The following is a 144,179-nucleotide window of genomic DNA, read 5'->3' as shown; positions in this document are numbered from 1 at the left end:
GGATAATAAAAAACACCAGTTTAAATAAATAAATTAAAACCAAAGAAATCTCACACCAGAAATAGAACTGTAATATTGCCAAATACAAAAAAGCTGTATTTCTTTCCAGATATATACAAAGTATAAGAAGTATTTTCTAAACTGTGCTTCAGGCAGCACTTGTGTATCTTCTTTGGCTACACCAGGTAGGTTTGTGCAAACCAATCTGTGTTTTTAACTTGTGAAAGCCTAGCTGATGCCAGGATATGGGAAGTATTAAAATATATCAGCTGCAGAGGAAAGTCATTGTGGTTCCATTTTCTATGAATGGTAAGAATTTGATCCTTCAAATCCTGCTGATTTAACACTTTCACTGTCTTCCATGGTAACAACATGAAAAACCCTGTAATCATTTCCAGAGGCCTGATGGGAACTCCACTGCTTGTCATCAAACACAGTTGCAGAGCTTTGAGCTGAGAAAGTTTTCACAGCTTTGCCTTTGTCTGAGCTTTGGGGACTGTAGCAAAACCAGGTTTGTCTGAATTTTTAAGTCATACAAAGAAGCATTTGAAGATATTACAAATTATCATGTCAGTATTCAAAGATAAGTGCTACATAGTTTTTGAGATGGAAGAATAGTTGTCAAAATATCTTGACTGCCCACCTGCTGTGTTAATTGAATTCAGCAGATGGAGAATATAGCAGCATTTCCAGAGCATCATTAAACTGCCCTTTAAAATAAGAGTCCATCAAGCAAACAGATATTGGAAGGCAGATTGTCAGCGGTGTCATATAGCTTGCTAGATAATATATATCTCTCTGCAATAGTCAGGACTATGCATCATTTCTATCCACAAAAAGGGGGGGCTTGCAACATGCTGGAACACGTGGAAGAATATGTAAACATGAGCCTGTAAATAAAAATATTTTTAAGGCTTCAAGGATTAAAAGACACCAAAATTATTTTCTAAATATAAAATAAATACACACTAAGCTTGTTTAAGCTTGCAAATATTATCAGGTCTCAAAAACTTTCCTTTAATTTAGAGTAGTTCAGTGGAACTCCAGCCTCCATGTGATAGCACAGGGTGACTTACAGAAGCAACTAGGGGAGTTTGGGACTGCAACAATCTTCTTGTGCTTCAGACTTGTAAATTTCAAATTCTGGACAGCATTTATTCCAGTATGTAAGCAATGAATTGCACATGTTTACTAGGTTGCAAAGAAGTCATGATGGGGGAATTCCTCAGCAGACCCTCTTTCCAAACTTCTTTTGTTCTCATTTCTCACAGTCAAGCCCGTCTGACAATTTTGTGGTACCCATAAAAAACTTCAGCTGTTTAATCTTCTTGAATAACTGAATTCTCAATCACTGTGATCAAAGTTAGCTGTTAATCATCTCAAGACTCATACCCTATGCCTGCAGCCTGGCCACCAGCCCAACCAGTGTGCTCCTTTTCTCATATAAAATCTGAAATCTTATGAAAATCGCACAATACTTCTACAGCAGGTGGTATCCATATCCAGTCCTCATGACTTCCCTGTGGTAAACTTTACTGTAAGTTTTATTGACTAATATTTTCTCTAGCCATACTTCTGTTATAATTCTTACAATCAAGAAAAAAAATAGAAGAAAATCTTGGCTTTGCTCAAAAATACTTGCCTTTTTCTTTTCTGCCTCTACTGGTAAAGTCTCTTCGCTGATATTTTTTGGTCCTGTTTCTTGTAAAACAGCCTGTGTGTATTTATTCTGCTTGTGAGGTAAAGTTCTAACATATATTCTCTTTAAAAATGCTGAAACAAAACACTGATTTCTCAAAACTTTTTTCCATAATAAAAGTTATGCATAAACTTTTTTTAAAAAAACCTATGAATGGGAATAGTGTCTATTTTCAATTTCTAAAAAACAACGTATTTTAGTAAACAAACTGGAGGGCACTCTAGTTTATAAATAATGCATTCTACCAAACTATGCAATTTTCGTTTTTAAAAAAAAATTAAAGTTCACTATTCCCCCTGGTGAAACCATGGAGAGGGAGAATGCTACTTGGGGCAGGGTCCTCCTCGGCACAGGGGAAGTTGGCCCACGGTTCTTCTTGGAGGAAATGCAGGACACCCAAGGCCATGCCACACTGGCATGTGTTCCCATATCTGGAGCTTGGGAAGACCCATCCTTGTGCAGGCGCCACAGGCTGCAGAGCTGATGGACAGATGGAGGATCAGAAGATGAAAACTGGTGTGTTTTACCTTCCATGGATCTTTAAGCTTCAGAGGAAATAAAAACTGGAAAGCAATTGCAAGCATCATTAACTCTGCTGGCATTGCAGTCACTGAAATGTGCTTTCCTCAGTGTTTTCTTTTTGTGGGATGCAAATTTTGCGTTGCAGAGGGGCTTATAAAGAGCAAATAAAAATCTCCTTTTTTTATATTCTGACATTTTTGCTATATGTGAATATTATGGGTTTTTAAAGAGATGTTATTATTGGTGTATGTCCACATAGGGATTGCAACAACTTCCTTCCTTCTCTCTCCTCCATGTATTCTGAAGTATTATTAAGCCAAAGAAGAGAGAGAAAGAGCATCTTTAAAATTCTTGTAATGTAAGTGCTGAGTTTCTGTGTGGTGGTATTAGTATGCTTGGTAGCTTGCACTGAGTAGAAAACCAATGTATTAATTATTAAAACATGCTGGAGAGAGGAAAAGTGTCTACAATTTTTCATCTACGTGAGCACTGTGTGTTTTGCCAGTGCTTGTTAAGGTGCATCTGGCCTTACTGGAGGAAGTTATATGATGAATATGGCTTCTTCAGACTGTTGTTTTTTTTAAAGAAAGAAAATCAGTACTTGCTTTTGCATATATAATTTCTTATTCTTTTCTAAAATCTTTCATTCTCTGAAAATAGCTTTTTGTTGTGCTTCTGTAAGATATGTCAAGAGTTTGTTTTTCTTCCCCACCATCCTCTGTCTTTTGTCTGCACCTTGGCATGTGCACAACCTGCAGAACCATCTCATCTCCCCATCTCTGCCTTTCCCAGGCTGGGATTTATGAGAGATCCAGTTGCAAATCATTTAGGGAAAACTGCATCAAGAGATACGAGGGCACAATACAGATTGCAAGCCTGACCCAAATTGGCAAGTCACACCTTGCCAGCAAACACTCATTGCTTCTCTGACCTTGCAAAGCCACAAGCACACCAAAGGTCTCGGGCTGTTGAGTCTGGTCTCTTGTGAAGGAGAAGCATTCATAGGAAGCAACCTGCATGATAGAGCATTATTTGAGAAAAACTGTATCCTTTACCTTCAGAATCAGAAAACATGAGTCCAACCTTCAGCAAGTTTATAAAATGCACACCTAAGATCTCAAGCACAGAGAAGCAGCCAAAAATTCTCACGTTGCATAAGCCTGTCAGTGCACACTGTGGATGCTGCCATGATCAAGGTAAATACAGGTGCTGGGGGCTGGTCATAAAAATATGAACTCGTTTCTGCTGCAAAATGCTGATGAGACCAAATAGAACCATCAGGTAGGAGCAAGGTAAGTTTAACCAAAAGTGAAATACCATTCCTTTCCTTCAGAAAGAAACTGTCGAAGTTTCAAGTGTACTACTTTGATATTCTCAAAGAGAAAGTCACCTGGTTGAAAATTACTTCAGTTGGAAACTTTATGTAATCCTTTACAGAAAGCACAATGGAGGAAATATATACAAAACCTTTAAAACTAATGTATTTCAATTCATGATGTTTTAAAATTCCTTCACCAATTCACTGGTTTTTGGATGGAGGGGAGCTTATCTTCAATAAAAAATACAATCTATATGAGGCAGGTGGGCCTGTGCTGCAGGATGTTCTTTGGGAACAGACCCAGGCAAGTTTAAAACTGAGAGACACTTAAAACAGAAACTGGGGCTTTGCAGCTTACACTCAAAGGCAGGACTGGCATTTTATGGGTCTGGCTGCTGGAGGTAGATGCTGACCTGAAAATCTCACAGCTCTAGGAGAGCTGGTGAGCAGCACTGTCAGGGACAGCTCATACACTGAGGCAGATGGAGCTGTGTGTCTGTCTGCTGTCTCTGTACCTGCCTGCCTGTCTGTCTGGCAGATTGGGGTGGTGCATCAATATCAAAACCATCAGCTGCATGATTGTCATTCACCATATTTTGGATGAAAGACCAGTAAGCTAACTCAAGGTTTTAGCAGTGGGCTGGGCAATCTTCTCTCTAACCTTATCACACTTGCAGAGCTGCCATGGGGAGAAGAAAATCCCCATTTTCAGAGCCTGCAGTGCAGACCCAGCCTGCTTGGATCAGATCACCCTGAGTGGATGACTTTGACCGATGCCCACAGCCACAGCAGCTTATACAGATCAAGGTATGTTTCTTTTTTATCCAACTGGATAAAGCCTACGTAACCTTGTGCATCAATGGTTCATCACAGGGCTTGGGTTGGCACTGCAAGCCAGCAAGTCAGGGCAATGCAAATGGTCTCCAGAAACAAAGGCACCACAGGGAAGGTTTTATTTATTTTTGTAAGAGGATCTGTTAAAATTTGAGAGTTTTAGAGAGAATAACAGGGGACTAAGCTTATCGAGAGCATTTTGTTTATCAGCTACATTGCTGCACTGGTAAACTGGGTAACCTGGGCACTGGGGAGAGCCTCCTCTCCCCTTTCTGCTCCATCAGGTTAGCTCTGTGCTAGCACTTGTTCATCTCTGCTGATGGTGTGCATGCTTCTGATGTAAGACACCCACAAGAAATAACAGGTCCTTATCCTGTCCAGGGTCACTGGAAATGCTCAGTTCAGACTCAGCCCCTAAGTACTCCTTGGTCTTCAGAGATACTGATCACACTTGGACTCATGGGTCTGGCTGGTTGTGCACAGAACACCCGTATTGAAAGCATTCTCAACCCTCTTCTGGGAGCAGTTCACCACAGACCCTGCCCATCAGCGCCTGCTGCGGCTGCTGATGGTGCCAAGTCACGTAGCAAACCCCAGCGAGGGTGGGAGCAGCTGACACTTCTCAGGAGTCCTCACCTCTGTTCAAGGAAAGTCTCAAAGAGGAATCACAGGCCTCTGCACTGGGGTGGGAAGGGACACTTGCCAGCAGCCCAGTGCTGCACTAGCAGTGTATGGACAGCAGCACCTGGCCCTTGCCCACCCCTTCAGAGGCTGCATTGGTTTTTGGGGCTGCTTGGGGCGCTTGGCACCAGTCCTGCACTCTGTGCCAGACATCCTCCCCATGCTCTGCTCCCCAGCCCCTCAGCATCACATATGGCTGTTCTGGGGCTGCTGTGGAGGTAGCAGCAAGTTTGCAAAGGCTTTTGGTGTGAGTGGGCACTGAGCCTCATATAGGCTGGTGCAGTCTAATTTTCATACATCCATGTGTCCTCCAGTTTGGCTGTATCTGTGGAGAAAGGTTTCTCTTTTGGTTGTAATTGGCTTCCTGCTGAGAATCTTCACAGAGCTGGTCTTGGGACTTGAACTCACCAGGGGAGTGAAGGGAGAGTGTTGGTTCTCTTCACTTTTTCAGAGTCAGGAAAGTGTTGGGGGTTATTTTCTTTTTTTAAATGTGCATAGGCCTTCCTCCCGGTGATGAGCCCACTGCCCCTCCAGTGCTGCTCTGTGCCACAGGTGACGATCACAGGGCTCCAACAGGCTGCTGAGCATGTTCCAGAGGGAGCAAGGGATACCACCAGTCTGCATCTGAGCAGGTCCAGCCATGGCCCTCACCCATCCCATGCACACCTGGAAACCCAAGCTGTGCCACAGCCTGTGTCAGCAGGGAGCTGCACAGCACAGCCTCCAGGTTTCCCTGTGAACCAGGCTCGTCAGTAAGCAGAGCGTGAAGAGCCCCATCACCAAAGGTCTCTGCCACACAGTGTGTGGGCCAGGCAGTGCCCTGTGGCCTGACAGTGCCCCACAGCACAATGAAATCTGCACTGACCTGAAACAGCATTAAAAATAGATCCCAAGATACAAGACTGGGGAGAGCAGAAAGGCAAAGCATGAGCTCATTGCTGCTGCTGACTTTTGCATTTGAATAGATTTTCTTAAACAGTAAAGAAGCAGCTAACATCTGGTTAGGCTTTTGTTACCGAGTCCATGTTTTAGCACCATAATTACTGTTGCATTCAGAGTTTTCCTGAATTCCATTATTTTACATCTCATGTAGCTTAATGGAAGTGGATAAGAGATTTAGCTGAAAATGCTTGTGCAGTATTGATTAGGAGGATAATTTTAGAATTTATGGTAACTAGAACATTTCATTAAAAGAACTTCTTTTTCTAAAAAGTGTTATACAGTGTCTTGTGATTTTGTGACCTACCTTCTCAGCTAAAGATTAAAGATTATTTTTTCAAAGTAAAGGTGTGGGAGGGTAAAAGAAACTAACTGTACCATGATAATAATAAGGAGAGGCTGTGAAAGCAGTGTGAAGGCTGTTGACTCTAGTTGCCTCGAAACAGATTTACAAACAGCTCAAAGAATAAATTTAAGTATGTATGAATAACAAATGTATTAGTCACATTAAGGCTTAATGAAGTGTTTATGAAAAGCAGCCTTATAGCACTGTCCTTCAGAAGTAATTCATTGAGATGGGTCTGATGACATATTCTGGATTTAATTTGTCCAGTGTTTAGGTCACTCAGGAAGGGAGACAAGGATAGGATACCCAACACAGTTTCAGGATTAACAATCAATTAGAGAAAGTTAGAAATTCTCCTGGAGCATCTGTGCTTTATCACATTCAACTTCATGTGTCAAAAATTCATAGACACTCTAGCCTCCACTCTATTCATGTAGAGTAGAGGCTAGAGTGAGCTCTGATTTTAACAGATCTCTTGGTAGGAACAGGGCAAGAAATAGGGACTTGAAGAGAGATTATATTCTGTCCATAACAAATGGAAGCTTCCAGTCACCATTTAATTGCCTCAGTGCGAGGCAAAGCACTGCCTTTTCTGCCCCACCTTGGACACTTGCCCATGCTGCTTTTCTTTTGTGATGACCTGTGTCTAGGGAGTCTGAGATGGTAATGCTGCCATCTCTGCTATCATCTCTGTGGTCATGGAAACAGGGAACTTGCTGTGCTCCCACCACAGCTGCATCAAGTTCCACCAGCTACCCAAGGGTCATACAGAGAACTGAGAAGTCAGATTCTTTTTCTTGGCTGTTGGAGAGGACCAATGTGACAACTCATCAGCAAACCAGATGTCTGAACTCACAGACAGCGGCAGAGCTGCACCAAGCAGGACCTGGTTTGTCTTTGGTTTTGGTTTCATTGTGACCCCATGTAATCTGAAAGGGTAGAGCAGGCTCTGCATAGGATGCTGAGTGGGACCAGAGTTAGCATTTGAATGAATTAGCTGCCTCACTACCACTGAACTGAATATTTGAATTTAATAGCTGAAGTGGCTTGCCACTTCTGAAAAGACTGCCAGCAGCTTTAATGTCTTGTCTGAGCTGTTCTGTATGCCCTTTTCCAAGCTCTGGAGAGTATAATTATAGCTCTTCCCTAATATTGCATAATGAATACATGAAAAATGGTGTCCTCTGCTGCTGAGGTAATGGGAAGACCCTGCTTTACTTCAGATTGATAATTGGAATGCATTTATTGATTACAGCATTTCTGAGAACTATAAACTCAGAAAAGAAAGAAAAGGAGCTGGCTGCAGAAGTTATGTCTAAAGGTAATATAGACACATCACTAGTGTCACATACTTGTTTGTATTAATTCTGCAAAGAAAAAGCTGCAATGGCCTGGATGCTGAGACCACAATGGCTCCGCTCTGGTTTGATTTTCTGCAGAATTCAAGGTTAAGGCCACATTTGAAGAATAGCTTGGATCAAATAGGTACATGCAACAGAATCAACAGAATCTCATCTCTCGGATGAGGCTGTGTTTGCTACACTGAAAGAAAGCTGCTACCTCAACAAATCATTTTGTGACTTCAATAACTCTCAGGGCATGGAAATATTGACTGATAGATGCATGACTTGTCCTGAATTATCACTTGCCTATGTGTACTAATGTAGAAAACACAGACAATGCCTATTCTTTGTCAATGACTGAAAAAATAATTCATGCTCTAGGTTACCTTTGTGGTTTTCAACAATAAAGGCTGGACAAGTTTATGCTTTCATTAAGGAATAAATCCAGCACAGACAAAACAGGGTGTTGGATACGTCAGCCTCTGCACTATTACGTGCCAATTTAGCCAATAACATGTAGTGCAATCTCTCTGCAGCATGAGAAAATAAAATAATTTAGAGCAGGTTCTTTTCCTTAGAGTCTTTCATGAAGTACATTTCCAGATCTTTGCTATTCAACCTATTCTGCAAAAAGGAAGAGGTAATTCTGTGTGTACATGTGGTTTATTATTGCAGGGTGTTTATTATTTTTACATAAAAGTGCTGAGCTTTATTTGAATTCACTAGTTCATTAAATTTGTGGGAGAGGAAGGTTCCTGGAAAAAAAAATTAGTTGTAGAAGTCTGTGCAGAGCAAATATGGTATACTTCATATTTGAATCTGGAAACCAAGACTTCTCCTTTTAGAAAGTGTGGGAAAGAATACCAATGAACTCTTACACATGGGATGACTTTAAATAATCTTTCTTCATCTGGGAAGTTCTAACATTAACAGAGGACCTAGTATCTTTGGGGAGCATAAGAAGGCCTTTATGGAAGGATGGAGGAGTTTTGGACAAGGATGACCTGTTTGAGATCAAAAACCAAACACTGATTTGAAATGTTTTGGCAGTTGCTGTATTTTAATTTGTTTTCTTTATATGTAATGAAAACCTTCATTAAAACAATAAATAAATAGCTTGCAATGTTTATCTGGCCTTAAATAAGATACTACTATCATGGTATTTGAAAGTCACCATAGTTATAGAGAGGACTGTTCCTCATGTTTTGCTTTAAAAAGCAAATCATTCAGTGTGCCTTTGATACAGTAAGTTTTAGAAACCAAAAATGTGAGATGCTGACATTTCCAAGCTGGTCTTTTACAATAATCTTCCTCCACATCTGAACATCTTAGGGAATGAGATCCCTAGTGGACATCCCAGTCTCCATCTTACCTGTCTTCTTACAAGACAGAACTCAGCACAGGGCACAAATGCTACTCTGTTGGGACTTACTTACACTTCTTTTGAGAAGTGGAAGGGATGGGAAGACATCTTTTATGATGAAGAGGAATCTTCCTGGAATTGCTATAGTTCTTAGAGAAGAGAGCTGTGTCAAGAGCATCACTGGAAAGCATTCCCTGAGGATCAGAGCTGGAGTTTACCTCACCCTTAGATATCTGTTTTGGAGCTACAAACTATAAAAATGGAATGACAATTAACATGCTGCTTGCCCCAATTCTTTATTGTTATTACCTTCTCTTACAAACTACTCAATGTGATTGCTAAGGGTATGAAGCTGTTGCCTTGCTGATCATATGATAAATAACATAGATCAGGGTATTTTTATTGGAGAAAAAAACACCTGCTCACAGTGTCCTTCAGGAAGTGGAGAGATGTCGTTCTTGCATGTTATCTTACTGTGTTTCCTGTGAGGCTCAGCATGTTGGTTGGAGTAAACAAGGGTGCAGCCAGATGAGTGCTGCAGGTTGTTATGAGTTGAAATAGCAGGTAGCTCACGTTATTTGTGTACAAAGCTTCAGTTCCTTAATTGCATAGCAAGTCTTGAAACAAGGCTTACACACTCCTGTGGTACGTGGGAAGAAACCATGCTTCTCTAGGAAGGATTTCTTAAGCAAATACAGATCTTCAAGCTTTGATTATAAATTCTGTACATTGAATAATTTATGTTAACCAGGATTCTCAAATAAAACCAGTGAAAATGCAAATAATGCTTCTTCCTTTTTATGAGAAAACTTCTAAGAGCATATAAATATTTTGTTAGAAGCTCCATTTCAGCTAGCAGACCTCCAGAAATTAGGGCACTGAGCTGTAAACTTCACATCCTGTTTTCTCCCTAATACCATCTGGGGAAAATAATGGAATCTAGGCTTTACTGTCTTTCCACAGATCATACACAAGGAAAAAGGCTATCGCTTGCTTTGTTATGTTGAGACTGTCACCATTCATGTGAAGCCTAAACCTCGGATTAGTCTCTGAACCATGATGGCTTTATTTTGAAAGCAGCAAGGTTAACTTAAAAGCTCTATGTGACTTGAGGTTCTGGCTGCCTGAGGCTGCTCTGGTCTCTAGGTCTCCTTACAGTGGTCATATCTCATCCAACTCATCACTAAAAGGTGTTACACTAACTCACTGCCCTGGCAAGAGAAACAGAGATGGGAAACTAACTCTAGATTTTCTTCTTCCCAAACTTTGCAGCAACATCCATAGCACTGATTTTTTTATTATTTTTTTTAAGATCTTTTGTAAATCTTGTGTGTTTTATTGACAAATAGGGATATTCCATCTAGTCTGTCCTCTAATTACTAACAGTAGGCTTCACAGCTTGGCTTCACAGCAGCCAAGGAGCTGCATTTCCCAGCCTTTTCGATGCAGTCATTCCAGCATTGCCACAGGAAGACCCATCAAGGCTCTTATTGCCACAAAGGACTTAGAGGCTATGCAGAGGAAGCAGCAGTCCTATCAGTTTTGTTACCTAATTCTCCACCCTTGGAAAAGAGAAAGAACTTCTGGTTCTTTCAAATATTTGGTAATGTTATAGTTCATTATCTCTATCTTGATCTGTGTTTTCAGAAGCCTCCCATTTGATTACTGTTGAGGACTTGAGTCTTCTTTCTTACATTTAATGTAACAGGAATAATATTACAAACCAAACAGGGGTTTGGGTGTTTGTTTGCTCATTAAGCAGTCAGCAGGAGCTCACTTAATGGAGCACAAACTCGCAGTTATTACATTATCACTTAATTATTCAGCATTGACATCACTGCATCTTCACAGCAGGCAGCTGCACAACTTGGGAAGGGGTGTACACTTCATCCTTGTACATCTTGATGAAAGTAGTGTAACAGGAGTGGCTGGAGGCAGCTCTGTGCCAGACTGACCCTGCCTCACTTCATATAGCCTTTCAAGCAAGCCAGGCCCTCATTGCAGAGCACAAGCCACGGGAAGTTATTCTGAAATAGGGCAGCTACAGGGAAGAGTAATCAGAGGAAAGGAGCTGCCAGTAAAAATGTCACATTGCTGTACAACTGTGCTTGCTGAGATATTTTTAGGTTGTTTAATAGAAAGGAAGGAGGGATGGATGCTTTTGCAGTGGTAAAAGGTGTTCACCTAAAATTTCCTGAAACCTCAATTCTTTCGTTAATCCACCAGTGAAACAAATTTAACACCATGAAGCTGCTGCTTCTCTGTGAGTTAATTTCTAGTGTAGACTTCCCTGTAGTCCTTGAGGAGTTAATTGTTTCTTGTGTCTTTCCCAAACAAAATCTTGTCAAATGGCCAGGCAATACAAGCCAGATTCCCCCACCACTCCACAAAGCTGTGTTACAGGGGGATGCTGCAGAGTTTTTGTTCTCATGGTGGAGTTTTAATCACTCTTCTTTCAAACATGCAGCACAGCAAAGGCCAGATGCCAGGCAGTGTAAGGTCTCAGCTCAGTCTCTTTGTACAACAGCTACATTGCCAAAGTCAGTCATTGTTCAGGTGGCAAAATTGGGGTGAGTCAATGGTGTTCAGCTTTGTGAGGCCACGCACCAGCTCACAACATAAAATGTGGAAAAGCAGCAAGGAAAAGAGGCAGGAATACTCTGCTCAAGGGCTTGTGGGGTTTTTTCATTGTTCTGTGCAGAAGAATATGTTCTCTTAGTGCTTTCTCAAGGGAAAAGAAAAATCTCTTTGGGCAGAATTGTCTCTAACAGAAATGATTGGCAGACTCACGCAGAAGCACATTCCTGCAGATAAGTGATTGCTTCTTATATAAGGGAACAGCTTTTGCAGGAAGTCCTTAATGCACAACTTTTGAACATCTTGTATTCAGTGTTGAGAACACGTGACACAGGAATTTGTATTCACCACAGTGAGAGACCTGTGAAGTTCCTGGCAATGACTTTATAGATTATGTTTGTTGCTGTGTCATTCTGAGATTTAGAGGTGATTTAAAGGGTGATGTGCAAAGGCAGAAATGGCGTTGTTCCACCAATGTATAAAGGTGCCTACCCTTGTGTTGAGTCTATGGATCAGGGTCTGGGAATTTGCAGCCACGGAGGGATCTGTTCAGTTCATTCCCTTCTTTATTTAACTTGGTGTTTAACTCTCATTTTCATTTTGTTGTTAGCAAGACAATACAAAGGTAAAATTCATAAAGCCTTGGTTTGTTTAGCATAAATTTCTCATTTTCTATTGCCAGAAAATTCCCTGAGGAGAGGAAGCCAAGAATGTTGGGGGAAATATAGACAAACTACAGGTAACACATGAGGCTTGAGGAAATGGCTCCAATGACTTGTGGAATATTGAATATTATGAAGAGTGATCCCGTATCTGTAGATATGGTTTGATATCTACCTGCTGAAGAGGTTACTACCTGGTGTGATTTCATTGAGTTTTTTTTTTGATCTTTGGGGTGTTTTGAGTAAATTTCAGAAAACTTTTGGGTGTCTTACTACTTGGAGGCATACATGGGAGGTACATCAGATCACTGATATATTATTGTATAGTGTGCATATTAACTGTATGGAAAGCTAATGGGATTTTCATGAGGAAAATGTCCTCTTTTTGCAACACAGGAAAAGCAGCAAGTCTGGCAGAAGCTGGGCAGCAGGAGCCCTGAAGTCTGGTGCATGCAGATTGTGAGGTTATGAACCCCACAGAAGTTTTCTTCAAAGAGATGTCTTCATTGTATATTTAACCTAGATAATGGCATTTGGGAGCAAGCATCCCCCAAATAGTTAAATATAAGTAAATTCCAGTGTTAGGAGCTGAACTGGCAAACTAGAATCCAGGCTGGCATCACATTCAGTCTTTTGGGGCTTATGGCATTCTGCAGCCACAGTACCTTCTTAACATTGAATAAATGACTCAAAGTCATCCTATGACTTCTTTTCCTGCCCCTACAATGTTGCAGGGAGAGTTGACAAAATTGTCCAGCCACATAGGAAAAGCATGATCCTAATTCAATAATTTATTCAATAAACAGTTTCTGACTTTCAGTCTATAGCTTTGTTCCAGTGGAAAATAGCTATAAACATCCAAGGATGGTGACAACTTGTATCTGGCATCAAGACAAATCTATTTTTGAGAGAAGGAGGAGGTGCCTAATAAACCCAGGACATACTTGGACAGTCCCTGTGGCCAAATGCCCATTACCTTCAGAAGTCTGAGAAGCTGTAGCCCTAGAAGGGCTTTGCCAGCTCTGCTGTGCTCCGAGGAGGCCAGATTTCTCAGACATCAGGTGCTAGCTGTGCCACAGCAGGATATACATACATACAAAAGGTTCTGCAACACCTCAGTGTTTCTGATTCTGGTGCTGTTCAGAAGTTTGTACATGTTACCAGTGTAAGGGAAACAGCTACAAGAACAGTGTTTTATAGTGAATGTGTAGAAGTGACACCAGGAGTGGTATTTTTCTGACTTTCCAGGCTCCCACAATGAGCAGAATACCTCTGTTTTATGTTTTATTTTTGTAACTTCACTCTGCCTTCCACCTAAAAAATGAACTTTTTATTCTCCCTTGGTTTGTTTTGCTTTGCTGTCAGTCAGAATAGGGACTTGTGACATTTTAGGGCTGTGACCAGTGTTTCCTGACGGTGCATTAGCCCCAGCTATTTCACACATTATTTGACAGCATAGAGACGAAACAACTAGCAGTAAGTTAATTGCAAACATGACTCTTGCAAGCTCTGCCTTGAAAGCACTCTACCTTGGGAATTCATCTGCTTCTTTAACTTGATACAGCAAAAGTCTTGTCTTCATTGCTTACAAGTGTGCAAAGAGATGGCTAATTGAGCTGTTGTCATCTTTGTTGCAAATGAGACCAGCATTCTGGAGCTGTAGTCTCAAGAGCGCTATTCATCATCCTTAAGTGTCCTTTTTACTGCAAGCCCAGAGTAATGTAGATTGATTAAGGAACTGGGGGAGAGATGTGTGAAAACAATGCATTTGACAGACATGCCTATGGCCACTGGATTAAAGAGGAAGGAAAACTTGCTTTCTCTGGATTTATATTTAAAGCTATTAAATATTTAAAGAAAATTAATTAAGCTACCTAAAAAGTTCAAATGCTAGTAATTCCCCTCAGATAGATGGAGCTGCCTCTAAAATACCCCTGTGAATTGGTACCACCTCCAGTATGGTGGCCCTCCCTCCTGTAGCATGAAGCAGTGCAGCCCACTCTGATGTCCTCACTGCTCCCCCTTGCTTTGTTCCCATAATTTATTCCTGAGAGGCTGAAGCTAACAGGGGAGTGATAATTATGTGCTGACTGCTCTTGTTAACCTTCAGTGACCTACTCCTGTTGCTTGGCTGGCAGGAGCCCCCCTCCCCACACTACAGGGAAGTGACAGAGGTGCTGCTGGTGCTTCAGGGGGTGGCTGCAGTCTCACACGTGAGTGCAGCCACCTGTGCTCCCTGTCGATCTAACACACATAAAATACAAAATTAACATGATGAAGGCAGTCGGGGGTAGGTTAATGTGAAGCTGTAGAGAGACATTTTCTTCCCCTGATCTTTTATTCTACGACGTTGTTTCACCATGATCCTTTAAAGGGTTTTTATCTGCTGTATATTGATGCTTCTGAATAGTGCTGCTTGCTGAGAAAGCTCTGCAAGATGTGCCTCTTCAGGGTATTTAATTTTGATCTCTTGTATGGCAATCTATAAAGGTATTACTAACAGGAGTTACTGTGTCGTGGTTCACATCATCTGCACTGCTAGAGAGTCTGGGATGGATCCCACAGAGAATTCAGGAGCTGCTTTCCAAATGGCTATGGCTAGAACAGAGAAGCGAGGAGCTTGGTTGGTACTTCCCATTTCAGCAGAGAGAGGACAAGAGACATCCCTTGTCTCTACCAAAGGATGCCCTTTGGAGTCCACTGGAAAAAGGCTGGTACAGATCTTTACCCTAAGAAGGAAAAGCACAGCTCAGATGCCCTGCCAGTCAGAAGAGGCAGAAGAGGGCTGTTCCCAGTCCTTTGTGGCATCTGTGGGGAAAGCAAGGACATTGTATCTTTCTCCTTCAATCATCTACAACAATTGTTGTCATGACCAGCTAAATCACGTTTTTATGCCTTTTCTGCACAGAAGCCTTTCCACATGAAACCAGGCAGGTTTACTCATGGCAAGCTCACGGTTGCTTTAGCTTTCATTTCCCTTTTGCCCTGCCTGAGTTGATTGTCCATAAGTGATCATTTTATTTCTTGAGCTTCCACTCAAGCCGTGAGGTGAGGGTGCATCTGGACAAGACAGCGCAGAGACCTTCCAGTCTTGCACCAAACAGATCGTGTCCATGGCTGGAAGCAGTGGGATAATGTTGACATGGTGTTTACCAAGGCTAGCTTCTCCTCTCTGCCAGGAATATCCCTGAGACTGCCAGCTGAGAGACAAGAAGCAGCACCCTCCTAGCAGATGTGCACTGACAAGGGGCAATTTAAACCATGTTCTTGGCTGTGCTGCTCAGGACCCTCAGTATATTGTGGGTCCTGCACCAGAATGCAGTAAGGTGGCAGCTTATCCTCGAGAGTGCCTCTGCTGAACATCTGCATTCTACTCAGGAATTATCTTTGGATACATATGATGGTTTATATTAAGTAATTTTCTTACATGGTTGGCTGCATTAACCCTTATTCAACAATCTTGTCTACACCAACACTGTTTGCTCCACTTGAATAGCTAACTTTGGGTGTGTCAGCAAAGGTTGCTGAGTTACATTTACATAGTGGCCCAGAAAGAGTAGTTTTATCTCCAAACAGGACTTTACTTCCAGGAGGATTAGTGAATGAGTGCATGGGAATTCATTTTGAGTCTTTGTTTCTTCCCTTTATTGTCATATGTTTTTTGAACGTTTTTATTTTCATCAGGGATGCTCCTAGTCAAACTGGCTGTCTCTTCATGGAATATGCTTCTTCTGAAAAGGAAAAAAAAAAGGGATCCATAGAAATGCAGTCTGAAGCCGCTTTCATAACATAGCTTCTCCCACCACATCCCCAAACCCCAAATTACTAATTTTTGCTCAGCCATGAGACACAGAGAAAAGAAGAAAGATCAAGGTATCTTTGACAGGGAACTTGAAGCAAATCGGGACTAAAAATTGAATGAATAACTGAGTTTACTCCTGTTTAAGCAACATTGGCAGAAGTCCTTTGAGTGACCTCCACAAAGCTTTGCTGAGGTATCCTTTTATACTCTTGAAGAAGATTAAAGCTAACTTTCATAGCTTTAAATCTCCTCTTTCATAGATGCCATATGTTGTCATTCTTGATATGCATAAAAGAGAGCTGATTAGAGAGCCACCTTGAAGACGTGACTTTACCGAGTCATCCAATTTTGGAGACACATAAAATTGTTTCTGGTTTTTGGGCATTTCTCCTGAAAGGGTGAATGAACTGATTAAGCTGGAACTGTCATTGGCTTTTTATTGCCCACAGAACCAGGCACTGCCTCTAGTGAGATGACGGAGAATAAATGCTGCGGGCAACTACTTCAACAGCTCTTTACCAAACAGATTATGCACGATTTGTCTGGCATTGAATCACTGGCTTGTGTAAACACCAGATGCAAGTGAAATGCAATGTCTTAACTAAAATGCTGTGTTTTAGCCCATGAAAGTAATAGATTATTGAAGTTAATGCTACTTTTACCTGTATTTATTATGCAATATGTTATGCAATTGTATTACCCTCCCTGTCTCCCTGGCTGTGCCCAGGGCTGCTCTCACACCCAGAAGCTGCAGGTCTAGAGCCAGGAAAGGGTGCTGCTGAGACCCCCATGTGTGCTTTGCTCTTGGGTTGGACTCAGAGGGAATGTTTCTTGATGTCTCCAGAAATCAGATCTTGCTGTTTGATGCCCTGAAGAAGGGACTGGGAACCGGCAACCTTCCTGTTCTCACTCCAGTGCCTGCACCTCTGTCCTTAGGGATGTAAATGTCTCACCTTAAGGGTGAGTCTAAGATAGCCAGGGAGAGGCAGGCACAGAGCCTTACTCTGGCCAGAGGGAAGATGTGACCATGGCCTGCTGGGGTGAGTGAGGAGGAAGAGAGACATCTGCTAACACTGAATGAAACTGCCGACACACAGCCCATGGGATGGGTGCCTGCCATTCTGTCCTCCAATGGCTGCCAAGAAAATCTGCAAAGAGATGCAGGGAAAGCACTGTTGTCACAGGGCCCTTGCCTTCCCAACCCAATCTCCTCTGCAGCAGTGCTGGCCACAGTTTCAGGGAGTATGTCCAGGTAAGTGCAGGGTCTGTGCAGGAGAGCTCTTGCTGGGTGGTTGAAGGAGCTGGAGGTAGGTGTCCCACCTGAAGGTGGCTCCTGGGACACCTCCCCACAGCCCTCCACAAACATGCATCTCATCAAGCAGCACGTGTGCAGATGTAGTGGTTCAAGGTGCTCAGCCCTGAAACAGCAAAGCATTCAGGTGCTGGGTGTAAAACATGGAGCCAACAGGGCTTTGTAGCTGTTTATAGTAAACCTAGCCCTGGGAATGAAGAGGATAGCCATGAAGATGATATATATTCATGTGTGTACATATATACACACAGTCTACACCCCACCAAACTTTTCACAGTCTCACAGCAAACACATGCCTGAACCTAGAACCACACCTGCTCTTGCAAGACCTTGCCTTGCATTTTTTTCTAGAAGGGCAACAAAACATTGGATTTCCTTCCTTTCAGTGCTTAGAAGAGCTGCATTATCAAAACACTGCCTACAGATCTGGAGAGGAAAATGGCAAAAGCTGTATGGTGATGGTAGCTCACTGCATATCTGCTGTGATGAGGGGATCCAAGATTCTCAAGAAGAGTTGCTGGTTTACCTGAATGATGTGGCCAATTGACCAATGGCAGAATTAATTATTACAGTTTGATTCACACAAAAACAATAGTATAAATTAATGACATATATTCAAGTATGAAGGCTGGTGTTACAAGCATTAGGTGGTGCAGAGAGTGAGCTGGCAGGGCATTAGTGATATATGACAGTCTGAGGAATTTAGTCACAGACACAAAGAGACTTCTGGAAACTGAGCTAGTTCTGCTTCTTACTCACTACCCAGCTAGGGTGGAGTATTTTGTCCTGTCCAGCTCTGCAGTTACCACAGCCAGCGATGCAGTGGGGGACTTCTTGGTGTCTCCTTCCAGTGGCCAGATGTGGCTCCTCAGCTGGCAGGGAAGGAGGAAGAGTAGCTCATGCTCAGCTTGATGCCTACTTCATGCACAAAGTAGCAGTTGAGGACAGGACCTGAGGTTTTCCAGTACTGTTCTGCCGTGAGAAAAAGTAATTCAATTATCTGACAAAAAATATGACTTGGAGCTGCTGAAATGTGTTCTTTCTTAGAGAAAACACATAATTATGGGAAGTCATTAACCTTGTTGCAGAAGAGCTGTATCTTGATGCTTTAGTATTCCAAAGACAAAATGTGAAATAGCCGTTTCAGGCTCTCAGCTTTACTTAAGCCATCTGGGATCTGCACAAGCCATCTGATAACAGGTTTGCACCACTGGTCTGTTAAATGAACTTCATTAACCTCTCACTCCAGAACAGGGCATAGCTTTGTGCAGCTTGCTTTTTCTATCATGCAATGCATTGAATTACCTAATATCCAAGAAATCCAGCATTCTCTGAGGCTGAGAATGGCCAGAAACTATAGGTTTGATCACAGTGATTTTGAGTCTGAACTTTTAAAATTAATTCCCTGCTCCTTCTGGTCTCTTTAAGAGCAAAAGGTTTGCCACCTTCTTTTTTATTGCAGTGGCACCACATAGTGAGGAGTGAGCTAGCTTTTCCATTACAAAGCACTTTTTCATTTCTCAGCATGCTGAAGCCTGGCACACAATGCTAACCCAAGATGCAGGAAGGTTTTTTAGCAGCTTAAAGCGAATTAAGCTTTCTCTGAGTTTTGGGAGCAAACAGGGTTGTTTGTTTCTGAGGGGAGAAACTGGGTGGTTTCAGCTGGAGCCTGGCAAAACTGTGCATATAGAGAGCCAGGAAAGCCAAGTTGTTTCTCAGGCTCTAAATATACTCTTTCCCCTTACTCTAACAGAGAATTTATTTTTAAATACAGACAAGATTCCAGCAATCTTAGTTCTTGCTTTGAATAAGTTCCCTCTTTCGTTCATGCAGTGCGTTTGCCTTTTTTTGTTTTTCTTATTTTGCCTTGCCAGTTCAACACTGAATAGAGCTATTCCCTGTCCTAGATTTATCTGCACAGGAAATCCATCCTGTTCCCACTGCAAGCAGCTTCTTCAGGTCACCCTTAGCACAACACTGTGGACAAGGTGATCACAAACAACATACACATCTAATCCCTGCACGGCTTCCAGGGAATGCAGAGAAGGCTCATGCTGGTCTTGCAGCAGCTTTACCAAATCACAGTCCTGGCTTGAGAAACAATGTCGATGTAATGAAGATGCAGGGCAATTATTTACAAGTCCAGTTTCCTTCTTAGATCCTCCCACCTTCAGATGTAGCTCTCACTCCCCAAAGAGGGAGTGGGCTTTTCTCTCCTCCATCACTTTTGCTGAAAAAATGTTAATAGCACTACTGGTAATATCATGTCATTTACGGTCAGTTGCCTCTGCTTTATTTATAAAGTATTCCGAGATGCTTGAATAAGTCCAAAATAACCTCCAGCCATAAGCCATGCTGGAGGAAAATTGATTGAGTAAACTGAAGTCATTAGAGGAAGTAAACAGTGTTAAGCAAGACATATGAAGGTATAAATCTACACTGCTGCTTTGTCCATTTGAAGATCACTATGTAATAGAGATCTATGATCTCTAGATTAATTTTGACTTGAATTGGTTTCTGGCTGTGTATCAGATGTTATTTTCTTACTCTTTATCCAACATAAAAATTATGTTTTACAAAGGGCTGGACTTAAAAAACTGATGTCCATCTAGTTCCCCTTAAATCCCCTTATGGGTTGTTTTCATTTTTGTAACACCAATACAACAGAAGAAATGTCCAGTGTATGCCACCATTTATGTGCTGCCTCCTCCTAAAGGCAAAATTGTCCGTGTGGCCACAAGCAGTGAGCATGATAAACATTCTATTAATGTAGATCCACCCTCAAAAACTAATCTAGGTCAATATCTAAATGGAAAATTATTAAAAATAAGCATCCCTTCTCCCTAAAACCAGAACATAGCAAAAAGTCACCCTTCTATAAGGTTAACCCTTTTGTGCTCCTTGGGTCCTGTAGCTCTCCAAGTTATCTGCCAGGGTGAGTTTTCATCAGATTGTGCTTAATCCTCATGTAACAGAGGGAGGAAGCTGATGCAGCCCATCTGTTTCACTTCTGAGGCAGAGAGCTAAGGAAGCTGATTTACCCGGCGTAATTTGATGCGCTGAATGACAACACCAGGAAGAGAGCTCAGGTCTCGTGTGTGCACCACTCTGCTCCCACTGCCTGAGATCAAAGCAGCCCCTTTCCTTTGGTGCAGCAGTCACAGACAAGGAGCTACATAAATAGCCTTGCAGAAGCACTTGTGCCCTAACAAGCACATGATTCAGTCCCTCAGAAGAAGGTAATGCTGAGCATAATTACAGTTGTAGTTATGGGGAATGTCCCATCTGAGAAATAGTGTCCAGTGTACAATTTGCAGTCCCATTTTCCAGTCCCAAAAACTTTAGGCTTCAGTATGAATCTTTTGGCAAATGGTTGTGGAATACCACATTTCCTACATGAAGAACCTCTTGTGACATCACTTCTGAGTCTTGTCAATAGTTCTTGTGTCACTAAAACCACACTAAACACACAACAGCAACAGAAAAGTAAATGGGTGGGGGGTTTTTCCCTCATTTTTGTGACCAGACTTTCTTTTTGATGCAAACAGAAAGCTTTCAGTTGGGGCCATAGAATAGAAGTCACATAAAAGTCACATTGTGCCATTGCCTCTCTTGGCAGTCAGCTCTGCTGGGACACCACCTCTATGAGATATCTGCTGTGTGCATCTGTAGGAGAAATTTAGCTGAATACTGCAAAGGTGATGAAAGTAAGGACTTGAATAAAACCATCAAAACCCCTATAAAGCTGGTTTCTCATTTCAATAAAACTGTAATTCTCTTTCCTTATTACATAAAGTAACTTTCTAGCTCTAACAGCCAAGGACAGAAACCAAATTAAATAAAAACCACTGTAATTATATGATACAGGGAATGGAATACTTCTCATGTCCTTAACAGTGTGAAATTCCCATTTAACAAGTGAACAAGAAACAATGGTATGCTTTGGTATATTACCTATTGTACTGTTCAGGGTTGCAGACATACCAAAAAATAAAAGCCCAATCTTTTGAGTCAAGGCACTCGCTAGAAATTAGTTCAATAGAGCCAGGTACAAGGATTAAAATGAAAACAGCCTCTGAATTTATAGTAAAAACTCTCCAAATTAATTTTGTACAAATGTTCCTTGCCCAATGGGATCCCTCACCTCACTGCTAAAATGGTGGTGAGAGTTTAGCAGTGACCTGGACTTTCATTTAACTTTCTGATTTCAGTATTGGCAGCCCATACTCAGAGACCTTTTATAGAGCATGGTGTACCCCATGTCATATTGATGAGTTTTTAATGAACCCAAAACCCAAAGCTCCTGTGATAATTCAGTCTTGCCTCTTGTTGTAGCCTAAGTTTTGTTGTTACGCATTACCTCACGTGAGTTTTGTTTCCCGTGTACTTCTCCAAACTGGTGAAATCCTTGTGCAACACAGCTGGCACCCATCCACCGAGGAGAACAGGCTCTGCAGCAGACACTGCTCCAGTGCCTGACAGCCCGAGAACTGCTGTGGTTAAAGGGTCAGGCTGGGAGGTAAAAGAGAGAAAATATCTATCTTTGCTACAAGCAAGGGGATATTTCACACAAAAGCAGGAGCTTACAAAGATGAGCTTTCTACCAGTGAGGGAGACAGAGGCATCTCTGTGGCCACATCCTCAGGACACCCTGAGCCAGCAGAGGAAAGGAGATGAGCAAGGAAAAGAGGTGAAACCCAGCCACAGCAAGTGGCTACACACCCTTTCCTCAGAGAAGATAACTGGGCATCTGAACTAGATTAAGTGTAGGAAAATCTCCCACTGGCTGCTGCAGAAACCTCCATTCACAGAGCCCCCCAGAGTCATGAGAAGGACACACATAGGTTTGGTCACTCCATGGACACAGCTCTGTCCTGGCTGCATGAAGTCACCAGTGAACTTGCCCAGAGCTTGCTTAGATCAGGGACATCAGCATTTGGTCACTACTGAGGACTGAGGGGCTCCTTCCTGTAGGGACATAGGAACACTCAGTCCTCCAGGACTTCTGAGTCCACTGAGTATTCTACAGGCAAAACAATGCCATTTGGGAATTGTGTTAAAAAAAACCAAAACCTCAACCACATCCTGCTTATTAAAGCCTTAAGGCTGGAAAAAGTCATCACAATGAGCTTTCCCCACATCTTCCTCCAGTTACATTTATCTTCTTGTCAGGCCTTCTTGTATCCAAACAATAACAAATATGCCAGCAGTTTAAAGCTCATTTCCCCAGCCTGCCTAGGAACCACTCCAAGTGCTGACATTTACCCAATCCAGAAACTGTTTTATTTTGCCAAGGTTTCTCCAGACCCCACACAGCACATTCAAAACCTTTACTTCTCAACTTGCACCATACCTAGACAGTAGCTGCTATTCTTAAAGGCAAACTTGTCAAAGCACAGCGGGTATTATTAAACAGCTGCTGCTTTTCTTCTTGAGCAAAGCAACATGAAGCTGCTGAAGATCTGTTTACATGATTTTTAAAAAGCAAAGTTCTTCTTTCTCCCCAGAAGCATTATTGATTTAATTGAAGAACTCCCCTGGGGTTGGGGGTTGCCTGCAGAAAGGTTACAGACTGTTAAGAAAAAATTATCTCCATCAATTGTTAGCTCTTTAACCTAATGATGACAATCTTGAATAGCTTGCTGTACTCTGCAAAATTACATACACCACTTAATTAGATTAATTAGCAAAATAGAGTTATCATAAAAAGTCTGGCTCTATATTTCAGTGCCAGAAAGTAAGGAGGAAAAAAAGGCAAAAAAAAAGTGTGTACATTTGTCTGAATGAAACCTATCACTCATTAAATACTAACTGGTAACTGCTGTAGTTTGATCGTTGAAAATCTGTTTTTATGTCTATTCTGAAATCTGAAAAAGAAGCTTGAAAAACATCTCCTTTTTTGATGGATACTTGCTAGGAATACAACTTACGATTGCTTGCTGCTGTCCTTCCAAAGGATAGTGTTTCAGAACAATGCCTCCATCCTTAAACACGCAGGGCAAAGAGGCGGCTCTGACAGGTTTCTCAGCATCATAGGCCTGTGCAAGCACAAGCTTTACCAATTCCTTCAGAAAAAAAAAACACTTCAAAAAAATGAAAGAAGTGCACATATTGGTGGTCTTTGCCAAGTCTGAGATGTGTAAGACTCAAAGAACAATGTTTTGTGGGTTTGCAGTACACACCGAAGTGAGTCAATGTTATGTTTCCTATTTCCTGCTGGGGAGCATCAACACTCACATGATGTTCAGCAGCAAAACCCAAGCCCTGGTCTGTGCTTTGTTTACTGAGCGTAAACTCCTGTCTCACACTGAAGATGCCATCTGCTCTTAATGTGCCAATCGATGTTTCAGAGTCGTACAACATTACTTTAACCAAGGGTTTATCACTAAAGGAGTAACCTTTAAGTAAGAAGGATGGATTTGGATCCCTTTTTTCATACAGAAAATATTAAAGGAACTGTTCAGAAACTTTCTGAACATTTGACTTTGCTTCTGACTAAGTGTGGTAAGATGAGAAAGTTTCCAGGACAGAAAAGCCAGGAGACCTGTAGTACTCCAAAGAAGTAAATATAGGGAAAAAAAAAAAAAAAGTAAATATAGAAATTTTTCATTATCATTATAAGCAACCATGGAAAAAAAAAATATGTGTTATTTATGTTTGGCAGCTAGGTAAGGGGAGAGAGGGGCAATCAAAGAGTGATTTAATAAATTTCAATTAACATTATTTTACCACGAAAAACTCAAGTAAGCTTACCTTCTTCTTTGATACGATTATAACTTGGTAATTTCGTACTATGCTCCATGCCATCCCTGATATCTTCAATTTTAAAATAATTCAAACTATCTGAAATTTGTTTAATGATACTAATACGTAATTAACTTCAAATAGGTAGACACCACCCAGGAGTGTTTCTGGATGAGTGCCATGTAGTGCCTGATGGTTGCTTTCAGTTTCTTTATACTGATCTGAAAAACAATACAATTAAATATCCAATTTACAGAGAACACATATAACTGTGTAAATAAGTGTAAGTGAAAGTGAGGTGCAATCATTTGTACAGGTGGATTTGCATCACTTGACTACATGACATCATTAAATACATTTAGGAAAGAAAAAATGTTATGACTATGGAAGCTTGTGTGATACATCACTAGCAGGGATCATGTCTCTGTCATTCCTGAAAACATTTTCATGGTGTCAACACCAAAATTTATGCTAAGAGATCAAAAAGGATTAATAATGAAAGCAAAAGAATGACTTGAGGCATTGACAATGCATTTCAGTGAGATACTTCAATCTGATACAAAATATATGTACAGGAAAGATTTTGGATTATAGAGGGAACTGTGATCTTGGTGGATGAGTGAAAGCTCAAGGCAGACAAACTCAGACTCAAAGTGCAAGTTTTACCATGAGAAAAACTAGCCTTTGAAATTACAAAAATTGTTTAGTTTTTAATTTTCATCATTTCTGATCTCTAAGGAAGGAAGGGATGTAGATTTTAAAAAACTGCTGCAGGTGAAGAATCCAGATAGGAGAACTAGGTGAAGTGTTTATATGGGGTGTTAGGCAGACTAATTACCAGAAGAGTTTCAACCTAAATTTCTGAATACCTCTTTTTGTCATGTATTGAAAGGATATTTGCCAGAAATTTTCAGTAAAGTGGGTCTGAGCCCAACTTAAGCCTGCACAGTGGCATCCCTCATGCTGAGGAGATGAAGTTGTGATGTTTTCTTTCTTTTTCTGTAGAGGTGCAGCATAAACAGTGTCTAGTCAGGTCATAAATTTAGCTGTGTGGCAACTTTCAGGAAAGGAGGCAGAAGTGTTATAAATAGGAGCAGGCAAACCAACTGAGATAAAGTTAGAAACAACCTCAGCCTGGACCACAGACTAATATTTACACAAAATGTGTGGTAAAATTGGAATATAGATAGCTGTCAGTGGCTAAAGTCAGGATGTTTTACATGAGTAAAGCACCCCAGGGAAGACATCTGATGGCTATTTGCATCACAACTCGACAATTTCAAAGATGGGGTCCCAGAAGTGTAGCTCCACAAACTCTGATTTTCCATTTTGAGAATTTTGGTCTATGTATAGTCATTGCCAGCAGCAGTGATGACATCCATCTGGCCCAGCTTTTGCTCACCTAGAGCTGAGTTCCTTCTAAATAGCACATGAGATCTCTCAGTGAGTGTGGAAGCCGTTTAGTTGTGTTAAATATTCTCAGGGAGAAAATCCACAGCTCTGCCACAGGGTAGCCATAAATAGATTGTGGTGTACCCCAAGTAACATGTTACACATAAACCATACAGAGCCTTCCTGCCACATCCCAGGATGCCAGCATGTCCCAGGACACCTATATTCAGTCCCACAGACACTCAGTCATGTGTTCAGCTGGGCTCAACAACACAGTATGGTTTGAGGTCTGCAAAAACACATTTATTTTTCAAAATACTCCAGTCCAGACCAGTCTCAGCTCAGTCTCCAATCACCCCTGAGATCTCATTTCTCCTCTCAATTACAGGCACTAAACAACTCTTTCTCTACGTGCAATTGGCTTCCTCAGGGAAGCAATTTGGAGGCTGAGTTCGGCAAGCACAAAATTTATGCTACTCGGAAAAAGATGAAATTCTGTTTCTTAGAAGGGTGTTGGCCACTCTTTGCGAGACAAAACCATTTGATTTCAGAGTTTTCCTGGCTCAGTAGCAGGACAAGCAGTAAACCAGTGCAAGCATTTGAAGGTCTCTGGAGACAGACAGCTTTGCAATGAGCTGACAGGCACAAAAACTGGGAAGAGTCGGTAGCGGATTTCATCTCAAAATATCTCTGATGCACATAATATGTGCAAGACCCATGCACAAGGTCTGCTAATACCCATCTCATGTTCTTATGTATTTGCACAGATTTATATATTAGAAGCTCCTTTAATTAGGGGCAGGCCTCTCTGATGCTCCAGCAAGTCTCAATATCCATCCTTCATCAGTGATGAAGTGCTGAGCGCCAGCATCCAGCTTGGCAAAGCAAACCCAAGGAAAGCACCCAAGAAACAAAGATAACCAATCCTGTGAATCTTTTGAATTCATTGCACCTTCTATTAACATCTCCTCCTTTACTGAGTCCTCTCTGTATGTCTGCAAGGTCGAGGTGCAGCACAGGATGGATGAGGTGGGCCCTCCTACCCAAGAGTGTAAGAGGCCTGGTGGAAGGCAGGCCACCCACCTGTGAGCTGCTGTCAACACTAAGCCAAAATCTGTGCTGTTGGTGGGGAGTGTGCTCACACCACATGTGTGGAGCCAGTGAGAGAACAGTGACTTGCAAAGTGCCCAATCCCATTCCCTGTGTTACCAAAGGGGGAAGACAAGACCACTCTGCTGCCTTGCTTGAGAGTCTTGCACTTGCTTTGTGAGTGTGCTGGATGCAGAGGCAGCTGCTGTGCTGGGGTTTGGACTCTTTGCTCACTTGCCCACTGCTGTGACATTAGAGATTGAAACGGTTCAGGGAAAACAGATAATAAAATAAATTCACTCCGTTTTTCAGTCATTTAAACTCTTTTCACATGCGGCAGGTTTCATTTCACAAACCATTCCTGTTGTGTCTGAAACCAGTTGGCAGTTTGAAGCTTTTGAGAACAGTTTCACAATGGATCATGCAGTATGTGGTAATATGGTTTTATGGTACCAAGTCTAGTGTTTTGTACGTCTGCTCTTTAGGCCTTCCAGCTGAATGTAAATTTAACTTTGTTTTCAGCATAAGCATCCTTCCAACTCCAGAACACCTCAGCATGCTTCAAACCCCTAGAGAAGCCTGAGCTTTCAGCTTATGTTTGCAGTTCAGCTGACTACAACAATTTACTTGAGAAACAGTTGGCAATCCATCCTATTTTGTCATCTTGCCTGCTTCGTCTGCAATGTTAGAGCTCTTTCAGTCCTAGAAGAGCTGTGTGCATGAGAAGAACAAAGTCCTACTGATGAGACATTTAAATGCCATAAAATGTCACTACATCAGATAAACTTCAAGATCTTAAAAAAGAATTAAAAGTGTAGAGAGTGTATTGGATGCTGACATGCAGTTAATAGTACTTTTGCATGAAATGACTTCACACGCTGTTTCTATGCAGTTTTAAATGTCATGTAAGTGTATAAATTCCATTCAAATATAACCTTTATTATGAGAGCATCAATAACAGAAAAATCTAATTAAAGAATAAAAGGCTTGCTGGAAACATAACCTTTTTCATATTGAATTGGCAGTAAATTCACAGAACCCTATGAAGGATATTATTTCAGAGGAGGACTGACAAGCACAGAGAAAACCCTGCCTCCCACCACATGGTTTAGTGGAAACTCCTCCTCTCTCTTCAGCAGCCCATTCTCTCCCTTTGTAATCCTGAGTGAATTATTATTCACAGTGGCTGCATCAAAATACTCAAGAACAGCAGCTGCACCTTTGAAATCCCACTGATTTTTCCAGCTGGAATCATCTGCACTGGGACACTTGTCACCTTGTCATAGTCTATTAGACCCAAGCCTGTGGCTGATGAATTACAGCTCTGTGAATCGTCCCGTCTAGCAAATTGCCAGCATATGAGAAGTAACCAAATATCACTACCAGCACTACAGAACACCATGGACAATGTAATGGCAGGCTACATTTCCCTCGGTCAGTGCTTATCCCAGAAAAGTAGGCCACGGTGTCCTTCAAACCATAATGAGAATTACTATGGAGAGGACTGTCAATCTACATAATAGAAGAAATGAGGCTTGACAGTTCAGAAAATTGGGGATAAGTACAGTAGCAGAACCAATTACTGCAAAAAGATTCGTTTTTTTTCTCCATGCTCAATCTAAAACAGCTAGAAATGACCCAGGCCAAAGTTGTTGCCTGATTTTAACAAAATACACTTATCTGTTTCTAGCTGCTGATTTTGCCTGGGAAGACAAAATGTGATAAAGTCCCATGTAGGGTCTGTCTCTCCCTAAACCATAGTTAAGGGCAAGCTATGAATGTGCCACATCGTACTGCAAATGTATGATCAGGATCGCTCTCATTCCTTTCTGTTTTTTAAATTATATCCTTATAGAAACATCATACATATAAATATGACTATATATAAAAGTATTTTTATCTTATTTTTTAATTACCAAACATCACTAGTTTTTCTTCTGGACTGATTAGTCATAAATTATTACTCTTCCCTCCAGATTAATCAAAGATATTACAAGATATTTGATACATACTGACTGACACCGAGAAGAAAGGTTCAGAAGAACGTCTGAAGAGCCCTAGATTTCACATGCCTCCCTCTGTGATCCTCTGCTCCCTAAAACTGAAGGGTTCCCTCACTCCTGTTTCAGAAGTGCATTCACTGTTAGACCCCAGCCCCTTTCTGTCTCAGGTCTTGTGGAACAGTTCATCCAGCAGCTGATCACAGAATCACAGAATGGTTGGGGCTGAATGGAACCTCTGGAAGTCATCTAGTCCAACACCCCTGCTTAAGCAGGTTCTCCTAGAGCACCTTGGACAGGATCATGTTGAGATGGCTTTTGAATATCTCCAGAGAAGGAGATTCCACAGCCTCCACAGGCAATCTGTCCCACAGCACTGTCACCTTCACAGGAAAGAAATTCTTCCTTATGTTCAAGTAGAGCTCCCTGTGCTGCTGTTTGTGTCCACCACCTTATCCTATCAGAGGAACCACTGAAAAGACATGACATTCAGGATGAGTGGTTCCATCACCTTTCCAGTGATTGAAGTGAGGCAGCTGGCCTGTAGTTTCCTGTAGTTTCTTCTTACCCTTCTTGAAGACTGGGCTGACACTGCTTTTCCTCCAGCCCTAGGCATTTCTCCAGTTCTCTATGACTCCTCAAAGGTGACAGGCAGTGGTTCAACAATAACATCTAGCTTCCTTAGCACTCATGTGTGCATCCCATCAGGGCCCCATGGATTTGTGGGATCAAGGTTGCCTAAATGATCTCTAACCCACTCCTCCTCAGCCAAGGAAAAGTCTCCCTTTCTCCAGACTCTCTCTTGCCTCCAGGACCTTGGGATAAAGCTGTAGTTGCTGGACCCTGCAGTTCAGCAGCAGCTCATGAAAACCGTAGTTCATCTCTTCAAGTCCAAAACTGCTCTACCCTGCCTCAGAACTGTTCTGCAGGGTGTTTTGAGCCCTGCTGCAGCCCAGGCCAGGTCAGTGGTAATTGTAGGAGAAAAGAATGGTAACCACAGTGGAAACAGCAGGTTTGGAAGCTGTTGGCATTGGGGAAAAAAAAGAATGTGACCAAATCGTGTTTCTGAGCCCCCTGAGAAGAGTCTGTAAAGCACACAGCAGCCATCAGCAGCCCTGCTAAAGACATGTCTTTATGTCATTTGTTTCATGAATACTTTGCTGCACCACTGGGAAACTCATTTAGATTCGCAACCTGGTCTCCAAATTCCAGTGTACAGGCAGGGCTCGTGGGACTATGTGTCATCATGTGCCTCTGAAAGACCTGAAATCTGTGGGAAGTCCCGCCTACTGTCACTAATGCTGGAGGAGGGAGGCTTGTTTTCAACATGTTTATGGTACAACAACACTAACTGCAAGTTATGTGCACTAAATGTAACACAGTAATATCTACAGAAAACAGATCTCTTGCAGCAGATCTGTCTGGCATTGGCCATTGACTTGTACCAGTTGTTCCAGTAGATAGCCTAAAGTTCTCTCAAATATGATGAAATAGAGATAATTTAAGGCCCTGGTGCATGACATCCAATCATTCTTTATTTAGTGCAACACACTCTAACTCTGTTATTCTGTATAAATTCCGTGGTATCCTTGTTGAGCTTGCTAAGATTCAATGAAATCCTGTGGCTTGTGACTACTAGCTACTACAGAGAAATCTTTTATGGATTTCAGTGTTTTGCAGCCTTTTATTTCATTAATATGTTTCACCATTTACTTACTTCATCTGTATTTGAAACAGCTCAGTAGAACCTATGAAGCAGCAATACTGAATATCAAATACAGCAATTCTTACAGCGTTATAGATACTATTACTTGCAGCACAGATCATAAGATAATTTTAATCTGGCTCCCCTAATGAATAGTCTGTGAATAGAATCTTAAATGCGAGGGTCCAATTTTCAGAGATTCAGCACTTGGGGGAATTGCATCAACGTCATTTGCATGTTTTACACTTAGGCAATTTACAAAAGCTGCAATTCCAGCTTTCTTATTACAGTGTTATTTATTAACTATTTTCTAGTTTGTGTCTGTACAAGGAAGTAAGTATATGGCAAATATAGCTGGAAACTGGGTTGAGGTTGGCTTTTTCTATGTGGATTTTGAAAACTGTGGAGGTGATTGATTTTAGAGCATATAGTGCTCCCACCTCTCATGTGCATCTCCACCATTATAGGTGTAAGTTGTCTTTTCAGGGTCCTACTCTTGGGTCATTCTACTTTTGGTAATGTAGCTATGGTAGGCAAAGTACATCACTGATTAGCTTGAAGCACTCTGTTCATATTTAATCATTGTCCTTGTAACTATCTCTGGGCTTTGAGCTATGGCAGATATTTTATGTAGGTAGAAATGCCATTTTTCTTTTGCTAGAATTCTTCTGGGGAAATGCTGTCAGAGTGCTCCATCACATGTGACAGATCATCACTTACAAAGAATTATCTCCAATACAAAATTGAGTTTTTATCTTGAACTGTCGTGTCTGAGAAGTCCTGGCTGTGACACGGGGTAGTGGAAGGAGCTGAATTTAGTAGCTGATTCCTCTTCCAGGACTGAACATATCCTATCTCTCATACCCAGTTCTGTCCTTAATCTCCCAACAGCTGCCACCTCCCCTTCATGGGCCAACAGGTCTCCTCAGTTAATACTATCTCCAGCACAGCCTCCCTGAGAATTAGGCTGTGATCACATTATAGTGACCAGATTTTCAGTCTAGAACTATGTGTTGTCACAGTGTTGACATCACCAGTGCTCTTCATGCACTCTGGCTCTTACTATTTGTCAGCTATTAGCTGTTATAAGCATCATGGAAATAGTGGTGTAAAAATACCCAGTTAGCAAATCAATCAAACATTCTCCAAGCAAATAAATTTTGACTACTGGTTACGAATCAAGGCCAAAAAGAATAAAAAAAAATTAAATTAAAAAAAAAAAGTGAAGTGTATGCTTCTGTACAACTGTGTGCCAATAAATGTAAGCACAAAATATTGTACTCTAGAGAATGATGTTCCTGAAATGCTGTTTCCAGTCCTGCTTGCTGACTGCTCCCTGACAGAGGCAAGGGGCTCTGAAATGCAGCAACGGTCATCACTCTCCTGGGAAATTCACTAGTCACCTCCACAATTACAGACTCCTGGTCTAAGATGAGATCTTTATTTCTCCATCCAACAAAACTGCTTTTTTTCAGTAATCCTGGCACAAATGGCAGCATCGGTACATTATATAAAGAGAAAATTTGAAGATTTTGTTTAATATTAATGGTTGAAAAATTTTATCATTATTTGGCTAAGGACATAACCAAATCACAGCAGTTATCATCAGTTCTGGAATTCAGAACAGAGACAGCTGAATCCTAAGGCTTTTTCTAAGATTTTTGTGAGGTTTTGGGTTTTTTATCCAGAGAACAACACATCTGAGAATAAAAGAAGTGCTCATGCCGTGAGCCACAGCAGAAAGTCTGTATTGTAAGAGTGTAACAAATTCTTCTTCACTCTCTTATTAGACAGGAAAAATATTGAAACTCTCCAGGACCTGGGACCCCACACAGACACACTTAGTTTGTAATCAACTGATGGGATTTGTATTTAAAAACCCTCTTCACCAATCAGTAGCACGTTTAAGAATGCCTGCTAAGTACCTGCCACGGAACAGCTATGTAGGCATTAGTGCACGCTGTAAACCAGTATCTAGTGAAACCTAATGTACACAGCATTCAAACACAGAGTGCTGCCTTCTCACAAAGCACCTATTTATATGTCAGTTCATTTCGCTCCTAGCCACCTTCTGAGGGCGTCATTTTTTTTTCTGCCATTACACAGTATGTTCCTCCTGCTACTTTAAAAAGTGGTAATGTCATTTCCTTCAATTTATTGATGGAGGAAGCAGAGGGCCAGAGAACAAAGTGCAGGTCTTTGAGTTCCTGCACTGTTTCCTGGCCGTGCTGCTTCCCTCTCCCACAGTCCCCAACGCTGCAGCCAGCCAAGAGGAGTCTCTGCTCCCCCACATTTATCTCCATGGAAAAGAGGTAACTAATTAAACACCCAAGCTTATTCAGAAAGCTCTTCTACAGACTGCAGATAGCTTAACGAGGCTGGATTGCTCTTGACAAACAGGAGAGGTTCATGTCAGCTGAATCACTATTTGGTTGTGCTACTCCCACTACAGCTCAAGCTGCCTCCTTTCATACCACCCTCCCACGCCACCTCTTGAACATTCTCCTGATCACAGACACACACACCTCCTCCTTCCTCTCAACTCTGCTGTGCCAAAGTGGCACTCAGTGGGAAGTCCTATGAGCTCAAGTGGAAAAAGTATGAACCTCAAAGCCCTGCATGTGTCTAGGCCAAAAAGAGAAATTAACAGTTTGGTGTTTGTACCTGACCACTGTCCCAGCATCACTGCTCTTCTTGCCACACCAGATTGTATTGCAAAGGGAAGAAACACTATCTTCTGTCTCAAAGTACCAGTAACCACTGGGAAGCATTAGGGATCCACCAGGATGGCACTGGGACCATGCCATCCTCTGGTTACCCACGCTTCTGAGCTAATATTTTTATTTTTTTTTTAACATCCAATTCTGCTTGTCTTTCTTTTCCTCCATGCTGCCTTTTAGTCCTTAAGTGCTTTTCAGCATGCTCCCCCAAGCCTGTGAGGACTTGTTGTGCTGTTGTATAAAAAGTCCTATTTCTAACCTTTCTGCTGTGCTCCTTTTTTCTACCCTGTGTTTCCAGAGCCACCCACAGAACAGAGGTGATGAGTCAGAAAGGGGAAGTTTAATAGGGTCCTAAAACAGAAGCAACTAGAAAACCTGTTTTACTGAGGAGTTTTACTTAGGCAGTTTACTGCCTTTTTCTTATTGAGAACAAACAAGTTGTAATGACTAAATGACATCACACAGGTTAGTTTTGAAAATTATCAGTCTGATCTGTCCCACTGCTGCTTTCATAATACTGGGAGCTACAGGAATCAGGGAGTGTTGAGAATGGTGGAGGATTTGATTGACGTGTTTACAGGAGATCAAAAGACTGAAGGTCCTTATAGAATACATGAAGATCTATTAATGTTTAAACCAAGTTGTTAAATACTCCATTTAGAAGGTCTAATTGGTCAGAATGAGTGGGTGTGAATAGAGAAAAAAAACCAAAAAAACGTGGTAAAGTCCTACACCCACTACAGTCAAAAGAAGCTAGCTGGGGACACCACCAGTTTCAGAATTCTGCTCATGGTATCAAAACCCCATGGGCTCATCATCCTTCAGCAGCAGCATTCCAGCTCTTAGCTATATGAGCATAAAATGATTTCACAGTGAAGAACATGCCTTTGCAAGGGCACACTGTGCCATGATTATGGCTGTATGATTATCCTTCTTGCAAGTATCGTATTAATTTTTAACCTTCAATTAACACAAATACAAACCTAGGTAGGCTAAAGCCTATTCAAAGATTATTACATCATGCACAGGACACTATATATATATATACTTACATTTATATATATATATACTTACATTTATATATATATAGTGTCTATATGGTTAATCTGTATGTGAACTTTTCCTTTCCCAATTACCCTTTAATTTTAAATTGAGCAATATATTGACATATACCTGTAGTCATTCAATGGTTATTGGAGCCAAAAAAAAGCTAAAAAGGCAGATAATCACTCATTTTTTGGGTCCATCTTCCACAGTTAAAAACTATGCAAACAGTTCAACTGCATTACAGCACATTTAAGAAAATAAAGGCCCCAGAAAAGTGCAAAGTCAACCTGTGGTTAATTTTATTTAGAATATTTCACTGGGTCTTGCTTGCATCATTCTATAGAATCTAAAATAAATAATGTAAAAAAAATGGGCTAATAATAAGGAAGCAAATAATGCCTTAAGAAAATACAACTAAAAAAATATACTAATACGTTTGGTGCTGAAGTCATCATCACTGGGCTAAAAATAGAGCCAGATACTTTGCTGCAAGTGTTTATCCTGAACTCTTTAAACATGCAACATGTAAATTCCCTGAAGCACTTTTAGCTACACATCATCTTTCAGAGTATCTACTTGACTCAGCTCATTTTAAGACTTTATGGTACATACAGATTTGGACCAAGCATGAATAATGCACCAAAGTGACCTCCATTTTAAGGAATCAGCACTAAAATAGGATCCTAATATATTCAAAGAGTCAGTTAGCTAAATGTATGTACTTTAATTTTTTTAAAAGATGTATTTGGTATCTATATTACCGAAAAAATATTATCTTCCTTTTTAACAAGCTAGAACAGGATCAGTTCTGTAATCACCAATTACAAATATTGTAAGAGTGAAACATGCAAAATCTCTCAGCCCTTGTCTATGTAATAATCATTTTTCACTTCCTATTTTTTGCCTTAAAACACAGGAAAAACCATCAAACTGTGTCGAACCCTTTCAGTGCTCCCTCACCTCTGTTCAGGTTGTAATGTACTCAACAGAAATACATAAATGCTAAGAATGCCAAAAACATCAGTTCTGATAACCTGGTTGGAAGAAGAGACTCTACAGAAACACTTCATTTGTGATATAAATTATGTGGTTCTGTAAATGCCATGAGAACAGTGCTGGGGCAGAACGGCAAAAGGAACCTTATTGGGTTTTAGGTCTCTCTGAGGCATAATGCAAACAGCAATGACATTTTCCCACAGCCTACATCTTTCAATTAGGACTAAAAGTCAGAAATAAATTTCCAACAGCCTAGGTTTTGGGATTTCTGATAAAGTGAAACTGACCCTGCATATATATGGTGCAGATGGATCTTGATCTAACACAGTTGTTTTGCTGTAGATAAATTTAAATCTAAATCAGATTTAGATGTGATAGATTTGGCCTTGGAAGACTAATTTCACAGTGGCTCAGAATACAGTTAACAACGTGAATTTCAAGTTGCTTCCCATCAACTTCAGGTTCCATCAGAAGACTTTCAGCTGCCAACACAGAAAAGGACTGCCTAAAAAGCAACACTTGCAGGTGTTTACCACAGGTTAAATGCTTCATTTTGTAGTACACAGAATAGAACTCACTCCTGGCCCGATCCTAACATTAAGGCACGCAGTCTGTAACTAGACACTGAAGGAGCTTAGCACCTTCTAAAAGTGCTCCTAACCCATATAGTTTGGCATTTAAAAGTGCAGCCTCAAGATGTGACATTTACTATGCAAACTGTTTTCATTCCCCCCTCCACCAGCACCACTTTAATTTTAGAATGACTAGAAAATAAATTAAGTCCCTAATAATCCAATGAAGAGCAAGTGTAACAATGTTCTTGTTCACAGCTCTGTTGACTTTTACTGGATGTTACACATACGTGGATTTCATTACACTCACAGTGCAGAAAGAGCATCTTGAACTGGTTTAAACAAAAATTCAGGCAGAATGCATGTCTTAAAGACTTAAAAAAATGTTTTTCAACAACCATCACCACCTTCCCTTTTCCCCCACAACTGAATAAAAAGTGCATTTTGATCTTTGTAGGATTTCACTTGTTTTTCTTCAAATTTATTAGCTTCTGTAATTATATAGTCCATTTTATTGTTAAATCAGAAACAGTAAGAGAACACTCTAGGTTGGTATAGTCATTTTACAATGAGCATATCAGCTACAATACCTTTACCTAATGTTGTCAGAAAACCAAAACAGAATCAGAACAGCAATTGATTTATTTTTTGACAAACCTGCTTATTGAGATATTACCTATTCAGTAAGGAAGAAAATACTCAAAAAATAAAAAAGTTAAAATTTAGTTAAAAGCTTTACTTGTTTGGGAGCAGTCTCATAAAACTCTTTTTAATATGAGCACTTCACTTCACAAAATGAAAAACTATTTACATCATTTTGCTTGCGGTTTGGTCACATTATCTACACACATTTGCAGAAGATCTTAGGCAAAATAGGTATGTATCTTCTTCTGACATAGGCTATCAGATTCATTGCACATTTTCCTTTTACATAATGGCTCTCCTATAGTGCACTGAAGTCAGTGATCACTGTCTAATTACATTCTCATTTTAATTTATGGCTCAACAATAAAATCAATACCACTTCAAACCCAAATATCCAAGCGGCTGAATTACATATAGTGTGAAACATGTGGATTCCACTTTTTTAGACCTGATTTTCAAAAGAATAATATATCTCACTAGCACAATTAACAAACTGTGCAAAGAAAGAAACAACCTTTGCATCAAATTGGTTTGAAAATCAAGGCATCTTGCCAAATTCTGTCAACTGATTTCCTGCTACTTACATCTCATTTAAAAAATATTCGTTTCCTCATGGCACTACAATGAACTTTTCAGCACGCGATTACTGAATTACAGTATCTTTTACATATATATGCTATATTTAGGCCAATAATGTAATTTCCATGTTACACAAAATCATTGCCTTCACAAGCAGAGTTGCTACATACATTCACAGTTTCAATAGATTGTAATTAGCTTCTCCAGTTGTGCTTTAAAAATTCCGAATATTTTCCAACAGTAAGTGCAAAGCAAATGTCCTATGCAGCTACAATTTGTCACAGAGTTATAAACTCCAAAATTACGAGGAGAGACTTCTCTCATTCTCCGTTTTCATCACCTGCTTTTTCAGGTATGACCTCCAGACTTCGACGAGGCTTTGAGATTTCTGCATTTTCAGTGCCTGGCTTATTAAGTCCACATGAAAGAGTGGCATAATGGATTTGCTTCAGATTCTCCAGTGCTTCATTTTTAGCATATTTGAGAAGATCAGCTTGTCCCTGTAAGGAAAAAAATGCAGTTAGAATATGCATCTGATAACAGCATTCTCTTTTACCCTTCTGCTTGTTTCGGATTAAAAGTACAGCTATCCTGCTACAAAAAAAAAAAAAAAAAATCTAAAAAAAAACAAAAGAAAGACCAAAACCCAGAACCCAAACCAATGAAACAAACAAAAAACTCCTCAAAAACCAAAACAAAACTCAAATATGGATTATTTGCTTTTAGAAAGAATCAAGCTCTGTGCCTTCTCTGAAGCTGATTGGTGGCATCAGCAATGGGGTATGAGTAATTTTTGCCTAAGAGTTTTCAAGAAAGTAATCTGTGCTGTATTTTTAATCCATGGGGACTATAAAAGTTTCTGCATAACAAAAATTGTGACGATTGATTTTAATACCTCAGGGAGCCATTTAAAGCTTTCCTGTTTTTTTTTGTTCCTAGGGATTTATTTTTTTTCCTTAGCAATGTGATTCACTCAGTAGTAAGATGGTAAAGGACCAATGCTTATCAATGCATGAAATATGAAAACACAGACTGACGAGCAGCACATAAAAAGGACAGTGATGACAAAGACTTCACAGGGCTGTCTGCAGTTCAGCACTGTCACTATCCCTCTTCAGAATTACAGAATCGTTTAAGTTGAAAAAGCCCTCTAAGACTACCAAGTCCAGCCATTAACCTAACACTGCCAAGCCCACCACTGAACCACGACTTTAAGAGCCAAATCACTCTTCCTCTTCATAGCAATTAAGTTTTAAGCAAAGCTGTAAGAAATTGTGCCAGGCTTAGGTGATTTGGCTCTTGTTCTACAGTCATCCATCTCTTCATACTGATTAAGGCCCTCTAACAGCAACAGCTCTCACTGGGAGACTGTGGACAGCCTTCCCTGCAGCTGGTACCTGCCTACCCTGCCCACTTGCAGCGAATGAGTGAGGCTGTGGCACAGGCTGAGCATGTCTGTCTTACTGACGGGCACAGAAAAGCTCAAAAACAAGAGCAGCAAGCCTGCAGCGGCCAAAGTGATTGTGCTGTGCCGGCGCTCCTGAAGGAGGACTGCTCCACAGCTCACAGGAGAACACCTGAAGGAGAGAAATTCATACCTGAAGGGGACAAATACACACACACAAAAAGTCCAGCTACTGTATTTCCTTGAGACTGCCAGTACCAGTGTCCAAGGAGATATAAACACTGACTGCACCTTTTCCTGTCATGTCTATCCATCCTGGGTAAATTCTGCCTCCTGACACTTCTCTTGAAGACATGCTAGTATCTCTTCCAAAGATAATATTTTGCCTCTCCTCTGCCAAATAAGGTTGAAATGCATCTTTACCTCTTGATTTTAAAAATATAGTAGATAGAATAGCAGTCAGGAGTCAGACAAAAACATGTGTGCACTCATGTTGTGATACTTCTGATGCTTCTTTAGCAACTCAAAATATAAATACTATCCCAATGAAGCGAACACACTTACGTATTTGAGACATATAAATTGAAAACAAGGATTACTTTCTTCAAAGAAGTAACGTCCCCCCCTCCCCTTACCCAAGACCATAATAGACAAAGTCTTTTTTTCTGATCACCAGAGAGGAAAAAATCTAGAATGTCATCAATCACAGCACAAGCTCCAGCAATATTTTCTTCTAAAGAAAACCAGGGCTACTTTTTTTAAAAATCACATACTTTTTTCCAAACTAACAAACAACTAAAAGCTAATTTAAAACACTCCAGCACATTAAATGAGTCATATCTGGAGTGCATCTGTTTCTAGCCCAAATTCTGTTTTACATGGATTAGTAGAATATAGTTCTGGAATTTTAATCAAGTTGTTTATTATAGGCAGAGCTGCTAGCAAACAGTCTATTAATAAGGTTGTCCAAAACTTCTCAGTTAAAAAAACACCCCTGCTTTCAGTTACTTATATGCTTGCCAAACTTTAACTACTTAAGCTGATACTTTCTAGTCAGGATTCTTGCCATTGGCAGATCTGATTATTATTTCTGTTTAATATTATTCTTTAACTTCATCCATATGGTTCATTCAGTTCTGAGAATAAAGTTGGGGAAATGCCATCCAGAAGTTTGTTAACAGTCTTCTATACTTCCTTCTCTACTTTCACTTGAAATCAAGTGAAATTCAAATGACTACAGGGCAGTAATTCAAATGACTACAGGGCAGTAGATCCAAGTTATGAGCTTTTAATAAACAAAAATCAGATTTTGAATGTGGTTAGTACAATCACTCAGGATTCCACTCTTGATCATCCTTCATCTCTTGACAGCTCCAGCAATGTGGCAAGACAATGTGTATTTCATTGCCGCACAATAATGAATGTGCATTAGGAAAAAAGTTGGGTTTTTTTCCTGGACAGCTTCTCCAAGCCACCAACACCGGGTTGCCAGTGCAGGCAGTCCAAAAGCCAGACTGGTGAGGAGGGAGGAAGAGCCTGAGACAGACTCTGGAAAAGAGATGGATGGGGAAAAGGAGGGTGCAAGAGCGATCTCTGGGACTGACCTGGAAAGAAGCCTAAGGCTGGAGAAAGGGAAGATGGACTGCATTTTACAGAGCAGATGCTATATCTTACTGCAAGAGGAGATTGTGAAACACAAACACAGTGAGACAACGCTCAGTTTGGATCTGACAGGTGAGCAGAGAATGGAAAGACTGAGGCAACATTTGGGAATGGAGTACAGAAAGAAAACAGATCGACAAAATTCACCACATTGAAAGCAGCCTGAAAATTATATACAAGGAGAAGGACTAACAACTCAAAAAGAGTGAGAGATTGGTAATGAGAATAAAAGCTGGTGAAAAAGAAAAACAAAAACACTGAGCAGGGAGAAGGCTGCTGGACACATTGAATTGGGTAAGGTGATAAGAAAATGAAAATTAACAATCATTGAGAAGGATCTCTAGAGGCAGCAAGAAGGAAGAAGAAATTAGGCACCAAGTGGGAACAGAATAGTGAATGTAGGGAAGTAGGGAAGAAGGAATCAGGGGTTAGCAGGAATGCCTGGTTTTCAGCAGCAATCAGTGAGTGTGTGGACTATTCCAATCAGGGAAGATTAACTTTGAAGACAAAAGAGGATCTAGGATAAGGGCTGGATTATTGTACACAAGGTGTTCAGGCTAAACACAGTTGACCAAGTGGTATCATGTTCAGACCAGGGTGAAATAGAAAAATGTATCAGGGCTCATTACTCTCTTCAATGCTCAGAATTTATTTCTGAATGCCATTGAACTCAGAAAAATGTTTATGAAACCAGCTGCGTTGCCATTATCTGCCAGTATGTCTTGACCTTGAGATAAACTGAGAGAACAACCACTACCAAAAATACCATGAGCTCAAGTGAGAGAGCTCTGCACAATTCGTGTGAAGTGCCTAGTTCTGTTGATATACTATCATGAAGAGACATGCTGGGGAAATGCAAGAGCATTCACCTCAAAAATTCAACCTGTAATCACAGTGAACACCAATGAAAAGTAATACAATGCATTGGAAAGGCAGAAGTTTTAAAGTCATGCAGAACTGGAAAAAAGCAGCCATCACACACTCAATTAATCTCAAAGACTTTCCTTCTAGTTAGGTATCAAATGTCTCTTCTCCTAGGGCTCTCAAGATTCAGCTTCAATTCTTTATATTTTATACATCCCGATTTTCACAGTAGGTGCTGTTGCCTTAATAACAAAGTCAGTTGGCTGCAAGCTGGAACATGGGAACCTCTTGGATCTGTGGACTACTCAGGGGTCCTTCACCTTCTTAGCAGACCCAAATGACTGTAGCAACTTCTTCTGATAACATGCATACTGTAAAGACAGTACAAGAGACTTACGAAGAGCTCAAACTTTAGGCAAGCAGATTAATCTTAAGGGAGTACTGAAAAACCCACATTCCAAGAAACAAAGCTGGTTCACACAGAGAACTCGATGCTGGGATCTGAAGCAGTTGCAGAAGCAAACCAGCATGTTTCTTGCCATGTGGAAGGGCTGTCTTCACCAGGATTTCATCTCAGACTAAGTCAAAATGTAAATTCATTTAGTCCTTAGTGTTGCCTGGCAAGCACACCAAAAAAACTTGAATTTACTTCCAGCACTGTGGTTAGCAGGCAGCTTGTGGTAATTCCCAACTGGGAGCAGGATGGATCTAGGCCTTGCAGAGCACTGGGAGAGTGCTCTCCTCACAGCAGCACACGGCAACCACTGCTCCCTTTCTATCACCATGGCTAAAATTCACTTTCAGAACTGAGCACTATGTAACTTGAATATTTCATGTTTACAGGCTGCAGAAAAAGTTGTTTTCTAGGCAGACGTTAAAAAAGACCTTAAAGAAGATCAAAGAACAAAATTATATTCATTCAAAAGCTTTCAGTAAACAGCAGCAATAAAGAATATGGATTAATTTAGGAAGCCAAATTCAGTACTCTTTAAACCTCTCTAGCCCAAATTGCCCATGTCATCTAGTCTGGTTTTTCTTAAATCATTGTTAAAAACATTCTGTTTGTTTTGGAACTTTTGGCTAAGAGGCAGCATTTTTATATCGTAGCTCCTTAACAGTTACTGAAAACAAACCCAAAATGGTTCCTATCAATCCTTGTACATCCAAAATGAGGTACCATTTCGGAGTCAGCTGGATATAGAATCCACTAGAATGTCTCAGGACAGCTACCTTCATAAGCTGTTATATATTCACTCATGATTTTTGATTAACTGGTTCTTCACTAGGTGTGTGAACCTGAAAATAGAATTGCACAGATGACACTTGAAGTAACTGCATGAGCACCCTTTCCCCCAAAATATCCCAAGAAACTCTATCATTAATGATTGATCTTTAACTCAGGATCTGGAACCCAAAGCTCCTTACATTAGGAAATGTAAGAAGCCACTATCCCTTTCTCAGAGAGCTCCTCAGAGTACAATGGAACATTGCTTTGAGCAGCCTGGTCGAGTGGAGGTGTCCCTGCCAGTGGCTGAGGGGTTGAAACTGATGATCTTTAAGGCTCTTTCCAACCCCAGCCATTTTATTATTCTGTGACACACTACAATGTTCCAAGCCCAGCTGATGTGCTCTGAGTACAGTTTTGGTATCAGGACATAAATGCCTTAACTTCTAATTAAGGGAATAATTAGGAGCCAAAATCCCATCAGTCCAGCAACATCAAGAGACTAGTAGCTTCAGATATTTAAATTTTACTGGGATGCCTTCTGAGGACCTAAAGGACCAGGCAGTAACTATCAGAGGCTTTATGAATGCTCCATGGCTGCTGGAATTCACTTGGAGTTTTGGTGGAAAAAGTTCCAATTATTTTTAAAGAAGTAAGAAGCTGCAGTCCTGTAAGTGCCTTAAATGTTCCATTTATAAATACATTTTTAAAAATACTGTAGGTGCAGAACCAATGCTATTACAGAGATAGCAGATGCCATGGACTGCATGCCTTGCAAGAGAAAGTAATTCACATCATGTAATGTGACATGTCTAAAAGCTCATAGCCAACAAGAAACACCTAGCAAATGCTGAAGTTAGGAGTCCCACCTTCATTCCAAATACTTCAATTGACCTCTCCCCTTGTGTTTAGAAAAGCTCTTCATTGCCAAGACTAATTTACAGATGCTGTTCTGTTGTTCTTCCTAAGGGCATCTCAAATTCTGAGCCTTATAGAGGGTTTTTCTCAAAGTTTTCCTATGCCAGACAAGTCCATAAATTTTTACAATAGGTTGTAGGAGTCTGCTGCAACAGCACTTTAGAGTGATTTTCCTTCTTCAGCTATGTACTTTTGGAAAAAATTGTGATTACCTATGCTTAGAAAATATGAATTCTATCAGCCTGAGTGGTAACAATAAATAAATTACTAGCAAATAACTGTCAATTTGAAAGAGATGAAGCAGTTTACAATCTCTAAATCAGGCAACAGACCAAATTTACTCTTAAGTGATGTTGTGAAGTTAAATAGCTCTGTGTACATATATGGGGTGAATAAAAATGGGTATGTGTGCATATACACATACGCAGATTGGATGGAATCCAATTCAACTTCAGCTGAATTCAAACATACTATACTAATAATAAATTTAGCCACATGGCTTCAAATTAAGAAAAATTAAATCCTTTAAAACAGTAACTGTAATGCATGTACATGCAAAACACATAGAGAAACTTAATAACTGCATCAGATGTTCAAAACAAAGTTTCCCTAGAATTAAGCTGTCAATTTTGTTATTTTATCAAACTTTCCATTGCATCAACTGCAGTCAAAATGTCCCAATTGAAACAGAATGATCAATACGTATCTCGAGGGTAAAATGCAGCTTGATCAGTTTGGAAAATACATTAGCCACACCATGTGAGCATTCCATGAATCCTCTACTCAGGAGCTGAGGATGGCACTCATGCAGGATTATTTATTAAGGCTGTTCAGAGCCACACAATAATTTCTATGTCATAGCCAAGAGTCGACATATTTATTGTGTATTTTCATGTGGTTTTTGTACTACTTGAGAAGGAAGTCATTTTGAAGAAGGCAGGGAATTCAACATAAAATCTTCAAGTGGTTCTGACTGTTGCTCTTCTGCTCAATTTCTACTCAAAATATGTGGACGTTCACTTTTCATCCCTGTTCTCCCATAGTTTTTTGGGAATTGGGAACATGGCAAGGGAAAGGCAGATCAAAATCATGGCTGCAGATCTCTTTCTCCAGACAGTAAGAGTAGTGTCTTAGAAACTGTTAAACTTCTGCTTAATTTTATGACAAAAGAGTGTGGTTACAGCCCATAGTTAAAGAGTTTGGAGTGAAAACCCTCAGTGTGTCACTTCAAACAAATCTCAGCCTTTAAATTTCTGTAAATCTAAACATGAGCAACAGCACTTAGCAGATGCCTATCTGAACTGTAGTACCTGTAAGTAACTTTAAAGATGTAACAACATACCAGAACTTTCTGTAGTGCCTCCTGTTAAAGTTTCTACAACATGCTAATTAAAATCTCAATAATTTTTTTTTTTAACTAAAGTATTAATTATGGGACAAATTGTACCTCCCTAAAGAAAGTATCTTAATCTCTGAGTAGAAAAATACCATCAATTCAATGTTGAAGAGATTTTGTCAATAATCTCTTCAAAAGGAAGGCCTTCTATCTTCATAATTACCATAATCCTAAGGGCATGTACACGAGCCCTTCAGTGCTCCTCAGAGAGCCTCATGTGGCTTCTCCAATTCCTGGCTAACGCAGAAATCACGACTTCATATTTCAGTCACTCACCAACTGCAAACCTCCCCCCCACCAACCCTTATGTTCAGAATGTAAAGCAGAGATGAAGCAAAGGTACTGCTGTTTCAGGAAGCATTAAAATAGATTTGCCTATCCAAGCTGGTATCTGACACCTTTGACAGAAAAGAAGGGATAAGAATTTATTTCTTTGACATTTACCCAAAGCCACTGAACTGACTCTTCTATTCCCTTGGAAGCACAGGACTGATACATGACATATCCCATATACTGTCTTCAGGAAACTCTGTTCTGATAGAGGAAATGTGGTATTCTGGTCCTTTACCTATAAGCAGAACCTGCATGCATATTTTAAGAATGCATTAACTGTACATGCTGCAGCAAATTTCACTACTTTTTGATTCTCCTTGGTATTGGATTTGTGCAGTATAACATAAGAGGAATTGGAGCACCAACCAACATAATGTAAAACTTAACAGTTCAAACCAACATGGAAAGCTGGAGAAACACAGCATTACTGCTTTTCTGTCATAGTTCACTGTAAGAAGAGGCGGTATGGAACAGTATTTTCAAGAAGAACTAAAAATAAAAACTAGGTGGGTGAAAATAATTTTCTTTATAATTAAAACAGACTTTATAGTTTAATGTAGTGAAAAAGTATTTGAGTGGGAGAGAAGAACTCATTAGAGGATGTAAACACAAAACTTGAATAATTTGAGCTAGAAGAATAGTGTCAAGGGAATAAATTAAGGGAGGCAGTTTTGCTATCTCTACAAATTTTGATATACTCTGCTGAGATGAAAGACCACCAAAAGGAAACCTGAACTGTTCCACATTCTAGTTTCCTAGGAGTCCCTGGCTGAAAGCTTTTCTTATACATCACCATTTACTCTTTCATCAAAATGTAAGCAAATGTGCTTGACAAAAAGAAAAGAGCGTCTCCAGCTCATATATTCAATTTATTCCAGCCTGGATTATGAATATAATTTGCTTCTACCATTAATCACCATTCATCACTGACTGCAGTAGTAACAGCTTTCCTTTTGTTTTTCAGTAACTGCATTAACCTTAAAACTTATTCCCTTTCAAATCACAAAACAGGGTTTAAACAATGGCATAGCTTCCTTCCAGCCTGAGCCACTTTGCAGAAGTCAAGACTCATTGTTTCAGCCAGGTATTAAAGATTACCAAGGATTCTGCCAATGTTAAAAGATTGCAAGAAGAAAATGTCAGACAAAATAAATGAAATAAGCTTCCATAACACTACATGAGCATAACATGTCACATTAATACTCTGGTGTATTTCATAACTATATATGTTATATAAACCAAACTGACTATGATTAGAGAAGTTAATAAAACCAGTTGAACTGTGGCACAGAGCAATGATCAGTAACAATATTAGAATTACAGTTTTGAACAGAAAAATGCAGCAACTAACCAAAGGAAGACATATTACCTTTAAAATTGTAATGTTCCATGTAAAACTTTCTACTGATTTTTGCAGTTTTCTTTCTTTCAGGCCTTCTCTTGCTCCTATATTGTGCAGGTTTTCATGAAACTCCATTGCTGCGGAGGATAAAAGAGGGACAAATATAATATTTATTTTGGTGAACTTTTGTGATCATAGAGACAGCAACTTGAAACTAATACTGCAAAAAGATAGTGAAAAAGCTTCAGAAATTTTATTCTTCAAGCACAAATCTATTTGATGTGGTAAGATGCAATGTTACAGAACATGCCAACATATACAAATCTCCCTAAGCCAAAATGCAAAGAGTAATTTCATTAACTACTCTAGCCCAATAAATTTATTCTGTGCCTTGCTATTTTATGGATTTACATCTCAGTTGTCTATCTTAAAGCTTATATGTTTGAGTCTACCCAGAAAACAAACACTTTACCTTATCCCTGAGAATAAAGGAGTAACTCTGAAGGAGGAATGCCAAGTGAACTTGCCAAGGAATGCCAAGAACATTCTACCACACCATGTAAACTACTGTGTCCACAAAACCTGTATCTGACAAATTCTAAATCAAAAATTTTTTGTAAAATTCAGATTAGCTTGATCTAAGCACTATGTGGACTAACACTGAGCGGGTAACAAAAGTTTGTTTTTATGCTGCACAGATAGCAGAAACATCATTTGCTTTCATGCTGCTGTTACAAGCCATATAAAAATAAGCTTTAAAGTTTTCTTTCACACAGGAGAAGTCAAATGTCCTTCCATGGGTACACAGAGCAACCCAACATGGACTACAGCTACTCTGTTATGAAAGTCATAGTTCAGCTGTGCTCTCAGGACCTCCATCTCTAACATATAGGGTATTTTGAGGTTAAACACTGGCAAGTGGTTGGGACATACACCTATGAACGTAATAGTTAAAGTACAAATTATAATTTAAAATATGTTGGTTGCAATCTTCTATTTGCCCAGTAAGTGTATGTACTTAAAAATTTACATGTACTTAATTACAATGAATAAGCATATAAACTTGGGTTGGCTGTCAATCCAAGAGAAGACTGACTTTTAAGGACATTATCTCTTCTTCATAATCTCTCTATCCCACACTCATGTCTCATTAAAAGAGAGAGATGACTGAATGTTTTCACTGTACACTCCCTTACCTTACTCCCACATATACACACACATTTCAAAAAGTATTCATAGATTCATCTGAAAGGCAAAATTGTTCTTTCTACCTTTTCTTACTATTTTAAATTTTGCTACAAGAAAAATAAATGGCAAATATTTTCCCTGAATTAACATACTGTATCATTTTTATTTCAATCACTTCTCTATAGCTCTGCCTCTGCAGTCTCAAATATAATGTTCATGTTATATTTCCCTAAAACCGATTTCTAAACAGGTGAGAAATTAAAGTTCATTAACCCATCATTGTTGTAACAATGTTGTAACCCATCATTTCCCGTTCATATCAACCAAAATAATAAACTCCCAATATGATTATGGAAAGATTATACACAGATCCATATTTACAATATTACACTTCTAGAGCCAATATTACAGCCTAGAGAAAGTAAAGATTTGCTGACCTGTACAATGAATTCTGAGACATACTGGTAAACTTTTGAAGTTCCGTACCTTGTTTCCATCTTAACAATTATTGCTTTTTAAGTTGGTGGACACCAGCAATTGATAATAACTTGAACTAAAGCCACTCAGAAAGATATTAAGAATAATGCTAAGTGCCTGCATGTTAAATGTGGAATTGGTGCTTTGTAGATTTCAGATTATTTTGACGTAAACAAAGTTCCTGATATCAGACATGGACACAATGGTGACCATGTATTCTGCCAACCAGAAAGGTTCCCTTATGTTCACCGACAACCTTCTGTGGTGATGGTCTTCCCAGTCTACACTGATGCTATGATACATTTCTGTCCTGCCAAAGCCATTCCACCTCAGCTAAATACACTTGGAAGTTGGCAGGACCATCTCATCACCCTTATTCAGAAAACGAGTCAGATCATGCTACCAGGGCACACACATGTAAACCCTCAGCTAAACAGGTGCCTCCTGCTCAAACAGCACTGATCACTCCCCTATCTCAACATCTCTCACAGACCAACTCCTCATCATCATGCTACACTGAACCTATCCTACTCTGAGCCTAAACATACAAACAGGGACAAGTAGATTTGAATTTTATTTGTGCTTCCATTACTAGCTCTTGCCTGATTAACTGAAATTAATTATTTCATCTCTTTGTCTCAGTGTTTCCATCTGCTGAAAGGAATGAATTCTATTTGCTACACAATAAGGGCACAATTAAATTTTAGAGCATGAATGCAGCACAACATTTAACTCTGGACTATGTTGGCATTCTTGTATGTTTCCACTTGGTTTTCTTGCACTTTGCCTTGGAATTATTTCATGCAATAACTATGACAAAGAAATAACACAAATGTTAAATTTCAAAATTAAAATTATTACAAGATAACAGAAAAAGGAAAAAGGAGGAAAGACATTTTCATTTACAGCTAAATTAATAAAATAAATTACATGTCCATATAAACCCATGTAAATATGCCTTTAGGATATGCTTACAAAGAAAACTCAATGTTAAATTACTTTTTTATATACACAACTTTCAGCCTCCTTGCAAGTAAAAATTCAGCTTTCACTCTCATTAAGATGTAGTAAACAAGTCACTTTTATGAGGCTTAATTACTTCTAGATTTATTAGTCAATTAGTAATTTTGAACTGCCTGAGAGCTCTTGAATGATAACAGGCATGCTATTAACCTGATGTATCTATCACTCACTATATTTTTGCATATACCACCTCAATCAAAGAAAGCACAAGTTAGTCATATTTTCTATTTATTGTGGCAGATGTTAAGAAAGATATAATTCACAACTTTCTGAGTGACCACAAAGAATATACAGGATGTGTGTTTCTTCTCTTTGGATGGTATTTTCTATGTTTTAATTTTTGCCCACTGCACAAATGTATTTATCTACAATGAAATTATTATTGATTGGTGCCTTGAGCCAGAAAGCTCAGATCTAAAAAGACACTTGTGCCCTTTCTGAGTTTCTGCTTGGGGGTACTAAGGGCACTTGGTTTGCATAACCTGCAGTAAGAAGTCTGGCCATCACTGCATAAGGGTGAGCTGACAGAAGCCATACCATTTCCTAAGCATTTGCAAAACGAAAACTGATACAAGTCTTCCACATTAAAAAGACCAGCTCTCCAGTTAAACATTCCCCCCAACTATTGCAAGTCATGTAAATACACTGTAATATATGTAACAAAAATAGCATGATTCAACTGCAGGTTTGTACAGTGAACAAAATACTGCCAACAAATTGTCCCAATCATAACCACTGATTTCACAGCATATTCTTCTCCTCTGTGGTAATCTTGTTTATTCTACAGCAATCTCATAAGCAATCCTTAAGTATTTCCAAACAGTATTTTCCCCATCACTGCTGAATCTCTTTCTGGTTCCCCGGTGAATGCTGGTTAGTTTAAATTTCATGATTATCTCAGCTTTTCCCTCTCTCTTACACCCTTTCCCACAGCCCTGGAATCCATTAGATGCCTTTAACACTTCTCCATTCCCCCAGGAATACCTTACCATTCGAGATGCTACTCTGAAATTTTATGCACAATTCTCCCATTTTCAATAACTTCAAACGGCACAAGGAAAAGAGAAATACTGTAAAGCAACTCAATGCAGTAGGAACCATGTACCATTGAGTAGACTAACAAAAATTTGCTTGGTTAGTCTTGCAGAAAGAAAACAAATTGAGGAGCAACTGATCTCTGGATACTCTAGACCAGTCAGGTAAGACCTCTGACCTCAAAGGATCATTGCAGCTAAAGGACAATGTAAGGATGGATGTCCACCAGCAAAATCAGAACTTATGTAAAACTTATTACCATTGTAGATGTGGTTCTGTGATCAGCTTTAAAATGAGAAACTTACTTAGATCAAAAACTCATATTCATTTTAAAATAAAGTTCAATAATGATCAATTTTCATGAGCTGTACTAGGAAGCAGACTTAAGGACCCTCCAGCCCTGTGTTCCCTCAGCCAGCTGCAGGATGACCTACAGCATTAGATGCATGGGATGTCAAACCTGTATTAATTTATGCTTAACATATTCTGATGGGATGTATACATCTACAAACTCAACAGGGACTAAATGACAGTATAGAGAGAAAGGTGTCTTGTTGCTATGAGGCACTTTAATAACAAAAAGTTTTCCTAAATAAAACATGCAAGGCAATATAATTGTCTTGACAGGATGATAATTTAGAGTCATCCCCTGTCAGAATAGCTTCCAGACTGGAACTTTAGCTTTGTCCTGGATTCTTAGTGTTTAATTTTTCACAAAAATGTTCAGTAGATACAAAACCATTCAGAATTTACAACATTCATATGATCTCAAAATATGTTATTGTTCTACTGATGCTTGAAATGCTAGAACAAAGATGCCCTGCATATTGTTGTAGTCCCAACATTGTATCTTCATCAAACAAATACTATTTGGTAATATAACTCAAAAGCAACATTTTTGATACTATTAAAAGACACTCATGTTCAACTGTATTTAGCTTGAAAAAACAGTTTCCTCCTTTCTTTAAAATGAAGCTACTTCATATGAAATTCATTATCCTTAATTACTAACTAGAAATGACACCTGTTGGAAGTTGGTTAGCAATTCCTCCCACTACTGGGCTCTCACTATAGTTACAAAGTACCATACTTTTAATTTTAATTAAAATGTGATATATAAAGCAGCATAAGTGATTCTGCTATTTTTAAACTAGTTAAGAAGCATATATTAAAAAGTAAAGTAGCCTTAGATCACTGAACTGCATGTAATTATGATTTTACATACAATATAGGATCTTTGTTTGAACTCTCTGATGATAACTGCATATTTATTAAAATAAAGATGTGCAAAGAAAATGAAACATGGAAAACTAGGGTACATACCTGTATGATACAAGTTCAGAAACATTTTGAACTCTGAGATTTGTTTTCTTTTGCAAGAGATCCTATCACAAAGTCATGGCATACAATCTCAGTTTACAGCAAAAAAAATCACACCTTTTCTTTAACTGCGAACCAAGATACGAATTTTTCAAGGAATCTTTAGCAAAACAGCCAGCACAACACTTGCTTAGCTGTACCTCTAAAGCCAGATCTCTTCTTGATGTGCTCATTTGTTTTCTTTGATGAAAGCTTTCTTGCCAAGAGATGATTTACAACCTAGCTGAGACATGACTACACAGCAGGTGGGCTCCTCCTGCTATGTTTTTCCTCTTAACAAAGAACTTTATCAGTGAAATAGCACAGTGATCAAAATCTGGCAATAAAAGCATATACTTTTTTATTTAGGCCTAATGTAAAATGAGTAACAAACAAAATTTGACTATGTCTATATTAAAAACACACTGGTAATACTCCAATATGAAGCACTTCAATTCAGTCAAGCCAAATATCATTTATTTCATTTCTGGTAGAGCTCTTTGATTTAAAAACAAATGAAATACTTTTCAAAAGAGTTATGAATAAACATTAAAAATTCTTAAATGTAAGGAAAATACTGCATGGCATTTGATTAGGTTACCATACCTTGCAGGTCTACTACTACATAGACTCAAAACACTTACAGAGATGCTGTAAATGATTTGCATACACAGATTTGTTCTTTACAAGAAAAAAAATCCAAGAAATAAGTTTATATTATAATTCAAATATTTCTTCCTCCATGGTGTAGGTTAAATGGTAATAAAGGAAACGAAAAATCCTAGGTAAAGTATTTAGGATGTAACTATTCGTTTCCACATATAAATATTTAATTTGCTTATACAGCTGCTACTCTTGGCCAAATCTTTGAAAGCAACAGCTTTAATTTTTTACAGCATAAAATATGTTTCTTAATATTTTTATTTTATATTATATTCCCTAAACAGTCAGCTACTTCAGCCTCCCAACAATTTCCTCTTAAAACTAATTTTATCAGAAAAATAGACTGGGAAAAGAGTCTGTCTATCAGACCATATCAACAATAAATCAAATCCATCATGTTAGAGAAGCAGTAGAAGTCACTATACTTGTAAATTCTCTTATATTTTGCTTACAAAACACTCTTCACACAAAGATTTTAAATGAACCTTATTAAACGAATGCTTAGCATACCTCTGTATTTTCTAAAAATCACTAACTGCAAAAACAGAGTCTTTGCAGGAACAAAGATTAGATGCTGAAGCACTTCCTAACAGTTTCCACTGAAGACACTGAAAAAATGTTACACCATAACTAGAGAATCACAATTTCTTGGCATATTCAAAGAATATTTTGCTGCAGTTTTAAGATGCTGAAGGCAAGAATTATTTGCATTCAGTATATTTAGATAATTACTGGACAAAAGAATATAGTACCTTAATTAGTTGTTCAGTATTTTTTAATTACTTCAACATCTTTGGCACTGTGCACTGTCTCTGTAGTAAGTGGAAATGTCCCTCAGACACAGACAGACAAGTATGTACTGCCTCTACTTAGGTAGTTAACAATCATTTTGGTGCCTGGTGCCCTATTATTCTCGAAAAATAGTAAAGACAAATTGCATACTTAAGAGAACCTTCTAATTCCAACATCCCAAACAACTTTGTCACCACAGCCTGCTGACACCATCCTTTCTGTATCACTTCCTTTATATTAGTATTTAGTCTTCCAATCCAAACTCACACAGTCCCATATGCAATCACTGTAATTCAGTTTTCCATGTAAGAGACTTTCTTTAATGCCAGGGAGCCACTGAGGACTTAAGATGCTCACTAAATTCTTCAAGAAACACTATCAGAAGAGATCCAAAGTAGTCGCAGTACCAAGCTTATTTCAGTGTGAAGCTGAAAAGAGGACACATGTAACATCTATGCTACAACTTTGTTACTTCCAAGGGTTAAGTACCCAGCTCCACCCTTCCAAATACCTTCAAGAACAATTCTGCGTAAATACCAAAGTCAACAAAAAGAATATCAACTGACAAAACTCATAAAATCCACACCAAAACTTTTTCTGTTCCTTCAAAACAACACTTCTACAAAATTCACAGAGAACCAGACCTTCACATATTAAAAAACAGTCGATCTGGAAAACTGACTCATGGTACTCCACCCCCAATGTACAGAAAACTTTATTTCACAAAGACACTCCTCTGTGAAGACAGACTGTATTTCTGAACAGGGGTCAAGTTCAGCCTCTACATGTATGAGAATGAGTTAAGACTGTCAATAAAGGGCATAAACACAGAGGTACAAAGGAGAGGATTTTTTTCCACAGACTGCTGTTTCCATCTTTTATTTAGCAGACTTGATACTCAAGAGAGACCAAAGAGATTTTATTGAAAAGTTTCTGATTTTAGTGAATGTTAGAATGCAGACTTAATAAAGATATTGATTTATGGTACATTGTAATTTCTGCCAGTGTTCAGACCCGGCTGAGCCCACATTGTTCACTGGCAATAGTAATGAACCTCTTACACTTCCATGGAAATCTATCTTCTTTCTTTGCTAGCATTACATTAACAGGAGGGGGGAAAAAAGGCTTCATGTGAAGCAGCAAACTCAAGAGAGTAATGCAAAAGTCTGTGATGGTCAAGTATTTGCCCTAGCACCAGTGAGTGAGATCATTAAGAAGTGAGATGCCTCCTAGAAATCATCCACCCATTTGCAAAATATATCAGATTCACAAAAAACCAATACCATCCAACATATTACAGGGAGCTATGTATGAGAAGCAATAAAAGAAAAATGTGGCATATGCCTGAATAACTATGGTGAAAAAGATTTGAGCATAAAGAAAAATGATTCATCACCTATTCACTAATACTGTTTAAGTTGATCTAAGTGCAGTTCTTTGCTTCTCCTCCTCCCCAGTAGAATGCTTCAAGAATATTCAAGGCACAGGAGAGAAACAGGTTTACAGAGCCAGGGAGTACATGCAATGACAGTATAATCTCAGCTGCTGTGGAGCTACACCTGGAGAGGCTTAGTGGAGTTATTGAGGAGGAAGGACAAATAGGAAGAAAAAATACAGAAAAAAGGAGTAGACAGGACAAAGAGCAAACAAGAAAAAAACAGATAAAAATGATGGACAATACAGAAAGTTTAGAAACATAAATAAAGGGTTTTTTTCCTCAACTATAAGCAAAAGCCTATTATGCTAATAAACATTGAAAATTAGGTTGTGACAAGTGTGGAGAAAAGAGTTAAAACAATTTGATAACTGGCTTATTAAAAAATGGGAGCACAGAGAAAACAAGGAAGAAAAGGTATTTCAAAAGCATGCAGAATGGCTGAGAGGGGTCTCTGGTACTGTTTTAGCCACAGCAGGTAACACTGGAGTCTATGTGGTAGTGATAAATATTATACATTACTTTCTTCTGAAAAGAAATAGATTGACAGTGAACCTCATGATAATATAGTAATGAATCCAATTCTAAGATGTAACTTAATGATCAGCATGTCCTACTCATGGCAGTCAAAAAAATTAAATATGCTCAGGTGCAATATGTCCAATGATAACAGAGAGAGCAGCATTCCTTCACTCCCTATTTACAAAACAGTAGTTTAAATGCAATGGCGTCTTCTAACCAAGAGTCAGGACCTGCTGATGACAGGCAGTATTTCAGAAGACATGCATTATCAAGTTCTGCTGAACTCCACAGTACCCAAACCATGAAAACCATGAATTCATTTTCAAGTCAGGCATAACTGCAGAAATATTGGGAACCTAGTCATTGCCTTTCACAGTTCAAATAAAAACCCAATTGCCTACCTGTATACCAAATCAAAAGTGCTCCTCAATAGTTAAGTATATAAATTTATTTTGCTCTGTTAGTGGATTATCTAATCTGCCAGAATATTACTTTTTCTTATGTTTTATTTTGGCGAACCTGAGTCAAAAACCAACTTAGAATACAAATAACCTGAACAAATAGTAAGAAAGAAAAAAAAAAAAAAAGCTCAACAGTAAGAGTTACAACTATTCCAACAAATTTGATTTCATTCCTTTAAATTTCAACTACCAGAAGTATTTCAAGTATTTGTATGGTCATCACTTTAGTATTTTTCTGCATACAGATCAGATCAACTTTTTTCCAACATATACTGCGTACTGTGTTCATCTTTAATGGCATCCAGAATGGCTGGATATTTTCTTTCTTGAAACCATATCCTGTTACTGACAATGCTGAAGGGCTGCTTTGAAGTTCATGTAAGAAAATATACTCCTTCTATGTCATTCATTACTTGCATTATTAAATAAAGTCAGTCACTGTATAGATGGGATAAATAAGACAGACTGTGCTCCAACAACTTAGAATCAAAGTATGAGGAAGAAAGAGAACAGATGGATAAAGGAAGAGTGGGGAGTACAAGGAAGCAATGAAAACTATTTTGGTTAAGGTGGTAGGAGGACATGTGTCAATCTAGCTATATTTGTCGGATAATTTTAAAAACTAATTCAAAGGAAGTAGCCTTGTGGATGTTTACAGAGAGCCTGTGGGACAACATGATAGAAAGCATGACGAGGGCTGAAAATCCATCAGGCACTGGAAATTCTTGCTACCAAATGAGCAAACACAAGAAAAGTGAAAGCAGCTAAGTCCTGACGCACAATAGGAAAAAAGCGTAAAAATCCATCCAGGGACAGACATCATCAAAAGGACAGCCAGGAAAATGACGTGCATAAGGGAAAACTATGATGGCCAAATGCAGAGAAAGGACAGCATAGCTGAGATCCCAGAAAACAAGAATCTGAACAAGAATTCTGGCTGCACAGATGCCATGGGATGGCTATGCCTATAAAGTCATATGGAAAGAAATATGTGTGCCTTTTATGAATCTGAATTCTTAAAAATTAATTCATTCTTAGTATGTGCACAAACAGTGCTGAAATACACATTTATGCATCATATTATCACTAAACTTACACTGCTAGAACTCTATACGACAACTTAATTTTCTGAATTATAACAGAAACCTCAGAGACCATTCCTTGCAAGTATTGTCAAGGCTATCTTTTCCCCTAAACTTATAAATTTACCCTTAATGATTTTATATTTCCCCGGATTATAAAATCATAGAATGGTTTGGGGGTCAAAGGGACCTTAAAGATCATCTAGAGCCAAACCCTCTGCTATGTGCAGGAACACCTTCCACCACTCCAGGTTGCTCTAAAATCCTACTGTCATATCTACATTGGATTAAGTTCAGTAGTTCTTTATCACCAGCAAGCTGTGTTTGGTAATTATCGCTCCTCATAACTTAATGAATATTTGGAATATTCTTCTGAGCTTCCACTGCTGAACACCAAAATGAATTCCTAAATCATGGTTCTCTCTTTTAACCAAGGATGAGCTCAGGCAGTGTTCGAATTATAAAGCAAAAAAATGCAATAGAAGAATCAAAAGAGGAGTTCAGGAATTATGTGATTTGAGTACAAAGGAGTAAATGGTGTAAGGTGACCTGGACATTCAAATTCTTTAGCAAAAATACAGGAGCATTTTAGGACTCTAAGAGATTCAGGGAATGGACCAGATTATATTCAAATTCCCTTTAGCAACTAGATTCTATTTTCTTGCAGCATCTTTAACTGACTTAATAGCAACAATAAATGGCACTGCAGTCATCTTCAAGTTACGTGGATTTTTTTTAATTCTGAAAGGAAGAAAAGTACAGTGGGAAGCAAAGCAATATCATGTTTCTGTATCTTTTCAATATTCATGTATCTAAAATACTTTCAATAACTATTTAACTAAGAACTGAATGTGCTGAGCTGAAATTAATATGCTGATATGAAGAAAACATAGGGTTTAATTTTAAAGGAACAAAATGAGGAGAAATGTTTATAGTTAAATGCTCTCAGAGAATATTAATAGTAAAGAACCTGAATTCTGAAAATAGCCACATCAGTAATTGTATCATTGCATATCCAAAAGGCTATCAACCAAGGAAATAATAATACTGCATTTATTTTCAAATTAGGTCTGAATTCTATACGAGGCCAAAAGTCTTATTATTAAACTTGAGATAGAAAACAGTCAATTGAATGAATCCACTTGCCTATTTAACAATATTCTCTCTTAAGCCGGGTTATGACAATAAAAATTTATTATTTATTGGCAGCTTGTGTACTTCTTTTTTTAGCAGATTTTTCACTCTTTGAGCCACAGAACAAAAAAGCCCAGGCAAAGGCATGATTTTGCTTTTTCCTTATCAAGAAAATACATAGGAAAACGCATAATCTTTCACTCATAATTAGAGTAGCATCTACTGAGATCATGAGATCAATCAGTCATAAGATAATCTTCAAAACCCATTGATACTAAAAGGTAATTCAGTTCAGCTCATTCATCTTAAAAAATGCCTTGACCCTGCAGGGCTAAAGCTGCCCTAAATAGCAGGATCTATTACATAATCCATACTTAGGCTTATGTCACCGTGCTGGAGGGTTCTCATTTGAAGGAGAGCAAAATCTCCACTATTTAGTACAGGCTTTTAGTCTTTAGCATTCTTAAACAAAGAATTTCTGGACCCAACCGTCCCCATTGTAAAATAAGGAAGTAGGACTCAAGAAAGTCAGACATATATAGAAGTTTACAGGAAGCCATATAAGCTAGTAGAAAGAAATCTTTACTGAACAGCAACAATTCTAAAACACAAAAATTTGGGCAAAATTTTGCCTTACCTCTAACCAAGGACCTAAACTGCTTAAGACAGTTTAGTGGTGACACTAAAAAATAAAGGCTCACTATCACCACATAAATGGGAGATGGTTTAAGAAACAAGCACGCACGTTTACCAGGCAATGGCCTTACGACAGCACAATATATTTTGTTTTATTTTTTATAAAATTTATAAAATTTCTATAAAATTTTTATATTATATATGTTTTTTATTTTTACTGCTGTGGTTTAACCCCAGCCAGCAACTGAGTACTGCACATTTTCTTACTCCTCCTGGGTGGGATGGGGGAGAGAATCGGAAGAGTAAAAGTGAGAAAACTCGTGGGTTGAGATAAAGACAGTTTATTGGGTAAAGCAAAAGCCATGCACACAAGCAAAGCAAAACATCATCCTGTGTAAGCACTGCTCAGCAGTAACAAAAACATCTCTGCATTATCAGCCCCATCTTAAAGCACAACTCCATAAGATAGTCCCATACCTGCTACTAGGAAGAAAAATAACTATCCCAGCCCACCACAGTATTTTAGGTGAATCTTTGCATCTATCAATAACTTATGTGAAATAATATTTTGTCACTCATGGTATTTATGTTTGGTAATTTATGTTTGGTATTTATGTTTGACAAATTCAAGTAAACAGGGCAACTTACATTTTTCAGGTATTTTGACAGTTCTATGGTTTGACTAAAGTTCACAATGTCTGAGAAGTATATGCTATGAATCAAGGGGTGATCTAGAAATTCTGAGTGGGTAAGCCTTCCTTGCTGCTGATCTGAGATGGAAGCCACTGTTAATAGAAGAGAGTTTGTAAAGGAAGGCTGAGGGTGTAAGACTATAACTTTTTTCTTTTTGGGGAAAAAGAACAAAACAAAGAGACTGGAATTTGTAGAAGAGCAGAGAAGCAAATCAAAGAATGGAAGAAAATCATGGAAGATAATGGGAGCTGCAGGATGCTGAATATCAGGAAGATAAAAATGTATTTGTATATAAAAAGCTTTTGTTCCAATTAAGTCATGCAAAACATGGCTGTAAATGCTTTGGCTGAGTATTTGGCAGCATTCCTGTTTCTGATGCAAAATGTGATGCATCATTTTGAGCAAATTTGTAACATTATTTATAAAACAGTTGAAAAGTCAAAAGAAAACAAGCATATTTAAACAAGGTCAGACATGCTATCAAAACAAGCAGGAAACCTTCAAAACTCAGTTGCTTCCAAATGAGAAAACTGTAACAAAACATCATGTAAAAAAAGGGTCTGTTTATGAAGGGACCAAGAAGCAGTTAGACCATCTATTTCAAATATATATCAGACCCAGGAAACCTTTCAGAGAACTTGTGGGAACAACACAGAACCAGAGGGCATCCACCCAACAGATCTAGAGAAATACAGGAACCAAATATCTGAACTACTATCACATAATTATCAGAAGGCAATGCTCAGAAAATTCAAGCTTCACCAAGGCTCTCAAAGATATTGGGCTACTACAACAAAAAAAGAAAAGTTCTCATATAGAGAGAGAGGAGGGAATGGTTAAAAAATCTCAGTGTGAAGAAAGATCATTCTCTTTGTTTCCTGTAATTTTGTGTTTTCATTTGTGGAAATTACTATACTGACAAGCTACTGTCCATGTGAAAAATACTTGCAATTTCCAAATTCAAGATGCAATTCTATGAATCTTTGATTTCTATGATTAGAAATGTCTTTTCACTCTTACTGGATCTGCCTAATTTACAGTTATCTCCTTATTTTTGTATGAGGTTTTTTTGTTGTTTAGTTGTTTGATTTGGGGTTTTGGGCATCTTTTTTTGGCTGCAGTTGAATATTGATTATAAGTTTTGGAAAATAAAAAAAAAAAAAAAACCAAACAAACACATTAAGTTCTGTATCTTTTTTAAAAGTAGCTTCTACTTACCTGCTTTCTGACACTGTACTATCTTCTCATATAAGTTATCTGTATTTTCAACCAGAGTCCTGATGGTGTGAATCATCTGTACAGAAAATAAATTAAAATATACAGAATATCAGTAAAATTAAATTTTTACTTAACATTTTTCATCTGCAAATGCTGCTTAAAACTGAACTCAAATTGATAAACTAATATTTATCATTAACATAATGAATACACTTATTTTCCTGGTCATAATGAGGCAGAGAAGTGCCCTAAACATAGCACAAAGGCATAAAAAATACAAATATTTTGGGCTGGGACATGTGAACACTGAAGCAAAATGTCTACTCCATAACTCACTGCCTATCAAAGCAACTGGAAATCATAAAAGCAGGCAATTCACTTTTGGTGGCTTGGGTGAGATAACATGGATGCAATTTTCCTCTTCCTCATTCACGCCAACATTCAGAATGATGATCACTCATGACCCAGTGCGTCCTTTTTTCCTAGGCATCATTCCATTGCTTTTCCAGATTTTTTCCTCTACATTTTCCCTTTTGTGGCTTGACCTGCACATATGTATGAGACAATGCTTTACAGAGGAAAACAAATCACTTGAGGCTGGTAGTGGAGGATAAGGAAAATAAATTATTCCTTTAGCTGATCTTTCTAAACAAAAAGCCTTTCAGGGAAGCCCAGCTGAATTCCAGTTACTAAGATGGAACCGCGCAGAATTTTCAGCCTAGGGTATGTACTGACAAGTAACAACTCTGCTTCACACCTTACCCACTGACATCTCTGGTATCCACTCAAGCAGACAATTTTCTCTCCACTAAAACAGCGACTAAATTTTTGACATGTTACTTATGTGGGTGTTCATGTGGAACTTGCTTTTCCTTAGGAGACCACAATTCGCTTTTATGAGGAGGAACATTCCATGTTAGAGGGAAAAAAAGCCCAAACCTCTCTAACACTCTTCCTCAGAGAAAAATTACTGTAAGAGGCATGACTTCCACACACATATTAGAAGCCTTCTCCAGCTGAATGACATTGAGGCTGTTTTTCTGAACATTGCTCCAAGTAAGGCATAAATCAATTTTGAGAAGCAGGCAAGCAAATCTCAGATTTTTGATCATGATAAGTGTGCAAGCAAGTGAGGAGAAAAAACACCTGCACAGACAAACTACTCTACAGGCTTCTATAACTGTCAGCTGCACAAAAACCTGGTCTAAACAAATGACAAAGCATTTAAAAATAATTCCAGTTCTATTTCTATTATTTTGGTTTGAACCAATAAAGAAAATGATGCAAACCCTGAAATTTTTAGCTCATGCTACACACAAACAGCATGTGAATAAGAAACTTTAGCGTATGTGGAGATGATCCTATTGGATAATTTAATTTAATCCTCACATCCCAATTAATCTCTGTTTAAACTATCTACTTAGCCTGATTTATATTATGTCAGTTGTCAGGGTTGTTTTAAATAAATGTAAATTATAATATATGAAGTAAAAATAACCTGATCAGGTTGCTAAGCTGCAAGTGAAAAACTTCAGCTTATCCCATTTTTAACTGGAATGTTCTTTGAATATAAATATCAACTTTCACTCAAGCAAAAACTACCTATAAATAGCATTATGGTGATTACTATTTAAGTGTAACAAATTGAAGACAATTTAAATAAGAGAATACTATATTTCACCCACATAGGGAGTGCTGCAAACTGACTATTCCTAATCAGCCAAGGAGAAAGCCCTGTTCCACTGTGTTTCATTACTATTCACTCTCTAAAAAAGAGCTCACAAATTGAAATAAGATCACTATAAATTTGCTTGACAGACAATGATTTACCTGTTTCAATATGTATGTCACATAATATATTTGTTTCTGCAGGGAACTTAAAGGGAGAGAACCAAAACACAGCTGATGTCAGCTGTATACTTCCAATAGCCGATGTTATTTTGCTAACTAGCTGAAAGGAAACTGTAAAGCAGGTTTTTCAGAATTCAAAATCACCTTGAAACATGAACTGCTGAGCATGTATGACTCTTGGACTTTTCTGGGATGCTAATACACAATAATAAGGACTAGAGAGGGATTCTCCATCAATATGAGTCCTTTCACTTGAGCACTCTTTTGAGTGGAGTTCATATAAAAAAGAGGACAACTGTCCAAGGTATTTGTTTTGAAGCAATTGTAACAAATATTACAACTACCCTACTCTGTTTCCCTAACCCCATGTGTATAATGTAATTTCTAAATCATCTCTGTTAGGTCCTATTCCAGACACAGAACATATCTATCTGCTCTGCTTCCTTCATATGCCCTACATGAACATCACATAATTTAGAAGCAGTGAAGAACAAGTCTTAGCTGATTGGAAAGCTTACTCTGAGACACTACACTGATTTTCAGAAATAAGAGAATTCTAAGATGAATAAAAATACTTACATTACTGCTTTTTTGATTACTTTCTGTATTGACAAAACAAAGTTTTACTAGTTCTGCAGAGGAAAGGAAAATAAACTAATCGCTGTATTAATGTTCTTTCATCATGGTTAGGCTAACACTGAAGAATTTATAATAACATGCCAATTTCATATTTCACAGCTCCAGCATGGAAAGCTGCTAAATACCCTCAGATCAAAGGGAATGCCTCTGCAAATTCTGAAGAAAAATGGCAACGTATTTCATGTGGCAGAAATTATTCTAATATCCACTTTTGTATTACCAATACCAGTAACAGTTACTTTTATTATCTTTGGTTTCTAAAATACATACAAAGTTGTATTTAAGATTAACAGCCCTGCAGAGCAAAACTGGCTGAGCTAGCAATAATTCAGGAATTGACTGCCACTACCATTCCATCAGTATTATGGAACACCCCAATTTTCAAATGTCCTTCCCTAAGAAAACAATGGAGTAGCATGCTGTGTGCATGAGTAGGTCTCACCTTCTAATTGTGCTTGATTAATAAAGCAATAGTATTAGTTCATTCTAATTTTATTTTTACACTGCTCTTCACCCCACAATCACCTTTTAGTATGTACCCAGCTATTTGTTGAATTTCTCTATGGAGTGTTTGAACATATGAATTCTTTCTACTGTTCGAGCCAAAATTATAACCTCATGAAAACACTCATGTAGACATTCACAGAGACTGAAAGACTTTTGGTAGACACAGCATATGGAACAACTATGTATAAATGGCTATATTTAAACAGAAAATTAGCCTAATCCAAATGATACTGGTATGTATATGTGTGATTGATATAAAAGTGAAATAGAAAATGATGAGCAAGCAGGAACTTCAGTATGAAAAACACTCTATATGCAGCAGAGTAAGACATTAAAATCTCAAGGGAAATTAGAGGTGGAAACTGAGGAGAAAGACCAGGTAGAATGTGCTCTACACTTCTAGAATATTATCAGTGGCAAATCTGGAAAGAGAAATTGAAACAAATGTAATAGGGAACAACCAGTTACCACCTGATCATTAAAAATGTATTGCAAATAACCCATGCGTATTCAAGAAAAGAACACATGTTACATAAGTTTAGGAAGCTATATTTTCTAGTAAGCCTTTCACAATACTGATTCACATTCCTAACCTATGTTGCCTTTTTTCTAGAAGCAAAGATTCAAAATATCCAAAAATGTATTTTAAATATAGAACTTAAAAGATATGCTGAAATTGCTTCAACTCTCCCTTCAATTCCCAGCCCCACAACTATAACCCAATCTTAGCATGACCAGAGAACTTCTCAGGTACTCATTACAGACTGGACCATCTTACTTTTTTTTGTTGGTCAATGGAAAATGGGAAATGTAAAATGGTACGCTTTATGTGCCTTGAAATCATCACATTTTTGCAGAGGTTGAGTTGACAGTTTGATCTATTTGTTATATTTTTCAAATTCTATTTGTTAAATCATGCAAGCATTATACCTAGTTACTCTAACAAATGGACAAATGTCAAGAAAGATATTTTTTTAATTAAATTATTATGAAGGGGGTTCAGAAATAAACAGTAAATGATTAGTCCAGAATTCTCAATAAGGATGGAGACCTGTATTATTATAGATATTGTTCCTACCTTAAAAAGCCAACAATGATGGTTAGAAATCCCAATTGTTGCTTCAAACTGATGGAACTGCATTGTTAACAGTCCATCACTTATGTGATGCTGTCCTCACAAACCAAACTAAAAACTCATATACTGAAAAAATCTATCGTCCTTCTCAGCAAAACAGAGCCCTCTCATTAAGATGGTTACTTAAAATTAAATATATACATGTCTAGACTACCCTTTAGGATAATTTTTTAATGTTCAAAGTTTGTAGTCTGATTTGTAAGTGCTATGAGTTAACACTATGTAGATCAATGCAAGTGCTCACATGTACACACACATGCATGTATTTGAAACTATTTATTTAATTTCAGCTGTATTTAAACAAAATCTATTTCTATTAGGCTCACACAGACAGGTCTTCTGGTAGAAGATAAAACATTCTGTTTATGCCCCCAACTTGGGGAAAATATGTAACCAAACTCAACTGTAAATATTTTAAATATCCCATTCAATATAGGCCTTGGGAAAGAAATCTTAAAACCCCAGGATTTATCCAATCCTCTGCATGTGAAACTGGTTGACAGCACACAAGGAGACATCAGCTACATTTTAAAATGGAAAATCAACTAATGATAAACTGTGTCTGGCTGATGAAACTCAGCGAGAGAAAACACCTTCACTGACAGAATTGCAACACCAAGGATGAATGCTATTTTTAGCAAGAAAAGCATACCACACATTTAGATTTCGAAATCTGTAAATGTGTTGCCAATACTGTTAGACCTACATTCCAACAGCAAAACTGAAACCATACTTACAGTAGGTGTAAATCAAATCTTCACTAAAATGGTGCTAACATTCTACTTTCATTCAAACCTCTGCATATTAGATATATTTCTGAAATCACAAACTATATCATTTCTAATAAATACATGTGTTTTCAGTATTCAGAAGCCAAACTGGAGCTCTTAACGACAGTAATAAACATGTAACTTGCACTTTCCAGACATTTCATTAAACGCAAGTTGGTACAAATAGCACCAGTAGCAAACAACACTTCACAAAAATAGGAAAACCAAATAAAGGGCATCCCAAACTGCTAATAGCATCTGCACCACTTCAACAGATGTGTTACACAGTGAGAATCAGAAGCTGCTACCACTGCCCCAAGGAGTAACAGCAAGGAAAGGAACTCTGGTAGGCACTCCTTATAAACTCTTTGCCCTCAAGAACCATTATAGGTAACGGGAACTCAAATAAAACATGGTCAGTTCTAATTGAATGTCTGTATAAATTGTATCCAAGCAGTCCAGTATTCAGTGTCAATGCACCAGAAGGCATCTTTGTTGTGGCACTGGAACAAGCAGAAGAACTATTCTTAGTCCTCCCAGTGACAACTGCCATGGTCAGTTTGCTCTACAGCTGCATAAGTTGTTTTAAACTATATGTGCTGCCTTTTATTTTCTGCTGGAGAAGAATGGTGTTATAGCAAATAAGAAAGGAAATTACTGTAAAATGAGATTGCAAACCCCTACAACTCAAATGAGTTGTTCTAACACTGTGGACACCACATTGAAAGAATTCTGTAACATCCAACTTCTAACAGGACCAGCATAAACAGAAATCGACTTCTACCAAGAAAAAAAAAGGTTTCCTCTGCTCTGCCAAGACTGTCACCTCATTGTAGAAGGCTACAGGTTGGCTAAACATAATTTCCCTTTTGTAAACCCATGCTGAGCTTTTCCAGTCTCTTTCTTGCGAGGCCACAGCTGAAGCGTTCATCCCAGTTTGGGGTTTTTCAGTACAAGAAATATATGGACTACTGTCCAGCACAAAGCCACAGAGATTTAAGGAACTGGAGCATCCATTGTATGAGGGGAGGCTGAGAGGGCTGGGACTGGTCAGCCTGGAGCAGAGAAGGTTTGGGGGGAATCTTGGGTGGTCAAACACTGGAAGAGGTTTCCCAGATTGACTGTGGAGTCTCCACCCTTGCTGATATTCAACAGCCAACTAGACACAGTCCTGGGCAACCTGTTCGGTCTGATCCTGCTTTGAGCAAGGGGTTGAGGTTAGATCATCTCCAGAGGTGCCTTCCAACCTAAATGACTCCATGTAAAAAAGAATTTTAGTGAAGTTAACATCTCCAGTCAAAAGAACTGAGCTGTCTCGCTCAAGACAACAATCAATAATAACTTCATTATAAATAAAAATTAGGTGTCGTTTTGCACAGGAAGTTCAAAAGTCTATAAACAAAAGCTGATCTTTCTCCTATCCAAACACAGTCCAAAGTATCAAGATAAGAAAATTAAGCTTTTAGCTGCTACTTCTCTACAAACAAAGGACTCATCACATCAAACCAAATTTCCTTCAAAGCAGTAAGGTTTTTAGCAAATGTATTGTTTAAATTAGAAAATATTTCTTCAACTATGCAACAAAATAAGTTTAACACAGAAGCACAGTCATTGAAGTTAGAAGAGAGCTCAGGAGGTCATCTGGCCCAAATTGCCTTGCTCATGCAGGGCCACTTACCATGGCTGGCTGCCCAGGGCCATGTCCAGATGGCTTTTGAGTGTCTCCAAAGCTGGAGACTCCACAGTCTCTCTGGGCAACCTGTTCCTGTGTTCAGTCACCCTTACAGTCAAAAAGTGTTACCTGATGTTCTGTTAGGGCCTCCTGTTTTTCCTTTCATGCTTTTTCTCCTGTCACTGGGCATCAATGAAAATAGCCCATCTCTGGCCTCTTTGCATCCTTCTCCTCAGGCATCTATATACATTGATGAGATCCCCCTCAGCCTTCTTTTCTTCAGACTAAACAGTTCCAGTTCTCCCAGCCTTTCCATGTAGGAGAGATGTTCCATTACCTTAGTGGCCCTTTCTTTGAGTCTTCAGCACATCCATGCCTCCCTTGAGCTGGGACCAGACACAGCACTGCAGGTGTGGCCTCAGCACCACTGAACAGAGGGGAAGAATCACCTCCTCAAGCACAACTTATGATATAATCAAGTTAATCAAGTATTATGTTTCTCCTTAGACTTTAAACCACCATCCTCTTCCCCAAAAAAAGCAGATTAACTTTTCCATTATGCTTACTGAATTCACTGGCATAATGTGACAAAAATGTAATGCTGTACCTAACAGTGGCAGTTTATCCATTTAAGTGGGAAAAACATAGGAAGAGACTCATGGTTTAACTTTTTCAGCCTACCTTTCCTCTCCCACCTCTTTTTGAAATGTTTTATAATGTAGAAAACACATACATGGAAAACAGGTTTTTTCCTCAGAAAGAAGCAAGACATGGTTATGCCATAATACATTTCAGGATCAAAATATTAAAAAAAAACACTTAATAAAACTAATTCTTGTAGGCCTGAGAAAATATAGGACATAATCTGTTCATAATTCTGCAGTATCCCAAAATAAATTCGTTTCCCCCAGTTTAAGAAAATTGACCAAAGAAACAAATGGTCCACAAATTCTCCATTAAAGAGTCTTCTATTTGTTCTTAGTTCCTCATGAGTCAAGTATATGAGAAAGACTAGGTTGAAGACAGAGTAAATATAATAATCAGCAGCTCTCTTCCAAACTATGCACCCAGGGATAATAAAGTCTTTTAAATCCAACAGTCACTTCTTTTCACTTTCCAGATAATCTGGTTTTTGTAGCAAAATGATTTTCATAATTTTAAAACTAAAGCTGATAGAATGAAAAACTATGTGAAAAGTGAACAATAAGTAAGGACACGTATAAGAATGAAAATATCCTCTATGTGTATAAGAAGCAAAAATCTATCATCTGTGTGAAAAAATTAATAGGGAGTTAATAGGTTATTTCTGAAATGAGAACTATTTGTAATAGTTCTAATAGCCACAATTTTTTTTCACACAGATGGAATCAAAAAGACAAACACTAAATTTAAAATTTATCAAGAAAGAGAACTCCTATTGGAAATATGGAATACATATGAGAAGGTGCTATGCCTTTGACCTATTTTTGTGCTCTCCCATAAACATTTCATTGGACTACATTAAAACAGGACAGAAAGCTACACGAGCTCCTCTTCCTAAGTAGCCATATTATTTTATGCTCTTATGAATACCGTGAGTCAGCCATTAAACATAATGGGATTAGTGAGAGGATACAAAAAGCTTCATCGTTCATGCTCTCAACAAGAAACACAGAAATCTTGACTTCAGAGAAGCATTAAATTGTCATTATCAGAGCTTTTCAATCAATGCAAAACAGCTCATACTTTACAACATTTGGCACTAGCCTTGAGTATCCAAAATTAGACATTTGTTTTGTGGACTGAAAAAGCCCAGCATAAACTAAGGTTATCATCTGCAGCTCTGTTTTTGGAAGCGTAATTACAACCTTCATGCTGTTATAAAACAGGAAAATAAAATCTAATAATAAGCAGCACAACTCTTTCTGAAGAAACTGTCCAAGCTATTCACTATATTTTCCTTGAATGCTTTGTTTTCAGTTTCTGCAACAGACTAACAGCTACACAATCAGTAACTATTTCAATTCATCTCAAAAACCAGGATCTACAATTACTATAATTTATTAAACACGGCAAAAGCCATTACCTGGGCTATTTGCAATATTAAATTGCAATGAATGATGTATGTTTTCTCTTAGATCTCTTCACCACCAAACTATATCCATTTATTACTTAAATAAAGACATTTTTTTTCTGCAGAGACTTATAATGAAAGTAAGCAATACTGTAGAAAGCCAGAGACAATAATGGAAACAGTGAGACACTGTGTGTTATCGCAATTTAAATACTGCATTTGTATTGCCAACTCTGAAATTTGCTGTTTTAACACACATTATAACAATCTACCACTAAGACTGAGAAAGCTGTTGAAAGTCTAAGCAGCTACATACCTCACACCTCGATGATCTTTGCAAATCTGGGGGCAGCATTAATTCATACAGCTTCCAGAGTGCTTAGCTACTTTAGCTAGATCAAAGTTGCAGGAGCTATACCTACTATCTCTAATCCACTTTTACTGGAAAAACCCACCCTTAATGCAAAACTCAGCACAAGCAACTGTCTTTAACAGTTCTTTTCCTGCTGGAGCACCAGGTTAAGTCCAACATTCACTTTAGCTACCAGAAAAGATCTAATGACTTTAAAAGTCTAAAAATTTAATGGTAACTTTATTTTAATATAAGCATTTGAAAGGACACTTTGTCAAATGCTTTGGAAAATCTAAGCAAACTGATCTGCTGTGTCTACATGTTTTTTTGACATCAAAGAACTCCAAGGGATTAATGAGCCCTTCATTTTATAAAAGCTGTATTGACTCTTCCCCAACATGACACATTTTCCATGTTTCCTCTAATTTTCTTCCTCAAAACAGTTCCTACCCATTTTCACAGTACAGATGTCATCCTGTCTGATCTGTAATTTCATCATCTTCCCTGGAAATCTCTTAAAACACTGGTACCACACTAACAACTTTGATAGTCAGTTTCAAGTGAGAGAATACACACAACAATTAACAGTTTTGATACATCAACTCTTGGGATCTTTCAGAACTCTTAAATGAGTATCTCCTCTTTCTGGTGTATTATTTTCCCAGTCTTTTGCCTCTCCTGTGTAATATCTTCTGTCAGCATTTCACTTATAGATGAATTCTCCAATTATTCTTTCATAAAGAAGTGTTTCATGTGAAACCTTAATCTCTACAGCTAGATGGACGAAAAAACTAACTATTGCAGCTTTGCCTCTTTAGCTGGGGCTTTCTTTTAAACATTGATCAACTAGTGATCTTACATAATCTTTGACTGACTTCTGTTTCTGCTTTTTCAAAAAAGAGGTTACTGTTATTTTTAAGTCTGTGCAGATCATTTTTGAAATTTTTCACTGTCAGTTTTCTTTTATTTCTTATTTAACCATGGCAGGGTTAAATATGGATCCTGACTTCCCCATTTGCACGTGACTTCAGCTATTTGGAAGACACATTCTTTTCATCAGAACCTACTCCATTTTCCACATCCTCCTCAAGTGTTTTTTGATAAGTCGTACATATTTATTTCAAACTCCCCAGGCGGTATCTTTAGTGTCTGTGATGTCTGTTCTTTTGACTACTTCTTTTATCTTTTTGTTTTGTTTTATGTAGTTATGCTCTCAAGTATAAAAGCAAGGAATAATAGCTTTTCAATCTTCTGTGTGAAGCATTAAGTTCTCTTCTTCATAAGCTAGATAATGCTAAGAGGTAAATTGTATGGAACAGCCATGGAGCTCGACTTCAAAGTCATGGGCTCAAGAACAACATTCTGAACCAACTGAGCTCAGAACACAGCTATCATAGTCTATGCCAGTCACATATTCCTCAGGAAAGTCACTATACAGACAAATCGGAATTTTCTTCACGTGCGCAATGCAAGTGGTGAGCAGATGTTATCGTGTGATTTTAAATCATGTGATATCCAAAGATTGAGTTCTACTACAGGAGACTGGTGACACTGAACTCAGCCTCCTCTGACACATTCAGAAACTGAACATTTAGGCCTGTGCACAAGCTGAAGCAACATATTCACTCAGTTTTAGGAGAGAATTACCAGCACTGGATCCAATATTTTTTGGTTGCCCCAGAAGTTTGCAACCTCAAAGGGAAAGAAGGCTTCTCAGCTGAACAACTCTGACACATTAGTAGGCTGAGTTCAAGTAGAAAAGTCTTACTCTACTTGTTCTCTCAAGATACAAATCTATAATTACAGTATAATGATTGCAATCTTCCTTATTGTATTTGCACAGTAACCATAACCAAGGACCTACATTAACAACAGGTAACTAATACAGATTTTATGAGCTAAGTGTAGCTCAAAGCAGATCTCCTAATCACTCTTTCTTAGGCCCTGTGAAAGAGGCAATGGATATACCCTTTGCTTCCTTCAGAATTATGAGGTTCAATCCAGCATGCCAAATAAAGAAGTGCTCCACTGAATTAATCTATATTAATATCAAGATGAGCTTTAAAAGCAAAGAATATTTAATATTTTGAGCAGTAGCTGAAGTATGAGAGGAAGACTAACATTTTACCAAAACCTTGACAATCAGTCCTTTTCAGATAGGCTTTTAATAAGCCCTATTAGTATCAGTCCAGTTTGCAACTCTGCAAGGTATAGTGTCAAACTATCTGCTTTCCAATGGGAGAGACATGTTCAAGTTCAAAATCAGGCTATCTTATTTCGTTCATGTCATTGCTGAAATTTCCAACTCTGTAACATGAAGTTAATTTCTGCATGATTGCACCTGCAATCTGCTGTATTGAGTCAGTAGCTGGAAAGAGACAAAATTAAGGTAACTGGATTTAAGCTTACTACAGCACTGCTCATCCCCAATGATATGGTGTTTTCCAATTTAATAGCATCACTCCATTTTAATACCTCTCATTTGCATTATCTCACAACCCCCACCACCAATAAACACAGACCTGCTTTCAAGTCCATCCTAAGGTGTATATACAAAAAGCTATTCATCTCGATTTATTTCATTTAAATCAAGTACAGACCTATACTGCAATTCTGTAGAGATTCTGAATCACAAAATCAGCTCATAATTTTTTAAAAAAAATTAAAAACCATGCCCAGAAACTGAAAAAAATGGAACTAGCAGCATTATCTAATTAGGATTTAATAACATGTATTCCCAATTACTGTAGAAGCACTACTTCTTTTACACACAGGTAATCTGCCTCTTCTATGTTTGTTTTTCTCTTAGAAGTAAATGCCTGCTAGCAAAGTTAAGTAAACCTTATCCTCAGCAGATAGGACACTTCATCCTCCACTAAGGGCAAACAGAGACCGTCAAGTTCTCAACGGTATCTGGCTTTATTTGTATGGTCCTCTAGCATATCTTTGCAGTGTTATTATACTCATCACTGAATAATGCTGCAGACTCAGGGTGAGATAATTTATTTTTTTCTCTTGCCATAGTATAACTTTTAAGGTTTACTTACTGTTTATCTTAAAGATTATAAGACATTAGAAAAAAACATGCAATGGTGTGGAAGAGGCACTTGCCTTAACTCCAAGCTTCAGTCTGCAGCACTGATCAGTGATGGGTGTGATGACACCAACAGAGTGCATGCTGAAGTATCACATAAAGGAAGCTGAAGTTCATGAACAAGAGGGAAAAATAAAACATTGTTAAACAGTGAAAAGATGGTAGGGTGAAAAATACTCAGGAGCATGGAGAAGCTAAAGAAAAATATGCACCTTAAACTTTTGCCTTTCTCAAAAATTCCTAGCTATATTTGATTTTTATTATGCTGAAAAAATACTCCAGTTCCTGTAACACGGGTAGGAGGGTTTTTCAACCTATGACTAGTACTAGCCTTGATCACTTAACAGCTCCTCCATTAATTGAACAGTGAATGCAGACAATTTAAGAAAGCACTATGTGCTATTTGTTTAAAGGTAAAAACCGCAAGTATCTATTGATACATTATTTTACTATCATTTACCTCATTGTTTCTTTAAAAAAAAACATTTTACATTGAAAATACTCTTTCCTTTCCACGTGCCCCTGCAGTATTGCACTTATTTGCAATTATTTCAAGGTGGACTGACTGTCCTGCTGCTAAGGTCTTGCATTGTTTTTCACTTAACAGAGTAACAAGGACTCCTTCAAGCACTCCCGGTGAAAACAAATTCTGAATAATTAAAATCTTGAATATTATTTTCTATGTTTATTATCATTTTTATAGAAAAGAGAGTATTTTTGACACATAAGAATCCCCTCATTAGCTAAAAATATCATAAAGCTGAAACAATCACACTTTGAGAGTGCCATCACATGTGCCACAATGCGAGGACACACAAGGTAGTGACAGCCTATCCATGCATTTATGATACCAATCAAGGTTTGTTCCGTAAACATTGAACTTTATCTTTGTTATCCACATGATTTCATACAGTACTTGACACACTGGAAGTACACAGTTACATAATTCTGACCTATATTGAGGCCTAAGCCAGCAGAAAGTAAGACAAGTAAGTAATCATGACTCTGACAGTACATCTACCCTTTCTCAATTTGGCATACAGAACTCTCATTATTAAGCAGAATTTTACACCCACGTATTAATTAATCGTGACAAAAATATCCCCGAGTCAAAACTAATGAGGTAAGATTTGTCCTTTTGAGGGCTCATTATATTAATATACACCAAAACCATACAACCTCCCCACAATCTATAAAACTGTCAGACTCTAAACATCTGCCACTATAGCAAATACCAGCATATGAACTAAACAGAGTCACATTTCTTCTCTCTTTGAGGAAAGGATAATACAGATGTCTCCCACTGTTTCACAATGTGCTTTCACAGAAATAAGAGCATGGGAATATGTCTCCCATGGCCATCTTCATTTTCCAGCTTGCCCTACAGATTTTAATTGCCTAAAATCTTTTGTCAAACTGAACAGAGTATTGGCAAAACCCAAATGTCACAAATTAAAATGCATCTCATTATTTTAACTTATAACATTTATTTGATTAAAATAACCTTAAATTTATTTATCTTCAATATCATTAGAGCTAGAAGCACTATCATACTCTTTGTTTGAAATTGAGTATTTCTATTTTAGGGACAAGAAGATGGAAGATTTTTTTTGCCAGTAAAATAATGTTCTACTATTACATGTATAAGTGTAGATTTCTGAAGTACAGAAATATTCAAATCATGTATTGAGTATAAGATGTGTGTGGTAAAAAACATATGAGAGACAAAGAGCAAACTAAACTTAGATTGTAAAGATTTCTGGAGGCACAAGTCACCGTTGTCTAAGTGATATTCAAACAAAAAAATTATTCCAGATTTAGAACTAAGATTTTAAGTACCTAGAATAGCTTAATAACTAACAAGCAGCATCACCACATCAGAACAAACTGCAGGTAGAGACATCTCCATCAAGAAAACAGAACATCTTTACATGTTGCAGCTGTAATCTCGACAGTCAAGCTTGCTTACATCCTAATTATAGCGATACCCTGCAAGCCACCTCTAAGAGGATATACACTATCTTCTTGTAGCTCTACTATCATTCCAACCAGATTTTGTCATATTTACAGCACCACTGAACTACATAAACTCTGCCTAAATTGGTTATTATCAATGAGTGTTTTTTTGACTTTGGCATACCATAGTGCCAAAGCTACTTTTTCTTTAGAAAGCAGCTTACAAGATACATATGAAACTGGGCTGCTGGTTCATTGTTCTCCTTTTTTTTTTTCTGGCAAGTGACTTGATGCTGCCAGGTGAGGTTTCTCATTTTGGCACACAAAATTATTATGAAATTATCATCACGTGAAAGAAAACATTAAATAAATGAATAATCATTACACTAACAAATAAATAAATTATTAATAACTAAATAAATAAGCAATTACACTCTGCCAGATTACTTCAGTGGAAGTCAGGAGGACATTTCAAATCACACTCTTCTGGATCTTTTTTCCACACTTCAAATTAATGCAAAGCAGAAGTAAATCAGCATTGATTGATGTAGCAGTTCTTCCTTCCTTTTTTCTTGCAACATGTTTAATTTCCAATCTCTAAAGACACAATTTTTGTATTTACTGAAACATAATGTCTGAAGTTAACATTACAGCTGCTTACATATGTAAAAATGGCTAATCAAATGACATCTGTAAGAAAGACAGAGAAAGGGAAAATAAAAGTGTGTGTGTAGAATTTTACATGCCAAGGTGTTTATGTAACTACAATACCTAAAAGCAGTGCCTGATGTTCTTGTATTCTATGCTGAGTCAAACCAAAATAAACCAAGGTGCACAAAGTAGAAAATGTAAAGTAGTTAAGAGGTTTATAGATATACAGTAAGTTTCAAACAACTGAAAAACAGGTAAATCAATACATCCTCCACTTCATGTTAAATCCTCTTGATTATAACCACTTTACCTTCTGAAGTGTACAAACACGTGTTTGCATGCAGTATATTAAAAATCTCTGTGTTTTACTCTGTATGAAAATACTACGAATTGCTGTACATTCATGGAAATAACTTTCAAACAAAAGTAATGAAGCACAAAATGGGAAGTCACAGGTTAAAATTACTTTTAAAACAGGCATGGTACAGTATATTACATATATATTTTTAAAAGTCTTTCAGACAATATAAAACAGCCACAAAAAACTACTCACCATTTCATATGCTGTTACAATCTTTTTCAAGACCTCTGGAACAATCCCTTGGAGCTCCATTGTCGGATACTGATCACTGAGATTCACTACTACCAGGGGTGTATTATCAGGCCCAACTAAGTGCATGGACACTGCCAAAATGCACTGCATAAGATTTGCTACAGGAGAGAGGCCACATAATTCTTTGAATGAAACTACTGCATTCTGCAAAAAGGAAAGAAAGAGTTTCCTTTATAGTTAAATATGAAATTTAAAGTCTTGTTATTTCAGGATAAAATACTTTACTGTCATACTTGAGCTACAACGTTGAGCTACAATTACCACAGTTTTTCCATGAAGAACCTGCATTTTCGAAACCAACCAATATTACACATACATCTTACAAAAATGTTAAAAAATCAAGGAACGCAGTACATGCCACAGGAAAAAAACATCTATTTAGAACAAGTATATCTCCTCTCTATCATGGCTAAAATTAATTATGGAAATAAACAGATTCTAAAACATACTGGTTATGTATTTTGAAAAAATTTAAGACATTTTTTAAATGCCACCAAGAGGAAAAAATATTAGATGCTAAATGTCCCAATTAAGCAAACTGAAGTAATAGGAGGAATTCAGCACATTTGTAGCTTTAAACATACCTGGACTACAGTCCAGATGTGCTATGGATCTGTGGGCTCCTATTTGGTGTAATTCACAAACCCAGCACTCCACTACTGATGTATTGCTATCATAGAGTCACACTTAAGTGAATTTTTTAAGGTACTTTAACTTAAATACTGATTCTGTACCTTTCCCTAAGATTTCTTACAGTCATATTTTATATCCAGTATGGTAGAATATAAAGCCATAAGTTTAAACTTGAAGAAAGTTTACAGCATTAGAAATACAGTGTGACTCCAAGTAGCCACTGACATTGCACAATGGGAATATTGTCAGCACTGTACAGAATTTAGTATTTTTGTATCAGTTGGGAACTAGTGATCTATGGCAGGTCTGGAGTTTGTGCTCCTGTAAGAAATAAAAACAAAAATATGGTATATTTAAGTTACAAATGTGCTCAGTGCTCCTTTCTCTCATATCATGCCCAGGCAGAAGATCTGGTACAAATTTCCATTTTAATCCAAAGCATTTTCCATCTTGCTGGCATGGTAAGACTCATTTGTGGACATGTCTCCTAGAAAGATATAATGCCAACCTTAACTCAAACAGGAATCAAACGTGAAGTACTTTGCTGTCCCTTTATCAGACAAAATACCAAAGCAGACTTCCAAATATGTATGTACAGCATATTCATGCAAAATTATGTGAACACTAAGTTGCACCTACCCAGTCACATAGAGCGCACTTTTAGTAAACGTCCAGGAAACAAAATCTTATTTTATCAATTGATGTGCACTTCAATGATACAATTATTACACAGCTCAAGCGACAGACATTGGGAAGTCCATTCACGCAGATTTTGTTTGAGGTAAGTACCATGGATAAGCCATTATAAACAACCATTTTACAGAGAGGCTAACGAGGACCCAGGGATTGTATATATCTATTAATGACAGGCAGGACAGGACTAACATGTACTGCTATTGTAACTCTTGAATTTGGACTTCCAACACTATTTCCAGAGACTATTCCTCATACTGTTAAGTAACTTAAACATGAAACATCACATCCAGTTCAATCACCCATATTATACTTTTACCAGTGATTAATACATAAAAAGTTATGACATCAGCTTTTTTCATGGTTTTTTGTTCACAGGAACAAAAGAAAAAAAAAAGGCTATTCTTATACAGATTTAGACAAACCATTAAACTTGCTCCTGCATGTTTTCTTTTTTCCTCTTATTTCATCTTACATTAAAAAAACTAAACTAACCTTTGCCCTTCATAATCTGGCTTCTGAGGATATAATGGTCATAAAAACCATTGCAATTTATAACACAAAATTTCTGTAATACAGAAGTTAAACAAATCTCACATTCCCTGACATAAATTCTTATTTTGAGTGGTTTATTTGTTTTTATTAGCTGTAAAAACTTAGTTACACAGAGTTTAAACAGCACACATTACACAATCTGTTAGCAAAGTTAAGAAAAACTCATCTTCCCTCATGTGCCTAAAATATATTTTCTTGATAGCATTTTGAGATAATAATAAATTTAGTTGATAGCACATCTTTCAAACTGATAGAATAAAATACATAAAATACCTTTTAATATTGCATGTTCAAACAAACCCCACTGTAGAGTCTGTTTTCAATTATATCATTATACTGTGCATACTTCAGCATGCACATTCAAGAGCTTAATGTAGCTACACAAAATTCTATGTTTTCACTGCTTCCTCAACTCAGTTCGTCCTTGAAAAGTATCTTAAAATACAGAATTCTTCATATGACAGAATTCCAGCCTTTAGTAGGTTAACTACAGGTAAAGTTCACTTTACATGTAGCCCGTAATTTGAAGCATTTATGAATCAAAGTATCATCCCTGCATTTTTTTAAATTAAAAGAGCAAATTTATATACCAGTGGAATGTACTAATTTCTTCTTTCATATAAAAGTAGCTTTAAAATTGTATTACTATTAGAATCTCTTTAATATAAAATTATTCACAAAGGAAATTTATATACACCGATGTGCCTTTAAAATCTAGAATCACTTCTCAGACATTTCCTTTAATCTCTTTTTCCTCTTAACACCAAGAGGATTTGAGAGGTCAGTCCATATGAAATGACAGTTCTTAATTTTGTTGATAACTGCTAGTATTCCATTAGAAGTTCATAAATAATTAGAAGTTTTATTAAATGGAATGTAACTTTACAACTCAATTTTAATACATTTTTAAAAGAGGTTATTTACCTGGAATCTCCAAGTAACACATTTTTTTAAGTGAGATCTCTTGGCTTCCACAAAACAAAGCACCTCAGACTGCACTTTTTCCCTAAATTCAATGTGTTTACTGACATGACATTTAAAGTAGGACAAATTCTTCTAGAAGATGCCTTCTAATTCCTTAGTGCTAATGCCATGTATTTCTAACATAGCAAGGAAGAACAATGGAAAACCTTCTACTTGGGACTAAAGAAAAAACAAAACTTTGGTGAAACTATGCTAAACATTCTTAGATGTACAAGTATGGTCTCTGCTAAGCATTAAAGTCTCCCTTCTCTATCTGTTGTATATTCTTCCCACATTTCTAATTATTTTTTTAAAACTAAAATATTGCCATACTTCCTTTTAGTGTAGTTCTAAAGTTCCTTCAAAGACATAGGATGAGTCGACAGGGTTGATTTTTAACACCGGAGTCATATTTCCAGTTCACATTCAACAAAATACATGTGTACATTCGAAGCTGCATCGACATTCAGGTAGACAGTTCACCTGAAAGACTCCTCTGACATGATCGATTCTTAGAGCTGTTCAGAATTAGACTCAAATAGTTCAACATACAAGACACTTAAAAAAGCAAGCATTCAATATGCATCATAATACAAAGGTACACATATGAACCAATAAATTGATTATAAAACTGTACCTGCATATTTTCTCTCAAATCCGTAGCATCCCGAATAGGTTGGAGGGCATTCTTGAATACTTCATCTATTGCTTTAATCCATAATGTCCTCATTGAAGCATATTCCCTTGATTTCTTGCCCTTCCTCACAGAGAGGCCCCTCTTATGAGGTTTCCCACCACCCCTTCGATTAGTAATGGCCACATGCACAAACAAGGAGGCATGAGCTAAACTTTCACCAGTCAATGACTGCAGAGGAACGTGCCGATAACCAGTCTGGAGACACTCAAAGGGAATAGTGTACTGCCCGATAAACTCGTCCCCAATGTAATCATCATCCAGTACTACAAAACGCACCATAGCTAGCTCTGGTAAATTTATTTGAAATTCAAAACTTTCATCAAAAATCGGATTATCCCCGTTCTGATGCATAGTTTTCGTCCTTTGCTCAGCACAGTCAGCAGGGATTCCATGTATTTCAACATAGACATAAGGATCCACAACATCACCTTTGGCACCTGATCCTTTGGGTTTAGGGAAGTTTTGCCCACTAATGATTTTAATATGAAGCAGCTGAGGCGAAACTCCAGGCACGGTGTCTTTTGTATTTGCGCTAAAGAAGGAAACTTCTTCTCTCATGATAGCGGGACGAAGGACATAGCCACAGTTCCCATTTTGTCGAAACCAACCAATGTTAAGGTCCATCATTAAGCCAGGCGTCTGAAAGTTCATTGCTACTATCTGACAACCACATTTCCAAAAGTCCTGGGGATTCATATTACTAGAGTCAATCCTCATAGGACTGGGGAAAACCCTCGCGAGAAAACGTTTGTTATAGTTCACAAAGTCTCCTGGGTTTTCATTGGCATATTTGCTAGCAAGCACTTCATTAAAAGAGCACACTTCCCAATACTTCTGGAGCTGAAATGAAACTTGAAACTCTTTGAACTGAACTGATTTACATATGCTTACCAACTCAGAGAGATCTTTGCAGAGCTGGAATCGTTTCCCTGTCATTGAATTTTGCTGTTCTACCCCCTCTTTTGCCACTCTCTGTGACATTTCTGCTCCTTCGTCTTCATCTGTAACATCTCCCTCTAGTCCAGAACAATTAGCAGAAAGCTTCTTTGCTTTAATTAGTATTTTCCCTTTAAGTGATTCCGGTGATGGAAGATAAGACTCCTCAATGTTTGGAGACTGCGTATGCAGTTTGTCCCCCAAAATTTTCTTCATGTGTTGTACCATCACCTTCTGCTGTTTAATAGAACAATGATTTTCTAAACACAAAATAAGGGGGTATTCTGAAGCAAAAAAGGCGTACTTGTTAATAATGTCAATCACACTACGGAAGACAATTTGTGATGTCATTGTATGCCCTGTGTAAATCACAGGCTCATTATCTGGACCATCCCAAACATCCAGTTCAACACTTCGACAACCCATTTTTAGAGCACGAATGTAACCCGTGATGTCAGAAGGCCCTCGAAACTGATCCTCTATCAAGTATGTATTATGAGATGAATTTATAAAATAATGAGATAAAGGTTGTTTCATATCTTGACAAACTTTTTTATGCTCTGGGTCAAATATATGGCAGTCTGGTGAAGTAAGGTAATTTGTAAACCCATCTATAGAAAGACAACCCTTCTCCTGGCCCTCTTTGGCTGGCTCATATTTCTGAATAATTTCAAGGCTTATTTCTTCTGTGACCTGTGCCATACCCTGTTCTGCTTCCAAAAACATCATGAGGTCCTTAGTATCTAGAAATTCTTTATTGCTTGAAAATTGAACTAGCAAGAAATAGATTTCAGGTCTGGTACAAAGCTCATGAAAAACTTCGATAAATTCTTCTTTTGTTACTTCAGTACCAGTTTTTTCCCTGGATCTATGTAACTCCTTGAATTTTAATTCAATTTTATTAGTTTTTAAACCAGGGTTTAAGTCTTTTATAAACTGCACAGCATTACATAGGGGTATATGTCCCAGATTATCTACATCTGATTGACTGAACATTTGTGAAAGCCACGAAGTCCGCATATTATCTTGAGTAGTTCCTAGCATATCCAGAGTATGTTTTCCATAAGAAATCAGGTATCTTAAGCCAGTAACCCAAATATTTGCAACGTCTGCTGAGTTAGCAACCAAATCTAGTGACTCATAATTTTCTCCATATATAATTGAAAACGCACAATCTTCTGATATCTGGTCATATATTCCATTGCTGCGAAAGATATCTGTATTTTTTCCTGTTCTTACTTCTTTGATTGACTTGATATCAATCTTTGCTTTTTCAGAATCCTTCTTTGAAGGTTCCCAACGGAGAGACTGCATATCAGCATCCAAAAGAAAGTATCGGTGATACACCCTGGAGTTGGATCGGACCTTTTTGAGCTCAGAGCCTTCCACCATGGCGTTGATGCAGTCGCTTGCACTGCTGATCTTCTTCTCTGTGGGCATGCTGCTGAAAGACACAGTCTTCTTCCTTTCTCGCTTCTGTTTCGTACCATCCTGGTAAACAAGGGAGTGGGGAGGAGAAAAAATAATTTATCAGTATGATTTTACTCAACATTGAAATGGGTTTCAACTTATTGAACTGAAAGTTCATCAAGTAGTTCAATAATACTAATAATGCCTTAATATTTGCTCTTGCTGCTATGAGTAATCTTCCAGAGTTTATTTTTAGTACTTTTGATGGACACAAAATTTTAAAAAAATTGTTTTGAATGCTAACAAAATAATAATGCTGTGGTATTGCATATATGTATGTGCATTTTATTTTATGAATTGTACCCTACTCAGAGAGAGAACAGGTTCTAAAGTGAAGGCAGTAGGAAGCAAGCTTTTCTCTGAGTCTTTATACAGTCCTACAGAGACTTGTCAAACTTGTCAGCACAGAATATAATGCTTTAATACCATGCTGACAGGGTCCTTTTGAACACCAGAGAAAAAATAATACACAATTAACTACAAAAAATCCATAGGACATGGTCCTAACTACATAAAATCCAAAATCCATAGGACATAGCCCTGATCTAAGCATACAAGACATTAACAGCACTTCCTTATGCAAAGCTTCCTTCAGCAGTGCACCCATCCATGCTCTTCCCACAGACTGACCACAGCACTCTCACATCCCTCCCCTTGGCAGGAAAATACCCATGACAGTCTAAAGAGGCTGAAACACAAGGAACTGGACTGGAGCAGATTTAGCTCTGCAACTTTTGAGTTTCAGAAAATACAGCAGTGACTCAGAATGGAACTTTTGAGATAGTGTGACTGTTTCCAAAGAACCTTCATGTCATTAGAAAGAACTTGAATAGAAGACCTGGTCAGGAAGGGAAGCAAAAGTGACTCACCATTGCTCTTAAAGCAGTGAGATAACCCAGAGGTCTTGCTGTAGTGGAGAAAGCTTAAGTATATAAGGATTGATAAGCATAAAAAAGGGGGGAAAACTAATTTAACTACCTTTATTGTACCTATTTGTATTAGTTAAAACAAGTGCAAATAAATCATCAACACATGACTTAAGTGCAATCAATTTCATAAGAACTGAATTTAAGAAACTTGTGTGCTTTCATTATCTGCATTTTCTGAGGATGAAAAATGCTAGGAATTTTTTTTCTGAAAGCAACATATCTTGAGGAGCTAACTTTCGGTCTGAATAACACTTGCATTAAAAATATTTTTATATTAGATGACGTGTTAATTAGACGTGTTCTTCTTATAAACCAGCACAGTGAAAAAAATTACTTTTCCAGCTTTATTAAAAAAAAAAAATAATTTGATATTCCCTGAAACAGTTTTCCATTTGAAATATGTTCCAGTGCAAATCAGCATTGTTTAAATGGCATAAAGGAAAGTGAAAGAAAACTTTTAACGATTGCTATGCTGAACAGATGTTCAAATAAAAACCATCCATTACAAAATGCATTTCCAGCTCAGTGCACATGTGCTGTATGTTTAATTTCATTAAATTAAAAATGCAGAGTCCTGGTTTTGTAATTTAATTTATAAACATCTGAAAAGTCTTTCATTGAAAACAATGATTAGTAAAGTGAGCGGCTTTAATATTTGTTGTTCCATGTTTAAGAAAATTCATCAACCATACTACTCTTGCACCTTTAATGACAGCAGAATTTGCTTTGTTCAAGCTCTCAAGAGACCAGTAAAAGCGAATAACCCTGCAGAGGACTGCTATTTCCAACTGCAGATCAAACACCTGCAATGGATACTGCACAGGGTTGATTCTCAGAATCTCATTACATGTACTTTAGGCATAAGGATTGTTTTCAAACAAAAGCAAATTTCCTTAACTTAAAAAAAAAAAAAAACCAAATGTGATTTTTTGATTACAGTGTTTTTTGTTGTATTTAAAGCCTAGCTTGTTTGTCTACCTATTTTTATCTCCTAATCTGAAAAAATGGCAAAGGACAGTCCCATATAAATGAGCAATGATATTCCTGCCTGGTACTTCAGGGCTTGGAATTAAGCATTTTGAAACTCCTTGATGCTCCAGATTTCTCAGTCACAAACCTGGGAGAGAAATACATTTCTCTAACTGTTGAGTGAGAGACAGCTGATAGATAACCTCCTGACACCAGAACCATCAAGGCCCATCAAGTATTACCTTGCCTGACCGTGACCAGAAGAAAGGTCTGCACCTTTCTCTATGATCAGGATTGTATCTGATCCAAGTCACTGAACCACAAAGGAAAAAAAATATATCTTCCATTTCTTGATGCCATCTGATGCAAACAAGCCCATCTCAAGGCAGTTCCATTGCCAGCTCTGCTTACTGAAAGCTTGAACTGGAGATCATGCACATGGATCAGAGGAGCAATTCAATATATCACCTGCAAGATTATTTTGCCTGCCTGCCAGATGAATTCACAGCCAGTTCAGCAATACTCTTCATTTTTGCAGGGTAAAGGAGTCTAGCCACTCAGATTATTTATATAAAGCCAGCACCACAGTGTGAATTACTGTGAAAATATTCTGAGCTCCAGGACACCTGTCATAAGTTTTTGCTTCTCCAGAGATCAATAATCCTGAACTACCAGATTGCCTGTGCAAGTCCGATCCTGACAGCAACATAGCAGTCATGATCAATCTGTGTGATTAGAGTAACTTCAAGGATATTTCACCAAAAGCACTACTGAGAAGAATTCACCTGTATGAAAAGGCACAGAAAAGAAACTCTCATTCCACAAGCTGAGAATGCAATTGCATAGAGCATGCACAAACTGTGTGAAACTCATTTATGAGCCTTGACAATATAGGCTGGCATGGAGGAGACAGATTTATTCTGCTATAAGATGTGGAGGACTTCACCCCGAAACTGAGGCGGCATTCATGAACTGCGTCAAGTCTCTCATGGCCTTAGGCCTACCTTGAATCAGAAAGGATGGCATTATCAGAAAACTGCATGTATCTGAACAAACACAGGAGTGACTTCTTGGCCTTCATGGGACTTACAGGGTTCTTGCTGCTCAACATGCTCAAAGCCACACTGACTCTATAGTGTAGATGCATAATTCAGTCCAAGGCAGCAGCTACAGTTTTTGTGCTGAACCAACTTTCAGTCATTCTAGGATCTCTCGCACAATGAAGACCTTGTCAGTATCCCGTTTACAACATGTCCTGTCGACATTACAGGACTTCCCCTGAAGACTGTCTGTGCTTCATAAGACTTAATCACTGAAACCAGAACAGCCACCTCATCAATACATTTCCTAATACTATTCGTGCCCCAGCCAAGGTTCACCTGCAATTAATTTTGAGGAACAGACTAGACCACAGATAAAACTGTTTTGAAACATTGCTCATAAACACTACAAGCAACTACACAAAGAGTTTAGTTTATCCAGCATTTCCTAGCAACAGAAAGCAAAGCATCTAGCAGTTTAAGAAACAGAAATAATCCCAGCTGTCACCTGTGGCACTTAAGAGACAGAGACAGCTGGAGAAAATGGATTAAAAGCACAAGGAAGGAGAATATATCCATGATAACATTTTTTTTATTCGTCTCAAGGTACCAACAAAGAAATAACTGCATGACTAAGACAGCACTCTCTACAAAATAGAATTCTGGAGACAACAGAGAATCTTCAATCAGACATTGAGAGAGATCCACATCATTCCTGAACTGCAGCGCCTTTAATTTATGCAACTTCAAGATAAAATTACTTAAAAAGCAGTTCAAATAATCATTGGTACTGACAGGGATAGCAGTAGAAATCAGAGATTTGATGATGTAATAGATCAGGATGACAGAGGCAAGGATGAATTGTGTAAAATTTGTAAACATCTCCTAAAGGAAAGGAAGCAGAGAGTGGACTTTACAACCCAAAGAGTGAATCATGCCCCAGGAGCAGTACTTAAAAAATATGTAAACACTGAGCTGCCAAGATGTTTATGTACCACTTGGTCCAGTGAAATTAATGATATTAGCCCAAGGCAGGAGCTTGCCAACCCCCTCAAAGTGCTAAGTGTGGGGCTGCAGCCAGAGCACAGTGCAGGACACTCCTTCCACCTGCCAATACACAGCAGTCCTCACACTCGTCCATGCAAACTTTGGAGATGGGTGCCTGTGATCCTGTCTCTCTCTGTGACTAAAGACATCTGCAGCTTTGAGGTGGTCGTTCCTAGACTGGAAAATCCAGACCTCTACCTGGATTTATGCCACTAAGGTGCTCTTTCTAGAACAGAGGACTTCAAACAGAAAAGACAATGGTAACAAGAGGAAGTGGCACGATGACAGATTTCTAGAGCACTCGTCTGGGAAGTGAAAGTCCCTGATGTCATAAAACATAAACATTCCATTTGGTGACCCTGAATGCAAAATTTAGTCCACGGAGCAAGGACCTGAACACAGAATTTTGTCCTCTCAATACCCACCTCCCCAGGTCCTGCTGCTACTTTTTTTATACTCTAACCATAAAGAATTTCCATTCATTTCCATCCATACCAGAGGTCCACAAAAGCGTGGAAGGCAGCTCCATGCTCATCCTGAGGGCACATGGCTGAGCACTCCAAGATGCCCAGGCAGAGGGACCAGAGACCAAGCACTCCATGAGTAGGTGAGTCCTCAGCCCACCAAGCCATTACATGAGAAACAAGAATTCAAAACACATCCCCTTGAAGTGCAGCACCTCACCTTGGCTGTTTGATTGCCAAGGACTGAGCTTTGACAGCCTCTGAGAAAACTCACACACCTTGAGGCAATGATGGTACACAGTCTGTAGGAGCTACAGTGCCAAGAATGCCTACTTAGTTCATCCCAAACAGGCTTAGAAACAAGATAAATGTGAGCCATTCAGCCTAGCAAGGTCTGTACAGAAGTACAGCAATAAGACTGCAATCACATACAGCATCACAAGACCTTTCAAATATAGTTTTTTTTCTTTCTGCATAAAAGTTCTGAATTAAGCAGCCTTGTGAACCTGAAGGCTAGTGGTGTACCTATACTCTGAGCAATTACAGGTGAGTAGGTGAGAAGAAAGGCCAGACCTAAGTTTGGTAATTTTAATTTTTATCAAATTACACTAATATTTCATGCAATATAACATGAAAACCGTTTTAGATGTAATTTAATGCACATCTGTAGCCAACAGTTTCAGTAAAATTCATTACTTTATGGTAAGAACAGGCAGCCTGATGATCTTCATCATGAACACAGACTGAACTATTCTTCTGACACTATACAACTCACTGATGACTTGTTTTTTAGAGTACATGTGATACTTACATAGCCAATTCGAGCACAAGATCTGTTTTCATCAGATGCAATTCAGCAATAACTGTGAAATCACCTAACTTGAAGACATGACATAGAACAAGTCTATTTCAGGAAGTGGTAAGTTAAAAAAAATACAATTGATGCTTTGCTTATTTAATTAAGATTCTTAACCATTTTTCTTCAAAACAAAAAAAAACTTGAAATGTATAGATTTCCTTCATATTCAAGGCAGCATGTCTACACATAAGTATACTCAAAGGAAAAATGACACATTGTGAAGTTAGTCCTGTAAAATATTAATTTTTAATGCATTTTGTTAAAAATGTAATACCAGTAACTTGCTCTTTTCCAAAGTTCCACCTGTGGTTTTAGAGATACAAATGCTAGTGTAGATGAGCAAATGAGCTACAAATGCAATGTCATATCATCTTTATCTCTATAAATATTTTTAGCTCAAAAATATTTAGTGCTTTCTTTTAAAAAACACCTGTAACTGAAACAGCAATTATCAATAGGACCACCTGTTTTTGCAAACACATATGAAAAAAACAAATCATCACATATAGTTTACCTATGCACAGCTGCCAACTCATTCTACAGCATAGAATGCAGCAGTATAAAAGAAGCTAAGAGTTTTTGTGTAAAAAAGACAGTAGGAAAAAAGAAAGGAAAATACCAGGTAGCTCAAATCAGCAATGTTTCATCTTTGATACACAAAATTTAGCACCGATTTCAAAAGTTACATGCAGCTAAAGGTAGAGTGAGAGTCTTCTTTGGAAGAGTGTGGGGAAAATGGAGAAAAGAGCTGGGAGGAAGAAGGAGAGGTCGTGGTGCAGAAAAGGCACTTCACCATCAGGAGCCACATGCCCAAGGCAGGAGCTCGGAGCTCTATATCCTTATCCTTGATGCACCCTCTCTCAGCCTAACTCTCCTGGAATCAACAACTCAGCAGAAGAATCTGCTGACAGCCACCACTCAGCCCCTCTCTTCCAGCCAAGCATTCTCTCTTCCTAGTCAGCACCTTCTAATTTGCCATTACCGGAGATTCTTACTAACACAGTGACCCGGATTCACTAAAAGGCACGTACTTTTTAATGCTGTAACACAGCTGCCCAAAGCTTTCAGAGCATGCTGAAAAGCAAGAAAAAACTCTCCAAGTAATCAGCAGTTCAGCTGACAGGATGCCAAACACTTCAGAAATGGCATGTGTTAAATCAGACTGTGTCCAAGAGTTTCTGTAGCCACTGTTTAACTGCACACAGCTCTGAGCAGTTGTAGGTAAAACAAAGTAGAGTCCTCGACTGAAATAACTGAGGAAAGACAAAACATCAGCTATTTGGAAAACACAAGTCCTCCCACTTGTTGTGAATCACTGTATTTGTGCTCAGCATTTAAATATTTCCCCAAAAACTCGTACTCATGACCTATCCGTTGTTTGCAGAAAACTTTTTAAAGGAACATATTTTTCTAACGTCTGGTGGGTTGACCCAGCCAGACCCAGTTACACAATGTTATAAATAACAATGAGGAGGAGCGAAAATACGATTAGTTGAATAAGTAACAATTCTGGGTTGGTGTTTTTTTGGTGGTTTTTGGGGTTTTGTGGGTTTGTTGTTGTTGTTGTTTCTTTTGTTTGTTTCTGTTTTTATTCAAGTAATTATGTGATTAAAGGAATATGGAGCTCAATATTCAAACAAAAATGACCTATACTATTTCAGATGAGCAAACTGCATGGTTCATGATACAATTAAACCAATTCTCTCTTCAACCCCTCTTCAAAATAGTAATTTTCTCTCCTGTCTCTTCCTCCTCCTGCCCCAGTTGCATCTCCCTTCTCCCCACTTCAGCTCCTCAGACCCTCATTAGCAGCCTGTCTGACACACAGTAAGTTAACTTACCTCACTACCTCAGGAAACAAAAAATCTATTTTCTTCCAAATTAGTTTTATGCAATTTTAGTGAGCTGGAACAATTTTCCATGTGACCAGCTAAGTATCAGAGCTGGTTCACAATAACCTCTGGAAGCAAAGAACCAATTAAAAATGGGAGGAAAGAACAGAATCACTCACTTTTATCAAGAAATTCATTCCATTAAAATCAATGTATTTGAAACTGTTCTGCTGAAATCCAATCCTGCATGAACTGACACTAGAGTTTTATCTCATTAGGTTTTGTGGTGGACTCGATAATCTTAAAGGTCTTTTCCAACCTAAACAATTCTATTAGAGAAAACAAAATCTTGCATCTTGGCCCACTCACAGAGTACAGCAGCAATTTTACAAACATAAAACATAAAGGCAAGCTATAAGAAAGAACTGCCAACATCATAAAATAACAGAATTTAGGTTCTCAGGCTCTTTGGACACCAGAAAAATTATGAATCTATGACATGAAAGAGATCACTTTCACACTACCTATTAGAAAGAGCAGAGAAAAACAGTAGCCTGTGTTGACCTTGTTGCTGTTATAGCAGCAATTTAACTCAAAAGACTGCAACGAGCCAGGAAATAACAGGATATGGTTTTGCAAATAGAGTCTAGACTAAAGGCTCTCTCCGCAAAACTTCCTACAGAAGAGCTTATTTAGTCATTTGATCAGCTCACCAAGAGTAAAGAAACCATCTTTTAATATGTTTTTTCTGTTGCTGTCTCCAGTATCCTCAGGTTTTCCATTATTCAAATGCTCTCGCAGGATGTCACAGGGGAGCCTTCCCTGTGCTTCACGGCACAGATACAGACTCACAGAATATTCTGAGCTGGAAGGGACCCACAAGGATCATCAAGTCCAAGGAAGACACATCTTCCACAAACATGCTGAAGACATCCACAGGCACAATGCTGCTTGCTTGCTTCTCACTCGGTTCTAACATAAATCCACTCCATATTCTTTTGAAGAAAAAGTAAACAGTCTGATATTGCCTATTGTGCTGAAAATAAAGGACCTGAAGCCACTTTTACTCTGTTTGATTTTGACCTAAATTTTAAAAAGTCTGTGGCAACTAAGACTTCCACATTCTGCAGTTTCATGCTGCCATGTATGTTTGCATTCTAGCAGCAATAACTAGGATACAGCATTCTAGGATTCTGCCATTTTATAACATAATTTTATTATTATATTATTTATGACATAATTCTAAATATCTTACTATATTGTTAATATATAATATTATATCTGAATATTAAAACACAGTAGCAAAACCAAAATTCAAACACCATCAAGGCATTCTTTCTTGTACGAGTTTCTCCACACATTTATGAAATTAAAATGAAGGGTCATTTGGTTTCAGGGGTTAATTTACAACACAGATTAGCAGGGGAAAGGGGGGAAAAAAGTCTGATCTGAAAAGAAAATAAATAAGAAGCATTTAAGGAAACTACCCAGACTGCTGTGAGCACAGAGAGCCAAAGCCTGAGTTATGCTTGGCATGAATGTCTCAGTTCTTAGTGTTACTGAGTCAGTCACAGTTCAGTCTTCAGGGGAGCATTTCCAATGGAGAAAAAGAGGTATCCTATTTTCACAAACTCAATAAAAGCAAAACATGCATGTTTCAGATCCAAACAACCAACATCTTAACCAAATCCCTATAAACTGCAATAGTTATTTATAAAAACAGCACTTACTAAGTACTGAGTCTAAAACTGAGGAAAGCGCACAGAAAGCTGTTAAAAATTGCTCGATGGCATGAAGAGTTTTAACCCTAGGCAAGTAAGTAGAGAGTTTTTTAGATTCCTAATTTCTCACTTATTAAGAAATTATGTCTAAACTATGACAAACAGGTCATTTTAGTAGTACAGAGAAACTTATGCTTATTATAACCATTTACTTTTTTTCTCACCTCAAATACCAGAAAAAGTAATAGAAGCTACAGATGATTTTATCTTGAATAATAACAGAGGGTGACAAAGCTGATGCTGCATGTAAATGCACTAAAGGCTTTGAAATTGGCTCAACAAAAAGGTTCAACAGGTTTCAGCATGGCTCAGGAGGGAAGAAGGCTCTGAGTCTTCACTGCTATCTGTAAAACCAGCAAGAAGCTCTTTCTGCATACATGCACATATTTAATCTCTGAGCATTTTCATTTTCAGGCCTCCAATAACATTTTAAATTCCCAAACATTATAGCTAAGCAACACTTTCAGGAACATTCTAATCAAGACTTATCAACAAGATTTAATAAGCAGCAGTCTGAAGCTGAACATCAGATTCCCTTCAAGCATTCATAGCTGCATGTTAGTTCCACTGGTAGGAAGCGTGGCATTTTTCCATTTCTTGTTTCGCTCTTAAACAGCAATTTCACCGAATTGGTAAAATACGTAGCACAGCTGTCAGCCTTTAAAGCAAAAGTAAAGTATGTGGGTGACTTTGAAATATAACAGAATAACTATGTTTAAGATTTCTGTAATTTCAGATGCAGGCTCTACAGAAAGCTGCTTTACCTCTTCCTCTGCTGCTGCCCTTCAGCATCATAGAGGAAGAGAAGCCAACAGCATCACTAGCAAGAAGTGAGACTGAGCACTGGCTCAAGACTCCCAACCTTTTTCCATTCTTGGGAAAGCCTTCCCAGCAGCTTTTCCAGATTTTCCCACAGACATTCTGTTGGGTTTGGTTTATTACCAACTTTCCTGCATAGCAGGCCCAGACATTACCCTATCTGATTCAAAACAAAACAGGACAAACCAACGAACAAAAACACACTTGTAGAGTGTGCATCTCAGGATGCCATTACAGGTTCATACTCCATGAAATTACGTAAATTTAAATACTAAAAAAAAACACTAATATGGAAAATGACACCTTACTCCATGCAGACAAGATTCTTATTTTCAATGTTTCATATGCAGCCAACAAATGAAAATAATTGTGTTTGTTATGATTGACTAATTTAGTCAGAAAGCAGTAAAGTACCTTGTCTCTCTCCTTTACTATAAGAGGAAATCTACATGATATTCCCTTAACTGTTAACATCTCTTGCTCACAAAAATTAAAGAGCAGATTGACCACAAATGTGTAACCTAAATTATAGGAATGGCTTTTTCACACATCCTTACAGGTCATCCCACCCAACCTATCAGCACAATGTTATGATTAAATCATGCATTTTTATTTTCCCTGACATGGCAAAATGTTCACTTCCACCTGTGCTGTCAGTTTGTGTATTTTGTCCAAATTTCAATCCAAATGTCATCTGTTCTCTTGGAAAGCTCCTGGTGTTTTTGTGTTCTTTCCTGTTGCTGAGTGTTTTCCAGGGAACAAGGAAGTCTTTAGTTTTACAGAAGTAAAATTATCACTCATTGGTTATTTTTTCCAAGTCAGACATTCAGGCTACAGAGTAATAAAGTGTGCAATTTTTTTCATTGTGAAAACTATCATTACCACTGCCCTGCAGCTTTCAATTCATCAACTGATTTTCTTCCCTCTAGTGACTGATGAATAGTGTCTTCAGATTTGCTTCTGGACTAATTGTAATTGGACCAGCAAATTTCACAAGATCACTTTAAAGAAAGAAATGGAACTTCACAGACTGAATTGTTCTCCTTGTGTGGTTTCAGATAAGTTCCTTTTTGTCTATTAGGAGAGTGACTATTACCAATATTAACTTTTCAATGCCACAGAGAGTCCACTCAAATAATCCAGTTTTAAATCAAATACAAAAGTTGGAACTTTTAGAAATTTACAGCTTGCTAAACAAATATTATCTTGCAAATTCTTGAGTTGCTACTTCAGCCTTATTACTTAGATGGCAATGACAAAGAAACAGCGATATCTAGCTGTTGATTTTTAAGAACAATTCTTATGATACAGATCAAAAATACTAGGTTATCACACAGCCAGACATAAGTACCCAAGTACCTTTGCTAACCATGCAAGGCTGTTTCTGACTTGTTTTTCTTGTTGATTTTCAGGTGTATGTAATTTAGAGTTGTCAAAAAATTACAGGAAATTCTCATGCTGAATGCTACATCAATGCCCTTCTCCCCCCCCTTAACTCAGTTCTTTAATTATTCATAACAGTTACAGGCACTTAGGAAAGAACAGTGAACTATAAATATTTAATACAAGATGCCTGTAACAGAAAGACATGAGAGAGACTACAAAAATCAAATAAAGTATTTGTTTATCCCAAGTAAAATAAAAAGCAAGGCAGTTGAACTTTATATAAGTGTTCATGGCTTTGACAAAGCAAACCTATTAAGTCGTCAGTATGCTTTACTGAATAATTACAACCAAACAAATAAAAATTGGCAGGTACACCAGTTTTCTTCAGACTTTTAGTATTTTAAAGGGATCTATTTTGATTGGTTGCTACAAGTTTGCCTTGTGAGGAATGCTGAAGTATCACTACAGGACATCACGGTTTCAAGATATTAAAGGATGCAAGAGTCAAGAGCAAATACACGGAAGACAATTTTTAAATTCTCATCTACGACAGCAGCATCTTAGCAAGCAGCTGCTAAGAAATTCTCAATATAAATTAGAATTACAGCACTTGGGGTGGTAAGAAAGCATGAAACAACTTCAAAATATTGTCAAATACAGTTTATAACCCTTCTAGTTGTGGAGGAAGGCTAAGGATATAGTGCACACAAACTTCAATATAATAGGGCAGGTAAAAAAATTCGAATTTTTAATTTTCACAACTCACAGTATTTTAATACCTGGTACAGGCAATAATGAAAATATGTTAATACCATAATTGTGTTCTACAGAGGAAAGAAATAATTACCAGGAAAACAAGACTCCTTTTTTAAACCACTAAGTCATACAAGGGAAATATCATTAATCTTTAATTACTATGTTCATGTACCATATCTCAATACCCTGTATGCAGCTTTCTAAATTTCTTACACATCACAAATACTTAAAAAGTCACAAAAATTAACTCACATGATATCCAAAACTAAAACAAATCACAGAAGCAAAGCAGTTCTCTCATCTGCTTTCTTCAAATTGAATTACTTTCTGCTCGCTCTGAAACCAAAGGCCTCCACTGATTCTGCTATCCCTGTCCTTTGAAAGCAGCTCAGGGTCCCAACATGAAGGCCTCCCTGCCAAACCAACAGGAAAAAAATGAGCATGCCTGGGATGGGCAAGAAAAGGCTGAAGAAGAAAACTTTAGATAATTCTTAGAAACTATATTAATTTTCCTTATCTCAGCATTATAGCCACCCACCATGAAAACTCACATGATTAAATGATTTCATGGGGAGAAGTTTTATTCTTGTTCCATGCAACAGAGAGACAGAAACTAGAACTGTTCCCTTGCAGCCAACACCCTCACTCTCCCAGCTTCCTACTTCCAACTTCATTTTCTCTTTTGTTATAACTACAGGTTAACAAAACTTTACAAACGTATTATTTTATTAGTTCATATTTTCTTGTTCTAAAATGATTTGAACATTCATCTTCAACATGGAACCCTTTGTGGAAAAAATGCTTTCTTTTCCTAGAACTGTTAGTCAGAACTGAAAATGTGTCACAGGAGCCACTTTTGTACCTAAAGCATGCACACAGTTTAATCAAGATGTGGTTTAGAGTATATTTAGATTGTACTTGAAAGTTTGCCTGTACAGTGGACAGTAATGTAAAAAAAATCCCAGCTGTAAATGACACCAGTGTACCAGGAAAAGTACTAGAATGGACACAGTTATATTTGCAAATGTGTCTTTTGGTTACCCAGCTTACTCCTCCCAGTAGCTGAATTATGCCAGGGAAAAAAAGCCTGCTGTCAGAATTTGTGTGGTCCCTAAAAACGGAGCTGGCCCTCATGTCACCTACACCAATAAACCTAGTGGAAAGCAGACAAGCCTTTGGTATTAATACTTACACTTGAACCCTGAAAATAAAGGCAAAATAAAGGCAAGTACTCAAATGCCATAATGAAGGAACATTTTATATATTTAAGAACTCTCAGAATAATTTAACTGATGCAAAGATTAAAATAGTAAATCCTTAACTTCTAACAAAACCAGAGAGATTATTAGATTAAAAAGAAAAATCAAAAACAATGAAAAGCACTGACACTAAAATTCAAAACTTTTGGGGTTTATTTTTTTTCTTTAGAAATAGATTGTGTGTAAAATATTTTAAAAGCACATCTACAACCAGCTTTACCCAGATTTCCACATATTTCTGTGGATTCATACTGCAACATGACCTGCCCCAGAACTCAACAGAACTTAAGTTTGAAATGACAGAGGGGTTAAAGAGAAGCATAAGAACTGAGAGGAAACAGATGTGCTATATTAAAGGAATGCTGCTTTAGAAGACTTAGCTTTCTGAACTAAGACAGAACAAAGAATACAACGAAGGAAAATAATTTGCTGAACTAACTTGATGCAAAGGCTAATTGAAAAGTTAACAGAAATACTAAATTATTGAATACTGGTTTTTGTACACATAGACAAATGTGAACATAGAATTCAGTATCTATTACCCACTTTGAATCCTGAGCTAAAAATAGTCACATTATAATTAAAAATGCTATTAATCAACCAATTCTCTGAGACACACAGTTAACTGAACACAGCAAAATTATTCTGGCAATATTAACAGTACTGTCTATTCTTATTTTCAGCAACTTGTTGCTGGCCAATTTTTCCTTATCACTGGATTTTAACTGTCAGTATAGCTCAGTAGAAAGGAACAAACAATAAGTGGTATAACTATTTCACACTGACATTTGATAACTTCTCATTTGATATATGTTGAATGCTTATTTCAGCAACTTGTTTTATACTGCAACTCTATCTTAATCCTCCAACCAAGTGTAAATTAGCTATTTAGACTTGTAGAAAGAGGACACAAATTTTGCAAAGTTGGATTATCAACAACAATTCAGTCCCAGTCTGTTGCACTAGATTATTTAACATTTTTTAAGAACAGTTCTAGTTTCACACATTACATAATAAAGAATAAAATTTGGTCTGAGTAATTTATTATAAATATCCTTCTTTTAAATACTCATCATCTTCTGCCAGTCTCATCCAGCACATTATTGTTCCCAAAAAATTGTGGGAACAATTTTTTCCTTCCATTTTTTTTCATTCTGCCTTCACTTAAATGGAACGGATATACAATGCTGAGATCTAAACATCTGAACTCTTTACTGCCTCTCACTGAGATTTCCTCAGCAGACATTACAGCACAGCTGAGAACTCCCGGGGGCTCCATAAGAAAAACAGAAGCTTGCTGTTTAACATTATCAATCAAACCCTGCTCCAAGAAGGGCAGGTGCAGAGTACCTGCCTCTTCAAAGACAGACTAAAATTCCTTATCTCTTCTAGGAAAGACACCAGAGAGGCTTATCTCATCAGAGCACGACCTTCTGTCTTCCCACAGAAGTTCCCAGCAATCTTGGAAAAGAACAGGAAAGGTTTCAGAAAAGATCTTAACCTGTGTCAAAAGCCCCACTGTAGTAAACTGCATTTTCTTCAATGAAGGAAATTCAAGTGTCTGAAGTGCTTGAGACCAGCACTGTACTACTCACCTTCTTTTTCTACCAAGAAATCTGCAAACTACATCTGAACAAAACCAGCCACCCCAGTGCCCTTAGCAGATACTGACAGGTGACCGATACAGACAAGAAAGTCATGAAACTTCCTTGAATGAACGCACTTTCATCTGTGTTGGAACACCTGAATTAAACCATAACGTTTCAGAAATGACTTCTCAGATTACCCTAATCTCAAATTATTTATTTTCTTCAGGGATGTCAGAGCTTTGTACAGGGGTGATTGGAGCAGTCTTCTGCAGACATTTCTCCTCAGGGACAGCAGACTTTGAGCTTCCCACACGCAGCTCATTAACCTCAGGATACTCAGAATCACATTTACTGATAACTGATCATTAAAACAATTTAGTGCACATCTGTTCAAAGGATAACAGTAACTGGAGAATTTGTGGATAGATAATCCTGTGTAATTTTTGCCTCAAATATACCAAGAACACTTAGTAATCGAAAAATTAAGCCGACATCTCCCTCAACCTGCTGACAGCACTCCACCCAACACATACAGGATACTGTTGGCTCTCTTTGCTGCAAAGATGAATTGCTGACCAAGTGCCAGACTGTCATTCACCAGGGCCCTAAGGTCCTCCTCTGCAAATTATAAACAATTTTCATTGTTAGGTCTTAAAAATGGCTAAAGGACTGTCAATAGGAAAAAGAAAAGTTAACACACTAGTGATACATGTACTATTGGTAATTTTTATCACAACCTAGAACCATTTCTGTGAAATTTGTTTTAAACACGGCCCATTTTATGAGGTCTGGTCCTAAAGATAGTGTGCTCAGTAACATAAACTGAATGAAAATCCATTGTGCAGAGGGTTCATATTGGTTTCAACCTATTATAATTTCACTATAATTTAGCAGTTGCTTGTGTTCTCAACAAAGTGCCAGTGCTGGCTATGGTTTCTTTATCCATTGTTAGGAACCCCTTTGCTTATTATTTAATAACTTGTTCCTTTAATCATTATCAGCCTCAGCAGTGCTGAGTGCAGGGGGGAAAAATCACTGCCATGGTCCTGCTGGCCACACTACTGCTGATCCAAGTGAGGCTGCCATTGGCCTTCTTGGCCACCTGGGCTCACTCCTGGTTCATGTTCAGCTGCTGTTCACCAGCATCCCCAGGACTTTTTCTGCTGGGCAGCTTTCCAGGCACTCTGCCCCAGTCTGTAGCACTCCCTGGGGTTGATGTGACCCAAGTGCAAGGAGCCAACACTTGGCCTTGTTGGACCTCAGTCCATCAACCCAGCCTGTCCAGATCCCTGTGCAGAGCCCTCCTGCCCTCCAGCAGACCAACACTCCTGCCCAGCCTGGTATCACCTGCAAACTTTCTGAGGGTGCAATCCATCCCCTCTCATCCAGATCACAGATAAAGATATTCAACAGGACTGGCCCAATACTCAGCCCTGGACAATGCCACTTGAGACCAGCCACCAGAAAGATATTACATTCATCACCACCCTTCAGAGTTGTGATCAGTTAACTCACACATTTGTCTACATTCTGTATATTAGAGAGAAAGGATACCATTTGAGCACACAGCCTACCCACTGATTAATGAAAAAACACCAAAAGACACAGTGCTGAAAAATCCTTAAAAGCTGTATTACACATACCACAGTTTACTGATTAGCTTGGTAATGACTATAAACATTCTGAAAACCTCAAGAGAGTATCTTCTGTACTCCTCAAGACTTATGAATTACAGTCTATGCTTTTCCCAGAATTCCTGGTTAATCTCTAAGCAATACAGAAAACACAATTCAAAGCAAGCACGATGTCAAAAACTTTGCTTTGTATAATGCTACTAGGTAACTCTGGATGTCTATAAACTAGATAAGACTAAAATGCACTTAAAAAACCGTGAGCAAGTTCCAAAATGTTATTAGGTGTTATAAAATAGACCCAAACTTTCTGGAACAGCAATTTCTTTTTGGAGTTCAACTTCCAGCTCTTCCAGAGAACGTTTTTAAGTGATACATTTTCCTGACCCCTAGCAATAATCAGTCACTCTTTTAACGAAGTGCTGCGGCCCAAAGTGAACAGTCCAACATCACTATCAGTTCCTTGTTAATGCATGTTCAACTTCAAGCAAATCTTACAGGACTGCAATCCTTTTTTAGTTCCTAATTAATAGTTGTGAAGTAACGTCATACTAACATTATTATATTTCAAGATGCATGAAAACGTATCCAAAAATTTTCTCCTCCATTTAGCTGTTGATTGCACTTTGTGTGAACGTATCACAGCTACAGAATTATAATTCTAGCTTGTTCCCATATGCCAGATTGAACAAATGTTATGCAGAGAAAATAGATATATTTTATGGATGTATGCAACTATATTATTCACTGATTTATAAGACACTGGTGGCTAACAAGAAATGCTTACACAGGCAACCTTCCTAAAATTCTATGTTGTATGGTAATAGGACTGCAATTCTGCCTGAGATTAGAAGTAAATTAGTGTATCCAAAACCACATTCCAGGTATAAACATAACTTTATGTTCATACATATCATTTTGTCATGGACATAACTGAACAATATACACATTAGCAATGCAAGACTCCTCAAGAAAAACTGGCAGACTTGTCACAGCTCTGGATCCAGCAGTGTATGGAAAACTCATAAAAATGTGTGACTGGAAGGCAACAAGTGCTGATGGTGAGACTGCACACACATCCGTTGGCTGGTTCCAGAAACAAAGGGAACAGCTGAACCTGAAGGCTAAACAACAGAAAATCTTTTGGATTCTTCTCATCCTAAGACTTTAACCAGCCTCAGGAAAATGTTCCAAATTCAGACTGCAACTCTGCCTCACTGTGTAAGATTCACTTGTTTTAACTAACTTTAAATGTTATAAATGTAGCCTGAGGAGTTTTCTGAGGAAAATGGACAGGCCCGCTTGTTGCCATCAGATGAAGAATGACAAAGATGAAAAATACAGAGGTAAGACAAAGATTCAGGAGCATGAAAGACAAGGGGTTTGATCATATATTCTTTACCTCCCAGTAATCTCCCTAATATATAGCAACAGATATGAATAGTTCTTTTGTGTATGCTTTTCTTTGGTTTATTTCCATGTTGTCTCAGCAGGCCAGTATTTATAGGATCAGTAACTTTCTGAAGCTTGTTTGATACAGTCATAACATTCACCTGGTAATCTTTTACATTTATTTAAAGACAGTATTTAGATAAATTACTTCTGTAACCACAAACCGGTTTAAAGAATATCACTTAGATTCCCTTTAAAGAATAAATCATTCCTTCAGGAGTGGACCACTCTCACTTCACTAAAAATGCAAAAGCATATCGGTTGCATACACTGTTACACCCTTTGATATTTAACATTGTTGTTCAATTCTTTTATTTGCCATCCAACAATCGTCAGTGGTGTATACTTTTCTGGTTTTCTTATTTTATCGAGATTACGGTAGAACTAGTCTAAATTCCTGTTTTACTAAGGAAATTCCATTGAGGTATGTTTTGAAACCAAGCTGTACAGCGACTAAATTTAAATTCTCACCACATGTCAAGATTTAAGTAAGGATTCAGAAGTCCCACTTTTTCTTACATGGAACAAACTAGACTTCTTTCTACAATTTTTATTTATAGCTGCTCATGAAAAACCACAAAAAAAAAAAAAAAAGAAAGAAAAATCATTTTAGAAGCCAAGGTAACTATGAGAGAGCAGGCATTCTATGACTTAAGCAATACTCTGTGCACCTTCCAACTAAAAGCTGGTACTAACGCATCTCACGCTTCCTCTGAACTGCACAAACAAGTGCAAGGTGCCAACACCGCTAAGTCAGTCTGTGCTCCAGGTCCACAACTAACTGAGTGGGAGGTAAAGAAAGGGAACAAATGTTTAAAATTATGAGAATTATTTGTTAATAATTTCCTTAATTTTTCCTTAAAATGGAAAAGAGGTTGAACATTCCATCATTGCCTGTTTTCTACTGAAGCTTTTATATAAGAAGTGCTTAAGGCAGCCTTACTTTTGTCTCCCAGTTAAAATATTGTATCCTCTTGGCTTCCTTCTTTTAGAGACCAACAGTATTAAAGCACTTTAATTCACACCTCTGCCTTTTATGTCATATGAAGGCAGAAGTCATTCTTCTAATGATCTCAATACAACATTAATTCAATTTTTTTAGTTATATTATTAAAGTAAAAGTAGAAGGTATCATCAAATAATGGTTCATAATTTGAGAGAATGCTCATGATGCCTTTTTAGGAATTCTTAAGCCACATAATTTCAAAGTGCATGCAATCTTTCTTTATATTTGGGGAATTCTGCTACCAAAGACACCTCGATAACCAGTTTTAAATATAAACATAATTACTCAATATTTTTAGACATTACATTGGCATGCAGACTTTGAGACACTTTTCAAGTATATTTCCAGAGGCTCCTGGGACACCAGTTACCAGGGCAACCTCTGAGGTCACAGGAGCTACTGCAAATTACAGAAGTTTCAAGAGACTCCAATTTACGTTAAATTTTCATGCACCATGCATGACTGCAACCCACTGCACCGCACTGAACCCATGCAGCTGCTGCCGCCCTACAAGACAGCCCAAGTCCAAAAGGGTGCTTCAGGGAGAATTCCTGTCACCAAAAGTGACAGAGGGGAACCATGAGGAGCAAAACAGTAACTCTCAGCCTCAACACACCTGACCACTGCCTGAAGCCACTTCTTCTCACATCGCCAGATTCCGCAGTGGTCTCATGTCACAATAAGCCTCAGGTTTGATCACATTCCTGACTCTCCCAAGCATGCTCACTCCTCTCCACTAACATCTTCCCATCTTTTACAGTTCCCTCCCAACTCCAGCAATGCTCCTAACTTAGCTCATGCAAATCCTGATGCTCTCCTTTGTTTGCATGGCTTGCAGGACAGCCAAGAGACAGCACCTGTTGCAGCTCATTTGGAGCAACACCTGTGCTGGAAGGGCTAGCAAGGCAGACCTGGCACCTGCTCAGCTGAGTCAGTGCTGAAAGAACAGGTAGTGACTGCACTTCCCCCAAGTTATTGCCATGAAAAATGAACACTGCCTCTTTTGGCTTTTTTTTTTTTTCCCCAGCTAAGGAGATCTGTCTGGATCTCGGGATCATTAAAGGGAAAACACAGTATATGGCAAACATACTGTCTGAGCACTTCAGAAGGAAGCACATACAAAAGATCTGTCTCCTGCTGGCGTTACAAAAAAGAGATATCTTTTATTGAAAATACTACAGACTTGGAGAAAACACAGTAAAACCTGTGTGTTTTCTCATTTATCAAAAATGTTTCCATTCACATGAAGTAAGTCATGCTGCCACAGAACTTTCTAATTTGCTTACTTTACTATAGCCACTCTTACATTTGAAACTAATTTGCACTGTTCTCTGAAAGAATCACAGCTTTCTGTTTAGTCTAGTTTATAAACCTTTTGCTACAATTTTAAATCAGCAACATAGAAGAGTATCTGCTCTTTATTATGTCCTGGTTTTGGAAGACTAGACAAACCAGCTTCTACTATTAAAAAAAAAAAAAAAATGCTCATTTGTAGAAGATCCCATCAGTCAGTAAAAAAGTCAGTGGACTTCTTTTATTTATAGATTCTTTCAACAAAACACATTCAGATGATCAGGAAGAGTTTTGGCATCATCCTCCAAGCTCAGGACTCCAGACAGAATAAAGCACAGCTCTGAACCACTTTCAAAATAGCTGACCCTATTCCTCTTCAGCACAGTGGTAACAGAGGAAGAACTGATCATCACACTCTCCAAAACTGATATTAAGGGGAAAAAAAACCCCAAAATAAACCACAAACTCCACAATATACTAATAATTAAAAACTGATATAAAAATTTTGAAGATTCTCAGAACTTTTCCATTAATTTCAAAAAGAAAAAGCAATGTTCTTTTTAAAAGTCAAAAAAAGGACATATATATTTTATTTTTATTTATTTTTATTTATTTTATTTATACTTTGGCTTTCTTATACATTTTATTTTCAGTATTATAATAATGTCTTATATACATTTTATTTTCTGGAGTTAAAAACACTTCACAGTAAAGGTTCAAATTTCTGATAAACAACCTGTTTTTTTGGTGGAACCAAGCCATGACTCCCAAGCATTGCACATCAGGTGCTCTAATAAATGAATGAACAAGTGTAATGAAACAGCAATGACTCTGGGAGGAGAGAGAAATTTAGGGGATACTGGGTGTGTACACAAATTCATGTAAACACAAAAAGTCAAACAGGGTGGGGAAACTGCCATCTTTCAATCTCATATAGTTGCTGCTTTGAAAAGAAGCACAAGGCCCTGCATTCCACAAAATTTTGCTACCTGCATTACACATTTTCTGTCTTATGTGCTTTGATTGAATCAGAATGTTTCTATACCATTTGTCATATGCACAAGTGCCCCAACTTCAGAGCAACAGGCCTTCAAAAACTAATCAAACAACACATTTCAACCTGATTTTTCAGTGCTTTACAATTACCAAGAATTATCCAGATCCATAAATTATGGGGGAGTTCATTCAATAAATTATACAGATAAGCACTGGAAGAAACTGTTTACAAGAGTTTCTAGAAACAATATGTTTTCCTTCCAATGAAAAATGTTATTTGAATTACAAGGTTCACCCACAACATCTGAGGCACAAATGATGCATAAAATATTGCATGCACTATATGAGTGGGAAAGAGAAAACAATAGCTGGTATTCATTCTGAAAGCTCAGTGGAATCTACCAAAAAGGAATGGAAATGAAAACAGAATTATAAATGTTTATTTAGATTGGTCTCAAACTATTACCCAAACATACTCTCTACATCTTTACATCTGTACAGTATATTCTCTACATTTTAGAACAATAATATGTAATATTGTTCTCAAGAATAGGAATCAGAAAACTTTTTCAGGCTTACTTCTAAATACACAGTAAAGTGATCATACCTATAGATTGGAAGCAGAAGCTCCTTTGTTGTTGCATAAAGTGACATTCTCAACATTCTCTAAAATTCCCAGTTTTCTAAATTCTAAAATTGAACATTTTTGAAAATCCCCCCACAAGAGTGCTAGCCCATTGCATTTCAATGCAAATATTTTAAGACATATTCAATTACTATCAAGTGAATAGCAAATTACTCCCAAAGGAAAATCCTGTACTTTTGGAGCAAACATTTTGAAGGGTATTAGCTACATATTCTGACTGGAAAGAGGGAAGAGCATTTTGATCCAAGTACTTCTGAATCATGTGTTGTTTTCTAATCTCCTCTAGAAATATCAGCATTTAGAAAGCCATAGGATATACACAAACACATACATAAAGGACTGACCTGGAACTTCTGTGATACAGGTAATTTTTGAATGCTTTATGTCTGCTCAGGTAACATATGACTCCATAGGTTTAACCTGAAAGAACTCTGTGTGTAAAAACAGGCAAAACTAAAAACTTAGAGATTATTAAAAATAAGTTTAAAAGTAAGTTCAGACAAAGCAGACAGTGCCAATGAACAAAGACCACATCTTCTCTGCAACCCATCCTTGCAACTGATTCTAAACCCATAAAGTCAACAACCACAAATAAGCAGAAACTACAGTGGAGTAAGAAATATCTCCTTTTATAAGAATGACTAAGTGAAAAAAATTACATCTTACAAGGCAAAAAATAAAGGTTGCACTTCTAATCAAATATACTACCACATTTTTTAATATGAATCATACAATGGTCTCTTCCCCACTTCTTACTACATGTATTATTTGACTTCAACTGAATTTCTTAAGTGCTAGCAATTTGCAAAATGAAACTGTGCCTGAGGTTTTCTAGGAGATGCTGAAAAGCACAGCAAACAATGCTATAAAAAAATTCCAGACAAAGACTGAAAAAATTAAATAGAAATTAAAAAACAAGAGAAAAAAAAATTTAATGCTATTTTAATAAGAATTTTCGGTTCCAAAATTGATGACCCTGTCTCTAATTTCCCCAAGAGAAAGTTTCTCAGGTCAGGTACTCTGTAACTATTCCCTGCAGAATAGCAACCAGATCTCCCCTTATTAACCCGCTTTTAAACCAAATGTTAAAATCAAGTATTCTGAAATTTTTTTGCAGTGCAGTGCAACTAAGCACTAGGAATTTGACTGAACAGCCTCAAAATTACACTAGAACTAGCTTGTTCTGAACATTTTTAGAACATAACTGGTGATCCTATTGTTCACAGTCTCCATGGTCTTCCTTATATAACTTTGTAGGAAATTTATGCTGGTATGTTCAACTTTTAGTTCATGTGTGGGTTTTTTCCCTTGCAGACACTACAAAAATGTTCACAGCATGCATTCCAACAACAATAATCACAACAGAAAAAGACAAAATTACTCATAATTTCCTAAAAATGGTACTGTGTTTTGTGAAATTCTACAATTCTGTACTTTTCAGTATTGTAAACCAATTGCTCCTAGGCAGCTAGAAAGACAAGAAAGAGTGAAACCAATTTTGTTTTAATGCAGTGATAACAAAGTTAGAAAGCAAATTCTTTAGTTAACAGCAAAAGTGTGGTTTTTTTCATCTGATAATGCTACTTTAGATTGCCAGAAAGTTAAACACCCATTTTACAAAAACTAGCAAGTGTTTTTCATTTAGAATTATTTGTCAAGTCCTCAACCACAAGATCCTCTAACTACCACTCATAAGGCCAATGACTGTACCACAAACATTAATTAATCAACCACTACAATAAAAAAAATAGAAAAAATCAACACACACACAGAGGGGGAAAAAAATACCCAACAAAAAAAAAAATCCCTCTTGGAACATGTGCTTTAATTTTATAGGCTTTACAAAACATGTTTTCTAAAATTAGCTCAGTAAAGCACTAGGCCAAAAAGAGTTTAAGTACAGTTTATTCTCTTTCCTGTTGCAGCTGTTTTAAGAATAATTAAATAGCTTCCCTGCCACCCTCTCAAGATGGGGATTTCAAATGACAGAGTAAGCTGGCATCAGGAGTTAGAGGGAATGTAGCAGATTGAAGGAATGCAAAATGTATTCAACTAGGAAGCTTCTTCAGTCAGGCTACAGTTACAAACTACCCTACGTGAAAAAATTATACAGCATGAGTAGTACCAGAATTACATCACAATCACATATCAATAACAAAAAGCTCCCCAAAACAGAAAGCCAATTCCTACAGAAGATTGCCAGGCAGGAAATTTATGACAGACTGACAACTGAAGCACAAGAGAAGTCACAAAAGATCTTGGCATTCTTCCAAAGAAAGGGTTTTTTTATCCTTATTGATAAAATTGAGTTTCTTCCTTCACAGGTAAGTCTATATTTTAAACTAACTTTCTCTAAGAACATACAGAAGATCAGTAAATACTTTAAATGTTCACCTAGCTGTCAGTTTTTTCCTCTTCTAGTCCCCCTGCGTAGAGCTTTTAAATGTATTAGCTTCTAAAGAAATATGAAAAAGGAAATCAATATCTTAACATTATTTTATTGCAGTGGTTTTCCTAAAAGTTGGTGTGGGAAAGAGAGAGAAAAAAAGTGGGCAAAATTAAGATGCTTATGAAAACCCAACTGGCCAACCTATGGCTAACCGGTACAGCTGCCTCTTCAAGAACGGGGCTTAACATGAGAACTTTGACATTGTGTTTGTAAAGTTCTTGGTTTCCTGAAGACATCTATTGAACATTATAATTATTTTTGTAAAGCTTTGTTTTTTCAACTAACCATAAACATCTTGTGCTCCTAAACAGAAAGATGCACAAGTCCTCAAGAATCTCAAGATCTGCACTGAACCAGATGTCTTGGACTCAGAATTTCAAACAAAAGCACATCCTGCACTCATCTTCAGCTTGTTTAGACAGCAAAACTGTAGCTGCTGATTTGACAAACTCCTACAATGTCATTTTGGCCAGTGTCTCACCTTTAGACCCAAGTGATTACATTTCCAGTTTAATCTTCTCCAAAATGGAAAAGTGGCCTTCAAGAAATAAAAATCTGTGTTTTGACTGAAAAAGTGTTTCACTAACACTGACTTCCAATAGCCAAGCTTCTTTTGGTGTAGACAAAGGCTCAGACACTCTACTCAAGGAGATCTTACGTAGTCTACCACTACTGATAAACAGCCTACAGCTGGATTTAACATCTTAAGGTCTTGGTACACACAGTTAATCCACTCTGAAACTTGAGTAGCTGCAGCAGATGGTAATCAGAAATCTCTCATCAGCCCCAGAATACCCTCATGGTCCTATAAATAAAGCATACCCCTTTCCCCCAGGCTGTAGAACTGATTATGGAACATCGGAAGTTTCCCTGGATTATAGAATGCTCAGAAAGATACCATGCTGCCAAGGCTTACATCTCATATTTTTGGAGAGAAGTATTTTTATGACAAAGTTAATGCAGTTTAGAAAAATGTCTGATTCATTTGCAGCTTATGCCGTTGCAATTTTACACTAGAATTTCTCAATTTACAAATGCAGTTTTTAAAGCATCTTTTGTCTTACTACTGCCATTATGGGCATATTTTGAGTTTTACAGAATTGCAGTCAGCTAAGAATAAAAGTAATGAAAACTGATGACCTGATTTGGTTTCAGAATAAATTAGCTCTTTGCTTTTAAAAGCTAGTGCCACTTATTCAAAGCAGAAAATGGTATATCTGAGGTTTGATCACTGTTGATAGGTAATGAGATACATTAAAAACAAGACATCTTTAAGAACAGTTCAGCATGAGTCCCTTAAAGAATCCAGACCCTAATCTCAGTCAGAGGAATAGGGAGTAGAGGGTGGGTATAAACTGACTCCACACATAACAACAGTAATTACAATGACTACAGCTTTTACATGTTTTCTATTAATTTCTATCTCTTCCCACGCACATATAAATGTATAGAAATGTTATACATATCCAGTGCTTCTAAAAAATAGAAACTGAACCAAAACTTTCATCACACCACTTTGAAATGCTCTTTCAACTTTACTTTCCAAAAATCAGAAAGTAATATTTATTTCTTCCCTTTAAAAATTATTTGCCAATGAGAACATCATTTCTGAAAATGTAGCAAACTAGTTATTTTTGATAACTTCCTGAATGCGACAAAGTCAACAGTTGTTGTTACCTCTTCCGGCAACAAGTTGCATGTTCTGGGTTTTCCTTGACTGTATGGTCAAAATGAAACTTTATCTACTCTTACATGAGGTTATAAAAGTTTACCAATTAAGAACCACATCAGCATCAAGATTTCTTGTTGCCCAGGAACCTTATTACTTGAAATGCAAAAAAAATGCAGAGTTATCTTTTCGTATACAAAAACGAAACTTTATTTTTATCTACTCTTACATGAGGTTATAAAAGTTTACCAGTTAAGAACCACATCAGCATCAAGATTTCTCGTTGCCCAGGAACCTTATTACTTGAAATGTAAAAAAAAAAAATGCAGACTTATCTTTTGGTATGTGTTTATATTTGCAAAAAAAAAAAAAAATTCCTCAGACAATCCAGTCCAAAAATATTTGAATGTTGCAGCAGAATGTAATCCCTACCAGGACCATCATGTGAAATATTTCAGAATATCTCTTAAAGACTTATATGAACACTTATCTCTGAACACTAATATGAAACCTTTAACTTCCACACATTTTTATAGCAGTTTTAATAACATCTGCATTAGCAATTAATTTATATCATGTTTCTCAGAGATCTCTTCTCCCAACACATATTTGTCTGTGCAGAATGTCAACAGATTTAGCCATTATGAAAGTTCTGATTGCATCAGCAGCACAGCCAAGTACCCAAATAAATATAAGCAATTGAAGTAATAATGTTTATTAAGCAATCAGTACTTCACACACTTCAGTATTACATCTCCTATTTATTCTGGCACAAGGGTTGCAGACACAAGCAATGCATGAAAACAACTACATGGTTTTTCTAATGACATAGATCATAATGATCTGATTAACAAAAAATTGTTCTGTATCAAAGGTTATACAAGTCTTTTGACTTGTCTTTGCCCCAAATATTGGGGCAATTCAGGCAACTTTCAACACCAAACGTGGAATTGCTTTGGCTTGGAGGGGAAGGAATCACTTCCTGTGATCACTGACAATCAAACACCAAAAAAAAATCCTCCTGCTTCTCAATAAAGCAGTGAGCAATGTCAACTCTGCATTTACTAAGTATATGTCACAACATGATATAAATGGTTATATGTACCCCAGTACACCATAAAATATCAACAGTCACAAAATAATTTCCAAGTTGTGATTTCTAATGAAGCTATTTAAACACCTGTATTGATTTGATTGATTGATTTTACTATCACAGGCCTTAATAACAATGGGCAACGTTGATTTACATTCGTTCATTATACCTGGAAACTTGAAAGTAAATATCTTACCTATTTTGCTGTCATCACACTTTAAATAACCTTGCCAAATTCAAGTTCTTACTACTATTACTTTGTGATCTATAACACTAGCATTCTCTACCCACAAAGTCCTCAGCAAAAGAGGACATTCTATATGAATAGCAGGGGGAGCTTTCAAAACACTGCCTTACCCATTATCTCACTTGAACTTCTGATTAAGCCACATATACACTGAAATAAAATGTGATGTCAGTAGGGCCAACATAAGTATTTTTAAGCTTTACTAAATTATGAAATCTGTATAGTGTACTTATGTGTACATGTCACAAAAACAGGCTGCTAATGTCAGTGTTGCACTTTACACCTATCATTATTTACAACTGGTAAAAGCTGCTGCTTTGTAATTAACTAATTTCTGTTAGTTACATACTCACATTTCTAGCTGCCGTGCCATAAATTCTAAGCAAACACTAACAGCTACTGCAAGCATACTAACCACAGAATTACCCCAGGAAATTTATTCTGCTCTTAGGTGAGAGATTACAAATGTTTGCACACATTTTGTTAATTCCTGAAGGCCAACAGTAGGAAGAGACATAACCTCTACACTGACCTCCAAAGTTTGAACAGAAGTGGATGCAAAACTATGCCAGTTAAACAATTATTACAGTATGTTGTGATAGTGCCCAGAGGCACAGGGACACCTGAATATAGTTATTAGACACTGCCAGTTCAGAGTTTACAGAAGTAAGTCAAGAGTCCATAGGTTTTGCTCCACAATCTATAAACTGATAAACAACAAGGCTGAATCTGTCATTAAAAGATTAGGAACATTTTCATACACTCAGCTACCAGATCCTTCAGTATTAAATCATGCATAGGTATATTGCCTTTCACTGCTGACAGAGCATGCAGAATGAACAGGACAGAGAGAATAAGACAGCATTTACAATCAGCAAGGTAAGAGTCCTTGAGGGTATCCCACTGGGATAGAACCTAGGGAACTAGGATAAAACCAGGTAGAACCTAAGGAAAGCACAAATAAAAGGAAAATGATGCATAGAGAAGTGAGGGAAACAACAAGGTATTGTATCACTATAGAAAGTAGCATAATGAGGGCAATGGGAGGAAAACAATCAGCACTGGTGAAGAAGGCAAAAGCCACATTACCTCTGTATGGTTTTTGTTTGATTGATGTTAAGAAATTAAGACTGGATTTTGTACCACTTGATGAAGACTGGAAAGTTCTGCTTGACCTGAAAGATCATGGAAACTCAAGGAAAAGGCAAAGGCAGCCTGGAGAAGCCTCACAAGGAAAAGACAGTAAGGAAGAAAGGAAGTGGTGACTTGTGAGCAACGTTCCCCATGGTAACCTATCACCTTTGGGCCACTTTTCACTGAAAAACATTGTAGCAGTGGAATGAAACTCAGTCCCAAGAAACTATGTCCACAGAACAGAGATAACACTCCTTCCCCAGCACACAAGTTCCTTGCAAGGTAAAGGCACTAGCCTTAGAACAGCGCTGTGCAGGCACATTTACACATGACAATACAGAACTATCTTCATTCTTACTCCTTGGAATAAGGGTATTAATTATTATTAATAGCATTAGAAAACATCATTAATAATCAGTAGTTTTAAATATCTGTATCTCAGCTGACTAAGTCTCCAACTAAAGATTCCTTTCTTACTCCTTTCAAAATGTATATTTATACTGTGACCAAGAGCAGATAATAATAGGCAGACCAAATTAGACTGCTGTGGCCTGCTACTGTCTCAGCAGGAGTACAGATCTTTATACAAAAAGATTCTGAAAGTGGTCATTCCATTTGTGTATTTCTGCAGTCTTGTTTTTATTAATTATATCCAAGCAACCTAAGAATCACCTATCTATTTTCAAGCTTGCATGATTTTGCTATTATTTTACTGTGTTTCAACATACTGCTTTTTGTCTAAATACTACAAGCAGTCTGATAAAAGTTGAAAAGAAATGGAAAAGCTGTATTTTTAATTTCAGGTGTCTTCAGACCATATACTCCTGCAATTTAGAGAAATGGTTTCGCTCCTACAATTTTTTTTAAAACAAAGTACTAAAGCTTATCTGCAATTTTCTTATTGTTTCTTTCTACAAGTCAAAAAAGCAGTGCTATTCAGCTGACCTCAATCCAGAGAAGTTTCCTTCCACAGGCAAGCTTAATTTAGTGGGGAGGGGAGCCAGCTACTCACAGTAACACCTTTGGAGGCAATGCAGAAAAGTGTGATGATTATCTCATCGTTTAAAATTAGTGAACACTACCTTTCAGGTCAGATATTATTTTGAGAACAGCAGGAGCAAAAATTCTCATACATAACACCAGAAGTTAATTTTTTGCTTTTACTGGTATGACCCTTGCACTAATGTGTTTAACACTGAGCCATATAACAGCTGCTTACTTTTGCTTTAGTGAGTGCAAAGTGCAATATAAGTAAGGTTTGTCTTCATTTCAGTGCTCCACCAAAAAAAATGCAGCTGGCCGTGTAATATACAACATCATCTCACAAATCCTACCTTCGTCTATTAAATGTTATCTTTTTCTATCTTTAAGCTTCCAAGCATTTAAAAAAACCCCAACACTATTTTGTATTTCAAAAACTAAGAGCATAGTAACACACGTAAGTATTAGAATTCAGAAGAAATATTAGATTCCACAAAGTGGATCCCCCACCACCAGCACTGTTCCCTAACTTCTAAATGGATGCTAATTAAGAACCGTGCTCTTCCCACATTCTCTTTAACTTTGGCAAGTTTTATATGTTAAATTACATCAACTAAGGTGTAGTAAAGCACCAAGGACTGTAAAAACACCAAGGAAATACATGATAAAAATACCAACTTCAAACTATTGTTTTTAACAGTATAACATCCTTGGTTCCAGCACTAACAATACTGTTCTGTTCCCATATCTTAAAACAAGAGCAGTTTCTCACTCCAGTTTGAAGATACCAAGCTTAATAGAACCAACATGCCTTAGTTGGACTAAGTTCATTAGTAGGACTAATGAACTTTTCCTAACAATGCACAAATGAGAACACCAACTACCTGTCATTTTAGCAACAGTTGATCAAAACTTGTTTGATGGCTCAGCACTCCTATCTCTGCAGCTTCTGTATGGTGTGAATGAAGCACAGTCTGCATCTCATACACTCTGTCCTTCTACTACTACTGCAGTGAGAAAGAAAACTGGCCAGAGGATAAATCCAACACTGTCTTGGCACTGCTTTCTCCTGTGCTTCTTTTTAACCTTTCCTCCCTAAAGCTTCAGACAGACCATTCAGAGATATTTTGGGCTGTGACAGGCTCAGACACCAAGCTCAGGAATGTACTTTTCCATCAGTAGCAGTTCAGTGTGTGGCTGCCATCCCGGCTGTCTGTTTCTCATGCCTTCTCATGACCTGTTTTCTCACCCATTCAGCAAAGCCAGAGCACTGCACAGCAAACCAAAGTGTAAGTTCAGGCAAAAGGGCTTTCCCATTCCTCCATCTGTGCTGCACAAAACCACAAGAAGAGCCTGAGATGCTAAGGGCAGTCACACACTGAGCTCTGTAATAAAATAGAGGCAAAATTAGCACTGCCTTGTTTTATAAAATATTCAAAGAAACATAAGCAGAGAGTGTACAATATGCATTCACACATGTCAACCTAAAGAGCACTTTAGCTGGAAATATTCTGATGGCTACAGAAAGTAGTAATAGATGTATGGCAATTCAATTAATGCCGATTTAGCATTGGTGTATCTCTCATTTAATTCAAAACCATTCGTGTATAAAATTGCACCTATTTGTGCCAGTGTAGTTAAGTTACAGAAAATAACTTCAAGTCAAGCTTTGCATTTTCTCTAAGCATATAATACTTATATAAAAACCCATACAGGCTGAAGAATAACTAAGGAAAGCAGAAATCATTAGTTGTTTTTACACAGATAGTAAGTTTCAGTTTTAACTATGGGTTATATCAAGTCAGCCATCTAAACCAAACTTTTATGCAAACTAAAATTCACAAGGGCATTCAGTACCAGTCAATTTAAGGTTCTGTTGTATCTATCTACACACAGAAAAAGAAGAATAGGAGATACAAAATCCAGGATCTATTTCTCTAACTCCTTCTAAGCTGCATAATAATAACAGAGGATATAAATCAGCCTGAACAATGGAACAAAAACTATGACCATTTCTCTACAGCTTCTGTGTAACAGTTTTTATGTAAAAGATAAGCTTACTTTTCCCAAATGTAAGTACTTTAGATTATAAGCCATAGCACTTCCTCTTTGAATTCAAGACAAATTTTTATCGTTCAGAAGCAATTGTTTTACAATGTTATTAAAAGATTATCTTAACAGACTTTTTGACCTACATTCCTAAAAACTGACATATGATTTCTGAAGTTATAAGGAAGCTTGATGCACTGAGTAGACTGTGAAATGAAATGTAGAATTGATCAAAGTCTTCCCTTGTTACTATTATTAAAATTAGAACTTTGAAAATCTATGAAGACTTTAGCTCTCTGGCACTGAAAGGAGTGAAACTGTACCCCTTTCCAAATGACCAACATTTGTCTTTTTTTTTTCTTGTTAAGGCTGAAAAGACATGACAGACTCGAGATTTTTTTTTTATGAATGCCACTCTCCTCAACTGGCAAAATGACAGAAAGATGCATCTATGATTGTAGAAGAGACAGAAAATGGTATTAGCAGCAGCCAGGGAAGTTTGAAGACAGAGCAGTTATAAAGCCAGGCTTGATGACCTGCAGACGGCGCCAGCTTTGCAATGATTCAATCTCTATGACAGATTGAGTCAAAATTTTTAATTTAATGTACATAATACTTAAAAAATTAAGCACCCTGAGGAGCTGTTGAACATTTAAATGCAATCACTTTTCAAAGCCACAGTAGCCATATAAAGGTTTCTGATCACAAATCTATCATACTCCTATCATACATCCATCAATATCAAACCACCAGAAGAGATTTATTTAAAAGACATCAGCGTACCAAATTGAAATACGCAGAGAAACTCCAGACCATACAATCATGTATTTATTTCAGAGACTTGTTTTACTCTAATGATTCCTCCCTGGCACATGGAAAACCCATGGTCTGGCTGACAGAGTTAATTTTCTTCTGCAACCTGCATGGAGCTGTGTTTTGAACTTGTGTTTAAAAGGGCGTGGATAAGACCAGTGTTTTGGCTGCTGCTGGATAGTGCTTACACAGTGTTAGGGCTCCTTTTTCACCCCCTCACTCTGGCCCCATTCCAGCAAATAGGCTAGGGGCAGACAAGAAGTTGGGAGGGAAAAGAGCCAGAAGAAACGACCTGAGCTGGTCAAAGGGATATTACACATTGTACACCTCATGCTCAGCCACAAAACTCAGGCAGCAGAACGGAAGGGTCTGACTGCCGGGAGCCACCAATATGCCTATGGGAGGTAGAAAGTCATTTCCTTTACATCACTTGTTTTTCTTTCCTCTTTTCTTCACTTATTACATTGTCTTTATCTTAAACCAGCATGGTTTTTTTTTTTGCTTCTGTTGCTCTTACTCTCTCCTGTAGCCATGGGAGGGACAGAAAAGTGAGTAACCGTGTGGGTGCTTGGCTGCCCTCCAAGGTCATCCAACCCACTACAGGTGTTTACTTAAGATCTTTGCCAACCCTATCTTCTTTTAAAAGGATCATAACTGACATCTTCTTGGGATTATTAACACTCTCCCCCTGTATTTAAAATACCAATATATAGAGGGAAAAAAAACATGGAGAAAAAAAGCCAAGAAAAATTCTACAGAGAAATAACAAAATGGGTCAGTGTCTAAGAAAACTTACCTACTCAATTTCTTCAATTTCTTCTCATTACTTTGAAACTAAACCTTTATACACTTCTAGAAGTCAGGGAAATAATTTTAGATCCTAAAGTTAGGAGGAGTCATTTTACCACATCATTCAACAGCTGTGTTGCCAAAGCACTTCCATTTTTTTTCTCAGTATCACAGAAACTACCATTTGTTTAATCTAATGAGCCACAGTCCAGATTGCTTTTTCTAGATCCTACTTCCAAATTATCTCTGGTTTCTAGTACTCTAGACAGAAAACATGTCCAAAAATCTTCTGAGGTACTATCCATTCTCTGTATTTCCCTTGGGAGAAAAGGAGGGATCTTGACACAGACTGTAGTTCAAAGCATCCAACCAGCATCAAAAGTAACAAAAAAATTCTCACTTGAAAATGAAACTATAACTTTTAAGAATCCTCCAGGCAGACACTGTCATTATAAGCAACCAGATTTACAAGGTCATCTTCCTTACAATTCTGGGGTTTGTGTTTAATTCTATATTTTAACTTAGATTTACAATTAAAAATTAAAAATACTGGTTTTAGAAAAGCACAAAAACAATGCAAATAGTTTTTATCTCTTCTATTGTTCATGTATTGTAAATACATGGCAGCAATAAGGTCTGAATCCTTATGGGGAGCTATGGAAGAAAACTTCTCTTGCAGCCTTGGTTTTTAGGGATGAACACTGAGAACTGTCACTTCTGCAGAATATTCTTCAGTTCCAAATAATTCAGATTGACCTGCTAAGGACCCTTCAGATCAACTGGACTTTATCAATTCCCATCAATATATAAAAAAGCACTATGGACATCCACCAAAGAATTTTCTGCTCATTTTCCTCTCTTGTACACACCGCATTGCCTGCTTCTGCTGAATGTGAAGGAATAATTTCAGTACCCACCTTGAGATTGCCACAGGTATCTTAAGCTCAATGCAAGAACTTTGTTAATGGATTCAAGCAGCAAGCAATTTTTGTTAACAAAAGGCCAGCTTGAACTCCTCAAAAAGAGAAAAAGGCATCAAGAATGAAGAAAATAACATTGCTTTCTCCCACACGCAGAAGTCATCACACTGTTCCAATCATTTTCAGAGCTAAGAAGGGCTTTTTTCTTACATGGGTGAAAGAGGTGAATTGAAGGGGAGGAGAATAAGTAATGTACTATCTCCTGAGAGGGGCTAATTCTGGGAAGTAAAATTCCAAGTAGATTTGCTGAAATTTGAAAAAACAGAATGAGCACATTCTAGAAGAAGGCTTTCTCTAAACCATAAAGAAAAAGTGTCAGTGATTTGACTTAATTCAATACTTTCCTGTGACCTTTCGAATTTTAGTACCTGAGAACAGCTGTGAAGGATTCAATAGCTCACAGTTTATGAACCTTTGTGGAATAACCACACTAACAGTATACACTTGAATAAGAGAGAGGATAGAAAGTGACTACACTTCAATAGAGACAAAGGATAAAACAGAACAGAGACATTTAAATAATGCAGACAAACAAGATGGAGAAACAGGAATGCCAAACCTTAAATGAGGGTGTTGATGTAACAGATGTTTCAGAAACTCCAGGTAATGAAGACTATCACTAGGAAATTATTGCCAGCACAGAAGTTAATCAAGTCAAAATAAGTTGTTAGTGTAGAGGGTTCTGTTATCCATGAAAGGTACCTTACAGTTACATCAGATAAACTAACTCTGTCAAAACATATCACAAGATCCCTACACATTGAGATTTCAAGTGTAACCAGTCTACTTTCAAACACTGAGGAAAAAGAGGCTGAGAAACACAGCACATTATTCATAAAATACTTCAATTCTTTCCAAGTAGATGAGACAACTGTTATGTTTAAAATAAGATGCCAAAGTCTTAAGAAATCTCTTAATCTATACATCATACCTGACTACTTTATAGGAGAGCAAACATGACATGAGAATGCAAAGTAAAACGAAGAACAATAAGGAATGATTTCTCACCATCTCGCTCTATAAAGAGAATAAAGACACATCAAATTAAATTAGAAGGTGGCAGATTCAAAATAAAGAAGAATGGATGGCTTTTCCTCACCAGCACATCCAAGATACAAAACTCTGCACCACAAGTCATGCTACAGATGTCAAACTGTACAGGGTTCAAAAAGAAACTTGGAAAAAATAATGGGAGCAAAACCTAGCCTTTAAATGTAGATACTAAATATGAGAATATCACTGCTGACTCCGAGAACCCTTGAGCAATAGGTTACTCTAAACTACCAGAGTTTCCTTCAATATTGAAGGATAATGATACAGGTTAGTTCATCGTTTCCCTTCCCCCTGCAAAAAACAGGGCAGGGGGAAGCAATGAAAACTCAAAGCACTTCACTGCCTGTCTCCTCCTTTGTGCACACTGAGGCTTCTGAGCCCGCAGGGGCTGCTGTCCTTGCTTCCATGTACAGCTGAGCCTGAGAGGCTGTTGCAGCACCTGGGCACCTCCCTGAGGTCTCTCATCCTCTGCACAGGTGATGAGGCTGCACAGCTGGATGCTTGGCTGCCTGGTGCAGCTCTCACCCAGCATCCCTATGCTGGCAGCTTGGCTGCAGTCAACAGCTCCAGGACCAAGCAGCCCAGGAGGCAAAGGCAGCAGTGATGGCTGCACTGGCCCCAGAGTGACCATATCCTCCAGGTGACCCCATTGGGAAGCACCTGGGTTGCCAGAGGGGCTCCAGTGTGATACTTTGTTTTGTCCTTCCCAGTGCTAGAATCCAGCCAGTGCTTGTGGATCGGGGGCAGTGAAGCCTGGACATGCAATACATAATATCTTCCTCAGTTATTAGGATTTCAGCCTTTACCAAACCATGCAACTGCATTCCCAGTACTCTTCTGAACAGTTTCCCCATCTAGTATCTATTCAGTGGACACACACATCAGTTCATTCTGTCTTCTTGCTCATCCTTTGCCTAGACAACCTTCAGCTTTGCCTGCCTTGTGGGCAAGATGGAAGAGTTTTACTGAGAAACTTGCATAGAAAGATTTTGCAGCAAGTCATGGTAACAATCCTACTACTACCTGTGTGGATGGCCCCAAGAGGAATACATAATCAGTGAATGGCTTACAATGGAAGGGACTTTAAAGATCATCTAGTTCCAATCCTCCCTTCCCCCATTATGGGCAGGGATGCCATAGACCAGGTTGCTCAAACACCCATCCAGACTGGCCCTGAACACTTCTGGGGATGGGGCATCCACAACTTCTCTGGGTAACCCATTCCAGTGCCTCACGACTCTCAGAATAAAGAATTTCTTCCTAGCATCTAATATATATCGCTTCTCTTTTAGTTTAAAACAATTCCCCCCCCTTGTAGCTCAAGGGCAGATATATTTTCCATCTCCTTTATACTTGGCTATTTGAAAGTGTAAAGGAAAATGAAATGTTAAAGAACCTGAGCACAAAAGATGTGTAATTCCAGTACTCTGTAACATTCTCTCTTTCCTTTAAATAAGCACTCTCCCTTTAAGGCAGTGACCTGCTTTGTTGCATGGTTTTTTAACAATACAAACTTATTGGAAGAGCAAATTGGTATCACAATGGACCAGATGCTGCTTGGCCCATTAGGAACACCACAGCAACAAAATATGGTCTTCCCATGTATTTAATAGTCTCCAAGCCATGAAGTAAACCCCAAAAGTAACTATTTTTAATTAGTCTCAAATTAAATAAGGAATAGTTTAAATATCTCTGCTTTTAACTTTAAATTGACAATTTTAAATGCAAATGGAATTCTGTTTTATTCCCACATCTGGCTCTTCCAATTAACCCTATGAATCAGGAACATTCCTATGAATCAAAAGCAAATATAATGAAAACTATAATTCTGATTCACTCATATTAAATTGAGTATTTTCCCTTCCTGGTAAATTAATCTTCCCTTTTATATATAAATATATATGCACCAAACTAAAACTAGTCTATTTAATTAATCCTGCACATCAAACTAAGTAGAATAAGTTTACAAGTTTGACCCAAGAAAATAACACCACCTTATGCTACCTTTAAAGAAAAAAGAAAATGTTTCAAAAACATGGAGTGATATACAGTGAATATATATGCTACAAATCAAGAACCACATACAATAAAATAATGCTGTAGTAGAGAAAAATATAATTACTCTATTCTTTTTGTTGTTCTTAGGTACCAACACAGTTCAACTACTAGAACTCACATAACACTCAGGCCAGACAAGAGACCTCCCAGTCACATACACAAGTATATATTTAAAAGTCAGCTTTCTGCATCATTTGCTTATTTCCTGTTTGGAAAACTGCCACATTTCTTTCCAAAGCATTTGTTATGAAAGGTTTTCTTGATGACAATTCTGCCCCTTACGTAGATTTCTGAGATTTTGTTTCTCTATCGTATACAAGTCAAATACAAGTGTCTCAGACCTTTGTTCCTTGTATTTGGTTTGCAATAACTGTAAGAAAACAGGTTATGACAGCTAACTATAATAAGTATCTTCATTAAAGAATCCCAAAATAATTTTGGGCAAGGAATTGGAGAAAAGGTGCCTGTAAACTCTGAGATCTTTCAAGCTACAGTTTAAAACGTAGGGTTTGGTTTTATTTGGTGGGGAGGAGGAAGGGAGTGGCTCTAGATTTTTACATATAAGCAAAACAGTGTTATAAAATTCTAGCAGGTGTCATCTTCTCCCAGTCAGCTATTGTGAATATTGAAATAAGATGTATAAAGTGAAATAAGTATATTTTTCAGTGACAGTTTGGTTCAAAGTCTCCTAGAGTTTTAGTACATTTCTTATTGCGTTTTAGAGTAACAAATTACATTAAAACAAAGATTTCCTGGAGGCAAGAAGAAATGGCTTTTCATTGCTTATTTAAAACAAGTAATGAGTTTGGCAAGCTACAAAGACAACAGAGATGGAAATGAAGTTTCAAGTAGCACAGTTTCTGCCTCACAGAACTGCAGCTAATGTAAGGCACAGAATGACCACAGGCATAGTGAAGAGAGTTATCCTGTATCATCTGAACACAGCTGGATGAGAGCATTTCTTAGCAGTAGTATAATGCAAGACACAAGTTAAAACATTTTTTATTTTCTCTAATGCGTTGCCTCTCTCCCTTTCCTCAACACAGCAGGTGCAAGAATGGCATTCCTGTTTTGTTTTCCCACTGGAAGAAGCTTGCTCCCTGAGATGACCATGACTTTTACTAAAATCAGGGTAGTAACAAAACAAAAATATTAGACACAAATTTTATTCTGTCTTTATTAAAAAAAGAAATCTTATAAACTAAGAACCGTCATTAAAAGAACCACATTTCCAGAAAGAGGGTCAAGAAATGTCACATCCATTTCATACACTGTAGTGTTGCAAGATGATTTGACAAGCCACAAAGGGATTTTGCTCCTGCTCAACAATACCTTTCACATTAAGATCTTCCAAGACACTTTCCAGCATGAAATTAACTGATATTCCACACAGGAGAAAAAAAAAATTTAAAAATTGCAAAATACTAGTAAATGTAAGTTTTCCACAATGCTGTATTGTGCTGAAATCTGTGAAAACTGTGAGCTATCAAAGTTGTAGGAAAAGGACTCAAAAGTATTTTGCCTCCTTCAGTCATGTAATTCTTTGCATAAAACTCATCCTGACCTATGACCAAAAATCCATTTTTTTTTCACCAGCTTTCAAAAACTGCCCTACCACTTAGCAACAAGGAGCATATTCCACACCTAACATACCTCTTTCTGTTTGTTATTATATGGAATACTACATTTTCCAAAGAACTCCTTTAAACATTGTGACTGATTTATATCTCAGCTGTCTGTGAAACTGTATTTCCCTTGCAACCTGCTAGCATTCTCATGCCTCTGGTTTCAGGAACCTTGGACTCAGATTTAAATTCCTGCCAAGCTGTTGGCCTGAAATAATACAGAACTTTTTTTCATTCTTTCTAGTATAACAAATTGAGAGCTTTGAATTGAGGCCATGCTCTTCTGAAGCTTTGTCTGTCAACAACAGCATTTTAAGAATCTTTAACTGCATAATCACCTGATCAGTGCAAGACCAATAGTTTGCATTGTTCTGCAAGGAAAGCAGCCAACAGAAGCTTTCAGCAGAAGCTCATGACTTATTTCCATCAATCATTGTAAGCAGTGCAGATGAGATGTTTAAAACAAGAAAGGGTTATAAGGTGTATATTTCTAGAATACAGAATTGTATTCTAAACATTTTAAATAGTAAGGAAAAAAAAGGAGGGAGTAGCTTTCACCATGATTCATTTTGACTCTTGCAAAATTCAGTGATATGGCAGCTAGGGGTAAGGTTCTCAACCAAACAGAAAAAAACTGCTCTGCATTTGTCTCATAAACTAAAAGATTTTATTTGGATTTATTTTACACAAAAATTCTTAAATATTTAACAGCTATGCTGTATTTTAACAAAACACATCAGAAAAATCTTATTTCTCCATCACCTCAGCCAAAAGTACCCATTTGATGAAGTACACTGAGCAGATTTACATAAAGCCTAGGTGATGGAGGATAATCAGGCCCTAGGTTAAATCACCAGGTGACCGGTTTTTCTCAGCAAAAGATACATTTAGTTGATGGTACCCCATCATGTAACTTGATTAAATTCACCCAAAAAAGTGGGAAAGATCTGAAATTACTTATATTATGACAATAACTTCAGAATACTTCCAATACATGTAGAAATAGTTTGCAGACTGCGTTATAAATTTAAACATTAGAATCTCTTTTTTTAAAAAAATAAAATTAATTAATGATTATTAGGTATTTGGCAAGTGGTTAATCTTGTAAATCATTATTAGTGGCCAAAGCTTTAATCACAAGGCACTCAAATGATTACAGTAAACTTTATTTATCCACTAAGGACCGAGTTGAATTTGGGATTAGATGTAGAAGACAAAAAAAAGTATTTTCCGCAGTTGAACCCACAGAAAGCGTAACTAATATAAAAATTCATCAGCAATTATCAGGACAAACAATGGTGAATTTTCTCCCAGCAATGCAAGAACTCCTAAACTACTATTTTTGGAGGTTAAGTTCAATACTTATAGACAGAAATATTAATTTCCACATGTAAAACAATGAAAATCCATGTCATTTTCTATTCTTGCTACTCCAACTGAGTGTACTTCACTTAAACACAAAAGAAAAATAAAACCTAATCAGACATTTTAGAACAAGCAGGAGAATTACCTGAAGCTTTGAGACTTAATTGCATATAGATAATGTCGCTGACAGTGATGCTCAGAAATTATGAGTCAGCCACTGGCCTCTCATCACAAAATGGGCACACAAAAGCTTGAGGATTCAAAAATCCTCAGGAATTCAGTAATATCCAAGGTACATCTCAACAGAGCAGCCCAACTGAGCAGGAATAGGCTCATAAGGATTACTTTCTTTCACAGTAATGAGAAAATACTGAAGAAGGAAAAACTGGTTTTCCTCTTCAACAGAGAAAGACAGACAAGTAACACTGTTGGAATTTCCTTCCAAGATAATGTTGTATCAATCTTGTAGGACACAGAAACTTTTAGTCATCTTTGTCCTTCATTGCTTACTGTATTTAATAATCTTTTTAATCCTTAGTTGAATAATTCTCTGAAGTGAAACTTTAGATGTTCTATTTTCAGGAAGCTATCTGATCCCATTGTTAAACTTTGTGTGAGTTTTCTAAAGAATAAAGATGCCTTCTTGACTCTTCTGGATTATGACACAGGCATTCTGAAGAGCTTCAGACACTATAAAGCAAAAGAAATAAAAGATTGAATAAAATAATCCATTAACATGAGTGCTGGACAAGAACCTTAAAAGTCAACCACAGCTAGAAGCTCAATGTGCTAATCAGCAATGGTGTCATCAGCATCATGAAAAGACTTTGTAAAAGATTTCTAACAGAAGTATTCTAACAGAACAACTATCTCCTGCAAAGATGTTAATAGCAGCCACTTTCAACGTCAGCAAGTATCATCAGCATTGCCCTCCTTGCACAGTTCTTTAAAAAGGTTTTAAATATTTAGCAAAAGGTTTTAACAGCACTCTCCCACTGCCAATTAGCAGCAGTGATACCATTTAAATATTTGATCATGACAACACTAAAAATAAATAAATTACAGTCCAATTTAGCATCAGAATATTGCTAAACCTTCATTACATTATAGTGGATTTACAAATTTGACTGGCACACATTTGGAGTACCATTTTAGTCCTGCACTGCAAAAAATTAATAAAAGGAAAGGGAAAAAAATATATAAAAAACACCAGAATTAAAAAAGTATAGTAAAGCTTCAATAGGTGGAACAACTAAAAACATCAAGATTTTTTAGCCCAGAAAAAAAAAATACATAAAGCAAATGTGAGGAACACCTTTCAGCTCATTTGTAGAAGAGAGAAAGTGCTGTTCTAACATAAGAACTGGGGGATACCAGGTAAACAAGTAAATAACTGCCTGGTAAAACCATGCAAAGAAAAAAAAAAAAAAAGAGACAGAGAAAGAAATTTAAAAAAAGGACTTCTTCACACAGCACTTAGGTAAGAAACTGTCACAGGATGTTAAAAGCTTCCAAAAGTCAAACTGACCTTTGAAATAAATGGGGGGGGGGGGGATCCACCCCCCCATAAGGATTACATGCATCTTAGCTCCAGATCACTTAAAGGCTGGAAGCAGATGTCAGGAAAGAAGGCTTTTTCTATTCTTCCTGTTGGAGGCAGCACCATGAGCCAAATGGACTTTTCAGCCTGGCCCCTACAGCCATCCTTCAAACTCTTAAGAGCTGGGAGCTTTTGAAGACTGGAGGAAAGAGATGCATCTACCCCAAGCTGTGCAGTCTGCCTTCATCACAGCCCTAAAAGCCTGCAGGACTTCAACCCACTGTGAAGGTTGAGCAGGGCTGCACTGGAATCTGCACTGGCTTTTCATGACTCCTTTTCTGGGGATCCACAAGCAGACACAAAGTGCTGCACAGAGCACACAGAGTTCTGCTCTGCTCCAGCCCTTTGCTGGGAATAAAAGGTTCTCCACCAGCTGTTCCAGACAAAAAGCAGAGTGGGGGCAGGCTGTTGCAGCTGAAGCAGGAAGGCCAAGCTGTATGAGGAACGCAGAGACCCAAGAAAGGGAGGGACAGGCAGGCAGGGTGACACAACAGAGGAGGTGACAGACACAAACCTCAACCAGGCCGAGCAGGCTAGTGAAAGACCAACACTAGCAAGTCCACAGCATCTTTCTACATCTACAAAATACCACAAGATAATTCTCACAACTGAATGCATTCGGTGCCTTCACACAACACCACCTCTCTCAGAGCAGATTCCAGACCAGGCTGGCCACCCACTGAAGAAGGACCGAGCATGAGGCACAAGGAACACGTTATTTTAGCTGAAAAGTGTGAACCTCAAACAAGTCTTGTGAAACACAACTCTGCAACTACTGCAGCTGGGAAGAACAACGAGAAATTAGAGGACGCTTGGGTTTAACAAATGAGATACATCCAATAAGCCATGTGAAGTTCTTAGGGGGTTCTTCAAAACCCTAATCCAAAATCCCAAGAATTCCAAAGTCCCAATCCAAAATCCCTAATACTACAGGGACTCAAACTACTTATGTCTGATCTAGCTTTCTCCACTATGTGGTAGTAACGTGCCATGACTAAATACATTCTCATTTCACATAAATATTAGTCTTGAACTCTAGAATTTACACTGGCTTTTTGTAACAAACAGCTATCACCATATCTCAAAAGAAAAAAAAAAATTAGGGACCATTCTCTGTAACGAACAAAATACATTTCAGTTGATTCAAACCATTTCCTGCAGTGATTTATTTCCAGCTATTACTGAGTTTTTTCTGCCTTATGTAGCAAAAATGAATGTATTTACATTATAAACATGTGAATATTGTAACAATGTAAGTATTATTTCAGCAACTCAGAAACTAATATTTGCTACAATACATTCATGAAAGAGATTCATTCTGCTTTAAATTTACTAAACAAAAAAGCATGGTAGAGTATACAAAGTCACTGTCTTACCTTTTTTTTTGTGTGTGTGTTCCTGTACTGTTCACAGGAATTACTTAATAAATAACTGCCTATCCTAAAACCCCCAACAACAGGAAAGAAAGCATTCTTAACAAAAGATTCAACACAAGCTGAATTCCTGTCCTTTTAGTCCAAATTACACTTTGGTAATACAAAGCACTGAAATTATATTTTTTTAAATAAACACATTTACATTTTCTTTTAAGGAAAACAGCTAAAGAAAACACTTGATAATGTCAAACACTTATCACATGGAACTAAGTAATGAAATATATAAAGCATCCTGGATTTTCCAGCATAAGAGGTACTTCACTAAACAAAACCCATGCATACCATTATCCTGCTGCAGAATTTCACAATCATTCTTCCTCTCCTATCCTACACTAAAAAGTGCAGTCAAGGATGGGGATATATTCACAGATTCTAAAATATCAAAACACAGAGAGCTGTATAATGCTCTGCCTTTTTTAGTGTAAGCCAAATAATAATGCTGGTAAGAATAAAAAACTAAATATAAGAAAATGGGGGGGGAAGTTATAATCACAGAAACTGAACCATAAAAAGAGCTTGAAAATTCTGTGGATGTTTTTCTTTACCAAAAAAATCAGCAGTTCTTTTTCTTCTGCAGTACTGGTTATCTCATAATTTAAAGGAAATATCCAACCATTTTAATCAATTCCAGCAAAGGCATTAGAACAGTCATTACACTTATAGGTATAATATCAATTATCTGCTATATACTTGTAAGGTGCCCATTTCTTATACCAAAATAAATCACCTAAGCAAGTTTCTTTTGTTAAAGATTTTTACAGGTAATTTTGAAATCCAGATTAATATCTTTCTAATTTTTACTGTTCATTTTATAAAACTGTCAGTTGCTATTCTGAATAGGAGTTGGTTTGTTTGTTCAAGGATACTTCCTGTCTGCCTGTGCTTATTTCCAGAATGTGAATATTTGGTATCTGAAAAGATCCCTGAACATGGTATACAATCTGAAGTACTCAGGGATATTTTATTACTTACTCCAAAAGGCCAAATGACATTAAAAGGAATCCCAAGAGAGGCAGGAAATGAATCACAGCTATATTGCTTTCCCACTGTGAGCCTCAGTGCTGCCGATTTCCAGCCACTCACTATAGTGCACACTTCACTGTTTTGAGCATTCATGTTTTGTGAGGTCACAGTCTAGGAGGGAACAGGTGAGTGAACTTAGGGATGTTCCTCCTCAGAAACAAGGACAGATGAGTCTATGCACAGCTCTGGAAAAGAAGTGATTTAAGCAGATATTAAGAGATGTACTGCAGTTGAGAGGATGGGCAACAATCCTTTCAAAGGACTGCTTCATGCACAGTCTTCAACAGGGAAAAGTAAGTGCAGTGATGGCACTGCCCCATGTTTAAAAGGCATGCCAGATGTGAAGATCGACTGTAAAACAGTAACAATAGTCTTCCTAAACACAGCTGCAAAACAGGGAAAGAGGCCACTTGGTACTTACTCTCCTTAAAGACAAACAAACCAGCCCCTTCCAAAGGGCCCTTTTTGTGCCAGTGCTGCAATCCAGTAATAATAATAATATCAGCTTGTACTTACCAACTACTATTTTAATATATTTAGAAGGAACAATATTTTCTCATTAATTGTATTTTTGAACTAGATTCTGCAACACCATATTGCTCATTTACAGATGGCAAAGAATAAAAGTAACATTCCCCATATGATAAAATGAGAGCACAGTTAAAACAGGATGCTTACTTGAAGGTGGAAGAACTGCATGCATGTTAGAAGGTAAGTTAAAATCAGAAAGAACCTGACAAATTGAGGGTATAATCTGAAATAATTAGAATGCAGTTACTAGGACAAGTACAAGCTTTTTGCAGATGATTGCTTTTGCCCATTACAAAGAGGAACAATCGGGCAGCAGCCTGCATAGAAGGATCACAAACAAAAGGTGATTAAAAGACAAAAGCATCATACTGAAATTTATTAACAGTTGATCCTGTAGCAGAGCAGTGGAGCAGAGTAGACTGACCTCTTGAGGTCTCTTCCAGCCCTATTTTTAAACATTCTTCAATACATATACATTGCTGATTTTTATCACATTTTTATAATTTCCTCTTCTCCAGGTATATTACATATAAATTATTATATACCTTTCTTCCCCCAAAATCTACCTGCTAGTCTGTTTATATTTAGACTTGTAAATTTTGAAGACAATCCTACATTTGTGTGAAAAGACAAATAATTTAGAATCCATGTACCAATATTATAATATGTGTTCCAACTTAATTTGGCCCTTAGAGATTCACAATTGGTGAATTTCATAAAAGAGTTTTTCCTTATAGAGTCAGCACAAATAATACAAGGATTGATGGTAATATCACCCATGGACCAGCAAAGGCTGGGAAACTATGCAATTAACTTGTCCTGTCAGTCTCTGTTTAAATTCTTTTAATCTTCCTCAAATGCAATCAAATTGTGGGAGCACAGTGTATCTGTGAGCCATGGGCAGGACACCACTGCTCTAATTCCTAGTTTAAAAATAGGCTAAACTAGTCATGTCACTGATCAAGCCTGATAATAGGCAGAAGCAAAAAACCTCATCAGGTATTCATAATGATTTTTAATGTCATTAATTAATTTTTCAACACTGAACAGACTGAATATGTTTTGTGGATAGTCTAAAGTTTTATGGGCAGAGGGGGTGAAGGAGTTGTCATTATTCACACTAGCCAAGCTATTTACTGAGTCAAGAGAAATAAACAGATAAGCTCTTCCAGAAGAGAAGTCAGAGAAGTTAAATTCCTCCAAATTAAGCTCCAGCTTCAAGCCAGCTTTTGGAAGAAGTACATCTCTTCGTGGGCTATAGTACATAAGCTAACTGAATTACATAAAGGCAGTATCCTCATGTATACATTTCTACAAACAACTTTTTTTTGTGTGTTGCATACCTTCAAAGAAAATTTTGATTACTATGGTCTACAGAAACTTCTCAGGCACATAAAATACACACCAAATGCAAGGCACAGCATACCCACTCAGACGGGTTGTGACATACAGTGTCACAGTTAACAAGTAGTAAACTGCCTGATACACAGGTCTAATGTATATATATATGATATTCTATGCAAATACTCAAGGTATACAGCCTTTGTATCACAGAGGATATGATCTTTATGGTCTTAAATATTCCTTTAAAAATATTCTATTTTTAAAAAATTAGGAAGCCAGTACACAGTCAGTAGTAGAGGACGGAGAAGGAACAGAAATATGGATAGGTGCTGGCAACATTCTATAATCTAGCTGAGAGTCCAATACATCACAGAGACAGCATCCTCTAAAAGAAAGCTCCAGGATTCATGGACCTGCAATTAGCTATTCAGGTCTCTCATACTGACAAGCCAGAGAGATAAGACAGACCTGCATTAAAACAAAAAAGAAAAAAACTTAGAAACAAAGAAAAACAAACACAAACCCAGAAACAGCCTCTCAGAAAAAACTACACTTGGCTGCATAGTTGAATGGCTGTCCAGGGTAAGATGTAGGGGGAGTTCAGCTATCACAGCCTTCTTTCCTAAATATATCCTTTCTTGTGCTGTCAGTTTTGGTGTCAATTAGCACATGTGCTCCAGGCAAAATATCTTTTACTGATGGGAGATGCACGTCCTTCTTCCAAAAATCTTCTGTAACCAGAAGGAATTCAGCTGATACTGTCGCATTTTGTCTCCAAGGGGAAGGGCACGAGTAAACAGAACATGTTAATTTTCTCCTTTCCTCTCCATAGCTGTTTTCCTTGATCTTAAGGAACCTTAGCATCTTTGGGCCAAAGACTGCTTGATCAAGTTTACTTGCATCGCTACACGGGTTTCTTTGCAAAATGAAAAATGATTGAAAATCAGTAATTTCATATACTTTAAACTGAGTCCAGCAACCTAATTCCTTGATATTATTTCAGATGGAAGACAAGTATGCATGACCTATTCCTGAGCCTCCATGAAGGCTTGCAAACACTGTGGCTAAGATAATTTAAGATTGCAGAGAACCTAAGTCCACTAAAAATGCTACATTAGAGCTCACTATGAATGCAAAAGGGTTTATATTAAAGCCTTTGAAACAATCATAGTTGCAGAAAACACTGTCCAACATTTCCCATATTTCATATTTTTTATACCTGATACAAACGGGTTTACAGTATGAACTAGAGATCACAGAAGACTGAACAAGTTTGCAACATATACCGGCATTCTAACAAGAAAGAAGATCTTGATGTATATGCTGTCTAAATCCCCTGTCACAGAAAGACACAGATATGTTTAGTTTCAAAAGCAAAGCTCTGCTGAAAATTATACCCTAGAGTATCTACCTGCTAAATTTGGTTCCTCTCTTCTTACAGGCTTTGAAAGTTAGGAGTTTACAATGCTCAGCAAGTACATGATTTTACAGAAAGCTTAATTTTAGACCCGTAAGAAAAAAAGATACAAATTTGTTTAAGTTATCAGCCAATAAATTTATTGGCACTGAGATCAGTATTGGTACATGCAAAAAAATACACCCTGGACTTTGCTTCCACAAACATGTTGATAAAAACACTCCTGCTCACAGAATGCTAAAGCCACCATGTGTCTCTCACTGCTGCCTTCCCTAAATAACAGCAGTCTCTCCTAAGTGTATCCCTTCTCATTTTATTACTGCAACCTGTCTCCTAATAAAGACATATTTATCCCCATGGATCTCTTTCTGTCTAGGTCTATAGCTTTGGGAAACCATGAGGTTCTGTAAGTGTTTCTTGGACGCCCCTGGAAGCAAGCAGCTCTGAGGAAACGTACCCATACACCACAAGTCACTTGCTGCCTTAAAGATTCTCAAACGCCTACCACCTCAAAGTCTCTGTAAGAAAGGCGTGGAGGAACCTCACACAAAAATAAAGCAACCTCACTGCCAACTGTCAGAGCAGCTAAGAAAAGTTCACAGGATGCTTAAACCCACTTTGAACTGCAAGATGTAAATTTGTTTCACAGAATATTATAGGAAATGTTGTAGGAAATTACATAATAGGAAACCACAGCTAGCTGCACCAAGGAAAATATTATGGAAAAGCAAAACAGTCACCCCAAAACCCACTAAATACAAACAAGTGGCATATAAATTAGTTCACAAATCAGGTATCCAAGAACCTTAATCCCATGGATGCACAACATATCATCACTATTGCCTCTTGAAAAATCAGAATCTCATAAATACAGAGAATAAGAAAGTGAAAAAGTCTCTATAAATACATGTATGTAGTCTCCCAGGCCCTCAAAGTTGGTTCAACAAAAGCAAGCAATAAAATAAGCTATTCCATAGAAATTGCTACAAATGAAGAGTACAATCTTTAATCCTTTCAGCCTAAACACAGCTGACACAGGAGACTGAAAGGCCAAGTAAACTACTATGTATAAAGACTGTGTTACTTTTTCCAATAATAGCGGCTGTACCACCTGTCATCATCCTAGATGACACCTCAGCCTTGAAGAGTACATCATCTTACACCAGACAAGAAAGAAAAAGTCTAAATTAGCAGGTGCACAAAATAAATAAGACAGAAAAAATATGGAGCTACTGGGGAAAGGGAAAAGAGACTGCAAGAAAGGAAAGGGAAAAAGGCAGCAACTGCTCTTCTCAGAGTTATGAAAATAGACAGCCAATGGAAGCACAGACTGAAACCAAAATAAAACACGGATCTGTGCTCCTGATTTTCATGCACAAATATGTGGTTCTAAAGAATTTAATCTGAACTAGAACTATTACTAAAATGTCAATTTTCCATTTGTGACCCAAACACCTACGCAGTAATTGGCAGACACAACATTTAAGTATTAGCTATTCCTTAAAGGTGCATTTTACAGATCAACTACAAAGTCATGTTTTCCATGAATGTATGAAATCTACATCTGCGTGGAACAGACCTGTTCCTTGAGGTTACTTTGTATCTTATTTAAGAGCAGTTTTAGTGAAATTAGCTATTAAAACTCCAAGAAGACTTTCCAAAAGCATATTACATCTTACTTTTTTCCACTCTTTACAGACTTTTGCTCTGCAAGAGCAAACAAGAAGCATCTTAAGGTTTACTACCCATGCCAGATGTTCCAGAAGGTTTCATAGGGAAAAACCAGGCATCAACACACCTGGACTCAAACCACCTGAACTGCTGAACTAAGCAGGCAGAATCATATTCAGAATATATTTAGACAAGTGATTTTTCCCAGCAGCATTAAAACAGTCATATCTAAAATAAATATGGACCACATAACTTTAAATGCAGTGCTGTCACATTTTTCCACTCGAGATAATTATTCAAATAATAACAAAGCTTTAGTAATCAGTTCTTGGTTGCTGCAGATTACTGGTCACATCTGCAAAATGGTATTAAGCAGCAATAATAGCAGAAAGTTGAATGATTTTGTATTCCAAAGTGCTATCATTGCTGTAGAAACTAAGAACCTTGACTCAAGTATCCATGAAATGTAATTCAAAACCTATTTCCTTATCTCATGCTTCTCGATCTTAATATATCACAAATCCCTAGGTACTGTGACCTTGCTTGGTCCCCAGAGAGGCAGAAGGTTGCTGTATAATTAAATCACACACTACAAAGTAGTATAGCAGCATGGTATACAGTGCAAACAACACTACTGTCTTTCTTGGACTACCACAGGAGAAACAAGAAACTGTTAAGAAGTATCAGACCTACAAAAAAACAAAATCACTAGCAAATCCAGCAAATATGAAGTTATTCCACTACCAAGCTCAGCTGCCCCCTGTCCATTGTTATGATTTCTTTAGCACACACACACGTACACACCCAGCATCACTGCTCAAACAGGAAGGGTGGGTACAGCCTGCCAAATGTGTTCAACTGCTCACTGCCCTTGCTCTCCCCTTCGTTTTTACAGCAAGGCCCGGGAGACAGTAACACAACTTTCAATACACTACTAGTCTTGATATTCTACATGTTCTTCTATCATCCAGTCAACAGAACAACAAAGGTAATGGGCAAAACACGGACTGATTGTGTGAAATTTATGTTCTAACTGTGGTGAACTGTGTGTGTTTTGTTTGGTGTTGTGATGGTGTTGTTTTTTAATTCAGCATGGGGAAGTCTCTTTTGTTGAAGTGACTAAAATGTGTACAGATTGTAGGATGGATGTGGATTTTAATGATAAGGGGTGGAATGCCTCTTGGGTTTGCACAACAAGACTTTGGTAGCAGGGAGGGCTACAAGGATGGCTTCTGTGAGAAGCTGCCAGTACTTTCACCTATGACCAACATAGCCAATGCCAGCCAAGCCATCCCCATCAGTGACTGCGGTAGTGCCCCTGGGATAACAGGCTTAACAGGGTAGGGAAAAAACTGATCAGAAGCAATTGCAGCCAAAGAAAGGGGGGGGACAATAGGCAAGTGACACAACACTGCAGACACCAAGGTCAGTGAAGGGGTGGGAGGAGGTGCTCCAGGTGCCAGAGCTGAGATTTCCCTGCAGCCCACAGAGATGACCATGGTGAGACAGGCTGTTCCCTAGCAGCACGGCAGAGGAGGTGGATGCCTGAAAAAGGCTGCAACTCTGTGGGAAACCCACACTGGAGAAGGCTCCTGGAAGGATTTGGGACCCCATGTGGGAACCACACTGGAGCTGTTCATGAAGAACTGCACCCTGTGGGTAAGACTCAGGCTGGAAAAGTTCATGGAATTTCATGGTTCCTCCCACGGGAGGAGACCCAATGATGGAGCAGGGTAAAAGTGTGAGGAGTACTCTTCCTGAGGAGGAAGGAACAGCAGAAATATACGATGAACTGACCACATCACCCTGCACCAGAATAGAGGGGCAGAATGGAGGAAAGGTGTTTTTAAGATTTGGTTTTATTTCTTATTATTCTATACTGATTTGATTAATAATAAATTAATTTTCCCAAATTAAGTGTAATTAACAAATTACTGTCCTGTTTTGTCCATGACAGTAATTTCTAAGAGATATCTCCCTGTTCTTATCTCAACCCATGAGCCTTTCAGCCTTTGATTCTATCTTCTCTTCCCTGTCCAGCTGATGAGGGAGTGACAGAGTGGCTTTGGTGGGTGTCTGGAATCCAGCCAAGGTCAGCCCACCAGAGTTGACTTTGGAAGCACATAAATCTAAGAAGACAACACATCTAGCTTAATTTAGATTTAGCTGATCTTGATTAAACTCAGATCTTAAATATTTGAAGTTATGCCTAATTTCACAGCTCTTATACCATTGAAGCAATTTCTCTATGTTCTCAACCTTTTCAGAGGAGTTGGGGAAGCAACCATGGATTTAAGAAACCAGACCAAGCATATTTATGGAAATAATCGTATTAAAAAAAAAATCATAAAATCCCATTCCTTTTTGTCCAAGCTACATTCTACCACTGATGCTCCCCCCACTTTTCAAACTAAAACATAAGTGCCCAGAATATGCAGAGCTAAGTATAAAGATGTTTCTATAGGTGAAGTACAACTCAGCCTACTGCTAAACGAGCTGTCATTTTTAACAAGAAGAATGTTCCCTATTATACCTTCTCCCACCCCCAGCCCAATGAGATCCTGAATCTCTCATCACCTGCTGTGTGCCTGTCACACACACAAGCCAATGGAGCCACAAAACTGCTCTGCACAGGTGCATCCCAAATAACAAGCATACTGTGCAATTCATGTCTTTCCTTGCCAGTCTGGTGCCCATATTGTCTTGTCACAAGCCAGGTAGTTTCTCTCACCTTCCCTAACAGGAGTTAGAGCCTTCTACTTTAATAAACCTCAAAACGTGACACCCTGCTACCCCCAAGCATGGATGTACACAAAGCCATCCTCTCACTGTTGTCCACTTCTGACAAAGGAAAAAATCAAGTCCCCTCACCACAGGGGGGAGGAAAAAAAGAGAAAGGAAAGAGCTGCCTGTCCTTTCATCTAGAGCCAAGGCTCTGTGAACCCAATGTATCGCTCGCATCTCCCTGCCTCTGTCACAGAGAAAAAGACCCCGATGGGGAGGAGCAAGAGCTCTTACCTTAATTATGCTGCTCCTCCGGGGGATGCCGGGTTTGCCTTCTCGTTGTTGACTGGTGGAAAATCCTTTTTCTTTGCTGCTGCTCTCCGGGCTTGCAGGAGGAGCTGATCCCGGCTCCTCACCGGCTCCCGGCTGGGCACAGTCCCCGTTGGAGACCCGGCTGCCCACACTGTCAAAGCGGGATCTCCCGCCGCCTCCTCCTCCTCCTCCTTCCCCATCTCCTGCCTTGAACGCCACCTTCCCTTGGACCGGCCCCGGGGAGGAGGGCAGCCCCCCGCCGCCGGTGCCGCCGCCGCTGCCAAACTCCGCCATCAGCCTCCCTGGCTACGGCAGAAGCAGCACCGCTGCCCCCCTCCCCTCCTCCCGCGGCCGCTCGGCGGTGGCTCTCCTTCCGCTTTCTCTCTATTTACGATCGGGGGATTTTGAGCCAAAGTCTCTCCCCTCCGCGCATTTGGCAGCCGAGGCCGCGTAGCTCCAAGAGGGGAGGGGGGACGGACGAAACGTGTCGGTGGCGGCTCGGCGAGCACCAGTCCCGCAGCACCTGGGGAGGGAAAAGGAGACGAAACGTGACAACCGGTCCTCACACGAGGCGGGGGAGCGTCGCATCGCGGCGCGCTGCCCTGCGCGCACAATCGGACACGCGTGGGAGGAGAGGGGCTGTCCGGGCTCCCCGCGACCCGCCGGGGGCACCGAGCGGGCAGAGCGCAGCCCCGCCGCGGGGACGGGGACCGGCCCGCCCCGGCCACCGCGGGGCGGGGGAGGCTGGAGGGGACCGGAGGAACTGCGCTTTTGGGGCTGCTCAGCCGGGAAAAACGAGAGGCGTTGATGGCGGTATTTTCTCACCCTGACACAGCGACACCCACAATCGCTGAAGCAACGAACCGGGAGCGAAAAGAGAACTTGAAGAACAACGCGCCCCAAAGCCTCCGGCCCCGGCCCGGGGGAAAGCCCGTCCCACGCACGGCGGGGACGATCCGCCGCAGACCCTCTCCGGCCACGGGCGGCGGAGAGAAGCGGCGAAACGCGAGCGGGGTCGCCGCTGCCGCCGCCCCGCAGGGCAGCCCCGGGGCGCCCTCGGCAACTTTTCTCCCTTCCCGCTGCTTGCCGACATCCAGCCGCCCCAGAGCGGAGACAGCCCGGCCGGGGCAGCGGCACCCCGGCCCCCCCGCCCGCAGCCGCCCCCCGCCCGCACGCTGCGGCCCCGCTACCCACCTCGGCGGCGAGGGGAGCCCCCGGCTGCCGCTGCTGCAGGAACCGCTTTTCCCCCTCTCCTCTCCTCCCCGCTATGGTCGCCGCCTCTGCCCGGAGCCGGATACAGAGAGAAACTGATTCATGTGGCTGCTTCCCTCGCTCTCTGCTGCTGCTGCTGTCGCCGCCGCCTTCCCCGGCCCAATGCTCGGCAGCAGTCCGGCGGGGAAAAGCGCCGGCAGCGCCGAGGGGAGAGGCAGCCCCGGCCGCCCCCGCGAGGAAACTCTCCGGGGAAGGCTGAGCGAGCGATCCGGGCTCGCCCCCCCTCCCGCCGCCAGTCACAGGGCCGGCCCCGCGCGGATTGGCGGCCCCGGCGCCAGCAGCCCGCTCCGGCAGCTCGGGGGCGCTCCGCCTGAGGGCAGGACCCGCGCCCGCCCCTTCCCGCGGCCCGCGCTCACCGGGGGATTCCTCCGCACGCTCCCGCCCCGCGCCTCTCGGCCGGGCTCCGCGCTGACACAAAAGAGCCCGCTCCCCGGGCCCCGAGCCCCGAGCCCGGCCTCATCCTCCCCTCCCCGCTCCCCTCCGCCCCTCCCGTCGGGGCCCCGGGCCCTTCACCCGCGCTGCCCATCCGAGGGGCTGCGGCCGCCTGGGCGAGCGGGAAAGGTCGGGGGCGGCCGTGGGGCGGCTGTTCCCGAGCCCTACCGGGCGCTGACAGCCCAATGAGAGCCCAATTAGTCCAATTAGAGCCTTTAATTAACAAAGGAACGAATGTGATGGAGTGCTGGAATATTAAAAGCTTAACGGAAACTGCAACTTGATGGTTGCCCTCAAGCGTGTCCACAACACAGCATGCTCGTCTAGAGTGCCCTCACATACCCCGTACACACGCGCTTAGGTTTGCTGTGAGACAAACAGGAGACACTTGGTGGAAGAGCAGTAACTCAGAGAGCCACGTATTTATTTTTACTTCTTAACACAGCTGCACGTTGCAAGAGCTTGATATTTCACGACTGAGTTGAATAAAGGGAAATGAAATGCCATAGTTGAGGCACTTGGCCCTTTGCTTGAAATTCAGAAATTGAGTCAGTTGAGGAGACAATACATTGAGAACGAGCAAAATTGGAAATCACAGAAATAAGAGTGCAAAGAGTCACACTGAGTAAAGAGACACCTAAGTCAGCCCTATACCATCTGACCCTCAGCATTTGGCTGAAGCGCATAATGCAGGAGCTTGACTCAGATTATAGTCAAGTGAAAGCACTACACTTTTAATTTAGGTTCCCCCAGTTGCCCTCAGGAGATCATTGACTGTGCCTGGAACCACTGGCACAGGGATCAGATACCTAGATAGATTGAATAAGGCAGCATGGATTGAAGAGTACATTTTCAGTCCTGTCCCCCAGCTCCAAGGCTTTACTGTGGACTGCAGAGCAGTGCCACCATACCTTTGTGGCCCACTGTCCCAAGCTGCCTCCAAAAGGAAGGCACCTCCATTTTCTCCTTCAGAGCACCAAGGGACAGCTTATCCCTCTGAAAAACAGAGCCGCTGTTTGGATCACTTGGAGCATGAAAGCCCTCATTTCAATCTCCTCTTCCTGAGGAGATTCACATCTGTGTCCCCACGGTCATTAAACAGCCACCAACACTTACAGACTGGTGCTGGTGAGAGCATTATCTTCAGTATTCTGTCTGCAATCTGGACAATGGTGCTTGTCACTGCAACAGAAAAGGAACCATAAGGTGTGATGCAGATTGGAGGAAAGCATGAAGCTCTTTGGAGAATATTACTTATTCAGTATCATTTCTAGTGGGTCAAGGAAGTTCAGATCCTGACAATGCTATATGACTCATATATGGTCCCAATTTAATCAAACTGTTAACAAAGCTTAAGGTTAAATGAAAACCTGCACATTTGCAGGATTTAGATTGTAAACTCTAGGTACACTAATATTAAACTTAAGATCTGAAACTGCCAAAGTTTGTGTTTTTCATTAGCTGGTAATACAGTGATTTTGCCATTTGCCCTTATGTGAACATCTCTTGCCTGAACATCTTGGCTTGCCATTTAACTAGAAAAAGTCAGCCTTGAATATTAAATATTATCCAGTATTGTATCTACAGATGTGGACAACACAAACCATCCCTGCAGGAGACTCTTTGTCATTAACAGCATCACTGTTTCTTCTGAAGGATGAAATTTATATGCAACAGGTACAAAATGTTATTAGAATCATTTGTCACAGAGCGTTGCCAGTAAACTGGTGAGGAAGATGTGTGCTTTCTGTCATCTTGCTGCTTAAGATGCACACAGTAGAATACCAGTTTTAAGGCTTTAGCAAAATTTGATCAGTCCTGTCTTCAAGAAAAAAAGGATTAAAAAACCCCTTTTCAACTCTGCTTATCTGTCCAACCTGTATAGAAACAAGATAACAATGCTGAAAAAGAAATCATTTAACTTTAGCCTTGGCAGTTCTGTAATGAATGATATCAAGACCTGCAGACATTGCCAGACTTTTGGCTGTGAAGGTGATGATTCAATACAAAGGAAATAGTAAAACTTCTGAATCTAGCCTTAAGGATACATGCACACAAATCAATGTAATAGTATCTGTATTATGCTTATTCTAATATTAAAATTTAATTACTGATAAAAACATTGTATCAGACACTAAACTAGAAAGGTTGTGCTAGCAAGATGGAGGTAGCAAATAATTAATTCTCCAAATTTAAGATTTCTTCTGATGACCATCACTGATTTTTCTTTTTGTCCCACTCTGTTTTACAGGACTTCTTTAAATTAGCAGGGTGTTTATTCAGATGCATTTTGAATGCTTAAAGTTGAAAAATATTTCCATATATGAAAAGAGGCATTTCTGATAAACCAAATCCCAGAAATGGTTTTTTATCCATGGTTTCTGGATTGAACCAAGACTGAGCAACTCCACAGAGATCTTGTTTATCCCTGTGAGCTCAGGTTTCCAAAGTAGCATGTGATACTAATGTGAACTGTATACTTTCTTTGCCAGAACTTTTTGAAGATCAAGGGGTGAAGAAACTTTTTTCATTATCATTATTCAATAGTGGCCTCAGCAGGCTCTATTTGTTTAATTGTTAAATGAAATAAGGATTATAATGGAATCAAAAGAGCCTTCTATGACAATATTTAACTGTGAGAACTTGCTGTCATGTGCACATATTAGCTATTTTCATAAAATCCTATTAAATATCAAGAGTTCTACAGCTAAGCTAACATTACCCATTGAACTTTTCTAACTCAAATAGTGTGGCAGTAAAACATGCCAAGAAACAAAACCCCTAACCAGTGACTAAATGACCAGTGTTTAAAGAAGCCAAATACCAGATTATTGTTAACACACTAAATACCTTTTTATTCCAAACATGAAAAACTTTAGTTAGCAATTATCTTGTTTAAATATTGCTTTTCTGACACCTTTGCTTGAAATATGTTTTTTCATTATTGTAAGTATCTCTACAGTTCTGGTGATAATTTAAATTGCTTTACTTGATTGTTCAGGTCACAGTCTAGCACATATTTGTTTGTTGTACTTGTTTACAATTAAGTATACATGTTTGAGCAGTCCCATTACAGTCGGAATCTGATTCATAATTAATCCAAAGCTAAGTTTATCTATAAATAATGCATTATTGTATACAACATCTGTAAAGTGCAGGTGTGTTTATGCACATAAAAGGTGCAGAAGGTACAATGTACTCTATAGATGGCAAAAAGAGGTAGAAAAATATAAATTGACAGATTTGTCTACTGCAGAGCATTTATTAACCTTGCGCACATGAAAATTTATTTTTTTAAAAATTTTGGAGAGTTGATTATACTAGCAGTGACTATAGGAGTAAACCAGGAGTTGGACTCTGATCGTCATTATTGCCCTTTTCCAACTTAGGGTATGCTATTCTACAGCATAGATTCTATAACTCTAAGTATGAGGATTTTTTTTTTAATCAAGCAGCTCAACCATTTTAGCCTATTAAATACAGCTTAAGGAATGTTTGCTCTCTATCCTACCTATAATGCCTTTTAGTTTGGCTACCAGCCTACTCAATGTGATGGTTGCGAATTAACAAGAGCTTAACAGTAAATCTACTCATCCCCTACAGACTCTTGAATCCAGAAGGAGTGCTTTTCTAAATCAACATCATTCAACAGCTCTTCTCTAAACTGTCTGTTCTTAAGACTATCATGCTGTGGTGGTTAGTTGGTTGCAACATAGCTTTAAATCACACTGCTATGAAAATGAGACTCTGTGTATATGTCTTTAAAAAGGTCAAGGTTTTTAAAAACTGAGAGTACTCCCTTCCTGCCCATTAAAAGAGAAGACTTTAAGGGAAAAAAGAGCAGACAGGAAGGACTTTCTGGATAACAGAGGCCTCCCTTAAGGCCTCAGTTTGCAAACTAGAAATTAAGTCTTTTAAAAAAGTCTTGACCTAGGCACTAAATCTGAGTAACTCTGGAGTTATCTTAACAGGAAATTACAGTTTATCATATTCCAGTAGCATGTTGTTAGTTTGCCATTCTTGAAAAAGCTGAAAATCAAATCTTTGTTTGTCTTTAATATCACCGTTTGGAAAACTTATTTTGTAGCAATACTATTTCAGGTATTTTTGGGTAAAGTTTCAGTGGAGTAAAATTTGCATTTTCTTCTAGTAGGAAAGGCAGGCATCCTGGAAAAGACTTGCATCATTCCCATTTCAGCAGAGGCACATATGTTTTATTAGAGAGACCAGGGCAACAAACCTGTTCTTGAAGCATTTCTGAGCATCGTTAAAAAGAACATACAGTGTTTCTCATCTTCTGTCGCTGTACTCTGCCCTCTACGGAGAAGCTACAGAGTTACAAAAACCGGACCAGAGCCAGGATTTTGCAAAGGATTGGATTTCAATTTTTCCCTCCTTACATTTGTTAGTAAGTACTGGGTATATACAGAAGCGTTTGACTTGTGAGGCATAAGACATTTCATAAGCCATCTCTTTTTGTCATTTGAAGAATCTGACTCTATTATTACAGGAGCATGTCAATAAAATAGCCCACAATGAGCTTTTATAACTTCTTCAAACCCAAACTTTTTTAAACTAATAAGCATGTTAATAATGATCAAAAGCTTTCATTAAATTTGCACAAACAAAATGACATAAAACTTTTAATTTGTCATTTCAGCATTTCATGCTTTGTGAATTCTCATCATAGCAGAATATTAAACACTTCCACTCCTTTGAGGAAAACTGCATCTTTTCTATTATAGGTGAGTAAATAAATAAAATCAGTTGAATTTTTTTGACAGCCTGAGTTCCTTCTATAATTGTCTTCATTTTATCATGTCCATGAGGGTAAACACTGGGTCTACATGTGCTAAGTAGGAGTTGCAGTGTGTTATGTCTTCGCCTTTGAGGGTTTAATGGGAGAGTTAACACATGCACACTTCTGCTGATAAACAATTAACTGTATGCTGGTGTCAGCTTGTCTTGTTAGAAATCTTGCAACACATTACCACAGAAAGAGGAATACATATGCATAAAAGAGGAATGAAGTTCTTTTATTGAATGGCAGTCAAAATCCACATAATTTACTTTAGCCTAGCAACTTTTCTGAATTACAAGAAATCACATCGTAGTATATGCCCACAACAGGGGTTGAGAGGAGTTGATTAAACTTGTAATGCTCCAAGACATAAACACATTTCAGTCACATGAGAAAAAAAAAATCACACGGCACAAATTATTTGAAGCAGGTTTAAAATTGTTTGGTAACACATGGGGAACATAGTTTTTCTTGATGCTTGACATGGATACTGGTAGACTGCAAGACAGCAGCGAGTGAGATTGCATCCTGTCCTAAAGCTTGTAATGGAGTTCCTTAATCCCATTAATTTTTGTATTGCTCACATTAGCAATTAACGTCAGTTCCTGTCCCTTAGGGATAGTAGATTTGGTATGTTGCACTAACCAGCACAGTCCTTAACAGAAATTAATTCCACCATTTCATTTTTTATCCGGTATTATTGCATTATGAGTCGTTGGTTGGAAATGGCAGAAACTCACTAAGGGTTCTCAGCAAACTTCATGTTTTGTTGTTCAGGACCTTCTTATACAGCATGTTCAAAACTCCCAGGTCTAGACAACTGATTGATTGAGGTTTTAGCACCACCAGCTCTTTGACAAGTGATATGTCTGCTTTCTGGATTGAACATGATTGGCTGAGGTCCCTGCTTGGGATTGAATCCAAACCATCCCTGCCCAATCCAGGGACTTCTAGGCTGGTTGAGTTTGGGGGTCTGATGTAGCCAAATTTATCTGGTGGCTACAGGCTAGCTGCAACCGTGACACAGGATTCCAGCTTCTGGAGCAGAAGTCAACAGTCATGTTTGTTTTCTTTATTTTTAGTTCTAAAAATGCTAAAAATATTTACCATATTTATAGATGGTTTCATATGCATATTCAAAACTCCTTTACTAGAAATAGCTTTGTGGTTGAAATTTCAGGTCAGAAGACCTTAACAAAACATCTGTTGTACAACAATCACAAACTGACAGAAGTCAGTAGACAGGTAACAGTCTTCTTAATTTCTCTGAAACATTTATATTTTGTATAAACCAGACAAGATATAAAGGGTCCTGACCACTAACATAACTCTTCCTGTGCTCTCTGGATTTTCAGAAAAATATATTTATGTACAAAATCTCTCTGTTAATATACAGCCTAAATACAGTTATTATACTGACTTTCTGAGTAAACAGCAGCTGAAGTAAAGGGAAAGTACCACTTTTCTTCTGCCAAAAACCAGAAGGAAATTCCCAGCTTCTGTTCTGTTCTTTGCTATGGCAACCTAGTCTAGGAAGAAGAGTCACCAGGAGGGAGAATCTCTATTGGGATAACAGTAAAACTAAGCAGTATTTGAAGATTTTCTAGTTCTCTCACATTTTGACTTCATGTATTGGGAGCCTGTGAAAATAAAGTTATTGCAGCTGGCACTCCTCTAAATCTTTTTTGCATGGAAAAAGCCCTTCCATTCTTCCTTTTCTTATCTGGCTTCCCCTTTCTTTAGGGATCTATAAATTTTTCTTGAATTCAGTGTACAAATTGCTTTTTCCTCCTCCATCTAAGGTAAGAAGCTGCAATGAAGTTTGATCCTCTGAGCATTCCTAAGTCACTGTTCAAGGACAGAAGAACCTCCAAAAAAGTTAGAAAAATAGTAGGGGAAGAGCATGAATGAAGAAAATTTATGAAAAGGGACAACAGAGAAAGACAATAGGATGTAATGGTAAAAACATTAACCTTTACTTATAATGAGTTTCAGGATTACTGTTGTCATATTCCATAGCACTAACATAGAGACAGGAAAAAAGAAAAGAGTGAACACTGAGTGAAAGAGCAAGTCAAAATTAAAGAGGGAGATAAAGCCAAGGAACCATGGTAGCAGAAAAAGAATAAGAACTGTTAGTCATTAGAATTAAAAAGCAAATATGAAGACAGAAGAAGACAGAAGGAAATTAAATAAGATTGATAAGATGGAAGAAAAATATACTGTTGCAAAGAAAGTCTTAAAATATAATATTTAAATAAAATTCAAATAACTTAGCTGCCAAGGGTTATGACTGTACAGGGGAAGAAGGAAACTAGACTGATCACATGGAATGATTATGAATGCAAGAGCTCCTCACATTCAGATGTAATGAGGAAGTAACAGACACAAGCAGAATAAGGGTTTTTCTCTTGCAGAATACATTGCCAGCACTGATATGTTCCATATGTGTTTTGTCCAGCAGAAGCAGCTGAGGCCTAAATGCATTTGCTTGACTATTTGACATTGCTCATTTCAGTACTTAATAAAGTAATTTCCTGTGGAAAGAGATGCTGCGTTTTTGTTGTATTTAAAATTCTTTTTTTCCCTTAAGTTCCTAAGTTCTTCCTAAGCAAGGACCAAGAAATGAATTTGCCTGTCAATAAAGAATAAGATCAAATTACTGATTTTAATATTTTTTTAAATGGATTTTATTTGTGTCTGTGTTACAGAGAAGCTTAAAAGCCCCAGTCAACATCGGCTTGCTGCTTACTGCTGTTGACACCATATAAACATATGGATCCAGTTCAGAATTGGCACCTAGCCATCCAGTTTGGAACCCAAACAGTGTCATCTTGCATCTGCTCCCAAAAGGCCACACAGACATTCTCTGGGTAATTCAGAAATCCAGTCATTTTAGAAATTTAGGACCTCTAAAATTTCTGACTGTCTTCCAGAGCACTTGGTCATCTTTTTCTAGAAAAATGTTTTCTGGGTCATATATGGGTAGCTAGAAGGAATTTAGGATAAAGAGCAATGAAGGTCTGAGGCACTGTGTATGCCAAAAGGATTTGCCAGTGTATAGCCACTGGGTCCACTGATTTCTACCAGTCTGCATTTTTATTTTTTTTTTATTGTTTCAATTATTTTAAGGTACCTCATACACTTAAATCTTATTTGAAGTCTCAAATAAAAGGCACTATGATAAGAGTGCAAAGGGTGATAGTGTCAGCAAAAGGAAAATTATCTTGATTAATCTTTTAACATAAGATAGACAATGAAATTCAGAGACTGATTTACTTAATTTCCTATCTTTTAAAGCCTCACAAGGGTTCCCTGGGCATTTAGAAGTGCAGATGTGTTTAACCCAACTCCTCAAAACAAATTTCTGCTCTTTTTCTGACCAATTATTTCAGAACTCTCAGTTCTGCTGATTTCAGTAATGTCTTCTGATTGAGAAGACTGAGAAGAGGCATCACTTAAATTCCTTAAATATTGTCCATCTGGGAGAAAAAAACAGTTTCTTTGACTTTTTTTTCCTCCTGCCTAGCTTCTGAAATTATCAATAATGCTTTGTTTCACATTGTTTATCAGCATGATTTCTGGATTATGACTATGCACACACACACAGACACACACATGTTCACAATTATTTTCTTTGTTTTCACATTCTGAGTAACCTTGGTTTTCCCAATAAAATATGAAGTTGTTCTCTGGGAAAAAAAAAAAAAAATAGGTGAAGTTACATGAAGCAGATGAAGTAGATGTTTCCTGCAAGCCAATCTATTTGAAGGGAGCAAATGAAGCTAAAGAACAATGTACTGCACTGTTCCCCAGTACCAAGTATGGAAAACACCTCACGAATACTGGCTGTAAATGTAAACATGAATTGTCCAAGGAAAAGAGAAAAATTGGACAGAAAAACAGTGAGCACTTTAAATAGATACTTTATTTGGATTTCTGGGTTTTGAAATCAACTTAAGATTTTGATATGTGAATGACTGATAAACACAGTGGGAGTCCAAAATTAATTCAGTGGAAGACAAATCTTTGCCCTAAGGCATTACAATTGTTTCATTATTTGTGAACTAGTTTTCCTGAAATTGTCTGGTGTATTTTTTAATTTAGATAGGGCTAGTGTAAGGTATAGAGATATACTTCATAGTAATTATTCCTTTTCCTTGTAGCTAAAGACTGATCTTTCAGTTCACTAGCACAAATTTCCTTGAAATACATGGCAGGGAAAGCAAAGCTTCCATCTTGGTTGTACACTTCAGAACAACAGTTTGACCATTACAAATCCACCAAGTATTAAAACATACCATTCTACATACAGAGCTGCTTTCCTTTCAAATATAGACTATAATTAGCTAAAGCCTCCTCTCTGTTCTACCTGAGCATAAGGAGTCATGATAGCTGTGTGTGGAAGTGAGTATAGTTAGGTATAGCTAATATACTCATTTTTGGGTTCTCACACTATCAAAAAGCTGTTACAATACAAACAGGACAGTTATTCCCAGAGAAGCAATAAGTGCTGGGCAGCAGCTTGACATTACGTATTTTGTATCTTGTGACCTGTGACTTAATT

At 38.2% G+C, this 144,179-nt stretch overlaps 1 protein-coding gene across 2 annotated transcripts; it reads right to left on the bottom strand.

Annotated features, from left to right (window-relative positions):
- Nucleotides 1–36,122: 36,122 nt before the first annotated feature.
- Nucleotides 36,123–134,601, bottom strand: PLCL2 (phospholipase C like 2). Of its 2 annotated transcripts, XM_015618984.3 has the most exons (7): nucleotides 134,302–134,597; nucleotides 133,090–133,630; nucleotides 78,525–81,011; nucleotides 74,984–75,187; nucleotides 59,751–59,826; nucleotides 46,060–46,169; nucleotides 36,123–37,387 (listed from the first exon to the last, which is right to left on the bottom strand). In XM_015618984.3, the coding sequence occupies exons 2-7, from the start codon at nucleotides 133,399–133,401 to the stop codon at nucleotides 37,208–37,210; spliced, it is 3,369 nt and encodes a 1,122-aa protein (XP_015474470.1). In that variant the 5' UTR covers nucleotides 133,402–133,630; nucleotides 134,302–134,597; the 3' UTR covers nucleotides 36,123–37,207. The 2 variants fall into 2 exon arrangements, with proteins under 2 accessions (XP_015474470.1, XP_033367788.1); XM_033511897.1 differs by lacking the exons at nucleotides 36,123–37,387; nucleotides 46,060–46,169; nucleotides 59,751–59,826 and adding an exon at nucleotides 71,841–71,929 and having other exon boundaries at nucleotides 134,302–134,601.
- Nucleotides 134,602–144,179: the final 9,578 nt, after the last annotated feature.

Source organism: Parus major, chromosome 2 (assembly GCF_001522545.3).
Source record: "Parus major isolate Abel chromosome 2, Parus_major1.1, whole genome shotgun sequence".
Taxonomy (NCBI): domain Eukaryota; kingdom Metazoa; phylum Chordata; class Aves; order Passeriformes; family Paridae; genus Parus; species Parus major.
Note: the sequence above shows the minus strand (reverse complement) of the source record. Positions and strands in the feature narration are given on the sequence as shown.

Bases quoted from the DNA above. Each gene is read 5' to 3' on its own strand.
- PLCL2 (XM_015618984.3), bottom strand. From the start codon at position 133,401: ATGGCGGAGTTTGGCAGCGGCGGCGGCACCGGCGGCGGGGGGCTGCCC. The intron at 81,012-133,089 runs GTAAGAGCTCTT...CTTGTTTACCAG, and splicing joins GGAGGAGCAGCATAATTAAG to GATGGTACGAAACAGAAGCG. The intron at 46,170-59,750 runs GTAAGTAGAAGC...TATCCTCCGCAG, and splicing joins AGTACAGTGTCAGAAAGCAG to CAATGGAGTTTCATGAAAAC.